Source organism: Cladophialophora immunda (genome assembly GCF_000835495.1).
Source record: "Cladophialophora immunda strain CBS 83496 unplaced genomic scaffold supercont1.4, whole genome shotgun sequence".
Classification (NCBI taxonomy): domain Eukaryota; kingdom Fungi; phylum Ascomycota; class Eurotiomycetes; order Chaetothyriales; family Herpotrichiellaceae; genus Cladophialophora; species Cladophialophora immunda.
In genome coordinates this window covers 19,704-145,661 of record NW_015622544.1, presented here as the reverse complement: position 1 = coordinate 145,661, position 125,958 = coordinate 19,704, and the positions used below count along the sequence as shown (strand labels likewise).

Genomic DNA, 125,958 nt, shown 5'->3' with positions numbered 1-125,958 from the left:
GGGGGGGGGGGGGGGGGGGGGCATTGAGGGAGAAAATAGAGTGTCGATGAGAACGAGCTTGGAATGAGTGCGGTTCGTACAGCAACTGCGCTCTGGGACTGGAGAGAACAACCCAGGGGGAGGGCCTAAACCAAGGTGGACGAGGTTGGAATTGGACAGAGGAGGAGACCGATCTAGGATCCGGTGTCTGCTGTTCGTACAAAGAAGACAAGGCATGTATGTTCACCAAGCCAATGTCTGCACTCTGGTCTTGTTGAGATGGCCATGATGTTAAAGAAGAGCAAGTGAGAGGTAATCGAATGGGGACCGAGCTGGGTTCGAGGACAAAAAGATGCCGAAGGGCTCGGTTCTTTTCAATGCAGTCTGCCAGTTGAAGACGATGAATGGAAAACAGAAGTCGTAGAGATGGAAGGGAGGTCATAAGGTCACTGAGCAGGGGAGAAGAGTGAGGTCGGAGGCTGAGCAACCGTCGTTGAGCGGCTTCGAATCTGACAAAGTCTTGTGAGAAAAGTGGCGGACTGTTACTCTGGTCAGGTTGTATACCGAAGTTTCATGGGCGAGTGACAATCCTATGAGGAAAGACGATGGATTTCATCGCTCACAAATGCCTGGATTCCTAGATCGAAGCAGGATTGTCGTCGAGACTGGCAAGATGCAAAACAGTATGTATGGATGCTCCAATATCATGTCTTCACAGCTCCCGAGGCTGGAATCTCAGAATCACGAATCCCCGCATTTGATGATTGATAACCAACTCCAACCAAAGCACAGAAGATACATTCAACCTGAATCCATCAATCCATCATCCATCCTTGATGAATTTGATCTGCTCTCGTAACCTCCAACAGTCCCGCTTCCCGCATCGTCTCTTTCGCCATCCATCTATCGCATTCGGACTCCACGGCACCAACATCTCCCAGCGCAGCAGGATGTCATCCGCAGAATTCCCTCCGCCTCAGCTCAGATCTGCCGCCGAGGACGTTGCGACCCTCCTCAAGGCTCGAGGCGAGTCCATCTGCGTGGCCGAGACCGCAGCTGGAGGACTCATCTCCGCCTCACTGCTTTCGACCCCTGGGGCGAGTAGAATCTACAAGGGTGGCTTGACGCTGTATACCCTGGAATCGAGGATCGCCTTCGCCGGCTGGACACAACAGAACATTGACAAATATGATGGACCTACCCCCGAACTGGTCGAAGGGCTGGCTAGAAACGTGAGGGAGAAGCTGCAAGGGACTTATTGCGTTGGTGAGGTACGTACTCATCCCTCTACACGCCAGTCGATCTCGCTGCATCGGCGAAGGCACAGGCGAAGCCATGGGTCTATTGTCTGAAACTTTCTGGCTTACTCGACTGCTCTCGACACCACAGTCAGGGACCGCAGGACCAACTGCCAGTGGGAAGACCCCAAACAGGCAGCCGTAAGTGATCCCCCCTTGCGTACAAATCCTGCCTAACCCTCATCACACTTGACAACGCCTCAACATGGAGCATGTGAAGCTGACACAAGGCGGAAAACCACAGGGGCTACGTCGCATTGGCAGTGGTGGGCGAAAAGGGTAGTGTGAACAAGGACCTAGACACGGGGCTGGGAGGTGATAGGCAGGCCAATATGGTGGCATTTGCAATTGCCGCGCTTCAACTGGTCAAGGACTTCATCTTGTCCACCGAGAGTGATGGCGGTGACCGGGGTGGGAAAATATGAACAGTGTGACACATGATGACGGTCCGAATTCGAACAAGAGGCCCGCGCATTTGTGGCTGGACTATTCCACGAGCTGGCTCCCAAGGCGTCTTCTCGCGCTAGGCACCAGTCGAAATGAGTGATGGTTGATCAGCTTCGGGTGTTCCTCACTTTGTTTGAACCTGTCGTCTACCGAACAATTGTTTGCTTGTCCCCTGTCTGATGTAGTTTGAATGCTCCATCCATTCTCAAACTTCGGCATTCTCTTTCGAGACGCCCTGGAGTGGAGCGGCAGGCCCATACCAATGACGAAGTCACAAGGGGAGCAAACGAGGCGACACATCACATTTCAACGCCCGCCCACCGTTTGACTGGGGTACGGGGTGGCTTTGTGTCACCATCGGCGCTCCCCACTCAGCATTCCACCACGCCATGCAGCGCTTGCGGATGACCTGTCAATCTCGCGTCGATGACGGATGGGAAACCCGTCGAGATTGACTACGAGAAAACAGCCAGGTCTATGCTTCTCCGGGGTCATCATTGCAACGTGCCCTCGTTTCACTGGGAAACAGACTTTGAGCTCAGATCCACCGCCATCCATTGTGATGTTCGGATCAAAAACTTCGGATCGAAGTTCAACCACGGTCCTTCCAGCGACCTTGTGATCTGGCATAGTGCGCGTGTGGAGTGAATCGTCATGTTTAGAACAGTGTTGTTCGCCTCACCTTTTTTTTTTCTTTCTTTCATCCGAGCCAGGATCCGCTCGCCAAACGCTGTAGCAGAAGCAAGGGACTTTATGCGTGGAGGATCCGTGAGCGAGATACTGCGAAAATGTCCCCTCAGACCAGAGGAACGAAGCGATTGGAGTGTCACAAAACGCCAAGCGTCCGTAGCAACCTACCACCCTTTTCAACATGCTTTCAAACCTGTCTCGTGATATAGTTTCGCGTGGTCCTTTTAACAGCTGTCAGTTCTTGAACCGACCAAGGAAGAAGCAATGATGCCCCCGTGCCTCAACCGCGATTCGTAGAAAGGGAGGGTAGCAGGGCCAGAATCTGAGCCAAGAAGGAAGCAAACTGCTTGATGTGCATCGAAGGGATGGTGTGGGACGCATGTGGGCAAGGTCTGGTAAGGGTTTCGCCTGGCGAGACACCAGCACCCGCAGTTCTGTGCGGTCTGTTCTGCGAGATGAGAAAAGATCGGCCATCATGTGCAAACAGCAAACCTCGACAACTTATTGCTCATCGTCCTCGCCTGCGGACATTCATTCGGAATCATGGGTAGAGCCAAGGATGCTCGCCATATTGACCGTGTTAGGAGATTTGGAGGACGCGGTGAGAAAAGGTTGGCTTCGCGATCGAGCCAATCGCGCGCTTCCGAGGAAAAATGAGGCGGGTGGAGGGGCTTGGGCCCTTTTGCCGAAGGGGCAGGTAGTCGCAGAGATGATGGGCACATGCCTTGGGCATCCCTTTTGCTGCCCTTATTTGATGTTCTGGCCTTGTCAAGCATTCATGAAAGGCAACGCTGCAGGCGATCAAGTTCTAGCGGTCTCCAAATCCTTGAGGATCAGAAGTCAAATAGTATGTGGTATGTAGGTAGGTGTCAAGAGGTCAATGGATTTTGGTCCCCCTCTCGGAAGCCGGACTTCCCTTGATCTCCGTCTTTGACCGATGCTGTCATGTCCGATTTTGGACCGGACTTAACTAGGGCCCTAGTTACATTAGGTGCAAGTGCGTGTTAGGCGTGCCCGTAGAACTTTTTCCTGGCGGCGTCGTCCGCCTGGACATGTGCTGTGAGCCTGTGAGTGCCTATAAGCCGGGCACCCAATTGGAACGTGTGGCCTGCCCCTTGGCTTGCTGGGTTTCAGATCCGTTGTTTGATCTTCCTCGCCATCAGAGCAACGCGCAAGTCGAGGATTCGCTTGCGGTCCACCATGCCCTTTTCCTCCCTCTGTTCCTGGGCTGGAACAAACTTCTTCTCCGTCCACCTGCTGAATCCGAAAACAACTCACCTGGTCAGGATTTGTTGATATCTTTTGCTGACCTCCTTCTTGTTTGGGAGCAACAGGCTCCCTGCTTTTGCGCATTGTCTGGCGCTACCAGAACCGTGTCTTGCCACTTTGCCATTCTTCAAAGCCGATTTGTCCATGTCTTGATCACACCGTCTCTTGGTCTTGGAGCACACCAGCTGCTTTGGAGGGGTGATCCGACGCTGCGGCCCACGTGGCAGTGGGAAGGCTAGCTCAGGCGGAGGCCCTGACTGATTGAAGGGCTCCAGTAGTAAGAGGAGAGGGATGCTTTCCCACCCGCTAATTGAATAATAAATGGATCCCGATTCCTCGTACTTCCTATGCGCTCCGTCTCAGAACGTTGTACTCGACATCCACCTGTCGCAGTAGTTGATACTCGTTTTTGCTGAGTGAGAACCACCGGTTCGGGCTTTCCAAGGACGACTGGAAACAGCTGCAAAGGGGAAAGTCTCATTTCCTGGAGGCACCACAGGCGAGCCTCCGCGTAATTCAAACTCCGAGATATCCCTCTTAGAGTCCAGTTTGCGTGATTTTGGTCTAAAGGGGAATGGTTTCCTCGTCTGAGGCGCTTTATCTATGAAAATTGGCAGCCTCCCGTCGGAACCTGCCCCGACCACACCTGAGGGCGACGCTGCCACAAATGGTGGTGATGGCATTTGATTTTGCAATTGTCTCGCGGGGAAAAGGAGGACCATACTGTGGTCACTACAAGCACCAACGAATGCTCAATGACGCGGGGGGGAAACCAGCCTAAAGCCTATGTGCAATCCAAATTCTCGGGATATGGGAAATTGCGCTTGCCATGCACTCTTTGTTTCGCGGTGGGCATTTGATATGCACGGACCCATCGCCAAGGTTGGTGGCTGTTGATGGGATGGGCCACGGATAAAGATGGGAGGATGGGAGGGAATGGATCGTGAGGCGCGGATTCGCGGCCTGGTCGACGGCTGAGGAGGCAGGTGGTCCATCGGCTGCGATGATAATCTGTAGCATCTGATGCGTCTAGGGGGGGGGCGTCTGAGTGAAACAAAACGATTGAAGTGGGTGCACTAGAACTCGTATTATGGGTGACTTGCACAGTGCACCCGGCGGAGGACACTAGTGAACGGCCCCTGTGACCTCCAAGTCCTTGTCGAGTCGAGTTGTCTGCTCTGAGGATTCCTGCATCATGCCATCCTCGCATCGCAACAGAGTCTGTCTGTTGATTGAAGTTGTCGGTCAACTAAACTTTCAAGTAGTGTGATCCCAGAACCAAGGTACTGGGTCCAATGCCGCGGCGCCCCGGAAACCCAGACTCAGACTCCCCTGTGACTTACCACCTCTCGATGAAAAAAGGTTGTTTCCATCCCGAGTCGCTTCTAGTTGCCCTCCAATGAGATGCACATCCTCGCCTAAGTCCTCTTCAGCAGGTCCAGGATGCTTGACGATCTGTGGCGGCCTGCAGCAGCACCTGCAGTCTGGGAATTCGGCATTGATATGTCGCCACCAGAAGCCAGGCAATCGGTGTCCAAAGTATCAATGCTCTGGTCCGATTGATCCAACTGAAAACCTTCCTCACTGACCGCCCATTGGGCCTAGAAAGCTACGAGGACACTGTCTCTTGAAATCATGAAAGCTAAGGTTCGATGATGACCTTCCGTTCCATCTCCAGTGGTCCGCAACTGGAACCTACGTCTGCTGCCGACCTGTGTGAGTATTGCTTCTTCTTTGACTGCAAACAACACCCCCAATCAATCCCCATGGCTTTGTTGTAAAGTCTAATCCGTCATGCAAAGAGAACAGCTATCGACATGTTTGCCACAACCATTCCTGCCCAGTTAAATGGTCACCTAGACAAATGCAGGGGTGCCGAGGTGCCTGGACCACTTCGGATAGGGGATCAGACTCAATAATACCTCGTATACTCCGTACTCTGGATCACTTATGAAGGTTTCTGGAGAAAGGAACGAGGGCTATCCATGGCCTCTTTTCAGGTCTGTGCAACCTCACTGTAACCCTGCCCACCACAGCCAAATTGCTTCGAGTCATTGTGGGAGGTGGGGCTTCTGTACTTCGTTCTCGTAGTTGAGCGCCCATCGTGTGGGTGGGAAAAGAAGACGTCTCGAATAATCTAGAAGCCGAAATTGAGCGCCCAAGGGCAAAAGGAGGTGGAGCACAGTATCATCCTCCAGCCTCCAGCCATGGCTGATGGATTTCTTAGAGATAAAGCCTGCCAGAAAATCATCACTCCTTACGGATCATTGCTTCTCCATCGGCAGCTGATGATTATCTCGGACAGCCTTGTAGCTAGCTTTGTGGCCTGCGGAGATACGATGCGATTCTATTGATCAGTGGACGTCGCAGGATCCAGCCCACTGCCACCGATTCAACTTGGTGCAGCTCCGGATCCGGAGGGGAGGTATAGGCGGTTGGGTTGAACAAGGGCATGCACAATCGGGTCGCTAATCGAGTCCCCCCTTGTGCGTCGTGTCGAAGCGAAACAGGAGTCTGACGATCCAGCCGGTGGTTACGAGTCAACGAGTGGGAGCGGAAGACACCCATTTTTGCCGTCAAAGTGGCGTGCGGGAGAGGCCCGAAAAGGGACGACGCGCCGTTTCGGCGGCCTCGTTGATGCTGTCGATAGGCCCAAAGGGACCAAGCCACCCTGCAAGGAAGCAGTCTTTGGGCGCTGGTGCCGCTCTGCTGGACCTCCGCCACGTGGGCGAGGTTGGCGGGGAACCCGGGCCTGGTGGCGGCCAGCTACGTGATGATGGCGGAAAAAGCCACTCAGGAGCGTGAGCCTCTAACACGCACCAGTGGTATCTTTCAAACCGCCGACTGATTTCCTGGGTGGACGACGGAGAGAAAGCAAAATAGGCTTCGAAATGGCTCCCTGGAGCTACTCGCACTCCGTTGCATCCCGCCATAGAAATCCCCCTCCATATTGGGATGACTGAGACCTCGTCTCCGTCGCACTCTTTCGTAATCATGGCCCGAAACGAAATCACCCTTGGTCCTTGAACAGGGTCCTCTGACTTGCGAAGCCTGACTCGCATGGAAAATCGAGAACGACGTCGACGCCATCGATCTCGGACGGGGGGTTGTTGATCGATTGGGCACCAACGGACAGAGGCGTTGGCCTATTATTGCTGAAGGTGATTGCTATCGCGTTTGCGACGGCGTCTTACTCGTATGCTTCTCCGGGATTCTTAGTCACGACGCTTGGACACCGCTGCAAAGTATGCTTGTGCTCACTACTGTGTCCATCTCTTTTCGGTGCCATATCCACAGACTCAAGGTTAAATTGGAGATCGGGGAGGGAGGGTAGAGTAGTGAAGCGCATCCACAACCTCGGGGACCGGAGTCGAGGGATCGCCCTTCTGCTGTGAGAAACAACAAGGGACGAAGTACTCGGGACAAGGTCATCCATGCTGTAGATGGTCAACTAGACGAGAATATTGCTGCCCAATCTCCCGAGGCCATCGTTGATCGATGACTTACCTGGTCACCAACAAACTCGCACCATGTCTATCACGGCCACTTCTTCTCTGGGGCTTCTGGAGCAGCTCCGGATAACAATTCCTTGAATCTCATTCGCTCCGATCTCGCACAAGCAAACAATTTCGAGGTCGAAGGTGGCTGGCTATTAGAGTCACTGGGCATTCTCCCTAGCAAATGAGAATACGGGCAGATGGTGGTGGTTGACCAAGTCCCTCTTTGCGTTTACGCGATCAGAGCGCTTCCGCTCGTGGTACCCCAAGTACCTTTTGGGAACCCGTTCGAGCACCAGCTAGGGCACCAGCCAGAGAAGATGTGCACAGCCCATTTCCAACCCCAGCCATCGCTAACAGCCCAGGTTACGTGCATAGGTTGACAGCTCAATACGGAGCCCCCCTGTTCCCCCTCCGTGTTTCTCAAATGACACCGTCACCACAACATCTACCTAAGCGTGCCCAGGACCACCTTTAACTCTAACACATCGCCCAATGCCCAACCCAACCCCCGAGGTTCTCGGAGGACCGCTCAAGGCCGAATCACTCGGATTGCGTTGTATCACGATCCGGGGCATTCCGGCTCGGGTGCGAGGGGCTCCCCGGTACGGAGAGTGCATATGAGCACTTGAACCAAACGAACCTACCCAAGACGCGAGCTTGGAAACTTTGACTACCGGCCATTGAACCGCACGCATTATTGTATAATAGGTAGTCGGTGACAGCATTGGCGTTTCAGATTAGAATTTCGCCTCAGTCGCTACGTGCATGATCATTCCGGTTGCAGTCGACCGCCGCGAAACAGCAAACTTTCTTGGAGACTTGTACACGGACACTCGTACGGAATACCTCGACGATGGAGGGTTCACGTTCAAGACGCCGTTTTCACCAGGACGTTTTTCTCGGAAATGAAGGCATGATGCGCAAAGACGGCCCCGTGGGAAGCTCCGAGCATGATTGGTGGATGACACAAGTCAGAGCCATGGCTCCTTGTGACCTTTCCAGTTGCGGGCATTCACATCCACACACATTGGAAAAAGGCCGTTGTCTTTTCCGTACGGAGGCCCCATCCGAAGACCTTGTACCTGTGGAATAATAATAATGCCTGGGTGGTGACCACTGACCACAAAGCAGAAGCGAGGATCAAGATGAAACGACCAACTCGGAGAATTCGGAAGCCGCACGCGTCTGGCGGGCAGATTCCGGGTCTGGTTGATTTCCATCCGTAATCTGTGAACCTTCTCGGACTCCATTCCCGACCCGGTCAAGTGCCAGAGCATCACCACTCTCCAAGTTGGGGGAGCGGATGGAGAAAAGAGATTTGGGCGGTCGCCCACGTCCTGAAGAATCAAGAACGGGCGTCTACGAGGAGAGCCGACCGACAATTTGCAACGGTCCACCTTCGACTGAGGGATCCCAAACTCCTCCGACGTGAAAGGATGACTCGCTGATGAACAGTGGAGGCTGGGACGGGGGGGAGGGGGCAACTTGTTCCCAGATTCCAGGTAACGAGAACTTGCCCCCCTGAATAGCAAAGGAAAGACAGGCCCACCAGCGGCAGGACTTGACAGAAATGGTCGCAAAGGATTCTGGCTCGCGGAACCTTTCAGCATGTACGTAGTAATATCTACGCTCGAGCTCGGGAGTATGATGGAGAAGAATGAGATCACCAGGTTCCACCTCGGAAACAGGAATGACACGACAGCAATGAGAGAGCAGTGAAGCGCGAAACACGGTACGGAGGGGTCAGTAGTAGGTAGAAAGAAAGCCAGGTTTCAACTCTGAGTCCACGGTTGATTATTGTGTGTTGTGAAGCGATGAGCACTCTAGCTATTCAGTAACTGCGCCTCGTACACGGGTAGACGGCGAGGGACACGTCAGGTGGACACGGACCGACTCGATAACAAGTATCACCAGCATCGAAAGAGCAGAATGACGCGCAGCAAGTACCAGGCCCCCTTGAAGAGCGGGAACATCGAGGGGGGCGGAAGACGTATACGGAGCATATGATGTGTAGTACGAGGTACTCGGTACATAAAACGAGCAGATCATTGCCTAGGAATATCGGGACCAACGTCGACGGCTCCTGACTCGAACGTCGACGACTATTACGAATACTGTCACCTCGACATAACAGGCAAAGTGAATTTAATCGTCTGAGGCCCCCGGAGAGTCCCACCGGGCCCCCATTTCCCTTATTCTGATTTTTTTTCCTTTTCTTTCTTTACCAGGCATGTACCTGGTACCTCGGTACGCGGGTCAGGCGAGATAATTTCATTTGATGCATTGCCCAGCCGCCCAATCGTCCAATCGCCCGATTCACCCGGCCCATGGCCCATGGATCAGTCAGTCACAGTCAACAGAACAACACCTTATCCGTTCTTCCCCCAACCGGTTGTGATGGCATTGACCTGCATGGTTGCAACGTCTTGGTCGGTAGAAGGGTAAAGAGCAGCTTGCTGATGATGATATAAGAATGCCTGCTGCGATCAAGCTGGTAAAAAAAAGGGGGGGGGGTCCAAGCACAAGTCAATCGTACCGAGTACTGTTGTAGTTGCAGGTGACCAGCTCGCCAGGTAAACGACCCAGGCCCAGGCCCTTGGAGTGGGCCAAGAGGAGCCCCAAAAAATCATGGGGTCTGACACATGAAGAGGAAGTCACTTGACATTATTGATGGGGCTCGCAGTGACGAGTTGTGTCGCCGTCGCCAGGAATGAAGGAATCCCAAGCAGTTCAGAGGTCACTTGCAGGTACCAAAGTACTCGGTACTCATGATTTGTTGTAGCCGTGAGCAGTCAGGCGGTTCCTTACTATGGTGTGTCCTCGTCCCAAGCAGGTACATGGGAAGAGATTGGCCTACTTGTAGAGTGACAACATAGATGCCCGAGAATTATGTCTTTGCTTCACCACATCACAAGTACTCACAACATACCACGGGTCGTGCGGCGGTAGCCAATCGTCCTTGCTTCTTCCTGGCGGACCTGACACTTCCACCCTACCATCCCACCAACCAGCGTAGTGGCATGGCAGCTGTTGGCACTTTCCCCTTATCGTCCGCCATCTCCTTCCCTCGCGGATGCCCGTTACGCGTATTATTGCATCGTCATGGCCGAGATCTTGAGACCCGACCTGAGCATGAACTCTCAGGCTCTCCCAGGCACCGGGCACCTGGACTTTGTAACGTTCCATCGCTTTTTTGCCTCCAACTTGCTATCCCTTGGGAAGCTATAACCTATAACCTAACCAGAACCCTTGCTGAGATTTGCTGAGCCGGTCTGGGCTGGGCTGACATTTCGAGTCGGCGCCTTGTTTGCCAAACCTTGTTCTTCCGAGTTTCGCAAACAGCTCCTCGTACCATCGGGTCCCCCATCGCGCGAAAGTAGTAGAGGTGTTAACAAGCGGGCAGGTGTGGGCGACCGGGCTGTGACCTCCGACGCCTCTGGTGGTGCTGAGACCCTCAGGCCTGGGCTAGCAAGCAAACAATCCGGACGTCGATTATTCGGTGCCATTGCTCTGGGTTTTGGGCCCCCCCATCCCATCCCTCCACCCCCCCCCCCTTTGGTAGCTCCTTGGGTTTTTTTGGGCACCAGCACTAGACGGGCTGGACGGGTGGGAAAGGGGACCAGGGGGGGGTGTCGTCTCCTTCCTTGCTAACCCTTTCGCCTTCTAACCTTCTAAGCTGGCTAGAGCTGCTAGGCTGCTAGGCTGCTAGGCTCCTTAGGCTGCTCAAGCTACTAACTCCGACTCTCCCCTCGCCGCCCGCGCAGCGTACTCGTTGGGTATTAGGCTCATTTTTTTTAGGTGCTTTACCCTTGGGACCCCCCGGCGGCTCCTGAACCTTGACCAAGCTTTGCTTTTCTCGATTGTCAAACGCCCTTTGCCCATCGCTTTTGCCTCACTGAACAATCCCCCCCCTCTCGCCGACCCGCAACTGCACCCTTCTGGCTGAGCTTCGACTTGTTCTAATCCTTCATCCAAACGACGACCACCTACTCGACTCCACCCCTGTCAGTCTTGTCACTTCTTGTCCACCAGCCCTGAGCCCGCAGCACCGATCGACGGGCAGGGCTTTGACCACAGAGAGACACACGCTACCACGGCCGGACAAGAGTAGCTTCTTTGCTCTGCCATCCTCTGCTGCCACCTTGAGCAGTCGAGTAGTTATCTTTCGACCGCCCTCCTGCCGCCGCTTCCTGCCCACCACCCACCCCCCCATCCTCCATCACCCGTCACCACACTACTTTTAGTCCCTCCTTCAGGCCTCAATCCCTTCTTCCCATTGCGATCGACGCCTTTTTCCGAAAAAAATCATCCCTCGACTATTTTGCTTCATTCTCCAAAACCACCACCCTGCCCGGTTTTGAACCATCCCAGCATTCGTCCGATCAGCCTCGCTCGAATGATGATCATCTTGGGAACCGCAAGCTCTGTGTAGCTTTTGGGCATCCATCTCGCCCTTGAGAAAGCGCTCGCCTCGCTGCTTCCCCACCAAGATTCCGCCGAAGCTCCGATCAAAGAGACGTCGTCTCCAAGACTTTTGTTTGGTTTTTTCCCCGGCTCGGTCGACAATCCGTCCAACATCAACATCAACGGGTCGAAACCAGTTTGAGCTCCTTGTCCTTGCTGCCCAAAGGGAAGGGAAAAGAAGCTCGGTTTGCTCTAGACGGTTTCGCGGCGACGACATTCACTCCACATCTCGAAATCACGGATAGCGCTCTCCAACTCGCCCGCGACACCCAGCTCGTTTCGACCGTCGCTACCCAACCCTGGACCGAACAAACTCGAAAAGGCTTGCCTTTCGCAATTCTGCATCTGTATCTGATTTCGAATTTTCATTCCCCAGACATCAGTCTACAACTGTGGGATTTGTTTGGATTCTGGGAGGGTTATTGTGTTTGCTTTGTTGATTACGAGACCACCACTCCCAGCCCAACCTCCAACACCAACCGTCTTTCTCCAACCCATCCGCGACCGGACTGCGATTCAGTCCGCCTAAGCATTAATTCTTTAGTTGCGCTGTGTTCCTGCGGGTTCGCTATAGTCAAAGGAAAGACTAGCTGCAAAAGTAGCAAACCCGCCCCGCAGACGTACACTGTTTGGTCTCCTGTTTTTCCCACCAACCGAAGGCTTCCTGTGCCAACTGGCCCTCAGGTAACCGACTGCGCAAGGGGAACCTGGACGTGCGACGACAGGAATTTTATGCAGCCTGGCGAATGCGTCGTATAACGATTTGCCATGAGCCTGTCCTGTTGATCGCGTGTTCCGCTCTCGCCTCTGCATAAGGTCATGCCGCATTTGCCGTACCACGTTCCCTTGGGTATAGAGACGTGGGAGGTACGGGCTTGTTGGTTGCTGCCAGGCATAGGATCCCAGGTTGAAAATGGATGAAGTCGGTGACGTGGATATCAAACACGAGAGACCCCATCACTACGGCCAACCACCTCCAAATCCTGTCCACCGTATGCCGCCAGCCGAGACCCCTACGTCGTACAGCTATCCCCCTCCTCCAGGCGCAGGTATGCCACCACCGGCGCCGGCGTGGAACCCGACGCCTTCACCTTACAATGACTCCGCGGACCACCGTCCTCCGCCTCAAGACATCGCTCATCAATCGCCGTATCCTCCGCCACCTCAGCAATATCCTCCCACCCATCCCCCGCCTGGTAGAGAACCCCCAGGTTATCCTCCGGACCCAGCTTACGGCCGCCCAGGCAGTGTATCGGGCCCTACGAGGTCCCCAGCCGATGTTCAACAGCCACCTCCACCACCGCAACAACCTCCCTCTTATCATCCCGTGAGTAGCAATCCCCACGAAGCTACGTACTATCCTCCCCCAGCCGACTACAGGCCGCGTCATGCCTACCCAGGGTCTGAGCCCCAGCTCAACGGAACTCACCACCAGCCTCTTCACGTCGTGACAGGGCATGAAATGATGCCAGGACAGCCTCCGGGCCCGCCTGCTTATGGCCCGCCTTCGGCAGGTCCCATGCCCGCTCCGGGACCCTACGCGTACGGGTATCCCTATCATAACGAGCACAGACGAAAACCAGTCCGAGCTGCTCAAGCATGCGATTCGTGCCGACAGCGCAAGGCCAAATGCGACGAAGGAAGACCCGAATGTCAACATTGCAAAGACAACGGGTTGGAATGCTCATACCGGGAAATCCCTCCACAAAAGTCGGAGAAACAAGTCCTCGCCATTACGGCTCAATTGGAGTCGTTGGCCGAGGACGTGAAGGGGTTGTCCTCGAAGGGTTCGGAGCGGGACGACAAGATGGATCGTCTCCTCAAGCAACAAAAGCAACAAGATGACAAGATCAACCTGTTACTTGATCATCTTATGAAGGCTCGATCAGAACCACCTACGGCCAACACCGACGTACCTATGGCAGACCAGCAAAGCCAGGTCGTGGTTACAACGCCCGCGGTTCCGAGCCCTGCAGTTCCGAGCCCGGCAAATCCGAGTCCCGCAAACCCCAGTCCTGCTCAGCCTCCGCCTCCACTGTTCCGCCGACAGGACAGTACTTCCGAAGTCAGGTCTGGATCACAGTCCCAGAACCCCTCAGCAGCATCCATCCAGCACCTGCGAAATTCGGAAACAGAGAGTATAGATACGCCTATGCCCGCTAAGCATACAACGGCTGCGCAAAATCTCGTCCTATGGCCATCCATCAAGCCTCTGATTCCGCGAGGCATCACGCCATCTTACGTGTTAGACGAGGAAACCAGCAGAGGTTTGTTGCGACTTTATGGCTGCGGGGAGGGAGAGGACAAAGGTGACGGGCATGAAGGCGCTCCGAGTCCCGCCCACAGCAACTCGTCGGAAGGGCGACGTACGGATGATGACACCTCTTCTTCCTCGCCGCACGGGGTTTGGGGCAGTGGACAGCTGCATGTGCCCATGGCGAATCAAAACCACTCCGCCCGTGAACATCCCGGTGGGTTGAGTCCTAGTGGTGGGTTGATGTTGGATTCCGAAGCAGTCGATCGATACTTCCGGAGTTTTATGGACAATATGCATATCCATCATCCATTCCTCGAGCCAAAGGTCCTTCGGATAATGATTCAGTCCTTCAAAAGAAAGTATAGCTGGGACTATCGGGCTACGCAGCAGGTTACTGCGATTGGGCACAAGCGGAAGCGGGAGACGACCGACTCACCGACCTCAATGGACGATTACAACAGCCGACCCCCTCAGCCCAGGGGATATAATACCGTCGTGGCCCCAATTGAGCATTCAGTTGCAAATGCTATTGTCTTGCTTGTTCTCGCGCTGGGCAAGATCACCTCTCATCGGGATCCTTTGCCGGGACCAGCATCAACCGCTACGATGCGGACTTCGACGCCACATAGCGCACTCTACTCGGACCTTCCGATGCCCATGTCAGCGCCCACCTCTCCATATAACCATCACCCTAATTTGAATGGCACGGTTTCGAGTCCGGCGAATCCGCAGGGCAAGAACATGGACGTGATCCCGGGTCTTGCTTATTTTGCCATAGCTGCAGACATCCTGGGAGAGCTGCCAGGAGGCGCCGACGTGTCACATATTCAAGCCTATCTGCTTGCGGGTCTATATATGGGACAACTAGCACGCATTCTACCGAGCTACTTCTACATCAACAAGGCCTGCGTTGCAGCTCAAATCCTGATCGAGTCGACCCCGTATGTGACCAACACCATGAAGCCCGCTCGTCGGAATTTGGTCAATTTTGCGTTTTGGTCATGTTTGCAATTGGAGAGCGATATTGCAGCCGAGTTGGAATTGCCTCTCAGCGGGATTGGTCGCTATGAGAGCCCTCAGCACAAAGAATTTCCGACCAGCATCACATTAGAAAGGATCCCCGAGTCCAGTGTGGACGACGACATCCTGAGGTTTTACTCCTACCAGATCCAATTGCGGACGACGATGAACAGCGTCCACGCCACGCTCTATCGGGAATCGAAGAATCTGCATACGAGGCCAAGCGACAGCATCATGTCGGCTTTGGATGACAACCTTGAAAATTGGAGGAAGATGCTGAATGACTGGGATTGGGACGACAATGATCACGAAAGTCCCAACATCAACGTAGCCCGGATGCGAGGGAAATACTACGGTGCCAAATACATCATCTGGCGGCCGACCTTGCGATTCGCCCTGACACAGGCTATCACCAACCCCAATCCCACTCCCACCCCCAAGCCCGCCAGGAGTCGACCCTCAGAATCGCCCGCGGGCTACGGGCACCATTCGGAGGTGACGTCGCCAGCAGTATCGAATCTCAATACCCCCCATCCATATGGGAGAGACGTTCCTTACATCCAGCCTGAATTGCTGGAAGGCTCCAGGAAATGTATTGAGGCCGCAATTCGCAGCACGACTTCTTTCGACAAAGTCCCTCGCCGTCTCGTGGTAACCAATATCTTCGGCACAGCTCACGCGTAAGTACAAAACGTCTCTGTATTTCGTGGGCGTATCTAGACTGACATGGAATTGTAGACAATTCGGGAACATGCTTGTGCTGTACGCGACCTTCACCTCCCCCCACCCAGGCTTAAGCTCGTTAGTGCAGGAGGATGTCTTACGGCGGTTGCACGAACGCACAGTGCAGATTCTGCGAGAGAATGAGGCCATTTCACCGGTGCTGGCCAAAGATCTGAAGATCCTGGAACACATGCGCATGAAGGTATTCCCATCGTCGACGTATCCTTCTGCAAGTACGGTCTCCAGTTTCTCCTCGAATCGGTAGTGCGCCAACCGAGTCGGACCACGCGTACGCCAACCTGACCAAATTTTATCTTTCTTTTGTACACCGAGACCTCGGGAGCGCGGACGGACGTCATGTCGGAATTCATTGCATGTGTTGCGCTATGTGTGTGTGTGTGTGTGTTATGTGGGCAGGTCCTCCATTTCCCCCGAAATCCCCTGGCGGCATTTGTCGAAGCGTTCCAGCGAAGAAAACCATTGTCAGCATCGTCGAGTAATTTTGTCAAGTTATCCACCAAAGAGTCATCCTCGTCATCAACCACGGAGTTTACGATCATCTGAAATAGCATATTATTGCTTTAACGGCCGAAGGGGGGACTTTGTGAGTTGTTTGATTGCTAGTCGCGCAGGTACGACTCTGCGCCACATGAGAAAGGCCGAGGAGGAGGGTTCATATTTATCCACGTCGAAAGGACAAACCGACTGGCCCACAGCAAGAGCCCATCCAGGTTACTGATTGCGAGCCCAGGCGTCCACAGCTCCTCGCCATATCTTTCTGTGCTCGCGGACCAACCCAGCAGTCTTTGTTGAAATATGCCATAAACTTTTTTTTTCTTTCAGTGTGAGAAGGGAGAGGAGTGCCAGATCAAGATGCGGCAGCGGTAATGGCAGCAGCAGATTGGATCTCAAGTGCAAGTGGAAGAATATTGGCGCGCAGATGGCAGAGAGATACTTTTTCATCTTGTGGGTTGGGAAGAGGAAGGACAAGGCCACGGACAAGGTTAATCTGTACATTATCATCCAACAACACGTACAAAGGACAGAGAGGCCTTCAGGGGGAGTCTGCTGTTACAATACCATTTGCAAAATACCTGCGTTCCTCCTTTGACCTTTTTTGATTGAGACCGTCCTGTCGAGCACATCGCGATAGCCCACTTGGAGGAGCGAGGGACGACGGTGCTGAAGACAGGCGAGAGGAGATGTAGCTCTCGCCGCGGGGAGTGTGTCGGCTAAGAACAACACTCCTTACGATCGATCTGGAAGGACGGCGTAGGAGATACAGGGTAGGGCTTATTTACCTATTACCTCGTCGATAACAATCGAGAGCGATGAACGAGGCAGATGAACGAGGCTGGGCTGGAAATATGACTTCAGCCTTGACTTCAGCCTCGCCATAAACCTGTTTCTACCAACTAACCAACCAACCTTGGAAGTGAGATAGATGGTGGTCACCCCGGTTCAGCTCACCTTGGGCCGGGTGGCCAGTTGCTATTGTGGCTATCACAAGCTACTACTAGATATCTTATGATGACGCCCGTCTGCGTTTTTGGGGTCCGCGAACGCATTCCTCTGTGGCGGTGCGTTGATCCCTGGACAACCATCCCGAGCCCACGTATGCTCGTCGGTAGCATTGTTCGCGCCGTGGATTCATTCCTTGGGTGGCGTCGACCGAGCAGTAAGGACCAGGTAGATCGACTCTGGCGTGTCGTTGATCCCGATGGCTTCTTCGTCCACCTGCAAAGCCCACAGCTACGAGAGACACGGCCGAGTCTAAATCTAGCAATGAAAATCATGTAATGGTCGACTCGAAAACGCAGGTACCCGGACAGGTGGCGAGGGGATCGGCATCCAGTAGCCTAAGAACTTGGAGTAAATCCTCGTGATGATCATTATCAGGAGAAAACCCGTATAGTCATTAGTCCGCCCAGCGAATCCAGTATGTGTTGCTCATCAATGTGACCATGACAGACAGATGTCGTCTTTGCCTAGCCTCATAATTAACCAAGACGGGGATCCGCGACAAGCATAGCAGATATAGAACATAACGACAAAATACCTCCGCATTTTCCATCATCCACCAGTCCCGTTACTCGCTGGACAAACAATATGCAAATCATGTATCGCCGTGATCGCGTTTCATTCTCCCTCTCCAGTCTTCGCTGCATGAGCGAGTTGGAAAAACAGGCTACTAGCCCTCACCATGTTCATCGACAGCAGGCCCTTCTATCTTCCAAGGGAAGACTCCCACCCTCCGCAGGAAACCCGTAACGTTCTGATCCATATGAATCATTGTCCGCTGGAAATCGTTGTTGTGGGGTAGATTGAACACAGCACTCCACTTGCCAACGAAGAGGATCATGTCTATGGCGAGAGATGTGATGACGCAGGCAGCCCTGTTCGTGCACATGGGTGACTGCAGCATTTTCTCGTGGCTTCGCGGCAGACAGAAAATGGCGACGTTGGCTGTCAATCCTTGAGCAGATTGGACAGTATGGATTGGCACTTTGTCCCACCCAGTCGTCGCGTTCCTTGACAAAAGCACTTTGCTGCTATCGCTGCCGGATACGACCATGATCTGGGACATCTGGCAGGCGCCTGTAGAAAGTAGGGTTCTGACAAGCACGTCCACAAAGTTGGCCTGCGGTTGTTCATTGACAGCGGTCGGATCATCAATGTCGAAGAAGTGAGCAAAGGACGTGATCCTTGTTGCTTTGCCCCTCTCGTCAACGATTTGCAGACCTGCCGCAAGTCTCTCTAGCATCTTGGACAAAAAGAGGCCGGGGTCTCCAGTCCGTCGCGCTGCCTGCAGTTGGTGGCCATAGAAGACCTTGCTTCTCAGGGAACAGAGATCCGAATGTGTTACGTGATCGACATCAAGCATACAGCTAGGCCATCGCTCCTCCATAAGCTTTTCGAAGACAGACTTATGCCCATCTGTCTTACCTCTGAGAGGTTTTGCATAAGGACCGAGTTGGCGATGGTCACCCAATAGCACTAATCTCGTCAGACTGGTAAAATGTTTAGACAATAGCATCAGAAACTCGTCGTTCGCTAATATGCCAGCGTCTGCGGCAATAAGCACATGAGGTGTCCAGCCTTCCTTCGGCCATTCATCCCAAGATGATGAGTATGTGCATACGATGAGTCTGAAAGCCTCGAGACTGGACGTCTTTCCATGCTGAAGATGGAGATGATGAAATCGGAAGTCGCAGAGATTTTCTCTGAAAACGAACCCGTCGGCGATCTTATCCACCGCTGTATCTGTGTACCCACAGATCAGGATCTTCGTCTGAGGGGCCTCTCGCAAAACCGCTTCCGCAACTGCGACTATAGTAGATTGTAGTGCACTACCAGCGGGCGCATGAACAAGGGACACTTGGTGGTTGAAGAAATTTTGGATCACCCGACTTTGAGATCGTTCCAGCGGGCCCAAAGGAGGCAAGTCAATGGAATGACCCGGTTCCGCGAATGGCAAAGTTTCGCTAATGGTCTCGCCTTGCCCTAAAAACATAGATAACAATGGGAGATAGTGTTCGTTAGTCGACGAGGCAGCAAGAAAAGTGGCATTTGTGGATTCCACCCAGGCTGCTGCAGTGTAGGAATGCTTGCCCTCTGCCTTGATAATGGCCGCTTCGCGATTAATGAAATCTTGTATTCTGTCAGGCAGCATTTCTGTTGGATCGGCCATACCTGTCACGGTGACCTCGCCGTCCTGTTCGAGAAGAGCCTGGTTTGAAATTAACAAGAGGATATCTTCAGGCCTCCAATCCCGAATAGAAGGTATGTCGTGGAAGTGGAGTCTGATCCGACTGAAAGTTATATGTGTTCTCGCTAAGAGCAGAGCCGTTTGGTGGGGCTGAAGAATCAAGCCGTCCTTGATCTAATCGAAGCAACGTCCACAACGCGGTGAATTGTCAACAAGAAGAATAACAATCTGGGCGTCGGGATTGTTTGCATCGGGTTTGCGTCGATAGGGACTGGCGACACGCACTCGGGAGGTGCAATCCAGTCCACCCACTGTCCTGAGGAGGGGGGGTTTAACCTCGATTCGAACACGACTTGCTTCGAATCGTAACCAAGTGTAAAGTTCTGGTCGTTAATTGTCTGCCAGATTTTGATACTGCCGTTATAGAATATTTCACACTCGCAGCCTACTCGCTAGCTGCGAGTGATAAATCCCTCAGTGAACTCCTCCTGGTCCGGGCTATCAACCTGATAAGACAAGTAAACAGAAGATGTAAATGACCCTATGGGCGAAAGTTTGCGACGCTTTGTTTGGGGGGCGGGGCATCGCGGAGATTAAGAGAGTTGAAGTACAGCTCAACGGAACTCAAAATATAGACATTAACGACAACATGTTAGGCTGTCTTTGAGGAACAGAAGTGAGGGTCGTTCAGAAAATAGCCTGGACACTTGTCAGCTAGTCTCAGATAGCAAAGATGCACAAGAAGCCGCCCACTGAGGTCAGTCCTGAGGCGCATTGAGGAAGGTGGCTTTGTAGGCGTGGGGAAGCGGTTGGGCAGAATCTAGTATTTGGACAGCGAGCAGAAGATGAAGGTCTGACGGGGATTGTCAAAGGTTTGACAGTTCGTAGAGTCACTCAGGTAGAATACTTGAGACTTCTTGGGTCGGAGAGCTAATTGTTGTCTCTTTGGCTAACAGGTTGTTGAGGATTGAAGGAGGCTGGGAGAGTGCAAGCAATGAAATTGAGCCTCAGTAGGACAGACAGGTATTGAGGGCGCAAAGTCGGTCGAAGCAGCTGAAATTTGATACACGTTCGTGCACTCTGTACAGTTTTAACAAGATGTCTTCTTGTGATGGATATAGGAGCACAAAGTATTGATTATCGATGGATAGGGATGGTGTTGTGTGAAGAATTGAATGAAAATGGAGAAGCGGGAAGTCAAAGAGGAGATCTGGGGTGGTGCGAGTCGATTGGCCGAGACAGCATCATGACTTTGGCCTGTACCTGCTCGGTGACCGCCTAGCGAGCGGGGGAGCCACTCCCTAAACACTTTACGCACCTTATAGGGACTTAGCGCCTAGCAAGCTGAACATTAGGTATCTGCCTACCTTACCTGTACTTGTATGCACGGGGAACCTCGCACCCAGTCCCCAACGCTCCGAGTAGCTTGCTTACCTACAAGTAGTCCTGACAAAGACTCTGGCTTGGACAGTGCGATTCTACTGGTTCTCAGGCGCTGTGTTCAATCACATCACAACCTTCGGATTCCTTAGTGGGCGGCTTCACACTTGTTCGCGTGCGTCTAGGGACCGTCCGTCTTGCGTTAGAGACCTGTACAGTAGCAAATACACAATGCCTCATGAAATAATTCTGGGCCTGCGATTACCTCGAGCTGTTCACCAGAAAAAGTGGGATGACCAAGATTCGGAGATGGAGAGCCGGGTGTCACTGTGGCTGGGAGTTCCCGGGTGGCCGCATCACGTCTTTACTCGGCAGGGCACCTACGTGGGGACCCTATCACTTTCCAAGTCCTTATGCTACGCCTACAGAGAGAGGGGCGCCCCCCCCCCCCAAGGCGGAGGGGGCTCGGCTAGGCAAACGACGCAAGGCAACACGTCACAGGTCTCACTCGTCAGGCTTAAAACCATCCACTCGCTGGCTGAGGCGTGGTGCAAAGTGCCCCTCGCAAAGATGATTTGCCCTGCTAACCAGAAACGCATCCGAACAAACTAGGCGCTGAATTTTGGACAAAGTAGTACCGCCGACTCATTAATCTTCAACCCTCTGCGCTTCTCATCCCCCTCGCCTTCTTCACTCTCCTTTTCCCCTCCGTGGCTTTCTCAACGCTGAAGATGGATCAGAACAATCTCAGGCGCAAGGACACCACAAAAGGTCCGCCACTGCGCGTTCTCTCGCTAGGTATGTATGGGCATTTCTTGATTCTAAGTCCCCAGTTTGTTTGCGCCCAACATACTGATGAGGGCAGATGGCGGCGGCGTTCGCGGGTATTCAATGCTCATCATCCTCCAAGAACTCATGCATAGAGTCTATGTCGTGACCGAAGGAGAACCACCCGATCGACAGTCTGGTACCCCAAAGCCTTGCGACTATTTCGACCTCATCGGCGGCACTGGCACAGGAGGATTGATTGCCATTATGCTGGGACGCCTGCGCATGGACCTGGAAACCTGCAAGGCTGTCTATGTGAGGATGACAAGAAAAGTCTTTGAGACGGACAAGACGTTTGCCGGCATTCCATACAAGCATACTTTATTCAAAGCCTCCAAACTGGAAGAGGCTATCAAGTTATGTGTTCAAGAGCACACGCTCTTTGAGGATGAAGGGAATGACGGCACAGCTTCCGGAGGTCGCGAATTCCAAGACTTGACGAGTCCCGTCAGCACCACCAGTACCGCAGTCAGGAGATCGATGAGCGTCAGAAGTTCCAATTCCATCAACAGTCCCGCAACTCCACTCCGCACCTCCATTGTCTCTCCCTCGTTCCCAGCTTGGGGCAATGCCAATGCTAGCCTCTACGACAGCCGTCATAACCGAACTAAGACGTGAGTGGTCTCCCCTGTTCCGCCAAAGGAGCGACACCATTTCAAGCGATGACTGACTGAGAACAGTGCTGTCACCGCAGTGTATCAAGGCACAAATCCCCGAACAGGTTCCTCGATCCTTTTGCGAAGCTACGATAGTCGTAAAGAGCCACCTCCTGAGTACAACTGTAAGATCTGGGAAGCTGGGAGAGCCACTTCGGCTGTGGGTCTTGCCTTCAAACCTATTCAGATCGGGCAGACGGTGTTCATCGACGAGGGCGCAGGCAAATTCAATCCGGCGCCACAGCTACTCGAAGAGGCCGCGGTCAACGAGTGGCCGGGTAGAGAAATAGGAGCCTTCGTCAGCATTGGGACAGGAAAACGCCCCGAAGGGACCAATGCCCGGCAACACGAATGGTGGGAAGATTTCATCGGCGGCAGCATGGGCGCCTTTGCTGAAGCAAGGCGCCGACTTATAGCCAAAATCGAAGGCTGTGAGGAAACCCACCAGCAAATGCTCAAGACAGAACTGCCTAAGCGAGGCGTCCCACTCGACAATTACTGCCGCCTGAACGTCTCGGTTGGTCTCGGAGAATTCGCCATGAACGAATGGCAGCATTTGTCCCAGATGACGGTCAACACCAGGAAGTATTTGCATGATCCTGCTACTCAGAAAGCATTGATGGATATGGCAACGAAATTGGCCAAAATTGAATTGATGAAGAGAAGATACGAGCATCAGTCAGACGCATACGCCCGTGAGTCAAGCTGGTCGTTGAGACCGAATAACATACCTCCAGTGCCGTCTCACCCGTCAGCGGTCGAGTTGCCGGCGGATGAAGAGATGTACCCGACGACTCCTCCTCAGCATTATCGCGTCCCTGGAAATCCTCCATACCCTGATCATCTGGCATCCTCTCAAGACAAGTTCGTCCTGGTTCCAGGGGAATCACCTCCACCGCGCCTGTCTAGCGATTTACCGTATCGAGGAAGGGATGACAAGATGGTCGTACCTCAGTTCCCACCTCCGGCCTCAACATACAATCAGTCACAGGTACCACCTCCAAGACCTCCAAAAACACCAATCAACGATCATGTCTATCCTGCTTATCCTCCTCAACGTATCTCACCCGGGAGGCCAAATGGTGCTCCTCGCCCGCCATATCCAGACGACGAAGAGCCTCCGCCACAGTTTAACCGATACAAGAAGCCAGAGTATATCCCCAGGTAGTCAGAAAAGAGGGAGACTTGATGATTGCACTTTATATGCCATGCGAATGCGCCGCTTCCGATTGCCGAAGCTATGATTGTACGATTGTGGTCATCTTTGCTTGTAATTTCAGATACCCAAATGAGCATATGATGGATTGGAAAAACAGGACATAGCTACCGGCTGAAAGCCAGAAGCCAGTCAGCACATGGGGCTTCGGGTTTCCAGATCGATATTTTGAATTCACGAGAAATGATATTGCATATTGCCGCTATAAGCCCCACCGTATTACTTTCGGCGGAGCATAAATACTTTTGCCGCCCCAGGAGCCTGGGCTCTCGAGCCAGCCTTGGCTGTATTTTGCCGGACTTGTTTGCCACTAGAACCTCTCTCGACATCCACCGAAGTTGCTTTACTTCCCCTTGAACAAAGGACAATAATGTAATCATGCCGGCGGCAACCTCACAGCCGCCGGTCAAGCTTTCGCTTCCTCTGGTACGTTTATGCTGGTTTTATGATGCCTAAGTGTACCAGTCCTTCGACACATTCGTCAATCGCAAATTGGATAGTCGCTGACATCTTTTGCAGCAATTTCAGCAGGAGATCTATCAGCTCCTTCGCACCGAGGATGTTCTTGTCATCCTGGCTCGGGGGCTTGGTCTTCTTAAGATTGTCACAAACCTACTCCATTCATATGACGCGGCAGGCAACTCCCTCGTCATAGTCGTTGGGGCGGAGGACCGTGAAAATGAATGGATTGGCGAAGCACTGGCCGAGCACTACGCCGTGTCTCGGAGTCCTCAAGCGAAAGGTCTCCGTGTCATAAACACGGACAAAGCCACCGTGGCAGCGAGGGAGAAAATCTACGCTGATGGAGGAATTGTCTCAGTCACCAGTCGGATCCTCGTGGTTGATCTTCTCTCCAAGTTGTTGGATCCAGAAACCGTGACTGGCTTGGTTATCCTTCATGCGGACCGTGTCGTCGCAACCAGCACCGAAGCATTTATTGTACGATGTTTCAGACAGCATAACAAAATCGGATTTCTCAAGGCCTTCAGTGACTCTCCCGAACCTCTGACATCATCATATGCACCTCTAGCAAGCATGATGCGAAATTTATTCCTGAGGAAGCCGTCTTTGTGGCCGAGATTCCATGTCTCGATTGCGCAGAGCCTCGAAGGCAAGAAGAAGGCAGAAGTCATTGAGTTGGAGATTGAGATGACAGCCTCGATGAAAGCAATACAACAAGCTGTCATGGAATGCGTGGAGATGAGTATTTCGGAACTGAAAAAGGCCAACTCGGGGCTTGAGATGGATGATTGGACACTTGATTCTGCTCTTCACCAAAATTTTGACGCCATAGTCCGCAGACAGCTAGACCCCGTGTGGCACCGAGTAAGCTGGCGAACGAAACAGATCGCGAACGACCTTACCGTGCTTCGAACGATTCTACACTCTCTTCTCAGCTATGACTGTGTTTCGCTGCTGAAGTATCTGGATACTGTTCTTGCAACACATTCTCCTCCTCCAAGCTCTAAACAGCAAGATCAATCACCGTGGCTGTTTATGGATGCTGCTTCAGTCATATTCAACTCGGCAAGGGACCGGGTCTATATTGGCAAAGTCGAAGACAGTAGCGTTCTACCCACATCCAAGTTACCAGATTCTCTGACTCCGGTCCTTGAAGAACAACCGAAATGGGCTGTCCTCGCGGAAATTCTGCAGGAGATTGAGACCGATGCTTACCTAAATCCAATGCGGAGTGACTCGAATGACACGGTGTTGGTGATGTGCAATGATCAAGGGACTTGCCGTCAGATCCGAGAATATCTGCAGTCCATGCACGTGAAACCTCTATCTCGAGAGCCGAACAATGGGCAAGCTCCTCATGAAGTGGAGGAACTGGAAGCCAAGGGCTCCGCAGAATTCATGCTGAGGCGCAAACTTCGAGAGTATCTTGGGTGGAGAAAGACATTCGCTCAAGTCAGCGCGTCACTGTTTGAGGAGAATCAGAAGTCTCTGAACGAGATCAAGGGAAATAATACCACATCTGCTCGACTCGGCAGCAAAGCACCCGCCAGCAAACGCAGGCGCATGAGAGGCGGAGGTGCCTCCGGCCTCAACCCCTCCCGCACTGCCAATGGTGCTGTGGCTATCATTGAGGACAGAGCAGCGCAAGTAGCTGGTCTACTGGCAGAGCTGCGTCCCACAGACGCTGAAGCGCTTCAAAAGGACGATATCGTGATTGAGGACCTCAATGAGGCTGGAGAAGACTTCTTCGAACTGTACAGCCCGGAGGACCAAGTGGTGATTCATCCATACGACGGCGACCAGGATGACCAACTTCTCGAAGAGGTCAGGCCGAAATACATCATCATGTACTCCCCATCGGCGGACTTCATCAGGAGAGTCGAGGTTTACAGATCAAGTCACTCGGACCGCAGTGTACGTGTGTACTTCCTTTACTATGGTAAGAGCGTTGAAGAGCAGCGATACCTATCTGCAGTTCGTCGGGAAAAAGATGCCTTCACGAGACTTATCAAGGAGCGAGGTAGCATGGCCGTCACGCTTACAGATGCTGGAAATTTGGACCCCGAAGAAGCATTTTTGCGGACGGTCAACACTCGAATCGCGGGCGGTGGCAGACTCGCGGCCACGGCTGCTCCTCCGAGAGTGGTGGTGGACGTTCGCGAATTCCGCTCATCCCTCCCAAGCTTACTGCACGGCCGAAGCATGCAAATTGTCCCGTGTCAACTGACAGTTGGCGATTATGTCCTGTCACCGGATATCTGCGTGGAACGAAAGTCGATACGAGATCTAATTGCGTCTTTCAAGAATGGCCGACTCTTCAACCAAGCAGAGACAATGCTCCAGTACTACAAGTATCCGTTTCTGCTTATCGAATTTGACCAGAATAAATCTTTCACCCTAGACCCGTTTGCAGACTTGACTTCAGTCCTCAAGGCGCCGGATGCAGAGACCAGGGATCTGCAAACCAAATTGGTGCTTCTCACACTGGCCTTTCCGAGACTCAAGGTCATTTGGGCGTCGTCGCCTTACCAGACCGCGGAAATCTTCGAAGAACTCAAGAAGCAGCAAGAAGAGCCGGACCCACTGCGAGCAGTGCAGATTGGTCTAGATGAGAACGAGGACCCGGAAGAGAGAACATTCAATACTGGACCGCAAGACCTCCTGCGGACAATCCCTGGAGTCACGGCAAAGAACGCCAGTCGCCTGTATCTTGAGGCCAAGAACGTGCTGGAAGTCGCTAACATGAGCCTTGAGGAGCTGGATCCACTTGTTGGTAAGGAGTCGGGGCGACAAATCGTCAGGTTCTTCACTCGCAGAGTTGGTGACGAAGAAGACCAGTTAATGTAAACTATTACTGGGTTCCTGATATTGTAATATGGCCCGAATTCGTCGGGCTGGACAGCTGCTGTGGCTGTGGCTGTGGCGGCGGTCTTTCATTTGTGAAATTGAATGAGCGGCACCCTCGGTCGGCGCTTTACTGGGGAAATAGTCGTCGATATCACTTGGAGGATTGGTTTGATGATAGATGGCCACGGGGGGTCATAGTAAGGAATAATCAACCAAGTCACAAAAGCACAAGTTCGGAGTATAATCCGCGTGAAACACAAATGTGGTTGATTGTCTCTAACTCAAGCTAGACCCATTCTCCAGACTCCCATCATATCATACCTGCACTCATACTGGTGTGTTCGTGTGTATGCTCGGAGAAAAGCAGTACAGTGGCAATACAGCCTCGTGACTCATCAAGTCATGTCCTTCCAGACCTGCTGAATTCTCCGTGAATGCATCCAAGAAATAGTCTCGTCCATTAGATGTCGTCGATATCGACCTCCTTGTCAGAGTCACTATCCCGGTCCTCATCGAACTCGACATTATCGTCCACGCCCTCGTGACCGTAGGTATCGGTCTCATTGATCTTTGCGCTCTCGGGAAGTTCTCCGTATGCCTTCAGAGACCTTGCCTCGTCGGCGCTGTACTTCAAAATGACATCCCCCTTCTCGTCTTGATAGTCCCGTAAACTCAGCAGGATGATGTCTCCTTGATTGATCCAGACCTTCTTGCGTAGTTTGCCGCGAATGTGGGCGAGGCGTTTTTCGCCGTCGAAACAGAGGGCCTCGAGGCGGCCGTTGCCCAGCATCTTGAGGACTTGGGCGTATTCTTGCCCTTCTTCCTTGAAGGTCAGTTCGCGCTTTTCGTTGTCATTTTCGTTCTTGCCGCGACGTCGGTTTTTGCCTCCCTGTCAGGACGAGAATTTAGCATACTGCCGTCAGAGAACGAGGCCTGTCTGGCTTCCAGTGTGATTTTTGCGTTGTTGTCATGGACAGAGACCACAGAATCGTGGCGGGGTAAATTCGATGCGGTGTGTGGCGCTTGTGCGAGGGGGCTATAGACTAACCTTTCCCTTATTCTTAGGCATATTGGCTGACTGCTCTCAGTAATAGAAGGGTGTTTGCTTTTGATCGAAGTGGTTGATGGGTCGCGAGAGGCTGGTCTCGCGTGTTTGTAGAATTAATAACGTGGGGGATTGTGCGAGAAAGACTGTCTTTTTGTGGAAGAAACTGCGAAAGAAATGCGCAGGTTGACGTTGTTTGTGAATTAAGCGGCAATCATTCGTGGGGCAACTTTCCATGGCCACTAGTCCACGGCTGGCGAACAGCAACAATTTAGAATCTTCACCCTGCTTCTTCGCTGCGTGGCTACTATTGACTCATGTGCTCGTGGCCCTCTTGCTGCTCTGTCCATAGCTTCGAACTGAGCCCGCTTGTTCTAATGTCATTTCCTCGCTGTTGAAAATGTTTACCCAATGGCCTCCGTTGTCACCACTCGCCCCTTCAAGCCTCTCCCCGTTCCGCAGGCTCTTGGATTCGGACTGAAGGCGCGATATACGCCCGTCGAAAATGTTCCCACCCTCTTCGATCACAAATTCCTAGCCGACCGTTACAGCCCCAAACGAGCCGCCGTTACAGATTATTACTCGAGACTTGCACCAGACGTGCTTCGATGGCGTGTCATCTCCAATGCTAGCATCAAAAAGGTCCCCAAGGCCGTGTTGCGCAATCGACTCAAGCGGAGATGGGCCAGTGCCTTTACGGAAGCCCTGAAGAAAGCCGGATACTACCATAACGGCAGGAAGCGTTCTGGACCCAAGGATGGCAAAAACTACATCCCCGGCCTCAAGGGTACTCTCGAAATCCTGGTCTTCTCAGAACGTGGCATCAGCTGTCCTCACGGCGAGCTTGTTGGTGCATGTGGTGCTTTACTGAAGTCTCTACAGCGAAAGAAACAGCACCTAGACACCACGAGTGTCGACTCTGCGGCAGAGAAGAAGTCTCAAGAGGATACAGCAGACACCGAAGACGGTGAGGATGTGCCGTCCTCCATGTGGTCACTTTGGGGGCGAAAGCTCTTCTGAAGGAACAATCTGTAAAATATGTGATACCCTGTACAATCACAGTTCGGCGCGGAGAATTTACATGTCAAATCAAGCATATCAGCTTAAACCACGGGTGCCTATTGTTTTATCGAAGTTCCTTCGAGGGAGCCCTCTTTCCGTCCCTCGCCTGAATTACTCACGCTCGATTGAGCGAGGTATCCTCCGCCGGCCCTCGCTCTCATACTCCTTCGCCACCGAAAAGCGTCGAATATTCCACTGTCGAAAGAGGAAACCGAAAAGGTTCCTGGATGGATACATGATGACCGTCTTGTCGCCCTGTTCGGTGTTTGTTAGACCCTGTCTGATGTACTATTTCGAGGTGGACGGTGTAGGCGATGTTCCAGGAGGCGGAACAACAACTGGGCCATCATAAGCCAGCCGTTATTCTATGGTCCCAAGGTGGAAAAGCCAGTTAAGACCAAAGCAATCACAGATGGCAAAAATGGAATCAGGTCTGTTCTGTTCAAGCCGTCCCAGAGTTGGAGCGTTGTATTTGCCCGTGCGCACACAAAGCCGAAGAGATTTCAGTGACTCTACCTCTCCCTGCAATAATATGAAGTAGAGTGAGGAGAACGCGGCACAGAGTAGATTTGAACATGCAGCGTGTCAAGTCCTTATTTCGAAGGGAACCCGATCTTCGAGCAACAAGAGGACGAAGCCGCCCCTGAGTTTCACGTGCGGGAACTTTTGGTGCGGAATCATGGCGGCCAACACCCGTCGATGGCACCGTAAGAATTGATGTCCATTGAATCTAACAGATCAGCATTACCGACACAGGTCCCTCGTGCAATAGTCGTTCAGCCTTGATTAGTTCTTCGTGCCCGTTGAGTCGCTCGCTTGGTCTTTGTTTTGTGCATTGTCCATTGTTATCTCTCGCCGTCGAAAAGATGTTGGTTTCCTTGACTGTTGGTAAGGTCGATGCGGGTGTCGCAGTCCTGCTCACCCAGGACAAGCGGTTGGTAAGTTGGGTGCCCTCTGTTTCGCACCGTCCACAGACTAACGCCTGCCTTAGATCGAGTTTCCTTCCATCCTTCTGCCCTCTACCATCACATCGGGCTCGATTGTGGACATCGAGGTCAAACAAAACCACGAAGCAGAGCGGAAATCACAGGCCGCTTTCGCTGCGCTACAGAGGCAAATATTAAACACCTATGGTCTTCATGTCCCCGCGACACCTCTCTTGCGCCTACGCAATGCCACGCAAACCTCCCTCGTTCTCGAATGGGATCCCATTCAGTTGGCAACAACGACCCTTCGTTCACTTGCCCTGTACCGCAACGGCAGCAAGGCGGGAAACATACCACGCCCTCTAGAGACGCTCAGCACGAAAATGAGCGGGCTTGCGATCGACACGGAGTACTCGTTCTATTTGGTGCTCAAGACCAGTGGCGGCATATATACGAGCAATACTCTCGCTGTCAAGACTCACGCTATGAATAACCTGACGGGTATAACTGTTACCCCAGGGATACTCCCTCCACAGCTGAGAGAAAGCCTCGAAGCAGCGATCTCACGGATCGGCGCAAGGATCAATGACACAGTCAAGATCGACACTACCCATTTCGTCTGCACAGAAGGCCGGGGTCGTGACTGGGAAAGAGCAAATGAGATGAACATCCCTGTCGTCAGACCTGAGTGGGTGGAAGGATGTGAAAGAGAAGGCAAGATTATCGGAGTTCGTGGATATTATCTGGATGCGGATCCCAAACAAAGACAGATCGGGTCGAATCCAAGTCTTTCAGCGCCAGCAGGTCGACCCTCTACCACCACTGCGCCAGCTCCGCCAGCCCCTCAACAGGCCAATGTGCCGCAACGGCCCAAGGAACAATCGCCACAAAGCCCTGATCGAGATAGTACCGTGAGCGGCGAACCGGGTCCTGAAGTTTTGCCTACTCCACCCCCTCAGAAAGATCTGCCGCCGACGCCTGCCGAGGGTGGCGAAGACGAAAGCGAAGACGAAGAGGCGGAAGAGGAGGAAGAAGGACCTACAGCTGTCGAACCGAAGGGCAAAGGCAGAGCCCCAGATGTTGAGTCAGATCAGGAAGAGGATGAGGACGACGAGGAGGAATCAGGTGGTCCTCAGCAGCTGTCTCAAGCTGAAGGCAAAGGGGCCGAAATGGAGGATGTTGCATTGTGACAGGAATGAAAAGGAACTGGTCTTAGAGGGGCCAGCTCACAGCAATCCGTGCTGTGAGCTGGCCATATCTTCGGATTGGTCAGTATCTATTTGGCATTGGTTGGTCACGATTCGAACGGGGCTGCAATCCGGCAAAAGGCACCTACGACAGTAGGTACTGTCGCTCAGCATCGGAATTCATATGGCTTCCTACCGAGCTTGCAGCGCAAAAGTTCCATGAATTTCAGGTGCCGAACCACCATTCTGGGGGGAAATTGGCTGTGAATAGAGACGTCTGGAGTCGGGAATGAACTTTGGCGAAGGAGACCAGCGTGCCCCCCGGGCTCAGCCACAAGCCCTGGGCCGACCTTCTACGATATGCGAGAGGAAGGCCAGCAACCATCGCGGGCATCATCAGTGACCTGCTTTCAACTTTCTTGTGTTCACAAGCGAATCACACAAGCTCCCCTTGAACACATCTGGAGGTTTTGGTTGTATGCGATTCTCTTGACAGGATTTGGGTTCATTGATGGGGTGGACACATGCCAATGACTGCTCGTCGGTGCGTGCGACCATCCAGATTCAGCACCAAAGCTCGCAGCTCACGACTCACCGCCAAAGAAGCTAGGCACAGCTCTCAGCAAGCCCAGAGGAACACTGCGGGTGAAATGGGCAATGGAGGGGCTCGCCTGCATTTGAGCTGGCCCTATTTCAGAGGCGTCAGCACTGTGATTCGAGCTCCAAGTTGTCCTCGTACTTCAGCCTCACTAGCCGCACTGCTCCGGCCACTCAGGGCTCAGCCTTGTTGCTGCGCATCTGCAGGCCAAGGCAGTCGCCTCGACAAAAATACTACCACTCGTCATCTTGTTCGCCCAGCCATACGACCTTGGACAAGCATCTGTCCCAAAGAGTTTGCCCATCCAGCGCAACCATGAGTGCCGTCGGTGTCTCTGGCTCTATAAGACCGTCTTACATTTCCAGCTCCAGGCCTGTTTCTTCTTCCACATCCAACTACAGACAAAGCAACTGCTCAAACCAACACTTTCCTTTTCATTTTCTTTCCAGTCTCTCTCTGAGTTTTATTTCCTTGCCACACTCATTCAAACCTGTTTTGATCAAACAGCACACCTCACTTCAGAGGCTCTCGAGCACACTCACTCTAATCCCCAGGCTAATTTCAGTCAAACAAGCATTCAAAGACAGCTACGAAACCCGCATTCTCAATAGTTGTCCCAAAGTCTAAGTCAATACTCAATATCCACTCGACGACAAGAATAAACAGACCAAGATGTACGCTCAATCAATCGTCGCCGGAATCCTCAGCATTGTTGCCCTTACCAGCGCCGCTCCTCTCACTGCTCGCAGTCAGTCTGGCAGCTACAGCTACAATAATGGCACCTCAACCAGGACAGCCCCTCCCATGAGTACCGGTTCGGGCTCTGGCTCGCCATACAATGTTCCAAGCTACGGCAACCAGGGTCAACCTATTGCCACCATCATCCCCGACTTCACCTCCCAATACACTGTTTCCACTGGTGCCGTGGATTTTCATACTAGCCGCGGCCTCGTCTCCCGCACTCACAGTAACAATGGAAATGACGTTACCACCTTGGTCACATTTGAACTTGATGGGATGTACAGCGGTAATCAATGTCAACTGGTCTTCGACCTGGGCAGTGACCCAACAAGCTACGTTACCGGTACCGGCAAAGCCCAACTTTTCACGACCATCGCTCCCGCCACAGCCGATAGCGAGAGCTGGCCCTCGGGCAATCTGCGAAATCAAGCTCTCGGCACAATCGACGTGAATGCCTACGGGCGCGCATCCTGGGAAGCCGGTTCCGGACCTGGTGCCACTGTCGAGGGCAAGTTCCCGTGCTCGATGATCGCAGGCCAAATCTACGGTGGAGAGATTGTCCCCGTCGGGGATGAGGATACCATATCTTGGACTGCCGGAAAGGGTGATGGACCCAAGATTCTCGTCTTCTAAACCAACGAGTGTGGGCATGGGCTTTGTTCAGTTGAAACACGGTGCTACTTTATCCTTCTTTTAGCGACTTGGGTTGGACTCATGACTGGATAGGTTTGCTTTTCTCATTTTATCACATAGCGAGCGAGTACGGACGGGCACACATGCACAAGATAACAGGATACCACGATCTCGATACATTTTGTATTGCTTTTTTGTTTTGTGGGCGGGCTATTCTGAGGGACGTGACGAGGGCTGTTCTTTGACTCGGATGCACATTAGCCAAATAGTTTTTAATCGTCTAATCCAGACACCTTTACCATTGTCTGCAACGACAGACCCAAAATATTGGTGTGCGCCTCTGGGAAGCCGTGAATTCCTTTCTCGCTATTTCATGACTGCCCACGCCCCTTTTACTATCTCCTCACCACAACGCCATGAAACTCGTGCTGGACCATTTGGGCCCTCGCTGTGGGCCTTTGGTCCTTGGTTTGCAAGGCGCCGGTAGCCTCCTGAACTTGGAGACTGTCCTGCATCGTTCTCCTTCTCCTTTCTATATTCGGAGTATTCAGTACTAGTACAAGCATTATCGGCCATCGTTTTGTGGCCGCATGTATATGCACAATACGACATCCATCCGACCAAAACTTTGGTTCTCTTGACATTGCCATATGTGGAAAACTTCCCCAGAAGTGTTGAATGATACACTCGTGCTTTTGCTGCTTGGTTCTTTACTTCGTGTCCAAGGTGACCAAACCGAGTCCGTTCTGTATCCAATCTCAGACAAGGCTCCTGTTTCGTTTGTTCCGAATCTCTTCCACACAGGTCACTCGCGGTATCACACTATCTTATACACCTTCTTGCACCACCAGAAACACATAACTCCAAATATGAGTAGACCGGCCGTGGTGGCCCAAAACCAGTTCAGGTTATCCACGTCTTGACCGGGGACTTTGAAATTGCCGCCAAACATGCCGGTCACGATGTTCATGGGTAGGACGATGGTTCCGAGGACGGTCAACTTGCCCAATACGTCGGCAGTCTAGCACACTGATCAGAACAATGTCAATGGGATCGAGGCGTGAATGCTGACGTACCTTCTCCTGCCTCTCGTTCATATGGATGCTGACCTGGGCCAAGTAATTTCCATGCGCCCTGGACAGCACCATCTCGTAATGCGACAAGTTTCCCGTCATGGTCAAAATGTGGTCCTGAATATCGCCCAGGTACAAACCAATTTCGGATTTGGGCGCAACTTCCCACTGCTCGTTACATCGTTTTGCAAACCCTTTGATGACATCGGCTTTGTTGCCTAGTAGTCGGTACAGTGACATGACCTTTTTGCGACATTCGCCTATACGGATGAGCATGTCGATTCCGCTGATCCCCATTTCACCTGCATCTGACTTCTTTTCGTCGAATTTTTTCTGGCCATGCTCCCCGGCGAGAGCATCAGTGTGTTGAAACGCTCGCAGTATCAAGTCGTCAATCGTATCGACCTCTTCTTCGATGTGAGTAATGAGCGGCCCGTACACATCGGTGATGTCGTCAATGATGGCGTACGAGATCCAATCCGCGCTGAGAATGAGATAATCCGAGAGTTGACGAATGCGTCTTCGGACATTTGCTGGGTGAGGGATCTGGGAGAAGTGAAAAGTGACAATACCATATCGGAAAACGCAGACAAACATATTAATGGGTTCCAGGTAGTCCTCACTATTGGTGTCCTGCTCAAAGGTTCGATAATTGATGAAATAGTAGTTGCGAAACAGTTCCACCTTCTCACGGGCTTCTTGCATCATGATATCTTCCGATGTCAGAGCGTGGATGCCGAATGTTTTCGCCAGAACCCGCATTTCCTGATCTGTTGGACATAACACATCGAGCCAGAAAGTCGGTCTCGGACCATACTTCTTCGGCTTGGAAGGCCGAGCAGAAGCAGGTTTCTTCTGTGGTGTCGCCGTGCCCGAGTTCTTGCTCTTATCGGAACTCTTTCCACTGGCCACAGTTTTTAACTGGGTCGTCTCCGCAATGCTGGGCATTCCCGACTGGGTCTCAACGGCCGTTGTGCTTTTGGGACTTTGCAGTGCACTGGGGGTTTCCGTGATCTGACTGATCTCCAACAAATCGTCTTCCTCGGAACTCGACTCAATCAACTCGGGCGGATCTGGGATGAAAAGCTCGCGAAAAGTCCCACCTGGCTGTACCAATTCCGATATCGTCTCGGCGTGAATCGTGCTTTCAAATTCTTCGTTGAAATAGGTGTATCTATATTGCTTGTCCTCCTCGACGTGGTGCCAGGCGTTCTTTTGAGGCCGGAGTCTGCCCTCGACGAAAACAGGTTCGCTGACCTTCTTTGCCCGCCGTTCCCCTGCCTCCCTGGCCTCTTTCTCTTCTCGACTCCACTCGTCGAGAACCCACAGGTTTGGCCACTCTCGTTCCCGGCGTTTTCGCCGTTGGCCACTGATATACTGTTCCTGTGGCTGCGTTCTGCTATAATACTCGTCCCCAACCTCTGATACCTCATCGGTAGGAAAACACACGTCTTCCTCAGCTGGCACCGTCAATGATCGATGTCGTTGAAGTCCACCAGGCCGGAGTCTGGGGCTCGGTGGTGCCGAGTTCGGTTCATTGTCTCCATGGGCATCGATCATGATCAACGCATCTTTGTTGGCAACATTGAGATTCCTTCGACTATCTGGTGAACGCGTGAGGAAGTTGCCGTCATCGACCATGACATCACCAAAGTGAGGTTCAAGATTAGGACTAGGGGGAACAGAGGGTGGATTGTTAACATCGTAGCTTTGATCCGACTTCGGAAACGAGTGTCCAGGAGTCCCGATTGTCCTCTTTCTTTGCGGTTGCTTCGAAGCCGACGACAGCGTAGACGTATGAGACCTGACCCTAAAAAGTCCATAGCCAGCCTCGACGGGAGTCTTGGGCTTTGGCCCAGCAGAAACCAAGGGAGTGCGGTCATCGGCGTCCTCGTTGTCCGATGCGTTGGAACTCGAAGCATCGGGCTGAGTTCTCTGTCTCTTTTGCGAGCCCGAATCAAGTTTTGGGAAAAGCGAGTTCCGATACGACGTAGCAAAAAAGGGAGTTATGCGACTGTCCCGCCGAGGACGTAACGTAGGTTGGTCTCGGTGGTCTAGGAGCGCCTCACTGTCGAGACTGTCATCACTGATGTTGCCTCTGTTAGCTTGGTAGAAGGGCGGACGTGCACCGGGAGCCTCTTGAGCCTCTTCGATCAACGGATCGTCCGTTGGTATATCCCTCCCACTTTGCATTGCAGAGGTCTCTGAAGGGGCAGCAAAGGACTGACGCCTGTTCCTCCTCTTTTTGCCTCCGCGGTGTTTTCTTTTCTTTTTGCCATCTACATGGGCTGTGGAGACAGTGGAGAGTCGGGCTTCGCCTGGTGCTTGAGACGAGGATGGTTGACCGGTTCTAGAGGCGCTCATACTCGATTGGCTCTCGTCGCGGGACTGCGTAGCTTTAGAGGACTGGCCTCGATTGGGGGGTGGGAGAGGATGCATTCAACGATGAAGAGGTATCGCAGGCGAGGCTAGCAAGGGAGGTCTGGGAGTGGCTTGCAGACAGAACGAAGATTCCAATCCGGCCAAAACAAGCTGATAAATAAAACAAGTAAGAAAGACAGGTGGTAAAGGAGTGGACTTTGGATCTCATGTACAAATGATGGTTTTGTTGCTGGGGGCTCGTTCAAAAGCCAATGCTTGACCGATATACACTTTGACCATGACGTGTGGCAACGGCGGGTTTCACAGGCGCAGTCCCTCGACGACTCCGCACGCGACAACCTCCTCGAAACAGAAATGCCCGCCACGGAGGTGGTTTACAATGACGTCCTTCCTCATGAATAGCCACGTTCATTAGGTACACTATCTAGACAGATATGTAAAGAGATTCGTATCGTCGTCCGTGAACGCTGGGAACTGCAATCTTGTCCCCATCCCATGCCAGCAGAAAACGAGACCGCGTTTGCGATCGGACATACTCCTCCAACGACAACCACCAACACCATCGCCATGCAAATGAAAGCAGATTCCCGATAATACCCATCAACATGTGCTATCCCATCAGAACATGTTCTCGTTCCCTTCAATTCCACTCATGGCAAGACTGTGCGTGCTCACGGCCCGCAAGCTCTTAGCATCGCTACCACCGCTAGCGTGCCTCGTCGAACTCTTCACTCTCTTTCCCTTATCTGGTCTTGCGATCAAAACCTGCGCAGGGCATACCACAATCTCCTCATCCCCCACTCCATTGTCGTCCCCTTTCTTGACAACGAGCGGGAAGAGTACCATACGCACCACGGCATGTTCACGCTCCAACTCCTCATTGCTTGTCGTTTCGCCACTTCTTTCATTCATCAAGCTTGCATTGAAATACACTTTCCGAGCCAGGTCGCCATTGGTATCGTACTCGGGCTGCAATGGCGGTAGCATGATATACTCGGCTCGCTGTGTGCGCATCTCGATCGATAATTCCACGGCCGTGCGCATGACATTGCGCAGTGATCCCACAATCTGCTCCTCCAGATGCTGTGGCGGAGGGAGGAAGCGTGACAGTGTTGAGAAGATCTCAATCGCCACTGCTTCCGTATCGCTTTCTCGCTGCGCTTTGAAACTTTCCCGTTTGGAGAGCAATGTGAGCGTGAGGGCTCTCCACTGGTGAATAGCGCTCTGCGGTCCCACTTCACCAAGGTTCTTCTCCAGTTGCTTTAGTTTCTGCCGCTGATCTCGATCCATTCCGAAAAGGTATCTGGTAAAGACATACTCCCAGATCATGGTCATCACCACCGACATGAAGACATCTCGTCGCTTGACACGGTCCGCTAGGTAGACGTCCACATCGGAACCATCTAGTATCGCATTGTCGAATCGGTCGACAATCTTCTCGTCCCGGACCTCGCTTGTTGTCCGACAAAGCTTAAGATCGCTGAATTTAGAAAAGCGTAACACCCATCCTTGTACTTGTTGACACAACTTCTGGCACGCTTGATCGAAGTAATCCTCGTCATGGAAGACAACCACATCGTCTGCTCCTCTCGATAATATCTGAGATTGCAAGTCTCGGATCTTCTCTCTTGACGCTTCAAGATCTCCCCGAAGTCGCTGAATCTCGGCATTCTTCTCGCTCAGAGCCGTATCGATTTCATGCCTGACAATGGATTCCATCCCAGTTGACAGCTCGTTGTGCCTTGATCGAAGGGTTTCCAGTTCTTTTAAAGAATCTTGCCATTGTGATTGCGCCTCTTCATGATTTTGCCGGAGACTGAATAAGCTCTGTTCGTGTTCTTGCTTCAGCGACTCGTGGGCCGCGATCAATGACGCCACTTCTTGCTTGAGACGTGCGATATCTGCATCCCGCTCCTGTAATTGTGCGTTGAAAGCTACCGTAGCATTTTCATTTCGGTTGCGTTCAAAGTGAGCTTGTTCGAGTTGCTGTTCTGTGACGATCTTTGCTTCGGCCAAGGAGCGGTTCTCACTGGCGAGCTGGTCCAGCTTTGCCTCAAGATCTCTTATTTGCTGCATGCTCTGCCGCCGTCGGATACTTGGAGGTCGCGTTGGTGAGCGGGGACTGCCTGGGTAGGAACCGTAGCCATCCTGCGAGGCTGTTAGGAACAAGAGTATTCCATCAGATTGTGCCAAACTTACGTATATCTCTGCCATTTCCCTCTCACGAACGGCAGCCTTGCCGGCGCTCTGAGTATTAATCGGTCCTTGCGATGACCCGGACGCGAAATTGGCTGGGTCGTATGGGGAAATGGAAACGCTGCGCAGGTTGCGCAACGACGAAGTTCGCGACTTGGTTCTGCCAAGCGATTTAGCGCCGGGAGCTGGAGAGTCACGTGAAACATCATTGGCCGCTGCAAACGTGGCTGCTCCGGCGGCTGCCACCAAGCCAGCTGCAGCAAGGCTATCGTTCTCCGCAGAATGTCGAGGCGTAAGAGACGCGGGCGGATCTGAGAATGGATGCGCCTGGGAAGTCGGCTCGTGTACATCTTCGTTGATCGCATTCAGTGTCGTCTTACCCGGCGAATAAGGGCGATTAGGGTTGTTGTGCGAATGCGAGTCGAACGCCGCGCGAGTCACTGGTGCTGCAGCTGATCGATCGATGAGATTGGAAGCAAGCTGGTCACTGTCTTCGTGGCGTGGAGAAATTCTAGCCTTTTGTTGTCTTAGCTCCTCCCGGCTGTGATGGTGGCCATGGATGCTGGGGCTTCTCCGGAGGGGACTTGCAATAGGTTGAGGACTTCTGCTTCGGATATCGGTGTTTAACGGAGATGGCATGGCAGGAGATGAATTGAATAACACCGAGGATCTGTCTTTCGAAGTGGATTCCACTGGCGACGGCTTCCTCCTCGGTGTCTCCAGGCTAGCCGGCTGATCGACGTACTGTCTGCTCGTGACAGCCTTGGATACGTCCTCTGTCGAGCTCGTTGGCGATTGAGGTCGAGGCGGACGTAGATTCATATCTGGTTGCCTATCCCGGGTAGAGCTGAATTCCCCGTGTCCGATGGTAGGACTTGGGATATAGCCGCTGTCCCGTTGGGTTATAAATTGGCCAGAGGACAGTGTCGGCGACTCGAACTGCACACCGCTGTCTCGGTTCGTGTCTGCATGGGCAAGTTTCGTAATGGGATCAAGCTTAGCAAAAGACCACCCGCTGGAGGGTTGCCGGGCAGGCGACGGCACGTTTCGCGAAGATTCTCTTGTTGACTCGTTTTCTCCAGCACCGAAGCCAAGTCCTGCTGCAATGCCAAGTGCAGTGTCCATGATATCATCGTGTTCAGGTGGTGGAGTAAGCGCACGACCTCTTGGGAGGTCTTCAGGCTCCTCTCCTGCCCAGGCCGGAGGTGATCTCCTTCTCTTTCGTCTTTCACGTGTGGTCGCACTTACATCGGACAAATCCTCGGCGTTCTCTGGGAGCTGCTCTGGGGCATCTGAAATCACCGTGCTCTCGTCGCGGGCAGCTTCAAAGACTCCAGGCTCTAGAGCCTCGTTTTGATCGAGCTCTATCTTTGGCGGCTCGGTGTCCTCGGCCCCATCGGAGATTCTGCTTTTCTTTCTTGACTTCTTGTCCTTCTTGTCCTTCTTGCTCTTCTTGCGCTTCGAATTGTCTTTGTTGGTGTCAAAATCAGTTTCTTCGAGTCCCCTTTTGCTGTCTGTACCTTCAGAAGCTGCGATTGTGGTGGTTGTCATAGTATTCGCTTCATCAATTTTAGCGGCAGTCGATTGCTCCTCTGGAGTGATCATATCAGTCTCGAACACATCTTGCTGATACCTGGTCGCTTCTGGGACCCGACTGTGAGCTGAGACGAACCCGTACGGTTCGTCGTGCTCGTGAGAGTCGTCAGGCTCCCTCAATGATGGAGTTAACTGATCGTTTTCTGACTCGGCACTAGTCTTGGTTTCAGGTGGACTTGATATCATATCGGTAGATTCCGTTAGTCTTGGGAGCGAATCGTCTGCAATATTCCTGCTGGGCTGCCCCGGATCAACTTCAATCTCGCTCGGCAGTGTCTCATCTCGAGGCTGAGTACTCGTAGACAACGGTGGAGATTGATCTGATATAGGAGTTGGATCATGCTTTTTGTTCAGAGCATACTGATTGGGCGCCGCGTCCAGTCCAGCAGATTGAAACATTAATTCGCCTGTGCCTGCAGCGACGTTGATGTCATCCTCGGAGCGAAGAGGTTCTTGCTTAATGATTCTCGCATCTGATTCCAAAGTGTCTTCCATTGTCGTCACCTGTGACTCTGTGGGCAACGTTGAAATTTCGTGCTTGTCTTCTGCGCTGTTTTCAAAACGCTTCGGTCCAGCGGCGAGTGCTGCGCTTGCCAAGTTTAACCCTGTCTTTGGTGCTTCTGACTCGGGAAGAAGTGCTAGTGTCAACGTCCCGGAGGCATCTTCGGTTGTTTGATCTTCATTGCCCGTCCACGGAAGGAGTGACTTCCTTTTTTTGTCCTTTTTTGACTTCTTCTTGGTCGGGGCGGGAGTAAAGTAATCAGCAGTGCCGGCTTCGGGCGCAGTGAGCGCCGTTTGTTCTGCCTTGACAGAGTCCATGAGTTCGGGTGACGCGGTCCGTTGAATTGGGGTTTGCATAGCGGACGCGAATTCCTCGTTGGAATTTGTTGTTGCCGTGCCCGGTGTCCCGGTGCCATCGGTGGCTGTCGGGGCTTTGCCTAGTTTGCCCTTCTTCTTGGATCTTTTGCTGGAGAATCCCCATTCACTCTCGGATTGGATCTCAGTGGATATTGACGACTGGTTAGGGGCTGCAGGGACATCATTTTGCGGCATCTCCACCTCATTGTCTATTCTTGGTCCATCAACAACATCGATCGTCGGCTCCTCTTCTTCGAATGCTGATTTCCTCTTGCTCTTCCTCTTCTCCTTTTCAGACTTTTTATTAAAAGACAGGCCAGGTCCTATAGTGTCAGGCTCCTCCATTGCAGGGATGTCCTCGGGTATGCTCTGGTTTGTTCCTTCCGCCGTTCCAGATTCGGTTTCGGTGTGTGATGCGGCTTCGCCGCCAGCATTGGATTTGAAAGGTTCGCCCACACCACCCATCTCGTTTGCAGCGGGTGGGGAAGCCTGCGCGACTTCTCGCGTTTCATCTGAGGCTCCATGGGCTACATCCTCTGTATGTTTGACTGGAGTTAGAGACTGTGCAGGCAATCTCTCCATGCCTTTCTCGGCAGCGTCATGTTCAGGTTTGGGTTCAAGCTCTAGAGCCGTTGCGGAGATTGATTTGGCGGTAGCTTCTGCTTCAGGCTGACTTTCGCTAATAGTCGCCTCTTCGGCTGGTTCGATGTCATTTCGAACTGTTGGCTGTGGCCCATTCACCTCGTCCTCGACCAAGAGTATATTCCGCTTCTTTTTCTTGTCCTTGTCCTTCTTGGCCTTTGTTGACGAGGTGATGATTTCTTCCCCGGCCGCAACGTCATTCGATCGTGAGGTTCTGCGAGATTTTTCTGGAGAATCGACCACCACAGGTTCGGTGACGGGCTCGGTTTCCGCTTCCTCTGGATTAGCCTCGTGTTCCATATTTTCGGATTGGTGAGGCTCGGAAATTGATTCTTCATATGTGGATTGACGCTGTTTCTTATTCTTCTTTTTCTTCGGCCGCGACGATAGAGTAGCTTCTTCTGTTGTGTCCTCGATCCCCTGGTTCACCTCCTGCGCTACACTGGGCACCTCTGATGTGGATATCGTCTCAGCCTCCGGACGCCTGTTGGGAAATCCTGTTGCGGGCTCGGGTGGAAGGTTTTCCTGGAACCGCTGCTTCGCGATACCGAATGGCTCCTCTGCATTTGGGCCAGCCGATTCTTTGAAGTGTGACTGTGCGGCTGGCGTTGTTATTGGCGTCTCTGGCGGATCTCGCTCTGTATTGTGTGCTTGCTTGCTTTCTGTGAACACTTGAGCGTCTGAAATCGACGATTCTTCAACATGCGCTGAGTTCGTGTCCAATTTCGTTGGTACTTCATCAACACCTTCAGTGAGGACAGGGGTTCCACGACTCTCGTCATTTGCTAGAGAGTCCGGAATAACAGTATCAATATCAGCTCTGTTCTCTTCTGGGAGCGTTGTGTTGGGCACATCCGCAACGAGATGGTTACTTGGCTGAAAGTTTTGGCTGTCACTTTGTACAATGTCTGCGAGAGCGGTCGTATAAACGTCTCCAGTTGTAGCCTCCGCGGGATCTTGGACCTCCATGATTGTACGCTCTAGTGTGGGTGTAGGATTCATCAGGGTTTTATCTTGTCGTGCAGTATCACCAATCGACTTCGAATTAGCATCGACAACGGCAGAATCGGAGCGATACTCTTTGGTCAGATCTTCTGTTTGCGGTGCGCTGAGAACATCTCCTTCGAATGTCGAGAACGAAGGTTTCCGTGCTGACTGTTCACTTTCGGCAGGGGGGGTTGAACCGGTCGATGCCTCCAGTGATCCCGACAGTCCCTCAACGTCCGTAGAAGTCGCCTGTCGCTTCTTCTTTCTGCCATTCTTCTTGGAGACGCTCCAATTTTCTATTCCGGCCCCCTGGTTTGTCATTGCTTCCCATACATCAGGTGCTGCGGGAAGGGTTTGTAGAATTGGTTCGTCCGAGCCTTTCAGGGTTGCAGGCTCAATTTCTGGCGCGAGTGGCGCGGGTTCAGCGCCGCTGTCATCCAAGACAAGTTGCTGGCTGTTCCTTTTACCATTCTTCGATTTCGACTTCTTCGGAATTGGCCACTCCGTTTCGGTAACAGGCTGTGCAGCTTCAAGAGGAATCGGCGAAGAGTCATCTTCTCCCATGGGTGGCTTGGCCGCTTCTTGTCCTTCAAGCTCCTCAGCGGTTGATTGACGGGCATTCTTCTTTCCTTTCTTTGTTTTCTTGCGGAAAAGACCTGCTTGTTCGAAAGTCGGATCTGTTGAAGCTGTCTCGGCGACCCCAGCGATCGTCAGATCTTCTGGAGCTGAAACAAGAGAGTTCCCCATCTCTGGCACCCGCCTACCGTCTTCACTCAAAAGCTCAGCTTCGTTTTGGACGGGTTTCACCGGAACAAATTCCTTTTGCAAAGACTTTTCGACATCAGAATCATCCTGTTTGGAGTCTTTTGGTATCTTGCCCGACTCTTCCACATCGTCATCCGCCTGGAGTTGGTGACTAAGCCCTTCTAGGTGAATCGAAGTGGACTCTTCTGGGGTCCAAGTATCGGCAACCAGGTCTTCTGCTTCCGCTGGAGCTGGTTCTCGCCGAGTAAGAGGTCCAGGTATCGGCTGCGTTTCTGGAAGATTTACATCCTGTTCTTTGACCCTGTTCTCGACATTGCTTTCGATATAGGGATCTTCACGCAAGCCAACCTGTTCGCCATCTTGGGTCAGGCTGGCTTCATCCAATTTCAGTTTCTGGCCCTTCTTCCGGTTCTTTTTCTTTTTGTCTGTAGAAGGCAACCTTTCTTCAGCTTCATCTTCAGGAGTGGGGAGGTTGCGCTCCCCATCGAGGGTTTCAACTGTTTCCAAAGCTCGTGTCTCATCAATGGTGAAAGGCTCAGCCACATTGTTTGCTGTTGGCTGAAAGGCCTCTTCCCTCGACATCTCAGAGGCCGGTTCAGGAGTTGCGGATTCGATGTTGGATTGTCGCTTCTTCCTTTTCTTGTCCTTATTTGACTTTGTGCACGTGAATGCCAGGTCCTCATGCCGACTAGTTTCAGGCTGCTCGTGTCGGATATTTTCGGAGTCTCCTTCCACAGTCAATACATCACCCTTGGGCTGAGTTGCCTCCAGAGCGGATCCACTCATTGATTCTGAATCGGGTCCTAGTTCGCCTGTTACCGTCTCAGCTGGTCGAGACTCGGCCATAGTCTCCGATTTGCTATTCGAATGGTCGGTGGCGTCTGTTTTAGTCGCTAATTGGGGTGAATCGGCAACTTGGGTTGATCGTCGCTTCTTCTTTTTCTTGTCTTTCTTAGCCATCGCATACGTTGACCCTATATTTTCCTCATCGATATCTTTGGTGATAGCCGGTGCGTCTTGCTTGTCTTCTTCGGGGAAAACAGACTTGCTGATATCACCCTGAGTGGATTCATCAAAGTCTCGCTCTGGTTCATCTGCCAGTGTATGGTTCTCACGAGTCTCAGGACCAGGTTGGATTGTTTCAGCCGTAAGAGTTGATTGGCGTTTGTTTTTCTTGTTTTTCTTGTCCTTTTTGGAGCGCTTCCTCGAAAAGTTTAGATCTTCCTCTGTCATGGGCTCAGAATCACCAGGAACTGCTGAGGGTTCGCGGCTGGGAGGGGGCTTGATAACTGCCTCGCTACCAGCCTTGACCCCGGCTTCATCCGCCAGCCCAGCCGGAGTATCCATGATTGCCTCGGTCGGCGTTGTAATATTAACTTCGCTGAGTGGCCCCGTTGTGGACTCGGCTGAAGTCTTGATGGGAGCTTCGATACTAGTTTCGGTACTCGCTTGAGTAATAGGTCCAGCAACTGCTTCAGCGATAGGCTCGACAAGAGGCTCAGGTTCGACGGCGGAGTCGACATTAAGCTCAGGGGGATGCTCGGAAGGATGTTCAGCAGTAAACTCAGAAATATGATCTGTAGCTGCCTCGGTAGTAGGTTCAAAGATGAGTTCAGCGGTGCGTTCAGTAGTTGGTTCGTTAGCGAGATCTGTTGGAGGCTCAGTAGGAGGCTCGGCGGTAGGTTCAATAGGAGATACGAGGGCTGCTGTCTCTGGAGGGGGATTCTCAACCACCCGGGATCCAGTAATTATGCTTGCCTTGGTGGTTTCGACAGTTGATGTCTCAGGAGCAGCGGTACCGTCTGCGAAAGACTCAATGACCTTAGCTTCGCCCCCTGTGGTCTCATCGGACTGTAGAGCCTCATCCGGCAGCTTGTCAAGGCTGGGCTCCGGGGCAGGCGGCATCTCTTTCGGAACATCAAGCGATGCTAGTGAGTCGACATGGTAGTCAATGGCAAAGTCTGCTGGTTCGGGAGCATCCTCATTGCTCCCCGCAATTTCTGTAGGGAGGACAGATATTGGTTGTTGCGGAACAGCGCCTGTGTTCAAATCTTCAACATTCGGACTGGCTTTGCCGTCTCCAGATTGCAGATCTTGGGCCGCTTCTGTTTTTTTGTCCGGATGCGTAGCTAGGCCTGCACCTTCGATTTGTGCCGCAGGTGTGGTGGGTAAGACTGTCGGGAGCTGCTTATCGTTCTCGGCTCCAGCATCGTCGGCCGACCCAGCTACATCATCAAGTAAGGATTGACGCTGCTTTTTGGCCTTTGCCTTGGATTTCTTTGTTTTTTTCTTGAAGCTGAAGCTGAAGCCGTCAATATCGTCTTGGGGCTCTTCTCGACCCAGAGATGTTGTGGGCCCGGGCTCGACCTCGGCAAATTCTTGAGTTGTTGGCGCCTCTGTCGTTGAACCTTCCTTTGGGATACTGGAGTTCGCGATACTGCCTGCGATCTCTCCCTCTTGCGGAGATGACGGTATTTCGGTGCCTTCGAATGCGCTAGCACGTTTCTTTTTCTTATCCTTCTTTGACTTTGTCGTCGTCACCGGGAACATATCTTCATCCTGGCGAGGCTCATACTCGACCAACTCTGAATCTTCTAGAGACAGAGTTCCGGTCGGTTCCGGAGCTGTTGGAATCTCCGTGTCCTTCTTGTCCCCACGAGCACCAGAGGATCCTGGCTTTGTCACAGTTTCGTCTGAGAAAGGAACTTTCTGAACAGATTTCGACTGCTCGGCATGATCTGAAGCAGGGGCACGCTTCTTTTTCTTATCCTTTCTCGTCCTTTTTGTAGCGGAACCCCAGATATCTTCGTCCTCGAGTGCCGGCGGCCCTTCAGGAGAGGTTTCGTTGATAGGTGTTTGAGCGGTTGCCGGGCCTTTGTCATAGTTTGAAGTTGTAAGGAGTTCTTCTGGGCGCTCTTCAACAACTGCTGGCAGTGTTGGCGCAGCAATCTCCTGTTTATCGTGAACCTGCTCGCCCTCAGCGACTGCAGGGTTAGCTTCGAACTCCAGGCCCAGATGCTTTCCAGCGTCTTCATCTTGTGCAACGCCCACCTCGGGGACAAGTCCAAGGGATGTATCTACCGCTTTCAATTCTTGTTTCGTCTCATTTGTCGAAGTGACGGGATCTACCAGCACAGTGGCATCTGTTGGCGCTATCTGAGGACCCGCGGCTTCTGATTCATCTGCTGACGTTCGGGCATTGTCTCCAGAAAGCTGTTGCTTTGCGAGTGGAACTTCGGCCTCAGATGAGTCCGCGGCGGCGCAGACATCCAACGTCTGATTTTGGTCCGACTTGTTCTCCAGAGAAGCACCGATTTGTGTATCCTCGGCCCCGGGAGTTTGCGGTGCTTTATCCCCGGCGACTTCTGGGATAGAAATGTCCACTGAAGAATGAATCGGAGCCACACCAGAGGTAACACGAATGGCTTGCGGTACAAATGGCTCGGGAGCCGACCGAGTTTCTTTGACAGGGACCTGTTCTCGCACCATTTGCTCCGTGAAAGTGGGTTCTCTTGTCTGACTTGGCATATGGGCTGCTTGATCTGTGCTTGGTTGTGATTCTTGAGAAAGCATGGTCCCAGCAGGTTGCTCCTCGGATATTTGTCCAGCTGTTTCCTCGATGGTGAACGGAACACTCGCTCTCTTAGACCTTTTCTTCTTGCTCGACTTCGAGCTCATCTCTGGGGCATAATCTGACTCCTGCTGGACTGTATCTGCAGAGCCAACGGACATCTCTGGTGCGCCAGGCCCTTCTGAGATCGCCGGCGCGGGCTCATCCGAGGCGGCCATAGCGTTAGGCTGTTGTTGAGCAGCTGGCTCAACAGCCAGGGCAGACTCACCAGGCTGGGTCGGGTCAACATCATCCCAACTGTACGATTGGGACCTTTTCTTCTTTTCCTTTTTGCCCTTTCTGCCTTTCTTTGAATTTGGAACGCTGGTATCGTCGTCGGGTGTCGATGACAAAGCAATCTTGCCAATTGCAGCGCCAGGCGCCACGAAAACATTTGAATCCGCTTTGACGTCGCCATGCGGCACTTTCAACTCACTGGCTTCAATTTCGAAGTCATCACCAAACGGATTTGGGGTCTCTCCTGCCGGACTGGGCTCTTTAGTGAGCTCCCCAGATAAAATTGGCTCACCTGTCTGGAGATCTTGCCTTTCCTCTATTGCAGGTTGTAGGCTGTGACCAACCTCTGCAGGTGCAGAGTCTGATTCCATCGGATTATCCAATGTTAACGCCTTCTTTGCTTTCTTCTGTTTCCGTCTCTCTTTCTTGGAACTTCCGGAAGGCGCTTCTCTCTCAGTTGACCCAGAGACTTGCTCGCTAGAAGAGGCAGTGGCTTCACCTTCCTCTCGAATGGTAGACAATTGGGTACCTCCAACATCAGGAATCTCCGGTTGAAATGCTTGATAGGCTGCCTCGACGGTTGCACCTGCAGTCAAGCCGCGAGCTTCCATGGCTTCTTTGAATGCCTCTTCTAGAGGATCTAGGCTTGGTCGTGCGGTGTCTGATGCTTCATCCCCTGCAAGTGATCGCCCTGGGGCTGCCTGGACAGACGCTACATTTTGCTCCTCGACGTCGACAGTATGAGCGGCTTCAGGTTGTGCAAGTGTCTCAGACTCTAATTCTGGAGCAGTCCCTGTCGGCTGCATGTCTGTTGCATCCTCAAAGGCGTCATCGACTCCAGAAGTAAAATCTTCGACATCCTGTATGTCCGATGTAAATACGTCTTTTGGCTCTGTGTTGTTGGTTTCAACATCGGCTTGCTCTCTGTTCGCTTGCACCATCAGTGGGAAGGTTTCGCTGGAGGTCAGCCGTGCGCCCTCAATACTGTCTGCTGCTTCCTGCGACTTCAGTCCGTCACTAGGTCGCGTTGCTTCCTCTTCGAAACTTTTCGTTTGAAGCCCGAGACCCTCCTGTGAGCCTTCAATGGGTCCAGTTTGCTTCTCGAGACTTAGAGCTCGGTGAAAAGGCTCAACTGCCGTAGACTGTGCAAGCAAAGTTGCCTCGTGGTTCTCTCCAGATTCCTTTTCGAGCCTTGCTACCTTCTCAGGACTGATTATGCTTTCCTCCGCAACTTCACTGGGGTCAAGTGGGAGACCATCCCACGACTGCGCCAGGACCATTCCTTCCAGTTTCGATGGAGATACGTGATCGTGGGCATATGGTTTCTGTAAGCTTCCGGAGTCCGACTCGGTATTAACTGCGGTGTTACGATCTGTTATCACGTCAGGGTCAATCCTGCGCTTGTGAATCGCCGTGAAGACGTCTCGCCAAGCGTCAGAACTCAAGGCTCCTCTGGTGGGGGCCTGGGATTCTGCGTCTCGATGCAGATCGTCTCGAGGCAGATCACTAGTTGTGTGGGTCGATTTGTCCTCAGACGGCTGTTGGAAGGTTGTTTCATTTCCAGCTCCTGTCGCGTTCACTGCTCTAGGCTCGGAAGCTGGCGCAACTTCAGTAAACACCTCTGCTAAGGATCCAGGCTTCCTGGGCGTTTCCGCTTCTTCCCCAGGGATTTCCTGTGACTCTTTGAGTCCCCGATGGGCGGCGGCTGCCAAAGCAGAGCCGACAAGAGCACCAGCGGCTGCGGTAGCGATTCCGGTCCGCCACGAGGCTGATGTTGACCTCGGGGTCGAAGCGCTCCTTCTACCCCTACTGCGACTTCGCGTCCCTGTGGGAGATAGGCTCCTACTTCGCGCACTCATGTAGTCCTGGTCGGCATCCGTACTTGCGACGCTGGGAAGTGGACTATGAGGCACAACATCCTCGTCCACTGGGACCACGTCATGGAAGAAGGCTGGATCTTGCAGTAGTTCGCTTGGTGAGTGAAATTCGTACTTCGGTTTGGGCTTCTTTTCCTGGTCACGAGCCCTTTGTGCTTCACCAGGCACTGGCGTGGCTGATCGAGAATCTAGATAGTCTGGGGATTCTCGCCTCTTCTCGCCGTCATGCCAATACGAGTAACTGTGCCGCCTGCCGTGTTCACGGAAAACTTCGGAGCTGATACGTGATGAAGTGAAAGACTCGGGCTGGTCTTGTAAATGGGCTTCCGCCCGAAGATCTTCCATAGACGGATGTGTGGAGCTGGTTTTGCTGGATGGCAACGATGGATATTCTTCAGCAAGTTCAGATGCCGGGTTTCTTGCATAATTTCGTCTCTCTACAAGATACAGCGGCCGGAATTCCTTGCTGGAACGAAATTCCGTCGACTTTGGCCTTCCTTGACGGGTTCGAGGGGTGGTCAGCGGCGAACTTGGTGACATAACGGGCGAGCTCATTGAAAAGCGTTGGTTAGTCGGCGATATAGGAGGGCGTCGGAAATGCAGGGGTACAGCAGTTGGAGAGCTGGCCACCATTGGACTGGAAAGGATATCGCCTGTCCGTATAGCAGACAGGCGTCGAGAGGTGGCGGGTGGGGGAAAGGGAGCTGAAAAACGCTCCTCGGGGCTCTGCATTTCCTCCACAACACCAGCTCCTGCCTCGGTGGGCAGAGTCCCAGAACGGTCACCTTCGATCAAAGCCGTAAGTGATGCAGCATTATGCTCGCCCTCTGTGTACAAGGTTGTTCCCTGTGCATGAATACTAGCAGTGGTATTGGGGGTTGAAGATGTCTCTCTCTCGGATCTTGGCCCCGAGACACCATCAGAACCCATTGGTATATCCATGACCATTGGTTGTGGCATTTCGGGGCGACTTGCTAAAAAAGATTCCTGGTCTGCAATGTCCTTAACTGGTGTTCCAGCGGTCTCTTCAGCAGAAACGAATCCGTCGTCGACAGTTTGTTCATTGGAGGCCTCTTTCTGACCATCATGCACGGTTTGACGATCTGGACTGCGTCGACTCCTTCCGGGCGGTTCGGATATTGCAGATGCGACATCATCAAACCCAGCTTTGTCCTTGGACCTGCGCTTCCTTCGAGACTCGGATCCGTCATATCGATCCTGATCTGCTCGACTTTCTGACTTGGAAGATTTTGAGCTCTTCTTACTAGATGTACTGACATCGCTCTTGTTGCTGGAGAAGAGGTTGCTGAAAAAGCCACCGGATTCCTTCTTCGTTCTTGAGTCCGACGTGCTGCCTGCGACAGATCGGTTGTCACTCTCATGGTATCCATCTGAGTCCTTTCGGAGTCTACCCCGCGACGTTCTCTCTTCACCCTTGCTGCTTCGGCTAATGGTTGGCTTTTCATCATGATCGCCATTGCTGTACCTTGGGCTTCTTCCAGATCTTTCGTTTTCATAGAGATCATCGTCGGTGCGGGATCTCCGAAGCGGCTCAAAGTCAGCACTGTCGGCCGTTCGTCTAGACTTAGATTTTCTTGTTGTTTTCTCGCCAACCTCGCTCTTGGAGCCGGTCTTCGACCTCTTTGGCTTTTCCCGTGAATGCTCCCACTCTTCTGGATCTGAATGGTATCCCCCCTTTGAAATTGAGCGTGGATGCTGCGACTTTCGGTCTGTGAGTGTAGTCAGCCCCTCGGGTCTCGAGAACTGATCTTTGCCTCCGTTCGCTGAATCATTTTCGTCATGTTGAGCACTGTCCTTCATCACCTGGTCTGTAGCGAGAAGGACAGACGTGGCTATCCCCAGGCCCAAAGCAGAGGGGCCGCCTGCAGCGCTCTTATTTTCGAGGTCGCGGTCATTGTCGGTGACACGTAATGGCTGCGCAGGAGTGAGGTCTTCCGAAAGCCCAGAAGGATCTTGATGTGATGGAAACGGTCGAAATGCATCGGCAGAAGAGCTGGAACGCTCTCGACGACGTCGGTCACTCTTGCTCAGCCTAACAGCCGTAGACGTGTTGTCCTTATCCCGCATGCCCTCATCGCTTCTCCCGCCCCCATCTTCCAAAGCGAGGACAGTTCTCGACTTAGTTTCTGGCGAGACTGTGGTTGGATAACCCCCTATGGGGCTCAGATCACTCACTGTTTCAGGAAAAGGGGTTTGATAAAATGCCTTCTTTCCGCTGGTCTCGTCCATCTCTGCTGGGAAATAATCTCCGTGCCGCTCTTCAGTCCCACCATTAATAGAGGAAGTAGTATCTCGAGGATTGTGTTGATCCTCGGTACCATAATGAGTATTCCCAGGGGTATTCTCTGGCTGGCGTTCTGGAATTTCTTGGACTAGTTCCTCGGCTTCTTTGTCATCAACTGTCCATGCGCGGCTGATCTGAGGTCTGTCATCAACGACGGGGACTTCCTTCTCCAGTTTCTCTGCTTCCTTCTCATCTAATGTCCAGGCTCGGCTTGGGCTTGGTCGCTCTTGCGACTCCTCGGGGATTGAAATTGGCTCTTCCGTAACGTCATCCGGAGATGAAATGCCTGTAGTCTTCTGGCCCTGCAAGTGTGTATCAGGTCCGTAGTCAGAGCGCTCATATTCCGGCGTCACGACATCGTAGACATAGGTGTCATGATTGCCCCACGTCACTTTGGACTCCCTTCGCTCGAGTGGTTCTCCAATATCATCAGGTTCCTCTTTCGATTTGGGTTCAATGATGGGCGTTTCGTCGCCTTTGACACTTTGGACCCGGCTACCGGGCGGCGTGGGTTCAACTAATGCAAGGATTGGAACAGGCCAAGGGTGTAACAAAGGATCATCATCCAGTTCGAGACCAAACTGTCGATAGGTAAAGGGGTCGAAAGGATGTGAGCTGCTAGGTTTGGGCACTCCGGGAACGATTTCAACCACAGTTGCTCCAAAGTCGTCTCGGTGCTCAGACTTGTCGTTGTGTTCTTTGAGATGCTCTTTGATCTCCGTGGGAACGAAGAAGGCACTGTAGTCGTCATGTTGGACTGGAGAAGGCGTTGAACGAACTCGATGAGCCGCCATCCTGGCGATTCTTTCCTGCTGCGTTTCGGGTGATGAGGTCGCATCCTTTTCCCTTGTCTTCTTCAAGTTGGACTTTCGGGTGGGAGTATCTTCTTCGCGCGACCTGCTCTTGTTACCCTTACTCGCAATAGAGGCTACGGCCACAGCTGCTGCCGCACCGACAACAGCTTTCTTTAGCCCCGACTCCTGTTTTCGTTTTTCAGCCTTTTGGTGCTCCTGGTAGAGTCTCTCCAGTTCACGGTCGATTTCAGCGACTCGGTCGTCGGCGTCGAAAGAGCTACTACGGACATCGTGCGATCGCTTTGGCCTCGGTGAGGTCTCATCGCGCAAGGACACGGCTGGCTTTTGGGTAGATTCCATGGAGATAGCAGCATCGTCAAGCTTTCTTCCATCGTTTTCGCCAAAACTGACCATCCGCCTCTTGTCCCGGCCGCTTGCGCGTTCTCCGCTCTCAAGCTGCTCGTCGCTCGAGTTGAAATTAACGCTGCTTCTCGGGCCTTGAGAAGGTATCTTGGCCGGCTTTGAATCTCGCGCGGTATAGCTTGACGTTCTTCGTCCCGTCTGTCGTGTCTGTTCCCCAAATTGGATCCCTTCTGAGATATTGTGGTCGATGAACGGTGCGAGGGGGACCATTGGTTGAGGCTGTTGTAGGGGCACAGTCGTTGAGGATACTCTGGTGGGCTCGTGGGATGCAGTTTTTGACGGAGGATCAGATAGCGGTCTGGGCTCTAATTCACGCATCGGATCCAGTGCACTGTAAGTTGGCGGTTTCGATTCCTGCGAGAGCGCATTAGAAGCCGTCCAACCACCCAGAGCCCCTGCTGCGCCCGCTAGAGCGGCCGTTTCGACTGTTGAGATCGGGAACGATGGCGCAGACCCGTTGTTTGCCTGTCCCAGACTGTTATGGTACTGTCTCTGATCTGCTTCCCTGAAGTTGTAGCCTGGTACTGATGCTCGACCCGCTTGAGGGAGATGCTCTCGGCTCTGGGAAGCGGAGGACCTTCCACCATATGCCATTGCCATATCGACACTGGTTTCAGAGTCGCCTCCGCCATCTGTGTCATACCATTCATCGTCGGGTCCGCCATGAGTTTCGTGATCGGCCATGGAGATTCGACGTCCATCTGCAAGCCTACCGCCTAGACCTGTATGCTTGTCAGCCTCATATTTTTGCCTACCTTTCCGCTCCCTCCAATTGGCCTCGTCAGCAAGGGCAGTTCCCGTATTAACTAGGTCTTCCATCGCAGTCACGGAGTCATTCCGATGCTGCCTGCCCTGTCTTTCTCGTAGTCGCTTCTTGGAGGTCTTTCTGCGAACGGTCCCTTCTCCAAATCGTAGATCTGCGTCAGATGAGGAACTCGAGGCATTTGAGAAATTGAAGAGGCCTTTTGGCTTCTTGCCCTTCCTTGAGTTGGCCGATGGGCTGGTGAAGAAGCTCAGCAGACCACCAGCTGCCGCGTCGTTGGTCGCTGAGAGGTCGACATATGAATGCATCGGAGATACTCGTTTGGAAAAATATTTCTTTCTCGAACTTGGTGATCGACTCCTGCTCTTACTGCGACGACGGAACCCTGCGTTGAGGGCTGCAGCACCAACCGCAACCCCAGCGGCGCCTAATCCAGCACTCAATGCTGCGCCATGAGAAATTGGACGAGAAGATGAGTTCGAGGACGATGAACTTGATCGACGGCCGTGATGACCTCTTTGGGTCGAGGATGTTTTGCTTCTGCTTGCTCTCTGGCGGCTTTGCGGTCTTTCAAAACCTGCGTCATCGTACCTCTGAAACTGCTGCTCTTCTTGGAAACTGACTCGGCTCTGATTCACCGGGCGCCCGGATTTCACAGAGTACGTGTCATCGAAGTCGTGTTTCTGTTTGGTGATTGCTTGCCCGAGTTTCGCCGCCCCATAGCCGGTTAAGCCTCCAACTGCCATCTTCTTCTTGATAGATGAGTGTTTCCGTAGATTTTCATCCGAGCTATGCCTATATATCTTGTCTACCCGTGTTGTACTCCCATACCGGTTCCCAGGGGACTGTCTCCGCCGGCGATAGTCGTGCCTGCGGGGGGCATCGGCGGGTGAGCTCATAGGATCGAAGCAATATTTACAAACACCAATTGTCTCGGTGTATTCCTCGAATCGCGCTACTGCTTCGGGATCTCGCCACCAGTCGATAAACCTTCCAAAAAGTCCCTGATGTTTATGTCGGTGGGCATGATGCATCTGAGTATTTTGTGACAGAGGATATCCGTGGGCCGGTCCTGCCAGGTTCGTTGAGGGTTGAAGCTGGCCGGATGGGTGTTGATGGTGTGAGTGGCCAGAGACGTAAGCACCAGCTGCTGCCCCAGCGAGCGCCGCGGCGCCGCCATACAAGGCTGCAGTTGAATGCTGGTGGGAGCCCCCGATGCCGGCGGGGGCAGAATACGGGGTGGAGGTGGTTTGGGATCCGGGGAGAGGTCTGTTTGGCGTTTGCCATACACTGGCTGATGTTCCTCCACCTCCACCTCCACCTCCACCGGCGTAGTACTCGGCAGCCTCGCCAATCGCAGCAGTGCCTGAGGATGGATAGGAGCCGATCGGACCAGGAGGGAGTCCGAAAGTTGGTGCATGACTCCCTTGGTGGACAGGACTGCTTCTGGGGCTCGCCCCGTAATAGCTGTGCTTGGGAGGCTTGTCGGATCCCAAGCTCAGCCTCTGAGGTGGTTTGGAAGGGGTAGTCTGCGATCCAAAGTTCCCATCATAGTCGGCATGACCAAAATAGCTAGCAGCAGCACCCACTTGGCCCATACTGCTCGGCTCAGGAGGAGGTTTGGCTTCGACAGTCGGCTCCAGGAGATGGGCTTGCTCTGCGCTGGTGACAATGTTTGGAGCATTGGGGCGGACGCCAGGTTGGAAGGCGACTGATTCCCCGTTGTCACCATAGTACTCTGCGGCTAGTCCAGGCGGCCGGTACGGCTCAGAGTATGTCGCTGGAAACTCTCCCGGGAACTGGTTTTGAGGTAGAGAGGCGCTATTATCCCGGTGAACACGAGCGCGCTCTCTCCCGCTGGACTTGCTGGACTTGTGAGAGTCACGAGTGCTGTCTTCCTTCCTCGGTTTCCATGAATCGTTGTCTTCCTTGTCCCCACGACTCTTCTCGTATTTCGTCCTTCCGTCGGTCTTGCTTGACCGTTTCCGCGTGTCGCTGGATTGCAGTTCTTTTCGTGAATCATTTCGGTATCGATCAGATATTTGTGAGGGTTCGTCGGTGATCGTTGTCGCATAAGTGGCATCTGGTTCGTAGTAGTTGGACCGGCCGGATTTAGGGCGCGAAGACGAAGTCGTCATCGCATCCGCAGTGGAACGCGCTTTTGTAGAGTCTTGATCATCATTTCTCGGTCGCTGGGATCTGGAAGATGCCTCTGAGCCGGCTCGATGCCGGCCTGAACTGGATTTTTTCATGGCACATCAGACACAATTGGAGCGGCGTCAGGGATTTCTCGACATGGGGACTTGACTTGATGAATGGCAAGAGATGGGCGGCGTCGGTACTAGTCGTATCATTCCTACGACGCGTTTGATGTCGATGTTCGCAGGTTGACGGAATAATGATGGTCGGGAAGATGGTGGCCCTGCACAAATGGATCAAAGACAGTACGGCCAGCTGCGCTGGCAGCAGCGATGATCGAATTGTCTTTCGTGTTTTGCAAGTGCGACTGCCACGAGATTTGAGTGGCTGGGTCAGGCGAGCTGGACTACCTGTACTCCGTATGCAGCCTGGGCGGCCTACAAGCCCGAACTCCGGGAAGCTGGGAAATTCGCCACAGTTGATTAATTATTAGGGACTCGCCTAGGAGCGTCCCTAGCGAGCGGTAGGGAGCTGCCACGACCCCCACTCGGGAAGCCCGCAACACCCTCACGGCATGGAAAGCTACATGCTTGAGTTGACTATAGGGCACATCTCATCTTGAAAGTCTTTGTGTACATGGAGTTGCTGAGCACTGATGCGGAATTCATTGAACACAGCTAGCTCTTTAGTTGTTCCATCGCCATTCGACTGCCAGCTACGCTAGGACCAGGAGCCGTTCATAGGTTCTCATCTCTTGGTTCAGCTGGGCAAGGGACGAGGTACGCCCGAAGCTTTCATACTGATTGGCGCACTGGGAATCGACGGTTTAGCTCACTTTTAGTCGTTCTGTCAACTCGTAGATACGGATGCGTTACTCCTTGTGAGTGTAATACTTTCTCCAATCGTGGACATCCTGAAATCCCAAGACATCTCGGATTTTCTTGTTTGAGAGCGGCGCCTCCCACTCCCCCATCTTCCGCGTAATTGGCGTGTTGGGACAGTGCTTCTTCAAAAACTCCTCTGTCGGCACTGCCGTTGTAATAGTGTCGTTGGTTGCATTGAAGACCTGGAAGCCGAGTCCGCTCTTCGCAACACACAAGTCACAAATCTGACCGAGGTCCCGAGCGTCAATATAGCTCCAGGCATTTCTTTTCCTCGTTTCTGGCTTGCCCACGTGTCGGGGGAAATCCCTCTCGTACTCGTGTGGTTCAATCACATTGCCGATCACCAAAGCGTAGATGTCGATATTGAACCGGCGGGCAAAAGTCCGCGCAATCCGCTCCCCAGTCAGCTTGCTGCAGGCGTACGTATCTTCCGGATTGCGATCGTAAGTTTCCTCATCAAGAGGGAAGGAATGGTAGTCATCGTCTCCCTGTGTGAAGCAAACGCCATAGGTTGTCTCGCTGCTGGCTATAACAATCTTCTTGACACCCAATTTGCAAGCAGACTCGATCACATTGTATGTGCTCATGACGTTGCCTCGAAAAGTCTCGCTATCTGGAACGATCATGTTTCGGGCATATGCCGCAAAGTGGATGACAGCATCGGGAGGACCAGGATGCTTCGGCAGGCTGAACTCGCTCATCGAGAATAACGACGACAATGCATTGAAGACTTGAGCGCCGTCAGTCAGATCTGTTTTCATCGTGTATACGCTCTTTCCAGGAGGGATGTGGTCTTTTGGGAAGTCCACCAGATCCAGATTCAGAACCTGATGTCCTTTGTTCAGCAGATATGGAATGCAGTGTCGTCCAGCTTTTCCCGAACCCCCCGTGAAGACAATTCTTTTGCCCAAGGATGTAGCCATTCTCAAATTGAGGCTGAAAACGATGTAGCGTGGAGATGCAAATCTTCTTTGAAGACAGAGAGATAGCAACACCCTTAGAAATTTCTAAGTGATGACATGAGGTTCAACCGGGGAAATCACCGATCAGATTCCGTATGCTAGGTTCCGTCGTAGCCCAAAGAGGAAGCTCCCTGTATCAAAACACGGCACTTCGCTTTCTTTGCAACTTGTTTGCGTCCTGGTCGCTCCGGCGTCGGAAGTTGAAAATACTCGATTTTGGTTTGATTTGTGGTTGTTGCGTAGGCACGGGCGTGAGAAAACTAGACTGTGAAGCAGCTCCCGACATGTACGGACCTGGTGGATATCCCCCCCAGCTGTTGACATATGGTGCTACGGGATATGGTCCTTGTTGCGTCTGAAGGTACGCTGATTGTCCTGCTTCAGAGTGATGTCTTTGTTGTCGTGGTTCTCGAGGCGGAAGGTCAGGACGAGCAGATGCATCTTCTCGTCCATACATATGCTTGAGCCACTCTGTCTCCTGTTGAATTTCCGCTTGCTTTCTCCTCCGTTGTTCTTTTTCTTCTCTTTCCAACAACTGCCTGGTCAATCGTTCCTCCTCCTCTTCTCTGCGCCGCCTTTGTCTTTCTTCCTCTAGCGCCTGTCTCCGCAGTCTAGCAGACTCTGCTTCGATTTCCCACTGTTTCCGTGGATCTGTGGAAGGCACACGCGGGCCATGGGTGGGCGAGACTGATTGAGGTCCGGCATCCGATTGTAGGATTGCAGTATTTCCAGCACTAGGACTAGCTGGGCTGGGTTTCTTGCTGACAGGCAGATTGAAGGTCTCCTTCAAGGAACCAAAATATACGTCACGGATCACCACAGCCCCAAGCAAGAGGACCACCTCGAACCCTTTCAGATCCTCGATGTCAACCCTCTGCAAATTTGGCTCGTATAAGGTCAATTCTTTCAGAGCCTTGAATATCGACACGGTGATATCTGGGTCTCTGTGTTTTCCCTTCCCTTCTATATCCGTACTCTTACCAGACATGAAACATGCCAGGTCTTTTGAAAACTTGCTGTCCTTCTTCCACTTAAAGACAATCTTGGGCGTGATTTCCGAAGCAGCGGGATCGTACTGTGTCCGATCAAGGGCAGACCCGGATGGAGGCCGAAAGGTCTGTTGTGGCATCTCGAATTCCCATGACGCAGATCTGTTGAAACTTGCTGCCTTGTGCCTCACAACAATCTGTTGATCTGGATTGTACAGTTGTATCACGAACTCGGAGGGAAGGATAGGTTCGGGAGGGGGTGGGATTGCCCCATTCAACCGGGCCTGCTCGGAGAGCTGAGGAGGTTGTGTCCATTCTGGGATGAGTAGGACTTCGGCATAGAGAACTTCGGGACTGAAGGCATCGTAAAGTGCTGTCGCATATCGGTTTCTCGAAGCATGGTGGTCAGGGTCTAAATGTCGTACCGTGTAAGAGGGCTCATAATCAGCCCCATGGTGAGAGAAAAGAAAGGTGGATAATTGCTTGGGCTTGTCTTTGGACAGTTTGAGGACAAAGGCTGCAACTCTTAGCAACTCAGATGGTGGAAGAGGGACAGGCAGTCACACGTACTCGGCAGATTCTCGTCCAGCATCGCGCTTCAGAACTGTCGTGATTTCCCAGAGGGTACCAGAGATGAGAGCGTCCTATGGTAAAACAGACACACTGTTTAGTCGAGACGAGCCTAAAGTATTGCTGGTTTCAGTTTGATTCTACAGATATGAAGACGACAACGCCATCAACGGGCGCAGGCAAGTCTGTCCGACCGCACCCTCTTATTACGGATATCAAAAACACAGCCACGCTTCGTCATGGCTCGACACACGAAGTCACGTCCTCCCCTGCCGCTGCTTGTTAGGCGACCCGGAGGCTGTGCTTCTCCCGAGCCCTCGCGCCTCAGGGCTCCGAACCACCAAACGCTGTGGGTCGTGACAGGCGACTACAAGTCCTCCTAGGTACGCCCAATGGTTTGCGGACAACACCTAGCTACCTACCAACCCGCCGTACGCATTAACCTGATCAAGCATTTATCCCCCACAGCGTAGAGGGACATTTCCGCAAGCAAGACGCCCTCGACGCGTACGCAGCTACAAAATTGGGCATTGAGCACGGCTTGGCTTTGAGAAACGACTTTTGGGGGTCGACAACAGAAGGAGCGCCAGCCGAGCGAATTTAGTACTCAGTACAACAGGCGATGATGTATTCGGTTCGTGGACAGCTCAAAATTACCCCGTGCTATTGAAGCCGTAACGCCTCTTCATCAAGGACGCCAAAGAGACTTTCTACCTCTTTCAGTACATCCTGTATCCCGAGGCTTAGTTGGCCTGTGACCAGGGCATACGTGTACAGGAGACTGTAGTCCTCATCTTTAGTCCTTTGTTCCTGCGCGTCACTCTGCCGATACTCGAAAATCTTTGCCAGGAGCCTATCCCGCGTATTTTCAATGCTAGGCAACGCGTCACTCGTGATGGAATATTCCAACTTCATGGAACTCGCAAGAACGCTGAACAAGTGACTGATGCGCCGGCACAGCTGTGCTCGTTCATCGGCGGTGGCCTTCAACAGTGCCTCCTCTCCGGGGGATGTGTTCAGATCCTTGAGGATCACCTCGTTCATTGCGTGAAACGATTCAAGCATCTGTTCGGTGCTCTTAAGGATCCGACCGTAGATCTCATGCGGGAACGGGCGCCGGAGCTCGAATTCGCTTTTGCAAGCCTCTGCCAGGCCCTGGAGCTTAGCCAGGAATCTTTGCAGGTAGAATTCCTCGCGCAGATTCATATATCGATCTGGAGGAACACCCTCGGTCAGTGTGGCCAGTGGATCCCTCTTCCAGATCAGGCCCATACGAAGCCACAGGAGTGCAAGGCCATCCTTCAGTTTTTGCCTGGCCGATATGGGCCAGACAGCGCGCGTAATGATCAATCCCCAGATACAACCGGATATGACTGCAACCACCCGATGTCCGGCTATGGCAAGGATCAAAGGATTCTTCGCCGCGTCCTCTTCATCTCCATCATCTTCGTCGTCACGACCAGCGAGACTGTACGCGTACAAGGCACTGAGATTGTATGTCAGCATGATGAACCGCCCCATCGGGCCTTTGCCCTTCCCAATGATCATGTACGCGGTCCAGTACGCCATGCAAACCCCGAACAGGCACAGGACGAAGGGGTTGTCATGTGACAACTCCCATGCGGCCACTGCGAGAACAGCTCCAAGACAGGTTCCCTGCACCCGCGAGTAGCCTGTCGTGTTTGCCGCCCCGATTGTCATGCTGCACACAAGCATATAAGATACTAGGCCCCATTCCCCTCGCCAGTGCTGGTATAATGGGCGGGTCGAGGGGATAAAACTTGGAAGTGCATATAACATGGCGCCCAGTCCGACCTTGATTGCAAATCTAATATCGTCGCGTCGAAGAAAAGAGGCTGCAGCGTAGAGGTAGCGGAAAAATAGTTGTTTAAAGCGAGGTTGATCAGGCCACTGGGGCACATCATGCTGCCGAGATACCTTGAGTTGCTTGTCGCTAAACTTGACGTCGAGTTCATCCGAACCTTTGGCCAACTTGGCGTAATCGGGATCGAGCCCGGCCAACTCCGCTTGACTGTATGGCGAGCGCCAAAACTTGAGCCAATTCCAAGTCTTCCCAGCAGGGTGCTCGTCAACCTCGAGTTGTAGCTCGTCAAGGATGGTCAAATACTCTTTCACGGATTCAGCCACTTCAACCAAAGAGAAGGAAAAGTGGCCACAACAGGCAGCGGCATCCTCCCAGTCTGCTTGGACAGCCATTGGCCGAGTTCGATCCATATCCTTCTGACCATATACAACAAGGATTGAATCTTGTCGAGACTCTTTGTACAACTCTAACGCTCGATCAAGGCTCGATTTGAATTTGGGGTTGGTGGCGACGGCATAACGCTTCGAGGCATCAAAGGGGAAGTCATCCAGTATTTCCTTCAGGGTGAAAGCCAGAGACCTCATGGAAGGGCCAAGGTTTTGAATGAAAAGCTCAAATATTTGCGCGGGCGATCGAAACGGCGGATGTGTCTGGCCCGACAGCGACCCAGTCAGCGGCCTGACCGATACCTGCACGGGCGAGGGTGGTGTAAAATAGTTCAACAAGTCTCGTTCCCCCGTGATGATTTTAGAACTCTCCATAGAGTCCAACCAGCGTGGTGTTGCAGTTTGTTCTGCAGCGAATTGCGCAGAACCAAAGGCGGGTTGCTTGTTAACGACAAACTGCATGGCTGCAGCACTCCGAAGACCACCAATGCTCTGTGATATCCGCTGAATGCACTGTGCTAGCCTAGCCTCAATCAAGGCTTGTCTCTCAGTGCCCAGCAGGTAATGTTCATATCTTGCTTCTTTCAAATTCTGTGGGATGGTGGCGGACAATTTTTTGTGCTGCTCACTAATCCCCTGGAAGACGCTATCTTCCAGCTCTGCTTCATCTCCGGACAAGAAGCTGCTCGTAATCAAAGCAAGCATATCAGCAAGGGCGTCAGTTACCTGAAGAAGATTTTTCCTCAACTTGTGCCTGGCGGAGATGGGGAAAATCAAAAAAGACACGAGCATGGTGGCTATCACACCAGCGACGATCATCTTGAGGATCTGCGAGATGGACTTCGAGGAGTAGTCACCAGCTTGGATGGCTCCCTCTTTGGTGAGGATGGTGACCAGGCTCAGAGATGCCAGAGAGCATGCTATGTTCACCAAGGGATCGTTCTTCCTCAACTTGACCCAACCGACAAGTCCGAGACCACCCCCTACAAAGACAACCAGAACAAGGGCATGTCCAAGCTCAATAAGATGGACGGTATCTGCGAAAAAGGCAGCGGTAGTCATGCTGAGGAGGGACACAACGGCCACGTAAAGGAAAGCGGATGTTGCCAGCAGAAGAGCATCCAACATACTCCCCAGAGATCTCGCCGGATGAAAATACACCGTGATGGTGGCGACCATGTGCTTCGAATTCTGACTGCCGAACAATTCGCTCAACTTGGGAACAAATGTGGCGAGGCTGCCCAAGAAGTACGCCAGTGCGCACTTAAAGATTCCCTTTCCGGTGTCGGAGAGCATGAACTCTTTGACTCGACTCGCATATTCCAAGCTCTTTGACACCAACGAGCCATGATTGGTATGAGAGCCACTTGCGCTTATTTCTTCGATTTGTCCCAGCAAAGGAGTGGTGTCGTCCACGGTGTAGTGGGAGGCGTGGGGGCGGTCGAAGTTGTGGAGGGTAAATGTTTTGCTCAACCGTGTGCCAGTGGCGGGATCAATATAGGAGGATTGACGAAGCTATCATGCCGAATATTAGCAAGGCACTCGTGGAGAGGCTCACGTAGACCTACGCTCGCTCTAGGATTCAGATCGATGGTGTCGCTCTCAGAGTCTTCACCGTTTGCCGCCATGCTTTGGGCGGGGTTCGACTGTTTGTCAAATTAACTGACAACCATCTCTGAGACAAAATACACGCCATATCAATATGACCACATAATTTGATAAGAGAAGTGGAAGAGCTCTTCCCAGGAAGAGCAGGCTCTAAGGTTGTACAAATGTGGTCTTTGCCGAACAGATGAAGTCCTTTGTTTACGGAGAGTCGCCTGAGGAAATGGAGCCGAAACCACGGCCCGACATTCACCCGGCATCTCGTTCGTTGTTGAATAATGGTCGGCGCCAGAACACCTTCTTTGCACGCACCCGCGATATGGACTACAGGATTATATGGGTTGTGGGAAACCTCTTTCTCACGCCATTGCCAGAATGATCGAAATGGCAGAGTAATAGTACACCCTCGAGGGAAAAAGAGGGAGCAAGAGAGGGTTGAGGTGGAAAGTGGCTGTAATGGACGCTTGGCATCCAGCTACTTTGACTATAGATATTCTCACGAAATTTAGTACCGATGCTTGCCTTCTTGTTTACTTTGCTTGTTTCCAACAAGAGCCAAGCCACCCGTTTTCTTTGGTGATCTTGCAGGGCTCCCACGACGATGACAATGTATGACGCCCACGCTAGGGCCCCTGACCATATGCGAGAGCTTTTCAAACAATGGCGGAAACGGCCTGCAGCAGAAATAGAAGCCGACGAGGACATCATTGACCCACGAAACCCAGATGTCAACAAAATCTCCGCATTACCGGAGTCTGAAGTTCTTCGCCAGAGCGACTTCGAGGCTTTGACCGCGGACTTGCTCGATAATGCCATGGACGGTCTGACGCAAGTAGTCCAAGACGTTTCATTACCACCGCGAACCGCCTTCGAGGTGAACGGATTACCTGGTTCGCTCGCACTGCCATGAGCCATCTCACATCGCTGCTGACCAAGGGTAGGTCTTCGGGTGTTTCCCTCCCTCTTCCCTCCTCGGCTTCAGCTTGCTTTACTGGATAGGCTACTTCACCGTGATCTCTCTAATCCTGCGCACAAGACTAATCTTAATCACCATCATCATATCTCCTGCCCGCAAAATGTTGACAATCCTTCGCGTTCCTCTTTCTTCGCCTCAGGCCTCAATACGATGGTTTACCCAAAGGATCCTGCAACCCACAAACCCATGACCTCGGCGCAGATGCTTGAAACGAAATTGCGATGGGTGACCCTTGGAGGTCAATACGACTGGACGAACAAAATCTATCCCGATGGCGAACCACCACCGTTCCCTCGCGACATAGCTGCTCTGTTGAAGAAACTGTTTCCAACGGTTGACGCCCAGGCCGCCATTGTCAACTTTTACAGTCCTGGAGACACGTTGAGTGTGCACCGAGATGTCAGCGAGGCATCCAACAACAGCCTCATCAGCATCAGTTTTGGTTGTGAAGGTATCTTTCTCGTGGGACACGAAGACCAGGCCGACGCTGCCGTCATTCGCTTGAGGTCGGGGGATGCCATTCTCATGTCTGGAAAATCCAGATATGCTTGGCATGGCGTGCCAAAGATTCTCCCTGATACGTGTCCTGCTTGGCTGCAAAACTGGCCAGATACAGGGCATGCTGGACCATACCAGCAGTGGCGAGGATGGATGAGCAAGAAACGAATCAATCTCAATGTTCGCCAGATGACCGCATGAAGACCGGGTGTTTGACGTTCAAGCAGTCTGACGATGGTGAACAAGCCGGCTCGGGGTGATGGAATCATCCCCAAAGAGGCAGGAGAAGTTTGTCTCCATTATCAATTTGTTCTAATCTCCGCCAATGGTGGTGGAGATGTGCGTCTCCGAGCAAGAGTGTCACTCGTGGTACCCCCTCATATAACCGGACCACCTCACGAGGGGTACAGGACGATAGGCTCTTCTCGAGCAAACCGTGAACTTTTTCGTCAAGGATCTTGAGAAGTTACCACGGGCTTCCACTGCATCCGCCATCATGGTTGCCGACTGGGAAACACGTGCGAAAACAAAACGAGATGCTATTCTCAACTCCATCCCTGAGAAATGGCGACTTCAAAAGATCCCCACGCCGGAAGAGCAAAAGGACGTCACTAGCTCCTACATTCAGCAATTCCTAGACGAGAAAGAAATTGCAATCACCGAAACCGACGCGGTCGGCATCGCCGAAAAGGTCGCAGCCGGTGAATGGTCTGCGGTCGAAGTCACACAAGCATTCTGTCACAGGGCCTCTTTGGCTCATCAGTTGGTCAATTGTCTGCATGAGACCTTTTTCGACGCTGCTCTGGAATCTGCCAAATCGCTTGACGCGTACTTTGCGAAGAATAAAAAAACAGTTGGGCCTCTTCACGGAGTCCCTGTCTCTCTGAAAGATCAGTTTCATGTCAAGAATGTCGAAACCACGATGGGATATGTCGGCTGGATAGGGACTTTTGAAGGCAGTGCCGATGACCTACGCAAAGGCCAATATGAAAGTGAAATGGTTAGGGAACTCAGAGCCCTCGGTGCAGTGCTATACTGCAAAACCAGCGTCCCACATACTTTGATGAGTGGAGAGACCATCAACAACATCATTGGCTATACTTGGAATCCCAAAAACCGCTACCTCTGTTCTGGTGGCAGCTCTGGGGGTGAGGGAGCGCTGATTTCATTGAGGGGATCGCCAGGCGGGTTTGGTACTGACATTGGAGGTTCAATCCGCATTCCTGCGGCGTTCAATGGGCTCTATGGCATTCGGCCCTCGTTTGGGAGATTGCCGTACGAAGGTATGGCCAACAGTATGGATGGGCAGAATAGTGTCTTGTCGGTTGTCGGTCCTCTCGCCACTACCGCTCGATCTGTTCGACTGCTCACAAAAGCTATCCTCTCAGAAAAGCCCTGGCTTCACGATCCCCTAGTTATCGATATGCCGTGGCGTGATACCCAGGAGCAAGCAATCCACAATATTGTCAAATCATCTTCACAGGGAGGCCGACTGAGCTTCGGAGTACTGAAAACGGACGGTATTGTGAATCCTCAGCCGCCTGTGGCGCGAGCAGTGTCTATGCTCGCTGAGGCTCTCAGCAAAGCGGGACATCAGATCATCGAGTGGAAGCCACCTTCGCACAAGACAATATTGGACATAACATTCATGACCTGGGGATATGATGGTGGAAAGGACGTGCACGGTGCTTTTGCACTTTCCGGCGAGCCCATGTCTCCTCAGATTAAAATGAGCTTCGGTGACGGGCCTAAGCAGGAACTGACCGCCTCACAGATCGCCGCTAACAACATTGAGAAGCGGAAATACCAGAAACAATACTTGGACTACTGGAATAGCACTGCGCAGCTCACACAGACCGGTCAACCTGTGGATGGTTTCATTTGTCCGCTCGCGCCATATCCGGCTGCGAGACCCGAATTGTACAAGTACTACGGTTACAGTGTGTTTGTGAATGGGCTCGACTATACAAGCGTTGTCGTACCAGTTACCATTGCCGACAAAACCATCGATAAATATGCCGATGGTTATACGCCAATCAACGAGCAAGACAAGGAGGCCTCTGAAGCTTATGATGCCGACTTGTATGACGGCGCTCACGTTAGTGTGCAGATCGTCGGGCGGAGGTTCACGGAAGAGAAGATGTTGGCAATTGCAGAGTACGTTGGCAGCTTGGTCGGGAAATAGGCTGGCACACGCCATCAGAAGACAGAAAGTCAATATTTCGACATGAATTTATAATGAACCATCTTGCGGTGTGCAAAATCAGAACCTCAGGCTTCACCCGGTCAATGTATTGTCCAAACCAACATCTTCTAAGCACGACCACAAGCCCGGTCCGATCAGCTCGCGCAACCTTTTCTCTTCCTCAGCCAGTTCTTCACTCAATGAAGGCGTCGGTGTTTTCCCAGAACGCTTTTTCTTCCCGCGCGACACACCTTTGTTTTGCTGTTTGATATTGCGGAGGTTCTCTGACCTCGACGCCTCTGACGTTGTATCGGAATGAATGTTCTCCACGATTTGGCCAAAGTCAACGTTCTCGTTGGATTTTGACGTGCCAGCACCTTTTCCTTTGACCCCAGTGGTCTGCGTTTCTGACTCGGGTAATCGGTCGCTCATAGGAGCAGTCGGGAAAAGTAGTGTTGCCTCTTCACTCCCAAGAGGGTGCGAATTGGCAGGATACCGACACTGACTTGGAAAGTCACAGAATTCGCAACCATTTGAGACCCTCTCATTCTGGAGGATTCTGAGAATTCCTCGGCGCCATGCGCCCCAGTTCTTCCAGGCCACATAATCGAATTCACTCGAGCACGCCCTGGGCTTTTTCCTTTTCTTCAAACTGGGTCGATCGGTCTGGCCTGAACAGTAATAGTGGCCGTCAACCAGACATCGACGGGTTACGCCAAGAGGATATCGCGAATGACACAAGTGACAAATCCACATCCATGGTACCGGCTGTTGCTGAGGAGGGGAAAGACGCATCAGCTGTCTATCATCGTCGTTATTGCTAGGCTGGGCAAAATACTTCGCGGGATCGAAAGGTGGCGCTGAGCTAGTTGACGGGGAAACTGGTCCATATGTTGGCGTCCTCGGTGATCGCACTCTCTTATCCGATTCGAAATCGATGCAGGACGTGTCGAGACGAGGGCTGGACATGCTGCCTTGTCGCTTAATAGTACTCGGGAATCGTAGGGCTAACGGGTGCCAGCCTCGGAATGATTTTCTTTTGGACTGTGATGTGAAGGACGGTACGAACCAGGGAGGGGAATTTTGTGATACAGCAGCATCCGACCGTTCTTTGTCATATTGCAAAACAATGAGACTGAGATTAGATCGGGATAGCGTTACGATCATGTGGGAATCGCGGAAGGTGACAATGAAAATGAAGCTTACGCTGGTTGCAGGACAAAGAATACTGACTGGTGTGCAAGGCACAAGAATAACTACAGCAACAAAAAAGTCCAAGAATAGTAAGTTGCAGCAGCAAAAGATGAAGAAAACTGACCTCGAGTCGTCAGGAATAGACGCAGAGGGAAATGTTTGTCGAGAGGGACAGGCAGTGCATTGTGCTGGGATCCGGATTCGAACATATGGGAGGACTAGCACGCCCTGATAAATCCGATCTGAGACATCAGTGATGGCTGCTGTTTTCCTGAGGGTGGTGCGAGCGCGGAGCCTGGTGAGGTGCACTAGATATGGCGGAATGAATCGATTTCAAGAGCCCCCTAAACTGTCGTTCATTCCATTGCTTTTGTTTCCTCAGAGGGGGTTATCACTCGCGAAAGTCCACATGCGGGACATGTACATCACCAAAGATGTGGAAGTGGCTGTAACATCCATCATTTATCCAGTCCGTCTGAGTCTGCATCAGCCCAGTGTGAGCGGCTCATGTGGTAAAAAACTTGCAAATTTGATTGGGGTGGTTAGGATATCAGTAGTCGATAGCTACTCAATGCCCGTACGGAGTACCTTGTACTCCTCATAACGAGTCTAGGATGATGCCTGTTCCTCAAGAATTAGGAAGCCCCTTCTAATATTATTAATACATCAACATATTACTTGTACTTGGTGCCCCATATGAGGTGCCCATGTGAGGAAGACTAGCTAGAGATTCTTGAGATTGATTGGCCCAAGTTTACAGGCTCACGTGACAAAAGTCCACATGGTTGCAAAGCCAAATGCCAGCCTCGCGATTACCAGGCTGCCATGTGTTTAGTGCGTAGCCAGCCTCGCCGTGTCAGGTTACCGAGTACGTATCCTGCCACTTCAGTTGCTGCCAACCACCCATCTTTGCAACCAGCCATCGTATAATGAGTCCAGAGAGTCTGCGAGGCTGGGCCTCGCGCTTGCGGATAACTACATGTAGTCCTTCAAATACTCCAAATTCTTGGTAACATTCCATCGTCCTCGACAGCCTCCCATCACAACCAGAACACGAAATCCCCAGCTTCACCACTGCCCAGTTGACTATTCCTGATACAGACTTTCTCCTTCTGTCTTGAGCACGTCCCCTGCAGGCCTATCCAAGATTGATCCCACGGCGCCGCAAACTGTTGTTGCCCTTTCTAGTCGGGGTTCCTTGCCGGGCTTTGCGCCGCCTCCGAACTCGCCGCGATCGCTCTCTCCTCGAAGCCATCAATCAGAACCGGTCCCCATAAGAGAACTCCCCGACAGCGCTTCGCTCCTTCGCGGACCTCGACTCAGTCCACCGCCTCCTCTCCGGTTCCGCATTTTCACCTTTGTGGCTCACTCACGTGCCCGGAGCGAACCGTTTGCACGCGACAACACAGTCCAAAGCAGCCGCCACCCTTCACTGCAGCCTCCTCCACCCTCCACACAACCACTTTTTAATCAGAACCATGGTGCAACGAAACTACGTGATTGCGATCATTGTGATCTGCCTGTTCGTTGTGCTGGCCATCGTGGGCTACGCCATTTATGCGATTCAGAACCGAGTCAGCCTGTTCGCGAAACGGGAGAAGGAGATAGAAGAGGGAGAAGAAGAGGAATAACACTCTCAGAAACTCCACGCGTGCGCAAGCGTGTACGTTTCCACCTTGATGACGATAATGATCTCGAGAACAAAGTTTTGGCGAATAAAAGGTCGGTTTCTGGATTGCTCTACTCGGAAGATGAGCGGGATACTTGGTTTTAGGACGTACAATGAGGGATCTTGACATGATACGATGAACGCTTTGTTTGTTAGCAGCACCATCGGCGGACAATACTATGATGCAATAATATGCTAAGAATATTGGACAACCAATGTAGATATTGTCAAGTTTGGAGCTACAATATCATTATATTATGGTCAATTGCATTTTGTCTCGATTCAAAGGTCCGAAATAATGCTGATATTTGCCTTTTGATTTCTTCCACCTTTTCGCCTTTCGTCCGTACTGGTTGGCGACTGACCATTGGATAACCCGTTTACCCCTGGTTCGCTCTGTGTCTTCTTGAGCTCTGCCACTTTCACGGCTGGGGGCCCTCCTACGCCGCCACCGTTACCGTCCACAGATACCAGAGATTGAGGCATGCGCCGATTCTTATCTTCCCGCACGTGGGCTTTCCACTTGTTGACCAACTTGTCGAAGTCCCACTTGTCACCCTGCCTTGTATTAACGTTCTCCGAAGGCAGAGAAACCATCTCTTCCGGTGCGTCGGATCCGACTGATCCTGCAGGCACCTTATTTAGATTTATCAGTCGCAACTCCTCGCGCATGGACGCTCCGAACGTCCTACGCTCGGGCGGCCACAGCGCCATTTCGCGCGGCCACTGACACCGAGAGAGGTATTCGACCTGTTGCTGCAGTTGACTTGCTTCTTGCTGTAATCTCTCCAGTCTTTCTTCCGTCTCCTGCACTTTCTGCTGCTCCGTGTTGTACGCCCTTAGCAGTTCGACCTGCCACAATAGATTGCGAATCTCGATCGGGTGTGCCATCCAATTTTGAAAGCATGTTTCTAGATGCGAAAGGGTTGATTCAGTCCACTGCGCCGCACTCCGTGTCAAGAAATCCGCCTCCTCCGCAATGTTGGAAGTCGTGGGTTGCGCGAGGCGCAGGGTATGCCATTTCCAGTGATCGATTGTCGAGGTCAGCGTTTGACGCAGGGGGGCAAGTTGATCAGGGCCAGGTGGGTTGATTGGGATGGATTGTGGCGTGGAGAAGGGAGAAGCTTGGAATAGGGTTGCGGGCGCAGACAAGAGTTTTAAGCATAGCGAAGGAAATGTCTGGGTCTGTATGTCGAACTTGAAGGGAGAGGGCTTAGGAGAGGCATGCTTTGTGGCTGCGCGGAGAGAGTCGAGGACCTCGCGTAGAGCGAGCTCGAGAGCGCGAGTATTCTCGGCGTTGCTGGCGGGATTAAGGTCTTGGGCGTAGACAGAGAAACTGCGCTTGGTCCCGGAAGGGCTCGATACGACCGCAGGAGTAGGAGGAGCAGCCGCAGCCGCAGCAGTGGCCGGTGAGTCGAGGGTGGTTGGGTCTGTAATGACGCCTGTTGCCTGCCAATTGAGTCTGTTCAGGCGGACGTGCATGCCGCCAGGAGGGACACGGTTGAGTTCGATGGCGGACGAGATCAGAGTACCCGGTTGAGGACCGATACTGGGGCCTGGAGACGCCTGCGATGAGCGGGTATCTTCATGATCATTCTTGTCCCGGTCCCGTTTGCTGCTTCTCGCCGTGCGGCGCGTGATGCCTCCTCGCAGCCTCCGGATCTCCTCAACATCATGGACTCCATCTGGTTTCTTCTTGGATATAAACTGGTCGAGGTGGCGACCGAGTGAGGAGGAGGTGAACTGCTGATGACAGTATTGACATTCTTTGTCCTTGACCGCGGGCGCTTTAGCTGGCGGATGCGCCGCGTTCGACTCGTCGCCCGATTCAGGCTCTTGTGAGGCTTCGGATGCGGGAGATTCGGCCATTTCGGGTGATCCAACGTCGCTGAGACATGTAAATACAGGCCAGGAACGCCTTGTCCCAATCCGAGAAAGGAACAACAAGAAGAAGAGGCAGAGCAGGCTGTCAATGCAATATTGGTGGCGTGAACTCTGTCTGTCGACTTCTTCGTCCGAGCAGGCCGAGTCTACGGACCCTCGGAATTAACACTAGCCGACAGGATCGTCGTCGTCCTGGGGGAGGGAATCCTTGGGAGCACGCGCACCGCCACAGCCTATGACGTCGGACTGGCGAGGTAAAAGCAATGGATGGAAAACGGAGTCGACACATGAATGTGATCGGATACACTAACTACGGAGGCTCATCGGCTGCAGTTATAGGCCTGGTGGTGGTAGGACAAGTTCTATGTTCAGCCTACTGTCAAGTATCGTACATATACATAACTTGAGATCGCGGTCTAGCTTTGCGCTGGCCTCGTCAAGTTCTCGTTTCTATCGGTCGTAAAGGTCCGTTTCCCATGCGTACCAAAACATCGTGGGGTATTTCGTTGTTGTTACCAAAAGAGGCTCAACTGCGCAATCCAAACAACGCTCCGACTCCTAGAGAAAACTGCCTCCTTCTTCAGCACCGGAAGGCTTCCAACTCTGCCGTCGCCCGGTGGCTCTCAACCGCCTCTCTTCTCTTTCCCTTTTGCTCTGCTCCTCAAACCGTCTTCGGGTGGCTTCTGGCTCGATGATTTCTGTGCGGGTCACCTCGTAGTTGTAGGCATCATTCACTCTTGCGTCCTCGGAAACTCGAGCTAGGTGATCTTCGCCACCTGTCCTGGGTGAACCATTGTCTTGATGCCGGATCGTGATCCTCGGTGGACTCATCGATGAATTCTGGGAACGGTTTGACGCTGCTGGTGTGGCTCTGGCCTGTGTCGGTCCTCCGCCCACCATTGTTCCCGGAATGGGTCGTTCCTCGTTGTCGATTGGAGGTGAACTCCTCGTGAGCAAAGGTGGGGGATGATAGATCCTCGGCGGACTTGGCCTTCTCCGGCTGCTTGCCGTCACGGGTGGTGTCGAAGCTCGGCTCGTCTCGTTCGGCGGACTCGCGGTGCTCATCATCTGCCAACCATCAACCTCGTCAGAATATGACAGAGAATGTTGAGGAGGAGAAGGGTATTGATAGGGATAATAATCATCAACGCTTGAAGTAGAGCTGGACTGAGAATGAGAAGTAGGATGGGCATAAGAAGGGGGCTGCGATGGGCGCTCAGGTGAGCGAGACGATTCATGCTCAAGCAAAGCAATGTGAGAATCACCCTTGACAAGTCCCAGTCTTTCCTCTTCGGATGCATTCTTCATGGCTCGCCGTTGTTCATGGCTGCTGGTCCGGCGCGAAGTGTTTGGTCGTGAAGGCATAGGGTCAATCTCAGGGGTGCGTGAACCTGGCCGAAGGAAGTTGGTGAAAGAGAATTGCCGTCTTGCTTCGTGTGGGAGTTTGAGTGCAGGGGATGGTGACGGTTTCGCGGGTAGAGGCTTGGACCGGGGTGAGGATTGGGCTGCGATGGTGATTGCTCTTTCTTTCAGCTGCCCTTGAGGGAGACCATAAATCCGTTCTTGGGCGTCCTCGAGGCTCCCTGGACCGTACGGGACGATAGGTGACTCGGCTTTGGATGGAACAACCTTGATATCCGTCAAAGCAACGGGATGTATTGGGCTCCGCAAAGAATCTTCGGGCATGGTGGCATGGTGACGGGGACTAGGGTGACGGATCACGCTCTGCGCACGATTGCGGAGGTGTTCAAAGAACCCTGGTTCGTTTTCGGCGTCTTCTTGATTTGGATCTGGAAAATGCGACATCCCCAGTGGCGGATGGACGGTCTTTCTTCGCACAACTGTTCCAGGTTCGCCAATGACCGTTTTTCGGCGGCGGAGTCCGTCCCATTCCACAATCTCGTTTTCGCGAAGCGGCTCGAGTTGGTCTTTGAGCTTGTCTTCGCGCAGCCGTCGAGCTTCCTCTTGTTCCATCTTCTGCCGAGAGACGGAGATTCTCCTGATTAGAGCCGCAGTGCCGCGAATAGCATCAGCCTTGGGCTCGGTTTCTGGCTGCTCGACCTCCGCAATCTCCCTGACTTGATTGAGATCACCCTTGAAAACGGCGGCATCTGGTACGTCTTTCGCAGATTTGGACATTTGTAGGAGGACGACGCCAGCACATATCTGGAAGAAACCCATGATCACGGTCGTGATGGACACGGCTGTACCCTTGAAACCTCGGAAGAGGATCGCGGAAGTAATGATTGTGGCACTGGTGAAAATCACATAATATGTTGGAGTGACGAGGGCTGCATTGAAAATGTTCAGGGCTTTCTGGAAAAGGTTAGCAGCGGACATGACCTAGGAAGCAGCATACTTGCATTGAGATAGATGATTTCGGTCAGCAGTGTCGCAACCACAAAGACCAATAAAACGTAAAGAAACCATTGATTGAACTGAGGTTTTCCGCCGGCTTGCGCAACGACTGCACTCCCCAATCCCTGGGTCGCCACGACACTGAGACCACCGATCAAGCTGCAAATGCTGAGGTAGACCAACATGCTTTTCTTGCCGTAGCGCGGCCCGGCCCACAATGCGATAAATATACATGCCACAATCACGACACCAGCATAACTGAGAAAGCCGGGAGCGATGACAAAGTGCTGCATTTCTTGAATGTCGGCAACAGCGCTTTGCTCGGGAGCGTTGAGAACAATGACAATGCTGCCAACGATGCAATTGAAGCAGCCCACTTTACCGACAAAGCTCAGGCGCTCCTTGAGAAAGATGGCGGACAGAATGGTCGTGACCACAACGCTCAGCGCTCCCAGGGGCGTAACCAAGATAGCATCGACAAAGGCATAGGCGACAAAATTGCAGATTTCGCCCACTATCATCAGCGTCATCCCTCCCCACCAGTAGAAATTCTTGAGGTAGCCATAACCCTCACCAGCTTCCTCATTGTATTTAGCATTTGCTTTGAGCAGTCCTGTCTTTTTCAGCACAAATGAGGTACCAATGAATAGCCCCGAGGCCACTGCCAGACTGAGACCGATTGCCTTATAGACAGGCGGACGGTTTGCTGTGTCAGCACTGGAATTTGTTGAGGTTGAGTTGGTCGTCTCATTTCGGGCTATCAAGGTGTGAGCCACTGCCCATACCTGAGGAGGTACATTTTCCATGGTATGGAGGGATGCGGTTCAAACACCGCGAGGGCGGGCTACCAAGGCACGAGAGCGCTACGAGATCGGGGCCATGGACACTGGTGAATCCGGTCGTGAGGCTTGCGTAAGGGCGCGGAGGGCTTTCTCGAGACACTTCGGAGTGCTCTATTGAGGTGGAATGGGATTTTGAGCCGTTCGAGCTTCTCCAGCGGCGTCGTTACCGGCGTGAGAAGAAGTTGGTTTCGTGCGTGCGAGGGCGCGAGCAGATAATAATGGCAATATGTTGATGTGCTGGCTGAGCAATCGGGATGTCGTGTGGGTCTGTGCGAGGCTTCAAGTCCGGTTGTCGGCGTTGTACCTGAGAAGACAGAGGATGTCGAAGTGTGAGATGGTGGAAGTGTTACAGAACTACAGGAGAAGTGCAGACAGGAAGACAGAAGAGAGAACTTGGAGGAGCTGAAGATGCGACATGGGAAAGTGAGATCTACCAACCACTGACGCAGTTGTGGCTTGTGTTAGCGCTTGGGGGTTTAGGTAACGAGGAAAAAGGTTGGCTGGCATGGACCCGCTAGCCATCGTGGCCTTGGAACGAACCCGCCGCAGCCCACAGGAGACCACCAGGAAAAACAGGGGGAAGCCCGCCAGAAGGCGACGTGGTGGACGTTTGGGGTCTGGGCCAGCCTTTTCGGGGGAATGGGGGCCTGCGCGTGGGCCGTTGCTGGGGCTTTGGTGGCTCTTTATCGATACTCACCTGGGTCAGCTCAGCACCCAACCAGTCCGTGTCAGCTTCTACCAAGTTAGCCATGCCAGAGGTGCCTACAAGAAGGAGTTACCCTGCTAGGACGAAGCCGCTGTGCGTGTAATTACTGCATGCTCGGTCCTCCGTCTTTTTTGCCCTTCATCGTCACAGTCCTCAGCCCTCCAACTCCCCAGCTCGCTTCATTCGAATGTTCGGTCTCGGGGCTGTGGCCGCGGCCGGCAATCCAGCAATTGTGCTGTGTGGCTTATTCGTCCACTTGCGCGTCCTCTTCGGCGTGGATCACATCCAAAACTTCCCCAGTCACGGTATTGCATTCGAACATGTCTTGTCACTGGTCGTGACCCGTCTTCGCGCTGTTCGGTGATGCTGAATTAGTCGCAGATGCAGAACTCCTTTCTCCATAACCCACCATGGTCCAACCATCCACCTGTTTCAGATGTGCGTCCCCCTTTGTCTCAGATCGTCTAGTCCTGCAGCTGCAGTGATGTCCTCGGTCCCTGAAAAAAAGATCCGTGATTGAGGCTACGCAGTATTTATTGTCTTCGAGTCACTATTTCGACGTTTCCTGTCGTCAGCTCTTTTTGGCTTCTGCAAGACATACCCTGGTGGTGAAAGAGCGATTGTCGGGTTTTCACGATGGCCCTGGCCCTCTTCTCATTCAACAATTGATATAATTCTCAGGGGTGCCTCAGGTCATCTGGATGTGTGAAGAGTCCGCCTCGATGAGTACAGCTACCAAGGAATATTTGGGCCCGCGCAGGTGTTGGAGCAACTTGAAGATGTATCTTCTTCCACAGCTGATGCATCTCCCATTTCTACTGCTTGTCAAGAGAGCCCCCAGCTTCCTTGGGGTTGCTATTACGTTTTGGTTTGTTTCTTCCCCGCGTTCTCGACATGCTCCGGTCGGATAAACACCGCCTTGACGACTCTGCCAGCAAAACGAGAACCTTCTTGTGCATGTTCTACAACCCTCCCAGTGGAATCGGTTCGAGATAAACTTGCGGACATTGTCGTTTCTTTGCCACGTGTGCTAGCTAGATCTTTGTCAAACTCTTGATAAGGCGCTGCTGGAATCCCGCAGCATTTGCGAGACACTATCCTCGTATAGCTCCGTTGCCAAGTAAATGGGTGTGACAAGATCAATGCCCATTCAACGCTACTCTGCAGGGCCTATCTCTCCCCTTGCCTTTCAACAAATCAAGACTTCGTGTCGATGACTGTCGAGTAAGTTCCTTAGTCTGACCCTGCCCCCCTCCAGACGCCAACCCATTGGCGATAGCAACGCCACCAGAGGTCAAATTGGAGAGCAAGCCACTGATAAGGCCAACACAGGCAGTTGAATTCCTGTCGGGCATGCCACTTATCATTCGACAGCATGGATTTGAATTCAGAGCGGCCTTCTCCCGGCTGTCGTTCATTTCCAAAGGCGCATTCGCAAAGCTCTGGCCCTGTTATGCTCCTGCTGTTTCGAGAGATGGTGGCCCTGCATCTCGATGGTAGTCTAGCTTAATCACCACGAGTTATCGCGGAAGTGCTGCACCCAGAAGACCCAGAATATTGGTGCGCCAGTGGAGACAAGCTTATCATGCCTCGCTAAGAACCAGCAACGGCGAACGACACTTGGATGGGAAAGGCAATAAAGACCAGCTTGGTCCCTCCTCAATGCGAACTCGCCTTCTAGCACCAAAGCTGTTACAGTCCATCAACCTGTGAGCTTCTGTGAGAATGGACGCCCCACGCAAGCAATCGGTGACCGTCATCGACGAGAACGCTGTGGGCGTGACATCCGTCTTCGCCAAACGCGGCGCACATGCTGTCTTGGAAGAAGGCGCCAACCAGGATGAGGTCACTCTGGGTGCTTTGGGTTATAAACAAGAGTTCAAGAGGTCTGTTCCTTAGTTTATTCCGAAGTCCGCACTGCTGATCGACGGTCAGAGACTTTACAATATTTGAATCCTTTTCAGTGTCATTCTCTGTTCTAGGCCTTTTGCCTTCTATTGCATCTACAATTGGTTACAGCTTGGGCTATTCGGGAACAGGTGGCGCCATCTGGGGATGGCTCATTGCGTCGCTTTTCATCCAGGCTACCGCCTACACCATGGCCGAGTTATGTTCAAGCATGCCTACCGCTGGGGGTCTTTACTACGCCTCCGCCGTTCTGGCGCCTGAAGGATGGGGTCCGCTTGCGTCCTGGTTTGTCGGCTGGTCCAATTTCTGCGGTTTCGTCACCGGCCCATGCTCGGTCAACTATGCTCTGGCTTCCATGTTGGTCACCTGTGGCATGATTGCTTATCCTGACTACGAGCCGCAAACCTGGCACATATACCTCACATTGCTCGCCATCCTCGTTATCAATGGCCTCATCACAATGCAGTCAACCTGGTTCATCGGCTGGGTCAACAAAATTGGTACAATATGGAACCTCATTGTCATACTCATCTTCGTCATCTGGTTCCCGGTGGGCTCAATCAACCATCCAAAGACAAACCACAGTCACTACGTCTGGACCAGTTTCCCCAACGGGACCGAGTGGCCTATCGGCTGGTCGACCATCATGGGCTTTCTCACGACAATCTGGACCCTTTCCGGCTATGACGCCCCGTTCCATCTCTCAGAGGAATGCAGCAATGCCAACATTGCGTCTCCCCGAGCGATTGCCATGACCGCGCAGTCAGGGCTCGTCTTGGGCTTTGCCATAATGATGGTAATCGTGTATACAGTCACTGATATAACCGATGTTGTTGCGGGTCAGTACGGGCAGCCATTTGGAAGTTTGTGCCTCCAGGTTTTGGGCCAAAAGGCGGGTCTCGCCATGTTCTCCCTCAACATAATTGCTCAATTTTTCGTCGGAGTCGGTTGCACAGTCACCGCGACTCGTGTGATCTTCGCTTATTCTCGAGATGGTGCCATCGTGGGATCGCGGTGGTGGAGCCAGGTACATCCAAAGACCAGGACACCAGTGTACGCAACCTGGGGCGTTCTGTTCGTCGCAGCCTTGCTTGGCCTATTGATGTTTGCGAGTCCCGTCGCTATTGGCGCCGTATTCAGCATTGGTGCCATCGCACAGTACACGGCATTCACAACGCCTGTGGCGTTGAAGTTATTCTTCGACCACGGCAGATTCAAACCAGGTAAGACGGTCCGCAAAACTACGCAGCAATTGCTAACCCAGTATACGGTAGGGCCTTGGAACCTTGGAAAATACTCAAAGCCCCTAGGCGCTGTTGCCTTTGGCTGGTGGTTGCTGATTGTTCCGGCCCTGTGCTTCCCAGCGGTAAAGGGCAAAGACCTAAATGCACTGACAATGAACTGGACTTGTCTCATTTACGGGGGCTCTATGTTCTTGGCCATGTCCTGGTACGCGATCGACGGCCGAAAGTGGTTCAAGGGCCCTCGTATCAACGTGCACTATACTGGTGAAGGGGCCGAGGTTCTCGATGGCCAATCTGCACACAGCAGCGAGGGGAAGCAGAAGGAGATGGAGGCAGCAGAGATCAAGTCGGAGGTGTAGCCTGTGGTCTCTCGAGTCACAAGATGTCAGGGAGTGCCTAGCTGAACCATTTTGCAATATGCATCGCTCTCCATTCACCCAGCGGCTACAACCATGATGAATTTGTCAGGATGATCTGCTGAGCATCCTCGAGTCGGAGCAAGTCGTACTAGGCCCACACTCTGGGGGCATTATTCAGCGATAGGTGGACGAGCAGCAGCAGCAATTCGTCTGGGCCGTGACCTAGCCGACCAGCTAAGCTGCAGCCGGCCGTAGTCCCAACGCTGGTGCCGACGTCTGTGTCCAAGCCATGGCTGCGCACTCACCCACCACTACTACTTCAACTCCCACAAAGTTTTCCGTACAAAGAATGCACCCCGTCCCCGTAGCCGAACCCCAAGCACCCTGGAATTAACAAAAACCATAGTCGTCGCTTGTAGCCAATTCGAAACGGTTGACCCTGTCTCCGAAGTCCCGACCGAGCAACGCCTTCAGGTTGTCCCACCTGTTTGCCAGCTGTTGACAATTCCAGAAGGCGGCCTAACCGGTCGGATAGAAGCTCCAAAAGGAATGCCTGTTGGCATTACGACGATGACAATAATGCTGCCGATGTCCAACCCCCCATTGCAGCAGTCGATCACCCTCTACAATCCAAATTCCCCCACTTCTTGATATTGCTCGGGCGTTTTATTCGCCTGCCTTCTCATAGGACCCAACTTGAATATCTGCTTGTTTCAGTCTTTCCGCGCGACGATTTTACGGCCAGGATGCCGGAATCTCTACTCTGGATCAACAAGGACAGCGCGTCAGCGGTTCTATCGCGGAGCTCAAAGGCAGAGACCCGACAGATTCGCAAACATGTCCAGCACGAAAGACAACTCAGAGCCAAAGCCGCTCATGAAGCGGCTGCTAAATCTGCATCAGCAACAGAGAAAACCCCTCATAAACCCAAGAAAAAGGATCAATCCAACCCCGAAGAGGCACCGGTCGCCCTGAGACAACCAGATCTTCGCTTGGATACAAGTGTCCAGGTTCAGAGTCCTGACCATCAGCGGTCACTTTTCTCGGCGTCTTTATCTCCAACGATCAGGTCTCCGACGACTCATTCAAACCGCATTTTGCAAGCCGTGAACACATTGCCCGGGCTCGAACCCCAAGAACTGCGCAGCCTGGTTTTCTTCTGCCAGAGGACGGCACCGGAGTGGTCCGGCTGGAGAGACGCAACATTCTGGAACAAACTTATCCTTCAAGCTTGTCACATGAACCGATCTATCCTCCACGGGGTAGTTGCTCTCGGTGCACTCCATGAATCGTCAGAGGTGGACGGAGAGTCGGACGAACGCTCGAATCTGCAGGAATTGGCTCTCCACCAGAGCAGCAAAGCTTCGCGAATGGCGTATGAAACCGCAATGTCAGACATCGCAACTCTGATCTCCTGTGTCATCTTCATATGTCTACAGAACCTGCAGGACAGCCACACTGCATATCAGCTGCTCAAATCTGGATATAGCTTGATTACAGATATTGATGAAAGATTAGGGTCGGGCGATCTCATCCTCTCGGACAGTGAGAAGACTGTGCTGAACAACTTCCTCCGCCCTATCATTGAGCGTCTGCGCATGAGGTTCTGCAGCATCGTTGACATTCCTTCTGCTTTAGCCCTCAGTGCGGCAATCAAACGGAGCAAGATAGAGCATCGCCTGATGCTACCGGATATCCCTTACTGCTTTGGGAACCTCCTAGAGGCCCGGAACAAACTTGAAGAGATTGTTGATTGGGCGCAAGAAAATATTGACCCATCTTTCGCACCCAGCGAGCAACGGTCACAGGCGCAGGCTTTGCTGGCAAGTTGGAACGCCGCTCTCGACGACACAAGGATCACTGCACTCGAGCGTTATGAGGCTTTGATCACCTCAAAGAAGCTCCTCAGAGCTGCTGCACTGGTCGCTTCTATCCTCCTAGATACCCTTGGGACGAGCGAGGAGTGCAGCTATGATCGCTATATTGATAAATTCGCGGAGATTTTGCACCTTTACAGAGAAGCAATCGGCGACCATGTTAGACCTCATAGAAGGACCTCCTTCGGAATCGACTCTGGTGTGATTGATACATTGGCCTTTGTTGCTGGAAGATGCCGAGACCCAGTTATCCGAAGGTCTGCTATCGATTTGCTTGCCCAGACAAACAGAACTGAAGGTGATCTGCAAGGCTGTACCGGTAGCACCATTTTGCAGACACTCATGGAACTCGAAGAGGATGGTGTTGATGCAACAGAGGCAAGCCATGTTCCAGAATCTCAAAGATTACGGATCTGGGAGGACCATCAATACTGGGATACCGGCAAGATTCACATCTTCTTCGTCAAATGGCCGTACGATCCCTCTTTGGGTGCCGAAGTTAAGACGGCTTCTGTCTATCTGCCCTTGAAGGCCCTGAGGACGGCAAAAGAGAAGGCGGCTCCCGGTAGTCCTACAGGACTGCCGAACGTCAAGTATGGCCGGGGAGTCGGCGCATTTTTGGAAGAAAGCACGCAAACCTATCATCAGATCACACTGTCTTCCTTCTTCATGCCAATGCCAAGGCTGTGAAGCTCTTGGAGCCGGCGTGGAAGGCTCAAAGGAGGCTAAGACGATTCTACGGTGCGCTTCTGCTGGACATCGGTACTTGAGCTACCCCAAGAATGGCAGTTGACTGGACTTCAAACGAAGCAATGTTTTACAATGCCTGGGATGCACATATTCAGTTCCCTGAGAACATCTTGCCAATTCCAGAGGATGGTTGCCACACTTAGGATCGTCGCTGGACGGGATTCCTCGTGTTGTGCAAACACTACAATCTCTCGCTGACCATTCTGCGCTCCAGTGGCCTGGGCACATGCCTTGATAGTGTTGAACGGGGAAAGGTCCTCGGGGGCCGGACATCCAGCCAGCTACCTCCTTGGGAATAGTTGCGAAAACCATCAAATTGCGCCGATTGGTCCTCGTACCCGTGTGCCGATCTTCGCAAGGTTCTTTTGGCCTTGCCAAACATTCGCAGTACCGAGTAGTTATCCCAAAGAACCGAATACCGGTTAAGGCTACTTCCTTTTACGGCATCAGAAACAAAGAATGTTCACGGCATAAGATATGCACGCTCGATAGGCAGGAGCTACCGCTTTGCGTAGCACCAGAAGTGTGTCCAGAACCATCGGTCTCGAAAAGCAACCTTGACCGAGCGTTTGCGTGTACGTCGCAGTTGATGGTGATATTCCAGTCAACTCACATTATATGTAGGCTGTTGGAATGCCCCCGAACTTTTGTCAACCTACTTCTCCAAACATTCATTATGTCGCCCAAAACTGGGTATCTGCCTTCGTACCAACCTCGAGAAAACGAAACACATGATGAAGGTTGTTGTGGAATGTCGAATGCTAACTGCAACTTTACGAAGGCGAAGGTGGTCGTCGTCGGCGGAGGCATAGCTGGAATGTGTATGGCCATCGATCTTTTGGTCAATCGGAGGGTTAAGGACATTATAATCTTGGAAAAGGGAGGCGGCTTTGGCGGAACATGGTTAGTGCTTCGACGCCTGTTACAAATTGCATTGACAAGGTCTAGGAGAGACAACAAATTTCCTGGTTGCTGTTGCGATGTCTTCAGTGTGCTTTACTCGTACTCCTTTGCCCAGAACCCCAAGTGGTCTCGTCGGTATCCGGGTCAGGAAGAGATCCTGGTTGGTGCTTTCTCCACATATGAACTCATACGCTGATGGTAATGTAGGATTACCTGACCGACGTCGCTCAAAGATATGGTCTTTACAAATACACTCGATTCCACACGACTGTCGAGGCCGCCAACTGGAATGATAAAAGCCTCAAGTGGGAAACCACTGTGACCGTTGGCCAAGGGAAAGAGTCGGAATTCACACCTACCTACAAAATTACTAGTGACTTTTTAGTTGCTGCGACTGGCCAACTCAACAACCCAAAGGGTATTGATGTTCCAGGATACGCAGACTATCAAGGTAAAATCATGCATTCCGCCAGGTGGGATTGGAGCTATGATTTGAAAGGAAAGCGGATTGCTGTCATTGGAACTGGTACGTAAGTCTGGCGTGCTCTTTGCTTCTCTAACGCGTCGCAGGTGCAACCACCGCGCAGATCGCCCCAGAAATCGCCAAGTTGGCATCTCAACTTACCATCTGTCAAAGAACACCGGCCTGGGTAATCCCACGGCATGATTCCAAAATCCCAAACTGGAAGCAAGCAATGTTTGCATATCTCCCGCCAGTACGCTGGCGAGCACGTGCCGAGGCGATGGACTTCCGAGAATCATTTCACTCTGCAGTCACACAAGCTGACTCTGCCTATGCTGAGCTCATGAGGTCTATGAACTATAACCTCTTGAGAGAACAGCTGCCTGATCGTCCTGATCTTTGGGACAAACTGTCCCCAAACTACCACCCCGGGTGCAAAAGGACAGTGATCAGCGATGACTACTACCCTATCCTTTTACGAAAGAACGTCAAATTGGAAACTAACAAGATCGAGCTGTTTACGATAGATGGAGTCAAATTCGAAGGGCATGACTCGGCGGAAAAGTTCGACTTGATCGTGTTGGCAACGGGGTTTGACACGTTCTCATTTTTGTCACCGATCAAGATCACTGGGCGCAACCGCAGGCCATTGGAGGAGATCTGGACAAAAGCTGCATATGCTTACAGAGGCGTGACGGTGCCAGATCTTCCGAATTTTGGCATGCTGTACGGCCCAAACACAAATCTCTCCCACAACTCTTTGATACTTGTTATCGAGGCCCAAACAAAGTACATCTCGGTCCTAATCAACAAAGTTCTGCAGGCCAGGCGCAAAGGAGATGGACTGGCATTATGTCCGTCGGAGGAGAAAACGCTGAAGTATTGGCTTGACCTGCAAGAGTCATTGCAAAACACGTCGTTCGCCGACCACAATTGTAGCAGTTGGTGGAAGCGAGCGGACGGTCTCATTACGAACAACTGGCCGGGTACGGCCATTGATTACCAGGAACAACTGGCAGCAGTGGAGTGGGCAGATTACAACGCGTTCGGGTTGGCGGGATTTGCGGTTGACATGTTTGGAACAAGCGGCAAAATCACCAAGATCAGAAGGGTGGTGGAGGAGACAAGGTTGAGTAGGACTTCTCTGGGCGTTCTTCTCGTGGGTCTTGTCGGCTTTGTTGTGCGTATTGCATGGAGACTGTGAGCAGTGAGCATAAGAGGTAGGACACTAAGATGGCGCAAACAAGAGCACAGGGCTGTTTCAATACTAGTAGAAAGGATCCTGGATGACTGCACCTTCGAGACTGCAAAAACCATTCTCATACGATAAAGTTTTATATCGGTTTATACATTCGGTATTTCCATTCAACTCAAGAGTTTGTTCCATCTACGTCGCGCTGAGCATCAAGGAGGTGTTCTTCCTGCTGCAGCAGCTCGTGATTAGCTCGATTTCTACACAACAGAATACAGGGTGTGAGATGGTCTTACCTGGTGGTATAAATGCGCAACCCAATCAATTGCGCCCAGATCATCAAATATATGCGTAAAATCTGTATCGGTTTCTCCCATCCAGCCATCTTGCATTGCGGGCTGCCGAAGAGATTGTTCAACCCTCCGCGAAACAATGTCTAGTTCACCACAGACCAATCTTGGCGTTGATCGATGGCGGCACGTTTCCTGCCGCAATTCCTCCAAGACGATGGCATACCTCTTTCCTGGCGAATTTTCCCTGGCAGCAGCTGCGAGCCTCTGCTGGCAGCTTTCTGCAACGGCGAACCAATCTCTTTCTCTGCACGAGACTAGGAATGATGGCCGAAAAGATGTATCCTCCGAAATGATGGCCGTAGGCGTGGATACCAACATCTGGTGTTGTTGTATTGTGTAGATGTAGATGACTGCTACAGCACAGAAAGAGACGTACTGAGTGAACCACCAGGAATGGAAAGGTATGCCATTGCCATCGAAATGCTCCAGAATCTCCACAACACTGCGAGCTGCGGAGACACACTCGGAGATGTAATCCACGCCTTTTGGTGATAATTGAGGCGGGTTGGAGGCATTTGCGAAGTTACTCAAAAGGAACGGCCTGTTGGCGTGAATAGCAGCATGCGCATGCGCTAAGCGTAGGATGATAGATTGCCGTTGAAATTTGGGGATCAGACTTGAAGCAGGAATGATACCGAGGAACGGCGGCAACTCGCCCTTCCATGCTGACAGATGCGCAGCGATTCGTTGGGCCTGTAAAAGTCGTTCGTCTTGAGTTATTCGTCGTAGGGGATAGACCTGGGCAGAGCTTTGGGCGCTGATCCGGGCAAGCCTGAGCTCGAAATTAGCAGGTGCTTCACGTTGCGATGAGGTTGTAGAGAGAGATACTTTATGTGCATGATTGGTGCGTCCATATCACAGTCAAAATAACCACTCCTAGGCTTTATTCCTTCGAAGGTCAATTCATCGTCATGCACCCTTGCCGGGAAGTCCTGATCGGTATCGAAATCTTGGAGAGTCCGCGGACGGCCGCCCATGACACTGAGATATCTGTCTAGGACATAGGCAACCCAGAAAGCTCGTTTACGGCACTCATGCTCAACAGCTCCGATTTCCGATCTGTAACCCCCGGAGCGCTTCCGACGATGTAGGCCTAGGGTTATAATCAACGCGACCGTGGTTCCGAACTTCGAGTAGACTTCATTTGCGTGCCGTGTTGACAACAGGTATAAACATTCGACAAGTCTCGCCTGGACTGAATCAAGAGTTGGGGCACCACCTTCTCTCTGTAACCGTCTTTGCGCAGCCTCGAGGAACTGTTCACTGAATTTCGAAATGTCAGTGAGGTAATGATAAGAAGTTTGCTCATTTGGAGCACCTTTGTCTGGAGTCTCTTGAGTTCACGGAAACAGTCTCTTCACCAACGTCGAAAGTAGCCACGGCAAAGATCATCAGCAAGAGTGTCACTTGACTTTGAGATATGGCGTCTGCGGTAGTTTGTTGCCCGTCTCCTCTCTGGTAAAGTGATTCAATCGAGCTCGTCACTGTAGCACGGTGGAGAAACTGGAAAAAAGGAGTAGAGATTTCGAAATACCTCCCAACTAATTCGTACGCTTGAGACTTTGATGGCATTTGGAAAAGCTCGTCTGATAGACGCAGCTCATGCCCATTGTCGGTAACCAAGATAGGCTGGTCGGCAGACATCTCCTTGTCCAGAGTCTTTGGCATGCTCGAAGCGTGATTCTCCCTAAGCCTCTTCCAGGCTCTCTCCAAGAAGGTAATCGGAGAAGAAGGTCCATGATATTGGCCACCAATGTTTGTACTGGGAACTGGCGAGTTTCGTGACGAGATGGGTGCTGCGTGTCCAGAATTAGAGTGCTCATCTGATTTATCCACATGTTGTCGGGGCTGTGTTGAAATGACTGGGCCTTGGTTCGGCATAGAAGTGACATTATTCAATCCATCCTGTGGACTGAGGTGGACCTCGCTCTGAGCAGCCACCGAAGCCGTTGGTACAGCGGGTAGGCGACCCCTGGTGTAGATGGCAAAGTAGTCACAGGAAATGTGCAGATGTCTGCAACGAACACATGGTTGGTCTCCCGAACAACGTGTCCTCTTTCTGTCCTCTAGCTTAGCAGCGCATTTGGCAACCCGGATACTTGAACCACTGACTGTTTACAAGCGTCGCACGCTCTGCTGACTTTCGTTCTTTGCCCCTTACTTCTGCCGCCTTTTCTACTTCCAGAAAACCCCCTCGGGGTTCTCCTTAAGCTGGAATCATGTCGCTCAGAACTGCTCTTGTCGCCCTGTAGTATTTCCGATTCCTGCAGGCCAGGAGTGAAATTATTAATCTCATCAGCAAAGCTGTATGAGCTGGGAGAAATAGCGCCATTTCCTCTAGGAGTAAAGTTCAGAGTCTGCACCGAAGGGACAGGATGCAGCATGAACCGACCCGGCGATCTACCGGTATCCATATTGTCCAGCTCATTTGCATGAAGAATCAACTGAATGGATACGGATATGTTTTGGGAAACATTACCATGGTCCCGGAAAATATCTTCCCAGGGGTGAAAGGATCTTTTTAGTCTGGTGCTGACATTATCCCTGGCTGGGGGATAATGGGGAAAAGACCCTGGATTTCTCACCAGGTCCCACTCGGCGATACGCCGTATGGATAATTTTCCGTGGTCCAATGGGATTTTGTCGACGAGGCAGAATCCTAGACTCAGATCGTCCCTGGACATTGCCTGGGAAGTCGGCTGGAGATCGAGCGGGAAGTCTTTCCATGCAATGAAGTCGTCAGTCCACTTGGCTCAAATTTGGAATCTCAAGCAATTCCTTAATATGAGTCCACGCATACCTTCATAGCTTCACTGATAGTATTGTATGCTTTGTCCCATCAATTGATTTTGTATGTTAGAAATACCCTCGACATATACTCAAGCAATATGGCCGTGCCTGGCGTTCCCTTTCTCATCATTAACGACTATGTCTTTAACCAAGCTGTCCAATCCATCGCGGGTTTAACGCTCGTTGTCCCGTTATTGTATGTGATTATAAACGAGTTCATTCGCTATACCGCGCGACTACCAGGTATATCTGGACCTTTGGGGCTGCCACTGGTGGGAAATCTGTGGTCCATCCGGAAGAACGCTGCAGAGCAATACCGCATCTGGTCCAAGCAATACGGAGATGTATACCAAGTGTCACTGGGAAATGTACCGATAATTGTTGTCAACTCTGCGGAGGCAGCAAAAGGCCTTTTTGGGCAGCATACTTCCGCATTAAGTTCGAGGCCAGAGTTTTATACATTTCATAAAGTGTGTATGCGAGATATATCGGCGTGGGGGGATTGAGTGCTAACCTAAGCAAAGGTTCTCACTGGTGTGGCAACTACAGTTGGTACCACTCCATACCACGACAGCTTGAAAAGACGCCGTAAAGTCACAGCAACGGCGCTTAATCGCCCTTCTGCACAAAAATACGTCTCTCACTTCGACCTCGAAACGAGGGAGTTCTGCAAGGACTTACTCGCCGAGGGACAGTGGGGAAAGAAGGCCTTTGATTGCTATCCATGTGCACAACGTCTCAGCTTGAGTCTTGCATTGACCACCAACTGGGGTATTCGGATGAACTCTCGTGATGACACGCTTTTCAGCGAGGTAATTGAAGTGGAGGACCAAGTAAGCCGTTTCAGAAGCGTTACCGGTAACCTGCAAGATTACATTCCTCTCCTGAGGTTGAACCCATTCAACCAAAAAACAGTGAAAGCTAAGGCCACACGCCGTCGACAAGATGCTTACCTGGATCAACTCAATCGAGGTCTTCTCGATCGCATGGAAAAGGGCGTCCAGAGCCCCTGCATTCAAGCAACAATCATAAATGACGCGGAAATCCAATTAAACGACGAAGAAGTTACCAGCATAAATCTGACTATGATATCCGGAGGTCTCGACACGGTCACAACAGCCGTGGCCTGGCTTATAGCCGTGTTGGCCAAACGTCCTGATATCCAAGAAGCTGCTTATCAGGCAATTCGAGAGGTGCATGGTGCCGATAGTCCTCTCTGCGACGCGAACGATGACCAAAAGATACCGTACATCGTGTCTCTGGTAAAAGAGGGGTTAAGGATGTATACGGTCCTCAGACTCAATCTGCCGCGAACTTCCATTAAAGATGTAACCTACAAAGGTATGAATTTCCCAAAGGGAACTACATTCTTTTTGAATGCTCATGCCTGTAATATGGGTACGCTTTCTTTCCTTTCCTGCCCCCTTTCTGGTCCGCTGATATGTTGGTTACAGATTCAAAGCTATGGCATGATCCTGAAGTTTTCCGACCTAATCGTTGGTTGGAACAGCCAGATGCACCTCTATTCACCTACGGTGTCGGCTACCGTATGTGTGCTGGCTTTTTGCTCGCCAATCGTGAGCTGTATCTTATTGTTATGCGACTCATCAGCTGCTTCAAGATTGGTCTAGAGGGAGATGTTGACATTGATCCAGTTCGTGGCACGGCCGATCCAACTAAACTGGTCGCACAGCCTCATAGGTTTCAGGCAACCTTTGTTCCAAGGGACGAGAAACTACTCCGGAAGGCACTGGCGGAGTCGCCCACGATTCGTCAAGATATGTAGTGTCTGAACTAAGAAGCTTTGTGAAAGATCAGAGAAGCGGGGGAAGTAGGGAGGAGCAAGCTTTGGAAACGCTAACTTGCAGTATAGAGATAGAATCTACCATAGTCAGCATCGAACGCCTGCTGTTGAATGTTTTCAGATAAGCAATGGCTTGTAATGTCTACTTCAAAAGCTCCTGGCGTTCGAACCGATTTCAGGGATCACTTACTGATTTGGAGTGACCGTCCTGCCAGCACTCTGCTACTTCTGAAGCTTTTCAAGAACGCTTGCTACACTTGTACCTTTCTTCCATGTGATTCTCGGCTAGCTAGCGACAGTGTGCAGGCCTTTTTCGACTCCAATGGCTCGAATTTAGAGTTCTCCTTTCTTGCTGCCTGGGGATCATAAGTAACTTTTCGTCTCTTCAACTGGGGAGTACTTTCGTGCAGCAGATACCGTAATTGCACCAAGGTGACCATGTTATGGAGAGCCCCAGCATACCTCGAACATAACCCCAGAACGGCCGGGGTCCCCATATCAGGAGAAGGAGGGTGCTCGCTAGTTAGGAGCCAATCAAGCGCAATATCACCTTTTCCGGAATAACTGGTGTGCATTGCTTTTCCGGGTGAACGCTAATCAATAATCCTATTGTGCTGATTCGCTAAGAAACCCAGGCTTGGGATAAGGATCAGGATGAAGACCGACTGCCCATCCTTGTGACTTGCTCCGAGCCCCAGGGATGTACGGAGAAACGCCCGACTGGTATTTTTTCGTCTTTCATCATTTACCGTGTGCGGTTATACTGCATTGCCGATGGAATCTCGCTACAGGGGTCATGGCATTCCGTCGGCCTACCCCAGGTAGAACTGCTCAAGACTGATGATATATTGATATTTCCCTTTCTCACCTTCACTCCCGAGTCGCCTAGTTCTTGTGCTTTGCAAGACACTGCCTCCTACATCTTTACAATTGCAATACAGACGACACCATGTCTTCCATCCTCAAGAAGATCATCCGCAATGATGCTATGAAGGAAGACCCCGTCGAAATCTATGGATGGAGAGCTTTTGTGTTGACCTTGACGGTATGCGCCATTTTATACGGCCCCAAGCCCTTTTCATTGTCTTACATTCTTCATTGTGAAGCGCGCGGCCTCTAACTTTATTTTCCCAAGGCATGTATGTCTGGTATGCTATTTGGCATGGATACCGGCATCATTGGCGGTGTCATCGTTCTCCCTGCATTCACCAAGTATGTTTTTCGCTTCGCTCTGCACGCGGGAGAAAATAATTGATGAGACAACAGGAAATATCACTTTGATGGCCTCAGCAAAAACGAAGCCGCGACACTCTCAGCCAATATTGTCTCCTTCCTACAGCTTGGATGCACCTTTGGTGCTTTAGTCGCATACCCTTTCGCTGACAGATACGGGCGACGTGCTTCCCTGATCGTCTCCGCCTTCATCGGTCTCGTGGGGATCGTAATGCAATTCGCAGCTTCAGGTTACCTAGGGTGCATGTATACAGCTCGGTACGTCTCAGGCAGGGCGTCCGGAACAATATCCTCTTCTGACCACTCTCTAGGCTTATCGCTGGCCTCGGGGCGGGAGCGTGCTCTATGATTGCTCCTCTTTATGTCTCAGAGAATGCACCTCGGGCTCTTCGCGGTGCACTTACTGGAACCTTTCAGTTCTTCAACACTTTCGGCGTGATGCTTGCATTTTGGATTGACTACGGTGCCGAACTCCACCTTACCGGTTCCAGCTCCTACATGGTGCCTCTGGCAACTCAAGGGATACCGGCAATTCTTTTGATCGTTGGGATGTTTTTCATGAACGAGTCGCCTCGCTTTCTCGCTAAGCAGGACGAGTGGGAAAAGGCTAAAAAGGTATTATCTTTAGTCCGCAACCTCCCAGAGGACCATCCATACGTGCAAAACGAGTTTCGAGACATCGCAATGCAACTCGAGCGGGAGCGACTCCTGATCAACGGTGCGGGCTGGCGAGCCTTGCAACGCGAAATGTGGACGATTCCAGGTAACCGGAGACGGGCCTTGATCAGCTTCATTCTCATGATGTTCCAAAATCTTACTGGTTCGAACGCAATTAATTATTACGGTGAGACTCAGACGTTCAAGGCTAGTTGATCTAGGGAATGTACTGACTAGATTTTGTTCAAGCACCAACAATCTTCAAGAACATAGGGATTACAGGGACTTCAGTGAGTCTTCTGGCAACTGGCATCTACGGCATTGTGAAGATGTGCTCGTGTCTTACCTATCTAATATTCTTTGCCGATTCGCTCGGGCGACGACGATCTCTCCTCTGGACAGCCATTGCGATTGCTTGTGACATGATGTACATTGGACTTTACGTTCGCATTTCTCCACCCAAGCCTGGCGTACCAATTTCCGGTGCCGGATATTTTGCACTTGTGTGTATTTACTTGTTTGCGGTGTTCTTCCAGATGGGGTGGGGAGCGACACCCTGGATATACGTGTCAGAGATCCCCAGCGCGCGATTGCGTTCTATGAATGTGTCTATTGCAGCTTCCTCCCAATGGCTCTGGAATTTTGTTATTGCCAGAGCTGTACCAAACATGTTGGTGAACATGGGAAGTAATGGATATGGGTGAGTAAGATCTCGACCCACTTGAGAAATACCACAAACAGCTCAGTTACTGACAGGTGCCCTGCAGGACCTACATATTCTTCAGCGTCTGTTGCATCTGTTCATTTGTGTTTGTATGGTTCTTTGTTCCAGACACGAAAGGTGAGTACAAAACAGAAACATCAGAGAATCTGCTTATCTAAGTCCTGTCAATAGGAATGTCCCTCGAACAGATGGACGACTTGTTCGGAGTGACCGACCTTGTGCACCAGAAAGTCGGAGACGAGCTTGCCGTTACCCATGATGGCGAGACAAAAAGCACCCACGGAGCTCAGACATTGGTGGAGAACATTGGCAAGGTTTAATTGAAGATGTCGACGGAGTCATGTTCACCGGAAGATAGATTGTGCAAAGAGGTCAAATGGTCTTACTGATCATGGTACCCAAGTTCTGCAATGCGACCAGAATGACAACTGTTCAATAATTTCGAAAACAATTGATATCTAACCCACCAGCTCTGTCAACGAGACATTTGGTTCGATTTCCCTGCCCATCTCCATTCCCCCGGATCTTTATATTCATACCCTGGAACCTTAATATGCGGTGGCACTCGGTATGCAACCGACCAGGAGTAATCTCCACAAGCTATGATGATGGTTGTAGAGACAACGTAGCTGGCGTTGCTTAATAGTCTCCACGCAGGGATTTGCAACCCAGAAACGACCACGGATTGCCTCAACTGCTAGCCAACCCTATTGCGATGCCGTTCGAACGCGCGACTTCTGCCATATAGCAGGTATCAGTGTTTGTTGTCTCTCAGAAGGGTTCTGAGGATTCAATGCAAGCATGGACTGAGATCCCCTAGACGACGAAATACATCACCCAGAAGCTACAATAGGCCTGGATGACTTGGCAGCGCTTGAGTTTTTAACCATAAATTCCCCTTGCTCTTAGCTACCGGCATTGCCACTAACATTGCTACGTTGGAGTAATAAGTATACTTCCGTACGGAGACTCTTGGCCTACATACTTCGCGACCCCTTTCAATTTCACCACACTTCGTCTGATCATTTCCTTTTCAATATGTCCCTTATCGAATACACCTTGTTAAAGGGAGGCAGGCGAAGTCTTAACACCTCCCCACCACGATGTTGCCTTGACTGGAGGATCGATTAGGGGGAAATCCAGCTCGACCTAAGTGTGGAGGTCACTGCACTGAAATCCCGAGTCATATTCTGAAATCCTGATTGTATCCGCTCAATTTCTATGGACAATTTAGCTGCGAAATGGATACACAATCCTTGCGGTGGCCCCGCTGCGCCATCGGGATTTGCCTCTTCGTGACGAGATCAGCGCGTAGATACAACTTGCTCAACGGTTGGAAAATCCGTCCTCTGTGATAGGAACAAGGCGCAGACATTCACAGGCCACTTGACCTCCGTGGAGATCTTGAAAGCTCAGGATATTGCTCCTCCTCATCCCTGGAAAGGTAGGGAAATGGATCTGAGGCTCAGGATACATAAGACCTACCGAAATTTCCGGGGAAGCTCTGTCTTTCCAGTTCAACCCTCAGGACCAACACATAGCAACTATTAGCAGTATGGAGAATGATGACCAAGAGAAGGCCGAGAGGAATGACGATTTCGAGACGGAGCACAATTCTCCCTTAGGCGAAAAGTCTACACAATGTCTAGAAAACTCTGCACCTGTCCACACATACCTCGACCGCGATGAGATTAACAGTCTCCGGGATGAGCATAAATATTATCTTCTAAACCACTACGGAACCCTAGACTTGGATCCCATCCCAGATTTGAATGATGCCGACCCATACAATTGGCCAAACTCGAAGAAATTGGCCAACCTCGTCCTGATTGCTTTTCACGCCATAATGGCACCTTTTACCGCTGCTTCAATCCAATCTGCGTTCGAAAGCGTTGGCGCGGATCTCCATGTCAGTCTTCAACGTACACCATATCTAACCTCCCTTCAGATCGTAATTCTTGGCGGCGCTCCGCTTCTATGGAGACCATTGTCCAATCGATTTGGGCGACGTCCTATTTTCCTCGTCTCCCTTATCTGCAGCCTTGTTGGCAATGTTGGTTGCGCAAACAGCCACTCATATGCTACCATGGCCCTGTGTCGTGCTATCGTTGCCTTCTTCATCTGTCCTCCCGCTGCGATCGGTAGTGTCGTCGTCACGGAGACGTTTTTCAAGAGGGATCCAGCACGATACATGGGCATCTGGACTCTCCTGACTACAATTGATGTGCCGGTCTCGCCGTTCATCTTTGGTTCTGTTGCACAAAGGGTGAACTATAGAGGGATCTTCTATGTGTTGGCTATTGTAAGCTCCAAATATCCCTCTATTTTCTTTATCCGCTCATGTGCCTTGAGACAAACGGGGTCCAGTTCATTCTCTACATCTTCCTCGGCCCTGAGACTCGATAAATCCGTACCGGTGTCATGCATACTGGTGCAGTATGCAAACAGAAATATTTCACCTTCAAGCGCATCGACCCCGCCCTTTGACGTGGTACGATTTCGTCCGGCCACTCCGATTTATACGCCATTCCCGGGTAATCATTCCAGATGCGGCGTACGCCATGATCCTCCTCTTTGGAAGTGTCATGATTACTGTGGAAGTGCCGCAGCTTTTTGGACCCAAGTTTCACTTCAATGCTCAGCAAATGGGATTGCAATTCATTGCGATGGTAACTGGTTCAGTGGGGGGAGAACAGATTGTGGATTGGGTCTATTCAAGAGAGAGATCTGTACTAACAGCTCTCTAGGGCGGTTACACATCCGACTGGTGGATGGATAGACGAAAGAGCAGGCTTGGTAGTCCTGCACCAGCCGAGTTCCGCTTGTGGCTCAGTATTGGTCACTTATTGACCACTGTGGGCATCATTGTTTTCTTAGTCCAATTGAACGTTTGCAGCCCCTTCATTACAACATTACGCCGCTTGTTGGTGCTGGCATTGCCAGCGCTGGGAACCAAATCGTTACAACAATCATGGTGACCTATGCTGTCGATTGCTACCGAGAAGATGTTGCAAGCGCGGGAGTATTCATCACTTTTGTGCGCCACATCTGGGGTTTCATTAGACCCTTCCTAGTTCCCACAGATGTTTACTGAAACTGGGCTTCATGCTTTAGCTGGAGTTTCGACGGTGTTGATGGTCGCGGTCAGCATTCTTCTGATAAGCTTTATTTAATGGAGAGGTGGACAGTTGAGATAGTTCGAATAAACGGTCGATTTAGGCTTGTCACATTGAAGTCTCAAATTTGCAACAGACTTTCCTGTCGTTCTATCAGCCGCGAGGCTTGGACATTCAGACTGAATCCGACCGGAACACAGTCAGCAAACTCGTGTGGATCGAGCCAAGCCAAGCCAAACCTGCAAAGTAGGAAAATGGGCGAGAACGAAGAAACGATACCCAAAGGCTACAATCCTCAACTAGAGTTCTTGACAGCTGAAAAGAATGTGCACGTTCGCCTGCACAGAGAGAAACTCATGAAATATTCCCGTGAGGCATTCGGGGAAGTGGAGTGGGATCCGAAGGAAAGCACAATCTTCTCCAATCGGCGCATGTGGGGTCGAAGTCTGAGAAAACTTTCCCCATTTGGAGCAAATGTGGAGCAGGAATCTGGCAAGCATTCAAAAGCCAACGCAACTAATTTGCCTTCGAGGCAAAGCTCATCGACCGTCGTGTTGAACGAACAGAAGCTTCAGCGATATGAAGTCCCCCGTTCGATATAGTGATCCTGAATATCAACAGAATCATCGCAACCTCTTTGCGCAAGCTCTTTTGTGTCCCCTTGCGGATGTCCTTCCTCCAGGTGTGAACCAACAACAGTTTGATCGCGCGTTCGACGAGTTTGAAGATGCGGTGGGGAAGGAGAATTCCTTTCGAGGTCAAGCATTGGAAGAGTATGTAGATCCGTACGAGCTATGGGAGGAAGAGGGGAAAAGGAAAATGCCGAGTGCGGCGGTATGGTAAGTTTCGGCATCAGCAATGCATGTCTAAGTGTTACTGAAACCACAGCCCTTCTTCGATGGATGAGCTCCGAGCGGCCCTTAAAGTCGCCAATAAGTTCAGTATTCCTGTCTGGACTTTCTCGCGAGGAAAGAACTTGGGGTGAGTGGACTGCTGAACCAGTATATGACTAAATTCAAGAACTAAGATTGTAGATATGGCGGACCAGCTCCAAGACTTAATGGGTCGGTTGCACTTGACCTACATCGCATGAACAAGATAATCGAGGTCAATGACGAATTTTCTTACGCGGTTGTCGAGCCTGGGGTCACCTTTACTGACCTGTACCTCTACTGTGTCGAGCACAAACTCCGGGTCTGGCCAAGTGTACCTTCGTTGGGATGGGGAAGCGTTGTAGGGAATGTACGTGGTCTAATTGCATAGAATGACAGAGATACTGACATTCCAACGGACTGTGGACCGGGGCACTGGCTTCACACCAACAGCGACACACCATCAACACATCAGTGGCATGGAGATCATGCTTGCGGACGGCGACCTTGTGCGGACAGGGCAATTTGCGATATCTAATTCACCGTCAGCACATTTATCGAAATTTAGCTTCGGCCCGTCCATCGAAGGTTTGTTTCTGCAGAGCAATCTAGGCATCGTCACCAAGATGGGAATATGGCTTCATCCACAACCGCAAGCCTACATGTCTTGCACGTTTGACATGCCCAATTTCGAAGATGTGGAAGTCATCGTTGATATATTTGGATCATTACGGAGAGATGGACTATTGCCGAACACAGTATACGTCTCTAATATTGTGGAATGGTTGGGTATGACTGGCAAACGTGCTGAGTTGTGGCCACAAGAAGGTCCGATTCCTGACTGGCGGCTCTGCGAACTTCAGAAACAACTGGGCTTCGGATATTGGAACGTCAAATTTGGTTTGTATGGCGCAAAGGGGGTAGTACAATCTCACTTTGATGAACTGAAGAGGATAATCGGACAAAAAGCGCCTGGCTCGGTGCACCGTCTTCAAGGTCACCTCTTCTCTGCGGAGGACGGTAAGCTTCTGGAAGCAACATCTATCCCGGATCCACATGGTGGCTTCTTTGTTGGAGTGCCCAGTCTGTGGAGCCTACCAATGACGAGATACAGACTGCCGAAAGAAAAGTTCGGCATCGGCGCCCATGCGGACTATTCTCCCATCATTCCTTCTGATGGAAAAAAGGTTCTTGAGTGGGTGAAAACTGCTCGAGGCATTTGTGAAGGTCAGGGATTTGACCTCTTCTGCGACTTCTTCATGCATGAACGACATCTTATTTTCGTCAATATGATGGTCTTCGACAAGGCAAATCCAGGCCATCGCAAAGCCGTTGACACCATCTTCCGAGATCTATATAAAGAAGGCCGCCAGAGGGGTTTCAGTAAATATCGGTCTCATATCAATTACATGGGTATGACAGAATTCCATCTATCTAAGGTTATTTCTCACAACGATTACAGATCTGGTTGCGGACGCGTATGACTTCAACGACCATGCGTACCGGAGATTTGTAGAGAGGTTGAAGGTATGCTACATAGTAGACCTCCTCACTCTAATACTCACTGACTGATTTGGAAGGATACGGTTGATCCAAATGGAATTCTCTCTCCAGGGAAGCAAGGGATATGGCCTGCAAAGTATCGTCACTACAGAGAAAAGCTGTGATAGACACCCGCTTCTCTGGCTTGGTTTCGGGGTAGGCTTCATATTTATTTAGCCATCCATGTATAAGCCAAGGCTACATGTTCGTCATATTAGCTCTATTTCATCACGTCAATTCCCACTGTTTTCTCTTCGAACTTCATATTGTGGTAAACAGTGGTATGACTACCAAAATAGCTGATGCAGCTTCCTACTCAAGCCTCATTACTTTCGCCAGAGGCTCAGTGCCTAACTTCTCCCATGCCCTTATGTAAACAACAACCCACCTTCTTTGTCCATCGTTGGATGGTAGGCCTTCGGGCCGTGCATTTAGATTGGAACTGACCCCGTGCCGCATGTCTGGTTGCACTTGCGCATTCGGCCGTGCCGGATCCGATAAGAAATAATCTGCCAGCAGATCCCGAATCAAGTCGGTTACTTCGGGTGATCGACGGGAGTCACCTGAGAGGATAAATATCTTTCCCAGGAACTGCGTCCCTGGGATCGTGGAAAAGTAGGGTCCTGGTAGTGCCTTCGGCTGAAGCGATGGTGAGATCCTGAAGGAAAGGCCGCCGCCGCCAAAACGATATTCCAAGTTCACTAGAAGAACGAGGAGGAATGGAAAGGGGAAGGTGGGGGTTAGGGGGTCCAGATATAGCAGAAGGTGAAGCATAAGTGGCGGTAAATCCCTAGATCCGCCTTTGGCCGCGTTAACAACCTTACTGCCTCTTTCATCACACTCTTTATATGGATTACAAACCCACCAACGGGACGAGCACCCCCAGGTATCCTTTTCCTCATGATCTAATCGATTTCGTTACTTCTAGCGGGCATAACTTCGCTGAGGATAAGGGCATAGTAGTGGGCGTGTTTAGGCTCAGAGAGTCTCCATACATCTTAACACGCTTAAGGTTAGGCCTATCCCTAAGAATTTCCTATCCAAAATATGGTTCATTATCCTACCCAGACTAATGATTACTCCCCATACAAAATGTATAGAACCCTAAACCCTAGTCTTAGCGACTTAACTTTAGGATAATAATTGACTTCTCTTTAGACTAATAATTAGTTCTCGAGCGATTACGGTTTTACATTTAGAGTATATTATAATAGAGGCTCGTAGTTTATAACTTACGTAATTTACACTACGATTATACTTCGTAGATAGGTAGAATCGTAGATAGAAAATTAATCATTTTATATAGGAGGAACATTAAAATTTCTACGGGAAAGTTAAGAAAAGGGACTTAAGGGTTAGAGTTAAAGAATAGCTAGAGTTAATCCTAAGGGTAGCTAGAGTTAAGTCCGAACTAAGCTAAGTAAGTAAAATTAGTAGAGTTAGGAGTTATAGGTAAATCTAGTAGAATAGATAGGATAGATATAATATAAATAATAGATAACGTGGGTGCATAGCGAGTCGCGCAGCATAGCGAGTCGCGCACTTTCCGCGCTATATATTACCTTCAACTTATTTCTTTAAGTACTCCACCAAAATAAATGGAATCGACTTAGAAAGAAGCTAGAATACTTCTTACCCTTTAAGCTCTTAAATAAGATCCTAAACAGAGCGTACGATCTATTACTAAAGTCTATAATATCCCTAAAGTAACCCTCCGTAATCGAAGGAAGGGTCGACCTTTCTGACGCGACTAACTAGCGAATTCTCGAAATTTAACTAACCTTAAAGAATCAGTCCTCGTACGAGAGGTCCTTAACCTATATACGCGAGGATTTCCTCCCCGACTTAGTGATGTAGGAGATATAGCTAATAAACTACGTATAACGCGTAGCGCGTTACGCGTCGGACCTCGCTAGGCATCGAACTTTATTAAACGACATTAAGAGCTACGAACGCGATTTATACGTAGATATAACTACTAGAGAGCCTAATACGAAGATCTAGTAATTATTTAAGCCTAGTTTAACCTCGTACGGAACGTAATAGCTAAGTATAGGATCTATAAAGATAACACTTAGAACTTTAACGAGACTAGGTTTATGATAGGTCTAATCTCGTCCGTAATAGTTATAACGAGTTCTGAAGGGTATGGAAAGGTTAAGATAGTATAGTCTAGTAATCGAGAATAGACTATAGTAATCTAGAGTGTTAATTCATACGGCTAGGCTATATCGCCTTTTATCGTAGTCACTAGTAAGTATCACCTCGCATTATAGTACCGAGACAGTCCCCTTCCGTCCGACTAGGTTATCGCACTTAGCGATAATAGATAGATAACGAACGAGATTAGTCTTAATTAGGTCAAATACTTTAATAAATATAGTCGTAGTCGTATAAAGGGTACGTTTCGTCTATTAATCCTAGACGACTATAAAAGTCATCACTTAGTGGATTTTAAGGCTTACTATAAGGAGAATAACATTATTACACTCTATATACCTATATATTTATCGTATCTACTTTAACTACTTAACGTTAGGTGTTTTAGTCCCTTAAAGCGATCGTACGGTAAAGAAATCGAGAACCTAATCTAGATATACGTAACCTACATTACTAAGGTCGAGTTCTTTACTACGTTTAAGAACGCTTTTTTTACTTCCTTTAGCGAAGATAACGTATAAGGAGATTTCCGAGGGGTAGGGCTTATCCCTTTTAATCTAGATATAGTCCTTTCGAAGCTAGATATAAAGCTTTAGACGCTAATACTACTAATACTCCTCTCGTTAATAACTACTCCTTAGGTCTCTAAGACGCTATAGACTACGTACGAAGTAACTTTATAGTCTGATTTTATTAAGGGGAAAGTCGCTTAATATTAAGATAGCTCTCTAATAGCGATTTATGAGGCGATAGACTAGATAGTGAAAGGTACGACTACTATAATATATCAAATAGTATTAATAAAGGATCGTATCTAGGAGCTTAAAGAGGTAAATCGTACGCTAAGTAAGCGTCGTAGAGAGAAAAGGATACGGATCCAATAAGGAGGATCACTTACTATACGAGATACGTAGGATATGATTAACTAGAGGGATATGGATAAGTAGGTAGAGTAAGAAAAGCGTATAAGTAGTAGTTATACGAGAGGGGGTGAGCTAACTTAACGACGATATAGTACCTATAGAAAGTCTAGGCATAATGCACGTACGTATTAAGAGGATAAAGAAATATCTAATATATCTAGTTCTGAGTAGATTAAGTGAATTTATCTTAGGTTAGTAGTGTAATTGAATTAGATTGTCGTACGGTGGTGGTTAGGTGCGTGACTCGCTATGCTGCGCGACTCCTATGCACCCACGTTATAAGGACTTTAAGTTAAAGTATAATAGTTTACTAGTTACTATTAAATTTACGTTCATTAGTATAATTAGTTATTCGACGATAATAATAGCATTAGTTAAGGATAAACCTATCTAAGTTAAGGAAGTATTTTAGTACTCGTACCGTATCTAACTCCTTATTTACCGTTAATATTAATATACTATATAACTAAAGTAGATTACTAGTCATTTATAGCGATAATAGTATTAATTAAGCCCGTTAGATACCTACTAATGTGCTTAATAGTACCCATTGAAGGATACTAAGATTTTTTATACAATAGGTACTAAGGAAATTTAAAGTCGAATATCTCTTAGTACCCACCGTAAAATTCGATCGTTTTTTTAAGTATCATTAGAGTTAAGATATATTTTATAAGTATATATAGTTAGATTTCTAAGTATTAGCGTAATCTACTAGTTATAGAGTTAACTCTAGAGGAGAAATACTCTCTATTATAAAATCGCTTATATCTTACGAACTAGAAATTTTCGAAGTTAATCTTTTTAGCCTAGGAAGTATTAGTTATGGAACTCAAGCTGAGTTCCGTCACGTACACTAATAAACTTAGGGTTATTCATGCAAAGTTCCTTCATATAAAGTTCTCAGCCACTATGTAAGCTTAGAAGCTAAAACTTTTGCTATAGAGTCTACTTAGTCATTCAAGGTCGGCCCCTAGGAAGTATTAGTTATGGAACTCAAGCTGAGTTCCGTTACGTATACTAACAAACTTAGGGTTATTCATATAAAGTTCCTTCATATAAAGTTCTTAGCCACTATATAAGCTTAGAAGCTAAAACTTTTACTATAGAGTTTACTTAGTCATTTAAGGTCGGCCCCTTAAATTCATTATACTATCTTACTAGGTAAGGGCGTAAAGTAACGGTAGAAATTTAAGGTAGTATAGGGGTTAGGGTAGAGGTGCGCGAGGCTAAGCGAGGCTATACGACTATATAAATATTCGTAGCTTATACGCGTAGTACTATCTAAAGGCATAGACTTATAGAATATAATATTTCTATAACGAAGTTATTATTAAGCAGCTATTTAGGATAGCTAGTTACGTAATATATCCACTAGGACTATTATTCTTAACTAAGTACTGTATACTACTCTATCTATACTATAAAGTAGCTATTCGCCCTAGGAAGGTAATTAAAGTTCACTAACATAATGTCTATTAGTGGATAGGCCATTAACTTTAAGATATACTAGTATACGTCGCTACTTTAATAATATAAGACCCCTAGGAAGTATTAGTTATGGAACTCAAGCTGAGTTCCGTCACGTACACTAATAAACTTAGGGTTATTTATGTAAAGTTCCTTCATGTAAAGTTCTCAGTCACTATATAAGCTTAGAAGCTAAAACTTTTACTATAGAGTCTACTTAGTCATTTAAGGTCGGCCCCTCGAATTCATTATACTATCTTACTAAGTAAGGGCGTAAAGTGACGGTAGAAATTTAAGGTAGTATAGGGGTTAGGGTAGGGGTGCGCGAGGCTAAGCGAGGCTACGCGATCATATAAATATTCGTAGCTTATACGCGTAGTACTATCTAAAGGCATAGACTTATAGAATATAACATTTCTATAACGAAGTTATTATTAAGTAGCTATTTAGGATAGCTAGTTACGTAATATATCCACTAGGACTATTATTCTTAACTAAGTACCATATACTACTCTATCTATACTATAAAGTAGCTATTCGCCCTAGGAAGATAATTAAAGTCCACTAGCGTAATGTCTATTAGTGGATAGACTATCAACTTTAAGATATACTAGTATACGTCGTTACTTTAATAATATAAGACCCCTCTACGGTCTATATACCGGTATAGAGTACTCCGATTCCCGAATTACCTATATTTACTAAGTATAGCTATAATAGCTATAATTACTTAACGTAGAGTCGTAAGCGCTAAGAACGTCACGATCGAGAGGAGTCTCATCCGGAGAGCGAGACTAACTAGACTTAGGTTTAGCTATAGATATATTCTCATAGTTGATTTGCTAAGTACTAGACTATTCATAATAAGGAAGAGGAAGAAGAGGAGGGCGACTTTACTACTACTATACCGTCTTCTATTAGTTTTACGTAGGCTAATATAGTTACGCGCTAGAAGTAACGGGACGATAAATAACGACGGAAGTATCTTAAAGAAGTAGATAACCCGGAGAATCTAACTAAGATATCGATATAGGTTAAGGAGATAGGATAGGCTACCTACTTTAAGGGTAAAAACCCATTATTAATTTATAATACTAATATACTACTAACTACTAAAAAAAGACTCAGTAGTGGATCTCGTTAGTCACACTACACTAGCGAGACTTAAGAGCGATAGGAGTAACTAACGGTAACGGTTAAGAGTGTCGAACGAATAATCGTGAAGTACTATAAACGTCTTACTCGGGTACCGTATGAGACATTACGCTAACTAAATGAGATTAACCCTAGTAAAGCTCCACTAATGCCATTTAAGGTTAAGAGCTCGAAAAAGTCTATGCTAGACTACCATAAGTATATCAAGCGGTATCTAATCTACTATCTTCGCGTAGGCTTACTATCCCGTAAGGAGGTCTAAGCTTAGTATAGCATCACGTTAACCCCTAATCAGCGGTAGCTCTTAGACTAGATTAGTATTGCCACCGCGGAAGTAGCTCGCAGTATACGATTAGTACGTAGAGCGGTTAACGCCGACAATAACGACGAGGATCACTAGGGGCGATACTAGGTACTAGATCAGGCGGTCTTTAAGTTTTAGATTATGTTATGGAAGTAGAATATAGTATTTTAGGTCTATATTAACCCGCTCTTATACTTTACCGTCGTATTAGGCATTCGTAAGCTAAGTAGCTAGGTAGAGGCTTCTATATTCACTAGTATACTAACTAGCTTAATATAGTATAGTTACGTAGCGATATTAGAGTATATCTTCGAGATACTACTAGATAATCCTACTAAGCTCACTATATCTAACATAGAATATTTCTTCGACTAATATCGCTAGTAACTCATAGATAGGATATATACGCCGTTCAGTACTATCGTACGATAGATAGCGTATAGTAAGGGATATTAAGAGAAGACCGGTAGATAAGCTAAGGTAACGTAGGACTAGAATAGGTTAGGGTTACAATATCTTAGTCAGCCGATCGCATTAAGAGACGTTAGGTACGCTCTCTAGGCCGGTATGGATAAAGCTACTCAGTTTCTAGATCAACTACTCTTCGAACCGTAGACTACGGCGGTAAAGTAGATTAATCTACTATGGATTCGAGACTTGCTCGTCTATTAAGGACCCGACTACTTATTCGCCACTAATACGCGGAATTAATAGCTCCGGCCTAGGTAGGAGTTTCTAGCCGAGCGTACCCGTACTATCTATAGGTAGTAGTCTCCTAAGACTAGGTGGAATCGTACGAAAGTGTAGATATACTTATAATAGGTAAAGGGATTTTAAGCTATTTAACTTATTAATAATTATTTATAGGTTAGGTAGCCCGGTTAAGGACCTAAGGCTATAGAGATACTCTACTATAACGTATAGTAGGTGAGTAGGAACGTTAAGGTAGTTAATAGGTAGGTAGTGCTTATCACTAATCGTGATAAGAGTTAAGCTATCCGCGGATTAGGTCGTAAGGTAGCGCAGTGGCTTTCGCTATAGGAGAGCTAGAGGAATGTAGCGTATATCGCGTAAGTAATTCTATTTAAATAACATCTTCGCGAGGAGATAGGTCTCACCTAAGTAGACGACTCGCTTATACTATATCTATAGAAAGACACTCGCTCTAGGCTTCATAATACGGCTACACTAAGTATAGGTTTAGCGCGGTTATTTAGCGCTTATACTAGGGTTGAGCTTAGTATATCCATATATTAATACTTTACCATCGCATTAGTGCGTAAAATCAAAGGTATCGTCGTGCGGTAGGTAGAGATAGAGATTAGAGACCGGGCGGTAGACGACTCAATAGATAACTAGGTCACTAGTGCGCCGTAATAGAAGGCTAAACTAAACTACATCTAGGATCTATAGGCTATATACAGTAGTAAGCTAGCCCGTTTATAATACGCACTAGATACCCAGTTCCCTAGCCATCTATAACCCGAGATAATAGGGTAGTACTACGAGATTAGTAGTATCTAGTATCAGTTCTTATAGGGCTTAGTTAAGGCGGTATTAGACACTAGCGGATCTACGAAGTAATCGCGCATTAGGCCTGATTCTAGTGACGAAGCTCGACCTATAAAACGATAGCGGCGGGAAGAAATAGTGAGCGAGGCATTAATTCAACGGAGGTTACGAGAGTTACTAAGGCCGACTGTAGTGTGGAAGAGTATAGAGTAAGGGTAGGCGGTAGAGCGGATTCTGGCGATAAAGGCACTAGAGTAGCTAATTATAGTACTACCTATAGGTAGTAGGAAGAGTCTACTATTTATACTACTAGCGATCTTAAAAGAGAGGGATAGTGAGACTACCGTAGTAGTAGTACCGTTTACCGCGTTAATTCGCGATATAGTGCGGTAGGTACGCGAGCTTAGCGTTAACTATATTCACTAGTAATCTACGTTGACTATAGAGCGTAAGGAATCGGAACAATAAGCTTGTCTCGTAGTAGTTAATGTGGATCTTATAGAGGCTAGTGAATTTATATAGTATCTAGATCACTTATAACGACTAGGCGTACTAAAGGAGATCTTTGTAGATAAGAGTTATACGCTAGTATAGGATATTAGTTACTAAGAAGGGCTCTTAAGGATGGTTAACTTATATCGCTATAACTACGCGATAGTCTTTCTTACCGCGACTCTACCTAGATATATTAAACGACGTTTATAATAGACGATATTAATTGATAAAGCTATTATTATCCGGATAAGTACTATTAAATATAATATCCGATATTAGGTATAGGAGGTCTCACGAACTAGAGACGTAGCGTAGGAGGTAGAGAAAGTAGTTAGTTAGCTTAGAGTCCATATAGTCCGGGATTAGAAGGGCGTAATATACTATCGGACGTATATAGAGGCCGAGAGTATAGCCAAATAATACTCTGGGGGAAAAAGGGCGTAGGGCCACCAGGTTAGGGCTAGGATAGGGCGCGGAAATGGGGTGGAGGAGGAGGAGGAGGAGGAGGAGGGGGAGGGTTAGGAGGAGGAGGAGGAGGAGAAGGAGGAGGAGGAGGAGGAGGAGGAGGAGGAGGAGGAGGAGGAGGAAAGGGGAGGGTTATGTAGGGGGTAATGAATCTAACCCGCTCGCTATCTATCTACCCATCCACCCATCTACCTATCCACCTATCCATCTATCTATCCGTCCATCACCGTCCTCCACCTAAGTATTATCCCCTAGGGGATAGGGTCCAAGTGTTGTCCCTCAGGGGATAGCGTCGCCATCTCCCAGACCAGGTCGAGGCGGTCCGGGAGATGAGGAGGGAGACTAGTGGGGGTCTATCCCCTAGGGGATAGACTAGATAGACTAGATAGACCAGACGGAACCAGCGGGTTTCAACAGCCCCCCTCCTCAACTATCAAACTCCTCAATCCCCCCTTCCCTCCACCTCCTAACCTATATAAAACCCTCTCCCCCTCCTCCCCCCCCGGCCCTCCGGGCGCTCTCTTCCTACGCTTCCTTCAGACTACGGCCCTTACGCGACTTAAGTCACTATTATCATAAAGCGGAGCGGTAGCGCCCCTCCTAACGAGCCCGCCGCGAAGTGACGGCGCCCTTATAACGTACTCACGCCCCCCTTACCCACCTCGCCATCGCGTAGCTAGCTATCCCTACTAGAACGGGTAGAGCCCTACTAGCTCACCACTACTATCTTCCCAACCAACGTCCTAACGCCGGTCTAGCGGTAGGGCACTAATCGCCCTATTAACGCCGCGCACCGACGGTAGCTCTACTAGGCCTTCGCGGTAGGACTCTACCGTACTGAGCGGGAGAACGCCCTCTAGGTAGTCTATATAAAGGGCGAAGTCGAGCGTATGGCCTCCCCCGGGGGGACGTACGCGGATCGAGAGGGCGGTAGTAGTATAGAAGAGCGTAGTATAGAAGAGCGTAGCCTAGCGGCATAGCCGTCCTTTCTTAACTAGTCGTACGTCAACCCTAAGCCCGTTAAACTACTCGTAGGCTACTACCGCGTTAAGGCACTAAAGGAGCACCTATAGACACACTAGGTCGATACGCCCTAGGAGCGATAGTAACTCTACAATATTTACGATAGAGGTATGTGAGGGTGAGTCCGTATATATATCCTTTTTCCTTCTCTTCCCCCCTTAAGGCCCTCCTCTAATCTCCGGCCCCCCCTACTGGCCCTACCTAACCTAATTAGCCCACTAAAAGTCCCCCCTCCTTAGTATCTCCACCTATCCTAACGCCCTAAGGCCGTGACTAGACACCCTCCTACTCGAACTCTCCATCTAACTCTAGGCTAATTATAAGAGGCTTAGCCTCACTAATAGCTACGTATAAGTCTAGATCAAACTTAGTACCCTATATACCTAGGACCCGTCCTAATATCGCGCTAACTGAGGAGGGTAGGATAGTACTAAGGCGACGCTAATACGGCCGCGACCCTATCTAAGGGCTAACGCGTAGGAGATAGAGGCCTAGCTAGTCTAGAAGCTTAGCTTTAATAGCTAGGTTACGTTCCCCATCTAATGCCTTAGGATCCTATAGTGTAATAAGCGATAGAGGGCGATAATTAATAACTAGTATTAATTCCCTATTAGGCGCGTAACCTTTAATATCTCTACTTAGGAGACTATATTAAGTTACTAGATTAACGAGGTACGTCTTTACCTTCCTTCCTCCCTCCCCCCGCCTAAATAATACTAAATAGCGTAGTTCTAGTTCGAGACGTTCCGGACGGCGCTCTACACCCTCCATACCCTCTATAACTAGTACTAGGCTGAGGTAACCCTCTCAAACTAAAGCTACCTTACCTAGCTTAAGACCGTCCGCGACTAGTAGGACATATAGAGTCTCTTCTTCTTTAGTTACGGTAAGAGTAAGGGCGAGGAGGAGGATAAGGAGGAGGAGGAGAAGGGTGAGGGCGGTAGCGCTAAATCTCGTACTAAGGGGTTCTTCCCCGACCTAGACACTACGTACTATAACTACGTCTATCGTACCGTCCTCCGCGAGTTAGCCCTCTAGTTCCCTAACGTCTAGACCGTCCTTAAGGGCGCTAAGTTATATAGTAAGGTAATAAAGGCGATAATAACCTATATTAGCTAATGGCTTAATAAGGAGGTCTACTAGGGTACTGACTATATAGGGGAGAAACCGCCCCTATAGAAGGATCTCCTACCGGCCATAGGGCGTTAGTATATCACTAACCTCCCTATGCACTACGTCCAGCTATAGAGCTAGATCCTGCACCTTATCTAGGAGCGCCTAATAGAGCTAACCTAGACTACCCTAGCGCTACTCCTAGAGGTCTACTTAGATAGCGCCCTAATGACCTACTATACTTAGTTTAAGCACGGTATATAGCGAGACCTCCTCCTACTAGTGTACGACGTATATAGGCCGGCGTTTACGCACCCGGCCCTCTGACGCTTTAATGAGTAGCCGCTAATACGCGTACTAGAGCCCTTCACCTCAACCCTCGCCTAGGATCTCTACCTACGGCTTAATGCCGTCCTGGAGGTCGCCTAGAACCCCGCCCTCTAGACGGCGGCCGCCGCCTACGACCTCATCACGTAACTACGCCCCGTAGTGCTATAGTAGGCTATCTAGCACTACGTCACCTTCTCCCAGACCTAGCCCCGTAGTCCGGGAGATGGAGGATCTATAGCGGTGATAGTAGTTAGTCAGCACCTTAGCTAGTACTGTTAGCTTACGGCGCCTTATCTCGCTGTTAGTTAGGAGATCGAAGCCGTACCCTAGGACTGCGGTCCGTACACTAATAACCATAATAATAATAACGATAATAACGACGATAACGACAATAACTAGAATAACGATCTTAATAATAAGAGGGGGGAGGATCGCCTAGTGCCGTTATCACGCGCCCTAGTCAAGGTGGCCCTCCCACGGCCGCCTCTACAATAGCCTCCCCCCTAGGCTGCCTCCCCCTCCCTCAGCCCACCCCCTCCCTTAACTACGGTTAGCTTAGACCGTATCACCCCGCGACTAGTGAGCCGTCCGACCCCCCCCCCGGCTAACGTACGCTCCGTCCTCGAGCCGGTAGCGCTAGGCGCCTAGAGAGAGTCGGATGCCCTCCCCCGTCCGCCTACCGCCTCCGCCGCCTATATAGTATAGGCTATCCATAGGCGAGCGAGGCCGCCTCGGGCTCACGAAACCAACCTAGTACCTATCTAAGACCCTCCGGCCGGCGAAGGGAGGGAGGCCTAAGCTCGGCTCTAACTAGCGAGGATAGCGTAACTATCTAAGCGTCCTATAGAATGCTAAATAATATATACTAAATAATATATACTAAATAATATATACTAGATAACTCTATACTAGATAACTCTATACTAAAATAATATACGCTAAATAATATATACTAAATAATATATAGTTAATTAAAACGTTTCGTACTTATTAGAGCTATCTCCCTAAATATAGACCCTATCTTATACCCTACCCTCTTAGTAGTCACACCTTAGTGAAGATATAATCGTATCCCTTTCTAGTCTACTAATCAAATAACCTCCCTCCGTCTAAGGCGAGCGAGAGAGGGAGAGAGTAGAGAGTTTAGTGAGGAATACGCTACTATATAATAACGACGTAATCGTCCCTTCTTACTATAATAATAACGTAACTATCCCTTCCTACCTCCCTAACTAGGTATGGGGGGGTTACGTAATCTCCCCTAGATAAGTGATTAACTATAGCGGATTAAGTAGTCTAAGTAAGGTAGCTAGAGAGTAGATACTATCTTTAACTAGTACCCCCTCCCCCTACTATCCCTTTCCTTCCTTCCTCCTTCTCCCTCTCTAACCTACGTAAATATTATACCTTCCCTCTCTATGCCGTTATTATACCCTCCTAAGGATAGGCGACGTAGGAGAAGCCCTCTTACTAACGGGTTAGGACCACCCTTAGGTCGAAACCCTAAACGAGCTCCATAACGACCTCTCCTTCTTTGACTTTGATGGGTAGGAAGAGGCAGAGGAAGAGGAAGAAGAGGAGGCCTAAAAGAGTGGGAGCGAGGACGACGACCTAGACGATATCAAGGGCGCACCTCGTCTAACCTCGCCTAACCCGTCTAACTCTAAGGCGGACGGGTTTGGGAACAACGATACGGTCCATATCGCGGCGGACGTATACTTAGGGGGGAAAACGGGGGGGGAGAGTCAGGTTAAGGCTTCCCCTAGGGGACGAAAGGTGAGGGAGACGACCATAGTTATCCAAGCGGTGGGGCGGCAGTTCCTCGTGAGCCGTATACGACTTTCGTCCCCCCGGAGATAAACGTCCCGTCTCTAGAAGGGACGCCGCCGCTAAGTTCCTTCCCCCAGAGGACGAAATTCCCCCTAGTCCTTTACTATAACGTACGCCGTCTATCTAGGTCGTTCCGTAGAGGAAGAAAATTAACGGATTACCTAAGCCTTAAGAGATCTTCCTATTTTATATGCCCCTATTTCAGGTAAGGACCCCATTATCCCTTAGGGGATAGGAAGGCGTCCTTAAGTCTATCTACATCTTACTCCCCTTAAGGCTTTTTACCTCTAGCCGTAGTCTATTAATACTACCTACTCTATCGCCTTATAGGGAGCGTACTACCTTCCTCCTACCGTTGGACGCTATCTACTATACTAGCCTAGGTAGTCAAGCGGTATACGGCCCCTATAGGCGAGTCATCTACGCTGAAACGGCCTCATCTTACGGGAGCCTTATAGGCCTCGCCGTTTAAGGAGATCTATCCTCCTATATATCTTCCCCTGGATTACCTATCGATCTAGGAGTAGGCCGAAGAATACCGTCTCGTCACCGTACGCTTCCCCATCGATACTTTAATACTTAGCTAGGGACGAGATATAAATCGTTCACTAGATATCGCTTAGGTACGGCGACTATATAAGGTGTTTCGGGAAGGGTTAGACCGGACTTATCCTAACTACGCCCTTCGCGTCGCGTATCCTTAAGAGAAGGTTAAGCATATAATCGCGGTGCTAGAGCGGTAAGGTAAGACTTACGCGGATTAGAAGGAGAGGAAACTCAGTACTTAGCTATCTTTTATAGACTAAGAGCGCGTAAATAATTAACTAGTAGAACTGATAGCTAGGAATTACCGGATAGTAGCTCTTAAAGAATATTTAAAGGAGAAGAAGGCGGATACGGTAAGTAAACGCTAATAGCTTTATAATATATATGACTAAGGTAGGTTAGTAGACTAACTCTAGTACTAACGTTATTAGCCCCTTTTAAGAGGTCTAGAGGCTGACCCCGGTCTAGACACCCTCCCCTTAGAAATTTCGATCTAACTTTAAGCTAATCGTGAAGAGATTAGCTTACTTAATAACTATACGTAGATATAGAACGAATTATACCTTTTAGACTAATATAACCCTAACTAGTACCGTAACCCTAATAATTAGGCGAAGAAACGTCGTAAAGCTAAGTAAGGTATCTCTAAGTCTATAGAAGCTTAATTAACCCGGAAACTTAAGTTCTAGAGCTAGATAACCTTTTCTATTCCATAACTAGGCACCTTATAGCGTAACGAGGGCTAGAGAGACATAATTATAGAGTAGTATTAGTTCCCTTTAGATTAATCTATATTTAATATCTTAGGGTAGGAGAGGATATCTAGCTACTAAGTTAATAACGTAGGTCTTCTCTCACTCCGCTACCTATTCTAATTAATTCACTAACTCTCCGGCCTCATTAGCGAGCGTAGTTTTAGTTCTCTATCTTTTAGTAAGCCCTTTATACACTCTATATATTTCGTGAATAATATCGCGTAGAGATCTAAGCCTTAGACTGGAAACGGATTGCCTAGTTACTAAAGTCTTAATAAGGAAAAGATCTTTAGGACCTCTTCCTCCCGGGGCTTTAGGATAAGTATAAGGCGGACGTTAGTTGTCTCTAGGTACGAGACTTTTTCGTAGATCTAGACAATATACGCTATCACGAGGTCTACTATAGAATATTTAGTAATCCTTCGCTATAATTCCCGAACGTACATACTCTATTTAAGTAGAGTAAATAACTAGGGAGAGTAATAAAGGTAATTATAACTTATATTAGATAGTAGCTTAACCCGGACGCCTTTCGCGCGTCTAACTAGGCGGAGGAAAAGCCTCCTCTATAGAGAGATCTCCTTCCTACTATCTAGAAGCGGTATCCTTATGATACTAACCGGCGTTATTTAGAACTCTAGCGATAAGTCCTCACCTTCGTCTAGAAATATTTAACTAACTTTACTTAAGCCGTAACTAAACCTTTCCTTAATATCTATCTAGATAATAAAGTTAAATATTATACTAATCGGTTTGAGTACCTAATATAGTATAATCTCTTAAAGCTAATATATAATTTCTATAGTACTTACTTTAAGTATAAGGCCCTAATATATTTTAATAACTAGGCGCCCTTAAGCTTTTATACCGTAACTACGTCTACTATCGCCCTAAGTATATATTAAGCTCTTTAGGGTAACCCTAAAATTATCCGGAATCTAGCTCTTTAAGATAAGTAAGTAATAAAGGACTTAGAGCTTACTATCTAGCCTATAGTCCTTTAGTAGGCATTTTAGCGATATAAGTATATAGTGAGGGAGAGTAAGGATAGAGACGTTATAAAAGAGTAGCTTAATTGATATCGATAATTACTTAGTATAGATAAGCCGTCTCTAGAGAATATAGTAATAACGATAACGACTACTAAGATAATCGCGGTAAGTAAGGAAGGGTATCCTATAGAAGGAAGATTAAGGCTATCTCTTAATAAGGATACGCCTTAGGTACCTAATATTAATAGTTCGCCTCCCCTAACCGTCGAAATAGATTAGATCTAGCTACGACTTATACCGTAAACCTATATAAGTCCTATATTAACGAGGTATCCTCGAAATATCAAGGATAACTCTTAACTAGACGTAGCTCCTTCAACCCTAGGTACTACTCGTAAGTAGTATAAGCCTATTTATAGCGGTATATATCGCTATCTAGATAATATCCTTAGATATCCTACTTTATTAATATAAGCGAAATAGAGCCGTAGTGATTGAGATTAGTAGTCTCGCCCTACCGTACATACTAATAGAGGCCCTTTAATATAAATTCCTAAGGATCGTTCCACTTTAATAGCGGTTAACTAGTCTAGTTTTAACGTTACGTAGCCTTATACGCGAAACTAAAAGTAGTAACGAATAGCGTATTAGCCCCTTCTAACTATACTACTTCTATGCATTAATTTCCACTATTATATTGCACTATATATATTCCATTTCTTCCCCTACGGGATAGAAATCTACTCTAACGTTCTAGGTCGTAATAACTTAATCTTCCATCCTTCTCGCCTTATCCTAGTAATCCTATCCTAGCCTACGTCCATAATATGGGCGAATTCCCCTCTAAAGATATTAGTAAACTCTAACTATTTAGATTCTACGTTAGCTATATCTTAATAATAACTTAATACCTTAGATCTAAGGTATCTCTATTATATTTCTATAGTATCTTCTAATACTACTACTATACGTAATAAAGGGGCATTATCTCTTTAAGAGATCTTCGCCCCTTATCTACGTAATCCTACGATAGAAGACGGTAGAGGAAATACCCCTTCACCTCGAGATAATATCTTTTTACTCTCTAAGATACCCCTTGACTATCGTTAGAAAGCTAATAACTAGGGCGACTAGAAGCCTAATTTAGGTTCGGCGCCCTCTAAGGCTAACTTAAAGAGTAACGACGGTACTAAACCTAATCTATCTAAGTCTCTATCTCTAACTAGTGAGGATGGATTTAGAAATAAAGAAGAAGATATTAAAGTAGCTATTAACGCCTATTCCTAGAAGGTAGATTATTCTACCGGACATTATTAGTTACGAGGTTTATCTTCATAATAAGCTAGATATATATAGTGACCTTCTAACGTATTACTACTATCTTTAGTATATGATTTTCTATTATAGTTATAGGATCTATAATTTAATAGTACGCGCGCTATTAAGATAGTGTAATAGCTAAATATTATTAATTATAGAAGTTATAAAGCTAATAGTTAACCTACCTAGTTAACTAATAAATATTATCCTATCTTCTCCCTAGACATAATTATTATAGTAAGCTAACTAATAAAGCCTATTACTTACGCGAGCGATTAGTTTTTCGATAACGTTACCCTTAGCTTCCGCAATTAACGCTCCTCCTATAGCTATAAACACATTTATAGTTTTACCTTTGATCTTTAATATTAGACCTTCTATCTCGCTACCGCCGCTACGCGCGAATCCTAGTTTATCGTCTTCTACCCCGCTAGGACCTAGATATATAAGCTTCCTCCTTCCCGTTAAGCGTAGTAATAAAAAGTAGAAGAGGCGTTAAGGTTGAGTACGTTACGATATAAGTATATCTAATTCCTCGCCGCCTATATTAAGTAGCTATTCCTCCTTAACGAATTATTAGGGGAAGAAGTAGAAGGGTTGTAGATCCTAGATAGACTATAGGTATAGATGATCACCTTTAATAAGTAGACTACGTTTTAGGAAGTATTTATAGAGAACTAGGAGGAGTACGTTTATAACTACACTAAAGACCTATTTTAGTGTGGAATATCGCCATTTAGGCGTATGGCCTAATTAGGCCTAGCGTCTTATCACGTGACTAGTTAACGCTACTAGTCTATACTAGATCACGTGATATAGGCGGTGGCGTTAAGGGTGGCGTTACTATAACGTGATTGATTACTAATAGTGATTAGAAATCTACCTTCGAGGTACTTCTATCACTATCTAGTAGTGTTTCCTTTATCTATATAAGAGCGTTCTCTCCTCTCAGATAGTTAACTTAACTAAGCTTCCTAACAGTCACGTACATTACCTAAAAGGGTACGATCCTATGAGCCAATCTACTCTATGTCCTCTGAACATTTAGTATAAGAACTAGCTAACGTTTCACGCTTACGACTATAGTATTAATATTAAGATTTAAGTTAATAACTATTTATAGTCTATACTAAAGTAGGAGAGCCTCTAACCTATTAAAGAGTCCTCTAACGAGAATAAGGTAGAATTAGATACTAAGGCTATAAATCCTTAATCTCCTTCGCACCCCAATTAGCCTAAATTACGGCTTGACTTACCTATCGATCCTAGGCCTGAAGATCCTACTGTTAAGGAGATAGGTGAATAGGATAACGGTCGTCATTTAGAAAGGGCTATACCTACTAACTTCTACCCTATTAGTCTCGCTTAGCTATAAAGTGAATTAGAGAGGAAATATATAGTTTAAAACATTAGCTTGATTTCCTACGCTATTACTATCGATCTTAACTACTTAGATAGCGCCACTACTTCTAATAATAGTATACCTACGCGATATCTCCTCGCTAATCGTAATCTTATTACCTATAAGTATTAAGGAGCCCGTAATTTCTTATTCTACCTACTAGCCTTTTATCCTATATATAGTAATTTCTCCTCTCCGCGACCTCTTATATTTCTTAATAATAATGTCCTCGTAGTGATAAAGGATAACATAAGCTATCTTAATAGCGGCGCTAACCCGCTACGCTATTGCTACTTCTAGGCGTACTTAAATATTAAGCGTAGTATTCGTTATAGACTGAATAATCTACTCGTAACTAAAGGGATTACGACTATCGCTTTGACCCTTCCTAAATCTAAAGCGTCTACCTCCAGCCGCATCTAGGCTAAGCGATAACGCCTTTAACATTAGCTTCTAGGACTTAATACGCCTAAGGACCCGGAGGCCTTGAAACTCTTCACCTAAGAGAGGTATTGTTTACGCGTAACTATTAACGTAGAAGAGTTTCCATTTTAGCTTAAGTAGGTTATCTATATCTAGATTAATTATCTTACTTATCCCTACTAACGCTTCCTAACTATTTTATAGTCTATTTTACACCTTATACGGTTTTTTCTCTATAAATCTAGATAGTACTCCTCTATCCTCTATTCTTTTCGACTATCCGTATTTTCTAGTATTCTCGTAGGGTATATATAACTATTTAACGTAGCTTTAGACGAACTAAGATAGCGTATAGACACTTATAAAGCTAAAGGTATAGATATCGCTCTAGTAGAGAGTATCGCTACCCTTAACTAACTTAGTAGCTACGCCTTCACTGGCTTTCCTCATTCTTTAATAAGTTCCGTAATAAAACCTCTCTAAACTATTAATAGGATCGAATAAGGGGCCTAACTATATATTAACTCGCATCTTCTAGATCTTCAAGTAGTAGGAGAGAACCTAAACCTAACTCTATAGCCGCGAGGGCCTAAGTAATAACTAATTCTAATGTACGTAGCGGCGTTAGCTTATCACTATAGGCCTACTACTACCGTTAGCCGGTATACTTACGTCTAGTTTTAAGAACTTAGCGGTAAAGATATAATAGGGCTAACTTACGTCACTAAGTTCTTTAAAGACTTTTTCTAAGATCTATAGCTTCTATAGACTATATCGTTTATTAAACGTCACCTTAAACGCTATTTATAGGAAGAGGACTAACGTCGAGATATATATATAGGCGAAGAAGATAGATTAGACCTTCTCACTAATTAAAGAAGTCTTCTTAAATAGTAGGCCGTAAGTTAGTATCCATTCTTATAGCGATAGGTCTTTCCTAGGATCTAAAGGTTAATATAGGTATAAGAACACTAACTAATTATCTTATTAATATAGAGAATTTAAACTAATTATATCGATTCTAATTACCCCCTACTCTTTAGGATTGTTTTCTGTCTCGACTAAAGCGCGGTAAGACTATGCTTATAAGCTCTACTAGTATTCCGTTAGCCCTAATTTAACTAATAAAACTCGTTTTATAACTATAGGCTCCATATAGTTCTCTATCCTCCGCTATATCCTTTAATACTTCATAAGCGGACCTATAAAGGTCGACTACTAAGTAGCCACTATTACCGCCGCTATACTCTCTAATAAGATTAAATACGTCCCTAGTATCTACTAGGTCCGCTTAAGCTTTCGGCGGGTAATTTAGTTAATTAGATACATTACCCTAACGACTATCTTATCTATCCCTATAGGTAGTTTAAAGCGAGCGATAATAGAAGTGTAGTATATGACTAAACGCTAATAGATATCTAGGAGGATTAACTTTAGCTATAAGATATCCTTTATCTAGACTCCTAAGCTGATCAAATAAGGCTTCGCGGCGCTTAAACAATAGTTCTAAAAGGGGGATCCTCAAATTTAAGAGTACTACTAGATAGCTCGTAATTACCTAGATAGCTATCTTAATAATCTATTATACGATCTAATATTAATACTTATACTAACTATAGTATCTTACTCTATTACTCCTACCGTAGTACCTTAAACTCGCTATTTTACCGTAGGTACTTAGAAAGACCCTACCTTATTCGCCGCTAACCTAGTAACTAGAATACTATAGTTTCTACGTCCTTAGTATTTTCCGTAGGACGAAGACTATTAGCTCGTCCTTTATATACCTAAGATAATAAAAAAGATTAAATATAAAGGAGTTAGTAACTAATTACTACGTAAAATAGTTTAAGTTAAGGTTATATATAGAAATAGGGATACGCCGCGTAATAACGAGCTTAAGCTATAAGATATAGATAAGTATCTAAGCCTACGTAAAGAGCTACTAAAATAGCGGAAAGACGCTCCTACTTTTATTCGCTTAGTCTTTTATAGTTATAATCCTATCTAAGTTAACTAATATTTATAGATTATCTAGGATAAGTAGATATATATTTAAGAAGTAGGTATTAGCTAATGCGGAATAGGGAGCTATATAGGATCCTATCCTATCCTCTCTTAATATTAAGATAGATCTTATCTTAATAACCGGTCCGTACTATACTATCTAGATATTTAAGACCTTACATTTATAGAAAGAATTAAGCTTATTCCTGATTCAGCAAATAGAATCCCTAAATAGGGAATTCTATTATTTTTCACGTATATAGACTAATACCTATTGTTACGTAGTTTCGCGTTAATAGTACATTAACTATTTATACTCTATATATTCTTCTTCGTCTACTTCTAACACCTAGAGAGGAACTAGTGTCAGTAGAAGCTTGATATATTAAGGGCATTACTAACTACCTTCTAACTATCTACCTCTTTAGGCTAGAGAATAACTAGTTAGTCACCTTTAATAATTAAGACCTAACGTAGACGTAGTATATCTATCCGCTAACTTCTTATCCTACTCTTTTATCTTTTAGTCCCTACATAAGAACATTCTAAAACTAGCTACTAGTTACGGTATAGAGATAAACGGTTACTACGGTTATATTATCCCTCTATTAATAGACGCTCTACGGTATATTAAGATACTTCCCTTAGATAAAAAGTATAACTAGTCTTAACGTTATAAGTGTTAAACTACCTAATAGGAGCTAGAATAGGAGTAATAGTAGAGCTTATAGCTTAGAGGTTAGATAGGTAAGTTAGATACTAGAAAATAGATCGTTCTTCTATGCGTATATAAGGCCTACTAGAGAGTACTTAAGAAATTGAAGATCCTTAGAAGTCTAATTAAAGAATACTAAAAGAACTACGTTAAGGCTAAAATATCCCCGCTACTATAGGAGGATAAACTCTTCAAACGTTATTCTCCTCTAGGATATAGAAGTACGCTTCGTAACGTTCTACTCCGTAAAATTGACCCTAAATAAGTTACCTAGAGCTTAATCTATATTTTTAAATAGCCTAGAGTTCCGGGCCTTCTAAAGATAGGATATATAAAATTATTACCGGAAAAGAGAGTTAACGTATAGTAACGCTATTATCTAGAGATAACTTACCTCTTTAAAGTTAATATAGCTTTCCTAAAGTAGATAGAGATACTAATTTATACTAACCTAGCGAATAAGAGGTATATCCTACGCCGGGGCTACTTATAGTGTAGAAGGAAATACGATAAGTAGTTTAAGGTTATACCTAAAGAAGTACGGTAAGTTATTAAGGACTAGCGGGATATATCTACTTCGCTACTTTATATAGAAGATAGGACCTTATCTTAGGAATAGCGTTATATTATTAGTGGTCTATTATAAGTGATAGTATTAACTCTCTTAACGCATATAAAGAAGAATCTACTTAACGATATAAGTAGAGTCTATAGCGTTTTAGACCTACTAGAGATATTATCACCCTTATCTATACTAGAACCCCTAGAAGATAGATAGATTAATGAATTAGGGACGAAATTAGACTATAGTCTAACTATCTCATAAGGTACACGAGAAAACAATAGAGGACGTAGGTAGATAAGTAGACTAAGACCTAGAGAGTATTACTGGAATTACTCTAATAGGGAATAGAGCTATATTTTTAATAATCTAATAAATTACGCTTAACGGTCTAGGTTATCTAGGAGATAAATATAGACAAGTAAAGATATATTTAAATATTTATTAGTTAGATAAGTGATTCTATTATAAGTATCTAGCTAAATATTTAATAAAGTTTTATTCTATATAATAATAGAGTTAGATATATAATTAGGGATTATATTTAGGATTTATTTACTATATAAGGTTATACCGAAACGTAATTAAGATTCTATAGAAGGAGAGCTATAGTATATCTTTTTAGTAATTACGACTAATATTAGTAGACTAGAGTAACGCACTATAGAAGAAATAAGGAGAGGTTATAAAGGGTTATTTAGGTTAGAGAAGGGAAAGATTTAATTATAAAAAGGTAAGAGAGGTAGGTATGTAAAAAAGAGAGGAGAGGGGAGGATTTAAGAGACTAAGACTAGGATTTATAGAGTAATATAAGAGTAAAGTTATAGAATAATAGTATAGGAAGAAGTAGAGTTAGAGTAATAATAGAGTTTCTAGTAGTTAATTATATAGAAATAAGCTAAAGTAAGTAGATAGATTTATAGTAGATCTTAGTAGGCGAGGAGTTTAAGAAAAGTAAGAGTAGAGAGTATTTAGTTTAAGACTTAGAGTAGTAGCCTATCTAAAAGAACGAGAGGCTTATAATTACGGAGTAATCTTTAAGAGGAAAGGATTTTAATAGGCTACTACGCCTAAGTTAAAGATAGGGTAGGTTAAACCCTTAGAAATACCCTAAAGAATATAGAGTCCCGTAGTAGCGGAGTAACGTTTAAGAGGATAAGAGTTTAATAGGTAGTTAGGCCTAAGTTAAAGATAGAGATAGAGGGGAAACCCTTAGAAACGCCTAAAGAAAATAAGGTCCCGCGGGAGTAGATAGGAATTCTATTTATTTCGAGTATAGGGGGTTAGTAGAGTATATATAGAGTACTAATTACGTTAGGAGAGGGTTTTAGTTAGAAAATAAGAACTGACATTATTGTACAAACATCGTAGGGTCCAAGGTTTAAATGGCCTAATCAGAGTAGCTAGGGCTTAGTAGGGTAAAGAGGTTAAAGATTTACTTTTCAAAGGTCAAAGGTTTATGGTTTTCGTTGAAATTTCCGGCTAATAATTTATAGGGAGGGTAAATCGAGTGTGAGGAGTACACTAAGAGTAATTATATCGCGCTAGAAGCCGTAGTTATCGTATTATAGTTATCTTAGGGTAGCGTTAACGATATCTAGATAATGGACGAAAAAGGGTTAGAGTTACGGTAGCTAATATAATCGTCTATCGTTATACGAACTATACGCATAGAAATATAAAACTCTATATATCTGAAGGTATATTAGTAGCTAATTAGGTCATATATTACCCTTTATAGTTATCTTCGAGGCTAGAAAGATAGAGCATTTCGAGAGTGTCTTTAAGTATTAGGTATAATACTATATAATTTACTATTAGTAGTGTCAATTCTATCCTATCCTGAATCAAGTATTAGGACACCTTAAATAGTATTATAGTCACCTCTCGCCGGCCGTTCGCTAGTAAATTGTCCAAGTGGTGGAGAGTTTATCTAATCTAGCACTCGAACTCTACGATGTACGATATCCTACGCCTACTACCTATCACCTTCCGTAGCTTAAAGTCTTTAATAATGGATTATAATGTCTTAGGGTTAAGGAGAATAGGCGGCGTTATAGATAGGTTTTTCGGACTACTTAGTCTATATAAAAGCATTATACCGATGAATACGGTTAGCGAAATGAGTAGAGGCGAGAGGGTGACGTTCGCACTAAGTAAATGCACCTATTGAATCGACTATAGGTAGAGGGATAATAGTACTAAACCTTCTTTCATTTCAAACCGTAGTCTCGACTCTTTATTGTTGACTAATCTCGACCCCTAAGTGGCGACTACGGCGTTCTATAGGTAGACGAACTACTATAGCGTAGGAAAGCGATACTTATAGAATATCAGTATACTCTAGAAGAATACTAACGGTAGAAGACCATTAGGACTAGCGAGTATCGCTATACCGCGAACACGTAGTTAGAGCGGACCGGATAGGAATATTATCTCTAGCACTATATGAGGGCTTAGCTTCCCAAGTTAATTTGACTCCCCTAGCGAGAACCGTCCGCCTCTTTTAAGGGTCACGAGGATAAGGCCGAGGAGGGAGAGAGTTAAGCCCGTAAACTCGGACTCTAGCGAGTATATCGAATAACGGCGACAATAATCTCTTACGCCTAATGGGTTTATTATCTATCGATAATAGGTTTATTAGCGCTCTAGTTATTGAACTATTAAGAAATCGGCTAACTATCTAACGAGAAACCGTTTTATAGCCGATAGCATTAGAAGACTATCTATCTCTATACTTAGTATTAGATCTAGATTTTATGTTATATCTGGTATATATATAACCGCGACGATCCCGTACCCGGCTATCGTCTTAACTACCGGTAGAGATAGCGCCTCGCCGCATTCTAATAGGCTATAGATCTCTTTCACGAACGCTAGTATTAAAGTACTTAGCGACGGATGGAAGAGACGTATTTAGCGTTTTAGGTGTCACTACTAGATCACGATCTCAGTAGCTATTAATATCAAAATACTTTAGTGAGTGGGGCGGCGGTCTTAGGCTAGGACGCTATAAGATAGGTCTAGAAACGGCCGTAGTTATATACCTAGATTCTCTTGGGATTAATTATCGTCACTCGCATAATCGTAGGACTCTATACGTACGAACACTATTAAGCCGAGATCCGACGTCTTTGTGACGAAGGCCGGGACGAGGCTACTATTAAGTAACGTACCCCGTCGATTTTCAGTCTCGTTTAGTCAATAGTGTAACGCTTTATAACTTTGACCTAGTTCAACAGCATACCTAGCCTAATAGATTTCTTCTACTATACTCGGACAATCAGCCACCGGATTTACATAAATACGGCAAGTGAAGGTTAGGTTAGTTAGCACTACGATGAGGTCTAATATAATACTACGTAATTTACTATATTGAAATTAAGAGGTATAGTGTACGGACTAGTCAAGAAGGCTCGGACTTAACTATATTGAGATTTACTACTCTTAAACTTAGACTAACGTAGATACGTCTAGAAGGGTAGCACCCCTATTCCTATATTAGATTTGAGTGCTCTTCGTGACGACCTCACTAATATTGCTAACGGCTAGAGCTTTTTATTAGATAACCGGAGTGTACTCTTAGTTAACGATAGAGACTAGTTATATAATCGTATCTTCATCAAGAGCTATCTTTAGTAATAATTTATTCTAACTAATCTTATAGTAGACTATAGCCCGTCTAGTATTTATTAGTGTCCGGCCCGGATCAAAAAGTACTTTAATATCGTCTATTAGTTTAAGAAAGATTTACTAGTACTAATCTATATAACGGGTAGTAGCCTCGGTCGCGGAACCGAAATCTTAACCGTTTAATACTATAATAATAGTACGGGTGAAGGGCAAGGGATTTTTATCGATAGTAAGTTAGTAGATATCGTTATTAGTTATCATAAGGGCTATAGCTTTAGCGTGAAGTTGAAAATTATCTATCGATTCTTACTATATAAAGTAAGTGAGCTAGTAGTCTACTATCTTTAGTTAGTATAGTCGTTTATAGAAATCTTATAGATATACTATGACGGTTAGAAAGACTTCAGAGCTTAGCTATAGGAACTAAGAGAGCGAGATGAAGTGCAAACCGATAAGGATAATGACTATTTAGAGGATAATAGCCCGGAATATAAGTCTAACTTGGTAATTAACGGGGTCGAAGATAACGAGCTCGAGTACGATATAGATCCGACTACTAATAAAGAACGACTACTCCTACTAGTATCGACTAACGTTAATGGCTTCTAGGATATAAATTAGGTTCGATATACGCTAGAGTAGGTGACTAAGTAAGGGATGGAAGCTAAAGTAGGTATTATAGCGTAGCGTTATCTCATTAAGGTAATTATGCGAGCTATCACTACGGATCCCTAGCTACTATATTCTGGCAAAATCGAGTCGATTGCCATACAAATTTAAGGTTGCGGGAGGAGACTTGGCGCAAAATCGAGTCGATTATTTTGAACTGTTTTTGCCGCAAATGCACTAGGTTCAAACGGTCCTAGGGCCAATTAGTATCGGCTCAAAAACCGATTCAGATTCTCTTCCCTTCCTATCTTCTACCCTTCTACCGCTCAAAATAACCCAAAACCTATATACATCGCCTTCTCTATTCGTTACCTATCCGGTCCCGTGTAGTTCACACGTAGAGTATAAGTGCTGGTTGAGTTGAGAATTCAATGGGGTTGCACTATGGTGCGCACCTCTTCAACGAACTCGACTATAGTGCGACGCGTCTCCGCACTCCAATCCTAGTCACGTAACTAACTGATGTCAATAAAGCTAGTCCTAAATAGGTATAGCGCGCAAAACTCGGCTAGCTCGGCTATCCTACTAAAAGAAGACTAGCTAATTATATCTCGATCCTAACCCTCTGAACACTGTCTAGCCTCTTAACCCTAGCTAATCATCAACCTGTTAATTATCAACCATCCAAACCCCAGTATAATATGTGCTGTCGAATCACCGTTCCTAAGACAGTAATTATGAGCGCAATAAATAGTATCTAGAGAGGGGGACTAATCATATTAATTATCTCTATAAAGACCTCTATTAATATTGGCCCTTCACTAGTAAGCTCAAACCCACCCAGTGTATAAGTATAGCATATTAGCCCAATTGCCTAACTCCTACTAGGAGCTCACTTTCGTCTAAGACCGTCTCCTAGATGACCTTCTCTCATGAGGTAGAGAAACTCCTGCATATTCTCAGGGGTACGCGTCTTCTTCCTTAGGGGTAGTGCCGGCGACTTCTTCTCTGAGGGCACTACCGGCGACTTATTTCCTGAGGGCACTACTGGCGACCTATTCCCTCCTGACTTATTCTTTGCACCCGTTGGCTTCCTAACTACTACCCGTTCGCCTATAAACTCCACATCACTTTCAGAGTCGCTATCTAGGTTAACTAGGTCGTTACTAGTACCGCCCGTAACGTCCTAGCCTAGCGTCTATAGGTTATGCTCTGCAGACTATACCTTCTATCCTATTAGTTTCTGGATACCCGCCCAGAACTGAGGATCCGGTTACTTTAGTATTACCTTATTCCTTTAACCATTTAACAAGGCGCTTAGGTTCTAGGTAGTAGTTAAGTAACGGAGCCAAAACTTCTTGATATTATCCTAGGCTCCTTCTGTTATCTCCTTATCGTTGACAATGTTGAGGATTACGCCTACCTTACCCTAATCAACCTGATATTCCTCTAGTGTACCCCGTAACTCCTCTTGGCCGACTAGTCTATCAGGGTGTATGATCTTCAAGAGAGCTAAGGCTTAATCCTAGGCTTATTTGAGGGTGTATCTCTATGGGTTAAGGCTAAGGATATTAAAGAGGTTAAAGTTGATCCCCTACGTAGGTATCTTTCCTACACTATACTTAGTCAGGATTAGTTTATCAGGCGGTAGTAGTGTTAACTTACTATTTATATTAGAGCGTGAATAAAGTAGAAAGGCTTAAGGTAAGGTCTATGCAGGCGATTAAGGTAGAGATTAGTAAGGCTTAGGGAGAGGATCTTAGGTTTCTTTTGGCAATCAGAAGAAGAGGTAGGAGAGTCGTAGCGAATTCGATAATAGAGACTTTAATAGAGAGTCAAGTGGTGATTAGTAGGTGAATAATAATGACTCTAAGTGTAGTGAAGAGAAGGAAGGTTGAATTTGAAAGGATTAGTTAAGTAAGAGGAAGAGTGACTTAGAACTAAAGTTAGAGGTGGGAAACTAAGACTAAAGAGGAGGAGACTCTACTAAGAAGGACTACTTATAGAGGAAAGCGTAGGGACGACGCTGTAAGTTCGCGACCGATCAAAGAGAGATGTAGTGGCCGAGCACGGCGTAGGCGAGGTTTCGCCGTAGACAACGCCGTAGGTTGGTAATTGATCGAACAGAGACGTGGCGGGAAGGAACAGATTAGGTGAGGTTTTGCTGCAGACTACGTCGTAAGTTGGCGATCGATTATAGAGAGATTTGGCGGTAAAGCATGGCGCTCGCAATCGATCGACGAGCGTTTTGGCGGCCGAGCACGGCACAGAAAAGATTCTGCTGTAGGCAACGCCACAAGCTGGTAATCAATCAAAGAGAGATTTGGCGGCTAAGTATGGCGTAGGAGAGGTTTTAGTACAGACGGCGCCGCCAGTTAGCGATCGATCATAGATTTGGCGGCAAAGTATGGCGCTCGCAATCGATCAAAGATTATTTTGGCGGCCACGCACGGCATAGAAGAGATTTTTGCTGCAGGCAACGCCACAAGCTGGCAATCAATCAAAGAGAGATGCAGTGGCCAAGCACGGCGTAGGCGAGGTTCTGTCAACGGCGCCGTAAGTTGGCGATCGACTGGTGACAGATTTGGCGGCTGAGCACGGCGTAGGGGAGGTTTTGCTGCAGATAACGCCGTAGGTTGGCAATTGATCAAATAGAGACGTGGCGGGAAGGAACAGATCAGGTGAGGCTTTGCTGCAGGCAACGCCGCAAGTTGGCGATCGATCAAAGAGAGATGCAGCGGCCGAGCACGGCGTAGACGAGGTTTTGTAAACGGTGCCGTAAGTTGGCGATCGCATGAAGACAATCTCCTGGCAACACACGGATCGAGCAACACTTTGCCGCGTAGGACTACGCAAGTTGGCAATCGACTGATGACAATATCCTGGGAAGACACAGATCGAGCAACACTTTGCTGCGCAGCACTGCGCCAGTTGGCGATCGTATGAAGACAATCCCTCGGCAAGACACGGATCGAGTAACACTTTGCCGCGCAGCATAGCGCATAATGGCCCACTGAGGCGCTGGCATTGACTATATACGCTATAGAATCTACGCCTATAGCTAACCGAAGAGGGATTTGGCAGCATGGACTGTTCCCCACGATTTGGTAACCTAATATGGCGCGCGGGCGATCGATTGCAAAGACATCCGGCAGCATAGACTATTCCCCACGATTTAGCAACCTAATATGGCGCGCGGGCGATCGATTGCAAAGACATCCGGCAGTATGGACTGTTCCCCACGATTTGGTAACCTAACATGGCGCGCGGGCGATCGATTGTAAAGAGATCCGGCAGCATGGGCTGTTCT

At 49.2% G+C, this 125,958-nt stretch overlaps 26 protein-coding genes across 26 annotated transcripts; 14 read left to right on the top strand and 12 right to left on the bottom strand.

Moving 5' to 3' along the window:
* Positions 1-778: 778 nt before the first annotated feature.
* On the top strand, positions 779-1,954 carry PV07_06439 (uncharacterized protein). The gene is made up of 3 exons (XM_016393417.1): positions 779-1,250; positions 1,369-1,418; positions 1,522-1,954. Exons 1-3 carry the CDS (start codon positions 816-818, stop codon positions 1,700-1,702), a joined length of 666 nt encoding a protein of 221 aa, XP_016246836.1. The 5' UTR covers positions 779-815; the 3' UTR covers positions 1,703-1,954.
* PV07_06438 (uncharacterized protein) lies at positions 1,712-3,227 on the bottom strand. The gene is made up of 2 exons (XM_016393416.1): positions 2,907-3,227; positions 1,712-2,857 (listed from the first exon to the last, which is right to left on the bottom strand). The coding sequence occupies exons 1-2, from the start codon at positions 3,188-3,190 to the stop codon at positions 2,695-2,697; spliced, it is 447 nt and encodes a 148-aa protein (XP_016246835.1). The 5' UTR covers positions 3,191-3,227; the 3' UTR covers positions 1,712-2,694.
* A 9,333-nt stretch (positions 3,228-12,560) lies between these two features.
* PV07_06437 (uncharacterized protein) lies at positions 12,561-16,760 on the top strand (the record flags this gene model as incomplete). The annotated part of the gene is made up of 2 exons (XM_016393415.1): positions 12,561-15,604; positions 15,663-16,760. 2 exons carry the CDS (start codon positions 12,561-12,563, stop codon positions 15,910-15,912), a joined length of 3,294 nt encoding a protein of 1,097 aa, XP_016246834.1. The 3' UTR covers positions 15,913-16,760.
* Positions 16,761-17,555: 795 nt separating this feature from the next.
* PV07_06436 (uncharacterized protein) lies at positions 17,556-19,634 on the bottom strand. Its single transcript, XM_016393414.1, has one exon. The coding sequence runs from the start codon at positions 19,336-19,338 to the stop codon at positions 17,839-17,841; it is 1,500 nt and encodes a 499-aa protein (XP_016246833.1). The 5' UTR covers positions 19,339-19,634; the 3' UTR covers positions 17,556-17,838.
* A 1,670-nt stretch (positions 19,635-21,304) lies between these two features.
* On the top strand, positions 21,305-23,644 carry PV07_06435 (uncharacterized protein). Its single transcript, XM_016393413.1, has 3 exons — positions 21,305-21,534; positions 21,602-22,178; positions 22,245-23,644. Exons 1-3 carry the CDS (start codon positions 21,468-21,470, stop codon positions 23,386-23,388), a joined length of 1,788 nt encoding a protein of 595 aa, XP_016246832.1. The 5' UTR covers positions 21,305-21,467; the 3' UTR covers positions 23,389-23,644.
* A 110-nt stretch (positions 23,645-23,754) lies between these two features.
* On the top strand, positions 23,755-27,003 carry PV07_06434 (uncharacterized protein). Its single transcript, XM_016393412.1, has 2 exons — positions 23,755-23,862; positions 23,956-27,003. Exons 1-2 carry the CDS (start codon positions 23,815-23,817, stop codon positions 26,743-26,745), a joined length of 2,838 nt encoding a protein of 945 aa, XP_016246831.1. The 5' UTR covers positions 23,755-23,814; the 3' UTR covers positions 26,746-27,003.
* PV07_06433 (eukaryotic translation initiation factor 1A, Y-chromosomal) lies at positions 26,990-27,975 on the bottom strand. The gene is made up of 2 exons (XM_016393411.1): positions 27,794-27,975; positions 26,990-27,634 (listed from the first exon to the last, which is right to left on the bottom strand). The coding sequence occupies exons 1-2, from the start codon at positions 27,812-27,814 to the stop codon at positions 27,206-27,208; spliced, it is 450 nt and encodes a 149-aa protein (XP_016246830.1). The 5' UTR covers positions 27,815-27,975; the 3' UTR covers positions 26,990-27,205.
* Positions 27,976-28,083: 108 nt separating this feature from the next.
* Positions 28,084-29,485, top strand: PV07_06432 (uncharacterized protein). The gene has a single exon (XM_016393410.1). It carries the CDS (start codon positions 28,202-28,204, stop codon positions 28,808-28,810), a length of 609 nt encoding a protein of 202 aa, XP_016246829.1. The 5' UTR covers positions 28,084-28,201; the 3' UTR covers positions 28,811-29,485.
* Positions 29,486-29,718: 233 nt separating this feature from the next.
* Positions 29,719-30,968, top strand: PV07_06431 (uncharacterized protein; the record flags this gene model as incomplete). Its single annotated transcript, XM_016393409.1, has 2 exons — positions 29,719-29,790; positions 29,844-30,968. 2 exons carry the CDS (start codon positions 29,719-29,721, stop codon positions 30,966-30,968), a joined length of 1,197 nt encoding a protein of 398 aa, XP_016246828.1.
* Positions 30,969-32,235: 1,267 nt separating this feature from the next.
* PV07_06430 (uncharacterized protein) lies at positions 32,236-32,937 on the top strand (the record flags this gene model as incomplete). The annotated part of the gene is made up of 1 exon (XM_016393408.1): positions 32,236-32,937. The coding sequence occupies one exon, from the start codon at positions 32,236-32,238 to the stop codon at positions 32,935-32,937; it is 702 nt and encodes a 233-aa protein (XP_016246827.1).
* Positions 32,938-33,243: 306 nt separating this feature from the next.
* PV07_06429 (uncharacterized protein) lies at positions 33,244-36,618 on the bottom strand. Its single transcript, XM_016393407.1, has 2 exons — positions 34,014-36,618; positions 33,244-33,958 (listed from the first exon to the last, which is right to left on the bottom strand). The coding sequence occupies exons 1-2, from the start codon at positions 36,447-36,449 to the stop codon at positions 33,755-33,757; spliced, it is 2,640 nt and encodes an 879-aa protein (XP_016246826.1). The 5' UTR covers positions 36,450-36,618; the 3' UTR covers positions 33,244-33,754.
* Positions 36,619-36,764: 146 nt separating this feature from the next.
* On the bottom strand, positions 36,765-55,941 carry PV07_06428 (uncharacterized protein). Its single transcript, XM_016393406.1, has 2 exons — positions 38,592-55,941; positions 36,765-38,540 (listed from the first exon to the last, which is right to left on the bottom strand). The coding sequence occupies exons 1-2, from the start codon at positions 55,695-55,697 to the stop codon at positions 37,011-37,013; spliced, it is 18,636 nt and encodes a 6,211-aa protein (XP_016246825.1). The 5' UTR covers positions 55,698-55,941; the 3' UTR covers positions 36,765-37,010.
* A 514-nt stretch (positions 55,942-56,455) lies between these two features.
* On the bottom strand, positions 56,456-57,391 carry PV07_06427 (uncharacterized protein; the record flags this gene model as incomplete). Its single annotated transcript, XM_016393405.1, has 1 exon — positions 56,456-57,391. One exon carries the CDS (start codon positions 57,389-57,391, stop codon positions 56,456-56,458), a length of 936 nt encoding a protein of 311 aa, XP_016246824.1.
* A 175-nt stretch (positions 57,392-57,566) lies between these two features.
* PV07_06426 (uncharacterized protein) lies at positions 57,567-58,559 on the bottom strand (the record flags this gene model as incomplete). Its single annotated transcript, XM_016393404.1, has 1 exon — positions 57,567-58,559. The coding sequence occupies one exon, from the start codon at positions 58,557-58,559 to the stop codon at positions 57,567-57,569; it is 993 nt and encodes a 330-aa protein (XP_016246823.1).
* A 940-nt stretch (positions 58,560-59,499) lies between these two features.
* PV07_06425 (uncharacterized protein) lies at positions 59,500-62,977 on the bottom strand. The gene is made up of 2 exons (XM_016393403.1): positions 62,769-62,977; positions 59,500-62,715 (listed from the first exon to the last, which is right to left on the bottom strand). The coding sequence occupies exons 1-2, from the start codon at positions 62,826-62,828 to the stop codon at positions 59,653-59,655; spliced, it is 3,123 nt and encodes a 1,040-aa protein (XP_016246822.1). The 5' UTR covers positions 62,829-62,977; the 3' UTR covers positions 59,500-59,652.
* A 377-nt stretch (positions 62,978-63,354) lies between these two features.
* Positions 63,355-64,529, top strand: PV07_06424 (alkylated DNA repair protein AlkB). The gene is made up of 2 exons (XM_016393402.1): positions 63,355-63,695; positions 63,747-64,529. The coding sequence occupies exons 1-2, from the start codon at positions 63,407-63,409 to the stop codon at positions 64,478-64,480; spliced, it is 1,023 nt and encodes a 340-aa protein (XP_016246821.1). The 5' UTR covers positions 63,355-63,406; the 3' UTR covers positions 64,481-64,529.
* Positions 64,530-64,557: 28 nt separating this feature from the next.
* On the top strand, positions 64,558-66,556 carry PV07_06423 (uncharacterized protein). The gene has a single exon (XM_016393401.1). It carries the CDS (start codon positions 64,776-64,778, stop codon positions 66,462-66,464), a length of 1,689 nt encoding a protein of 562 aa, XP_016246820.1. The 5' UTR covers positions 64,558-64,775; the 3' UTR covers positions 66,465-66,556.
* A 1-nt stretch (position 66,557) lies between these two features.
* Positions 66,558-67,036, bottom strand: PV07_06422 (uncharacterized protein; the record flags this gene model as incomplete). Its single annotated transcript, XM_016393400.1, has 1 exon — positions 66,558-67,036. The coding sequence occupies exon 1, from the start codon at positions 66,894-66,896 to the stop codon at positions 66,558-66,560; it is 339 nt and encodes a 112-aa protein (XP_016246819.1). The 5' UTR covers positions 66,897-67,036.
* A 1,516-nt stretch (positions 67,037-68,552) lies between these two features.
* On the top strand, positions 68,553-69,640 carry PV07_06421 (uncharacterized protein). The gene has a single exon (XM_016393399.1). It carries the CDS (start codon positions 69,137-69,139, stop codon positions 69,287-69,289), a length of 153 nt encoding a protein of 50 aa, XP_016246818.1. The 5' UTR covers positions 68,553-69,136; the 3' UTR covers positions 69,290-69,640.
* Positions 69,554-71,354, bottom strand: PV07_06420 (uncharacterized protein). Its single transcript, XM_016393398.1, has one exon. The coding sequence runs from the start codon at positions 71,194-71,196 to the stop codon at positions 69,610-69,612; it is 1,587 nt and encodes a 528-aa protein (XP_016246817.1). The 5' UTR covers positions 71,197-71,354; the 3' UTR covers positions 69,554-69,609.
* A 149-nt stretch (positions 71,355-71,503) lies between these two features.
* On the bottom strand, positions 71,504-74,799 carry PV07_06419 (uncharacterized protein). Its single transcript, XM_016393397.1, has 2 exons — positions 73,575-74,799; positions 71,504-73,527 (listed from the first exon to the last, which is right to left on the bottom strand). The coding sequence occupies exons 1-2, from the start codon at positions 74,373-74,375 to the stop codon at positions 71,770-71,772; spliced, it is 2,559 nt and encodes an 852-aa protein (XP_016246816.1). The 5' UTR covers positions 74,376-74,799; the 3' UTR covers positions 71,504-71,769.
* Positions 74,800-75,667: 868 nt separating this feature from the next.
* On the top strand, positions 75,668-78,990 carry PV07_06418 (uncharacterized protein). The gene is made up of 4 exons (XM_016393396.1): positions 75,668-76,341; positions 76,450-77,003; positions 77,053-78,248; positions 78,300-78,990. Exons 2-4 carry the CDS (start codon positions 76,843-76,845, stop codon positions 78,626-78,628), a joined length of 1,686 nt encoding a protein of 561 aa, XP_016246815.1. The 5' UTR covers positions 75,668-76,341; positions 76,450-76,842; the 3' UTR covers positions 78,629-78,990.
* Positions 78,972-81,195, top strand: PV07_06417 (uncharacterized protein; the record flags this gene model as incomplete). Its single annotated transcript, XM_016393395.1, has 1 exon — positions 78,972-81,195. Exon 1 carries the CDS (start codon positions 79,375-79,377, stop codon positions 81,193-81,195), a length of 1,821 nt encoding a protein of 606 aa, XP_016246814.1. The 5' UTR covers positions 78,972-79,374.
* Positions 81,196-81,844: 649 nt separating this feature from the next.
* On the top strand, positions 81,845-83,825 carry PV07_06416 (uncharacterized protein; the record flags this gene model as incomplete). The annotated part of the gene is made up of 4 exons (XM_016393394.1): positions 81,845-82,158; positions 82,204-82,318; positions 82,366-82,684; positions 82,729-83,825. The coding sequence occupies 4 exons, from the start codon at positions 81,845-81,847 to the stop codon at positions 83,823-83,825; spliced, it is 1,845 nt and encodes a 614-aa protein (XP_016246813.1).
* A 166-nt stretch (positions 83,826-83,991) lies between these two features.
* On the bottom strand, positions 83,992-86,580 carry PV07_06415 (uncharacterized protein; the record flags this gene model as incomplete). The annotated part of the gene is made up of 5 exons (XM_016393393.1): positions 83,992-84,045; positions 84,110-84,938; positions 84,995-85,470; positions 85,532-86,225; positions 86,279-86,580. 5 exons carry the CDS (start codon positions 86,578-86,580, stop codon positions 83,992-83,994), a joined length of 2,355 nt encoding a protein of 784 aa, XP_016246812.1.
* Positions 86,581-92,929: 6,349 nt separating this feature from the next.
* PV07_06414 (uncharacterized protein) lies at positions 92,930-97,029 on the top strand (the record flags this gene model as incomplete). Its single annotated transcript, XM_016393392.1, has 7 exons — positions 92,930-93,676; positions 95,112-95,329; positions 95,379-95,471; positions 95,525-95,694; positions 95,762-96,775; positions 96,825-96,889; positions 96,943-97,029. 7 exons carry the CDS (start codon positions 92,930-92,932, stop codon positions 97,027-97,029), a joined length of 2,394 nt encoding a protein of 797 aa, XP_016246811.1.
* Between the last annotated feature and the right edge of the window lie 28,929 nt (positions 97,030-125,958).

Coding starts and splice junctions, on each gene's coding strand:
- PV07_06428 (XM_016393406.1), bottom strand. CDS start 55,697: ATGAAAAAATCCAGTTCAGGCCGGCATCGAGCCGGCTCAGAGGCATCT. Junction 38,541..38,591: donor GGGAAATGGCAGAGATATAC/GTAAGTTTGGCA, acceptor ACAGCCTCGCAG/GATGGCTACGGTTCCTACCC.
- PV07_06435 (XM_016393413.1), top strand. CDS start 21,468: ATGGATCAGAACAATCTCAGGCGCAAGGACACCACAAAAGGTCCGCCA. Junction 21,535..21,601: donor ACTGCGCGTTCTCTCGCTAG/GTATGTATGGGC, acceptor TGATGAGGGCAG/ATGGCGGCGGCGTTCGCGGG. Junction 22,179..22,244: donor CGTCATAACCGAACTAAGAC/GTGAGTGGTCTC, acceptor GACTGAGAACAG/TGCTGTCACCGCAGTGTATC.
- PV07_06424 (XM_016393402.1), top strand. CDS start 63,407: ATGACAATGTATGACGCCCACGCTAGGGCCCCTGACCATATGCGAGAG. Junction 63,696..63,746: donor CGAGGTGAACGGATTACCTG/GTTCGCTCGCAC, acceptor GACCAAGGGTAG/GTCTTCGGGTGTTTCCCTCC.
- PV07_06420 (XM_016393398.1), bottom strand. CDS start 71,196: ATGGCCGAATCTCCCGCATCCGAAGCCTCACAAGAGCCTGAATCGGGC.
- PV07_06432 (XM_016393410.1), top strand. CDS start 28,202: ATGGCCTCCGTTGTCACCACTCGCCCCTTCAAGCCTCTCCCCGTTCCG.
- PV07_06418 (XM_016393396.1), top strand. CDS start 76,843: ATGGACGCCCCACGCAAGCAATCGGTGACCGTCATCGACGAGAACGCT. Junction 77,004..77,052: donor TATAAACAAGAGTTCAAGAG/GTCTGTTCCTTA, acceptor ATCGACGGTCAG/AGACTTTACAATATTTGAAT. Junction 78,249..78,299: donor CCACGGCAGATTCAAACCAG/GTAAGACGGTCC, acceptor AGTATACGGTAG/GGCCTTGGAACCTTGGAAAA.
- PV07_06439 (XM_016393417.1), top strand. CDS start 816: ATGAATTTGATCTGCTCTCGTAACCTCCAACAGTCCCGCTTCCCGCAT. Junction 1,251..1,368: donor GGACTTATTGCGTTGGTGAG/GTACGTACTCAT, acceptor TCGACACCACAG/TCAGGGACCGCAGGACCAAC. Junction 1,419..1,521: donor AAGACCCCAAACAGGCAGCC/GTAAGTGATCCC, acceptor GGAAAACCACAG/GGGCTACGTCGCATTGGCAG.
- PV07_06433 (XM_016393411.1), bottom strand. CDS start 27,814: ATGCCTAAGAATAAGGGAAAG. Junction 27,635..27,793: donor TGCCTAAGAATAAGGGAAAG/GTTAGTCTATAG, acceptor TCGTCCTGACAG/GGAGGCAAAAACCGACGTCG.
- PV07_06436 (XM_016393414.1), bottom strand. CDS start 19,338: ATGGCCGATCCAACAGAAATGCTGCCTGACAGAATACAAGATTTCATT.
- PV07_06434 (XM_016393412.1), top strand. CDS start 23,815: ATGCCGGCGGCAACCTCACAGCCGCCGGTCAAGCTTTCGCTTCCTCTG. Junction 23,863..23,955: donor TCAAGCTTTCGCTTCCTCTG/GTACGTTTATGC, acceptor CATCTTTTGCAG/CAATTTCAGCAGGAGATCTA.
- PV07_06429 (XM_016393407.1), bottom strand. CDS start 36,449: ATGCATCCTCTCCCACCCCCCAATCGAGGCCAGTCCTCTAAAGCTACG. Junction 33,959..34,013: donor TGAACGAGAGGCAGGAGAAG/GTACGTCAGCAT, acceptor TCAGTGTGCTAG/ACTGCCGACGTATTGGGCAA.
- PV07_06425 (XM_016393403.1), bottom strand. CDS start 62,828: ATGGCGGCAAACGGTGAAGACTCTGAGAGCGACACCATCGATCTGAAT. Junction 62,716..62,768: donor ATCTGAATCCTAGAGCGAGC/GTAGGTCTACGT, acceptor TCGGCATGATAG/CTTCGTCAATCCTCCTATAT.
- PV07_06419 (XM_016393397.1), bottom strand. CDS start 74,375: ATGGAAAATGTACCTCCTCAGGTATGGGCAGTGGCTCACACCTTGATA. Junction 73,528..73,574: donor CCGAAATCATCTATCTCAAT/GCAAGTATGCTG, acceptor AACCTTTTCCAG/AAAGCCCTGAACATTTTCAA.
- PV07_06423 (XM_016393401.1), top strand. CDS start 64,776: ATGGTTGCCGACTGGGAAACACGTGCGAAAACAAAACGAGATGCTATT.
- PV07_06438 (XM_016393416.1), bottom strand. CDS start 3,190: ATGCTTGACAAGGCCAGAACATCAAATAAGGGCAGCAAAAGGGATGCC. Junction 2,858..2,906: donor ATGAGCAATAAGTTGTCGAG/GTTTGCTGTTTG, acceptor CTCGCAGAACAG/ACCGCACAGAACTGCGGGTG.
- PV07_06421 (XM_016393399.1), top strand. CDS start 69,137: ATGGTGCAACGAAACTACGTGATTGCGATCATTGTGATCTGCCTGTTC.